The following is a 144,179-nucleotide window of genomic DNA, read 5'->3' as shown; positions in this document are numbered from 1 at the left end:
AGTTCCATCAGCACGACGGCGTGATGACGGTGATGATGTTGCTACCGACGCAGGGCTTCACCTAAGCACCGCTACGATATGATCGAGGTGGATTATGGTGGAGGGGGGCACCGCACATGGCTTGGAACAATCAACTTCTGTGTCTTTGGGTGCCCCCCCCCCCGCCCCTGTATATAAAGGAGCAAGGGGGGAGGCCGGCCAGCCTTGGTGCGCCCCAAGGAGAGGAGGAATCCTCTTCCTAGTAGGAAGAGGATTCATCCTTTCCTAGTCCAACTAGGAAGAGGGAAGAGGGAAGGAAAGAGAGGGAGAGGGAAAGAGGGGCCGCGCCCCCCTCCCCTAGTCCAATTCGGACTCACCATGTGAGGGGGCGCGCCACCTCCTGGGCTGCAGCCTTCTCTATCTCCCCTCAGGGAGAGGGAAAGAGGGGCCGCGCCCCCCTCCCCTAGTCCAATTCGGACTCCCCATGTGAGGGGGCGCGCCACCTCCTGGGCTGCAGCCTTCTCTCTCTCCCCTCAGGCCCACTAAGGCCCAATACTTCCCCGAGGGGTTCCGGTAACCCCTCCAGCACTCCGGTTTTCTCCGAAATCATCCGGAACACTTCCGGTGTCCGAATATAGCCGTCCAATATATCAATCTTTATGTCTCAACCATTTTGAGACTCCTCGTCATGTCCGTGATCACATCCGGGACTCTGAACTACCTTCGGTACATCAAAACACATAAACTCATAATACTGATCGTCACCGAACTTTAAGCGTGCGGACCCTACGGGTTGGAGAACTATGTAGACATGACCAAGACTCGTCTCCGGTCAATAGCCAATAGTGGAACCTGGATGCTCATGTTGATTCCTACATATTCCACGAAGATATTTATCGGTCGAACCGCATAACAACATACGTTGTTCCCTTTGTCATCGGTATGTTACTTGCCCGAGATTCGATCGTCGGTATCTCAATACCTAGTTCAATCTCGTTACCGGCAAGTCTCTTTACTTGTTCCATAATACATCATCCCGCAACTAACTCATTAGTCACAATGCTTGCAAGGCTTATAGTGATGTGCATTACCGAGAGGGCCCAGAGATACCTGTCTGACAATCAGAGTGACAAATCCTAATCTTGATCTATGCCAACTCAACAAGCACCATCGGAGACACCTGTAGAGCACCTTTATAATCACCCACTTATGTTGTGACGTTCGGTAGCACACAAAGTGTTCCTCCAGTACTCGGGAGTTGCATAATCTCATAGTCATAGGAACATGTATAAGTCATGAAGAAAGCAATAGCAACAAACTAAATGATCATCGTGCTAAGCTAATGGATGGGTCAAGTCAATCACATCATTCTCTAATGATGTGATCCCGTTAATAAAATGACAACTCATGTCTATGGTTAGGAAACATAACCATCATTGATTCAACGAGCTAGTCAAGTAGAGGAAAACTAGTGACACTTTGTTTGTCTATATGTTCACACATGTACTAAGTTTCCGGTTAATACAATTCTAGCATGAATAATAAACATTTATCATGATATAAGGAAATATAAATAACAACTTTATTATTGCCTCTAGGGCATATTTCCTTCAGTCTCCCACTTGCACTAGAGTCAATAATCTAGTTCACATCGTCATGTGATTTAACACCAATAGTTCACATATTTATGTTATTAGTTCACATCTCCATGTGACTAACACCCAAAGGGTTTACTAGAGTCAATAATCTAGTTCACATCGCTATGTGATTAACACCCAAAGAGTGATCATGCTTTTCTTGTGAGAGAAATTTAGTCAACGGGTCTACAACATTTAGATCCGTATGTATTTCGCAAATTTCTATGTCTACAATGCTCTGCACGGAGCTACTCTAGCTAATTGCTCCCACTTTCAATATGTATCCAGATCGAGACTTAGAGTCATCTAGATCGATGTAAAAAGCTTACATCGACGTAACTCTTTACGACGAACTCTTTTATCACCTTCATAATCGAGAAATATTTCCTTAGTCCTCTAAGGATAATTTTGACCGCTGTCCAGCGATCTAATCCTAGATCACTATTGTACTCTCTTGCCAGAAAAATGCTAAGGTATACAATAGGACTGGTAAACAGCATAGCATACTTTATAGAACCTATGACTGAGGCATAGGGAATGATTTTTCATTCTCTTTCTATTTTCTGCCGTGGTCGGGTTTTGAGTCTCTACTCAACTTCACACCTTGCAACACAGGCAAGAACTCCTTCTTTGACTGTTCCATTTTGAACTACTTCAAAATCTTGTCAAGGTATGTACTCATTGGAAAAACTTATCAAGCGTCTTGATCTATCTCTATAGATCTTGATGCTCAATTTGTAAGCAGCTTCATCGAGGTCTTTCTTTGAAAAACTCTTTTCAAACACTCCTTTATGCTTGACAGAAAATTCTACATTATTTTCGATCAACAATATGTCATTCACATATACTTATCAGAAATGTTGTAGTGCTCCCACTCACTTTCTTGTAAATACAGGCTTCACCACAAGTCTATATAAAACCATATGCTTTGATCACTTTATCAAGGCATATATTCCAACTCCGAGATGCTTGCACCAGTCCATAGATGGATCGCTGGAGCTTGTTCACTTTATTAGCACCTTTAGGATCGACAAAACCTTCTGGTTGCATCATATACAACTCTTTTTTTAAGAAATCCATGAAGGAATACAGTTTTGACATCCATTTGCCAGATTTCATAAAATACGACAACTGCTAACATGATTCAGACAGACTTTTAAGCATAAATACGAGTGAGAAAATCATAGTCAACACCTTGAACTTGTCGAAAACATTTTGCGACAATTCAAGCTTTGTAGATAGTAACACTACTATCAGCGTATGTCTTCCTCTTGAAGATCCATTTATTCTTAATGACTCACCGATCATCGGGCAAGTCAATCAAAGTCCATACTTTGTTCTCATACATGGATCCCATCTCAGATCTCATGGCATCAAGCCATTTCACGGAATCTGGGCTCATCATCGCTTCCTCATAGTTCGTAGGTTCGTCATGGTCTAGTAACATGACTTCCAGAAAGGATTACCATACCACTCTGGTGCGGACCATACTCTGATTGTCCTATGAGGTTTGGTAGTAACTTGACCTGAAGTTTCATGATCATCATCATTAGCTTCCTCACTAATTGGTGTAGAGATCACTAGAACTGATTTTTGTGATGAACTACTTTCCAATTCGGGAGAAGGTATAATTACCTCATCAAGTTCTACATTCCGCCCACTCACTTCTTTCAAGAGAAACTCCTTCTCTAGAAAGGATCCACTTTTAGCAACAAAGATCTTGCCTTTGGATCTGTGATAGAAGGCGTACCCAACAATTTCCTTTTGGTATTCTATGAAGACACATTTCTCCGATTTGGGTTCGAGCTTATCAGGTTGAAACTTTTTCACATAAGCATCGTAGCCCCAAACTTTAAGAAATGACGGCTTAGGTTTCTAGCCAAACCACGGTTCATATGGTGTCATCTCAACGGATTTAGATGGTGCCCTATTTAACGTGAATGCAGCTGTCTCTAATGCATAACCCCAACATGATAGTGATAAATCGGTAAGACATCATAGACCGCACCATATCTAGTAAAGTACGGTTATGACGTTCGGACACACCATTACGCTGTGGTGTTCCAGGTGGCGTGAGTTGCGAAACTATTCCGCGTTGTTTCAAATGAAGACTAAACTCGTAACTCAAATATTCTCCTCCACGATCAGATCACATAAACTTTATTTTCTTGTTACGATGATTTTCCACTTCACTCTGAAATTCTTTGAACTTTTCAAATGTTTCAGACTTATGTTTCATCAAGTAGATGTACCCATATCTGCTCAAATCATCTGTGAAGGTCAAAAAATAACAAAACCCGCCGCGAGCCTCAACACTCATCGGACCGCATACATCAATATGTATTATTTCCAATAAGTCAGTTGCTCGCTCCATTGTTCTGGAGAATGGAGTCTTAGTCATCTTGCCCATGAGGCATGGTTCACAAGCATCAAGTGATTCATAATCAAGTGATTCCAAAAATCCATCAGCATGGAGTTTCTTCATGCGCTTTACACCAATACTAGTGACATTCTGTTTGTCTATGTATTCATGCATGTACTAAGTTTCCGGTTAATACAATTCTAGCATGAATAATAAACATTTATCATGATATAAGAAAATATAAATAACAACTTTATTATTGCCTCTAGGGCATATTTCCTTCAGTCTCTGATGTCTACTACACAACCTTCTTCTTGTAGACATTGTTGGGCCTCCAAGTGCAGAGGTTTGTAGGACAGTAGCAAATTTCCCTCAAGTGGATGACCTAAGGTTTATCAATCCGTGGGAGGCGTAGGATGAATATGGTCTCTCTCAAAAAACCCTGAAACCAAATAGCAAAGAGTCTCTTGTGTCCCCAACACACCCAATACAATGGTAAATTGTATAGGTGCACTAGTTCGGCGAAGAGATGGTGATACAAGTGCAATATGGATGGTAGATATAGGTTTTTGTAATATGAAAATATAAAAATAGCAAGGTAACCAATGATAAAAGTGAGTGAAAACGGTATTGCAATGCGTTGAAACAAGGCCTAGGGTTCATACTTTCACTAGTGCAAGTTCTCTCAACAATAATAACATAATTGGATCATATAAGTATCCCTCAACATGCAACAAAGAGTCTCTCCAAAGTCACTAATAGCGGAGAACAAACAAAGAGATTATTGTAGGGTACGAAACCACCTCAAAGTTATTCTTTCTGGTCGATCTATTCAAGAGTCCGTAGTAAAATAACACAAAGCTATTCTTTCCGTTCCATCTATCCTAGAGTTCGTACTAGAATAATACCGTAAGACACAAATCAACCAAAACCCTAATGTCATCTAGATACTCCAATGTTACCTTAAGTATCTGTGGGTATGATTATACGATATGCATCACACATTCTTAGATTCATCTACTCAACCAACACAAAGAACTTCAAAGAGTGCCCCAAAGTTTCTACCGGAGAGTCAAGACGAAAACGTGTGCCAACCCCTATGCATAAGTTCACGAGGTCACCGAACTCGCATGTTGATCACCAAAACATACATCAAGTGGATCACGTGAATATCCCATTGTCCCCACAGATAAGCACATGCAAGACATATATCAAGTGTTCTCAAATCCTTAAAGACTCAATCCGATAAGATAACTTCAAAGGGAAAACTCAATCCATTACAAGAGAGTATAGGGGGAGAAACATCATAAGATCAAACTATAATAGCAAAGCTCGTGATACATCAAGATCGTGCCGAATCAAGAACACGAAAGAGAGAGAGAGATCAGATCAAACACATAGCTAATGGTACATAACCTCAGCCCCAAGGGTGAACTACTCCCTCCTCATCATGGAGAGCGCCGGGATGATGGAGATGGCCATCGGAGAGGGATTCCCCCCTCCGGTAGGGTGCCGGAATGGGTCTAGATTGGCTTTCGGTGTCTACAGAGGCTTGCGGCGGCGGAACTCCCGATCTAGGTTATTTTCTGGAGGTTTCAGTATTTATAGGAATTTTTGGCATCGGGAATAAGTCAGGGAGGTGCCCGAGTCATCCACGAGATAGGGCGGCGTGCTCGGGGGGGGGGGGGGGGGGGGGGGCGCGCCCCCACCCTCATGGACGGCCCGGGACTCTTCTGGCCCAACTCTTTTACATCAAGGGCTTCTTCTGGTCCATAAAAAATCATCAAAAATTGGCACTTCAATTGGACTCCGTTTGGTATTCCTTTTCTGTAAAACTCAAAAATAAGGAAAAAACAGAAATTGGCACTGGGTCTAGGTTAATAGATTAGTCCCAAAAATCATATAAAATAGCATATAAATGCATATAAAACATCCAACATTGATAATATAATAGCATAGAACAATCAAAAATTATAGACACGTTGGAGACGTATCAAGCATCCCCAAGCTTAATTCCTGCTCGTCCTCGAGTAGGTAAATGATAAAAACAGAATTTTTGATGTGGAATGCTACCTAACATAATTTTCAATGTAATTTTCTCTATTGTGGAAGGAATATTCAGATCCATAAGATTCAAGACAAAAGTTTAATATTGACATAAAAATAATACTTCAAGCATGCTAACAAAGCAATCATGTCTTCTCAAAATAACATAGCCAAAGAAAGCTATCCCTACAAAATCATATAGTCTGGCTATGCTCTATCTTCATCACACAAAATATTTAAATCATGCACAACCCCGATAACAAGCCAAGAAATTGTTTCATACTTTTGATGTTCTCAAACTTTTTCAATCTTCACGCAATACATGAGCGTGAGCCATGGACATAGCACTATAGGTGGAATAGAATGGTGGTTGTGGAGAAGACAAAAAGGAGAAGATAGTCTCAGATCAACTAGGCATATCAACGGGCTATGGAGATGCCCATCAATAGATATCAATGTGAGTGTGTAGGGATTGCCATGCAACGGTTGCACTAGAGCTATAAGTGTATGAAAGCTCAAAAATAAACTAAGTGGGTGCGCATCCAACTCGCTTGCTCACGAAGACCTAGAGAATTTTGAGGAAGCCCATCATTGGAATATACAAGCCATGTTCTATAATGAAAAATTCCCACTAGTATATGAAAATGACAACATTGGAGACTCTCTATCATTAAGATCATGGTGCTACTTTGAAGCACAAGTGTGGTAAAAGGATAGTAGCATTGCCCCTTCTCTCTTTTTCTCTCATTTTTTTTGTTTTTTTGTGGCCTTCTCTTTTTTTATGGCCTCTTTTTTTCTCTTTTTTTATTTTTTGTCCGAAGTCTCATCCCGACTTGTGGGAGAATCATAGTCTCCATCATTCTTTCCTCACATGGGACAATGCTCTAATAATGATGATCATCACACTTTGATTTACTTACAGCTCAAGAATTAAAACTCGATACTTAGAACAAAATATGACTCTATGTGAATGCCTCCGGCGGTGTACTGGGATGTGCAATGAATCAAGAGTGACATGTATGAAAAATTATGAACGGTGGCTTTGCCACAAATACGATGTGAACTACATGATCATGCGAAGGAATATGACAATGATGGAGTGTGTCATAATAAACGGAATGGTGGAAAGTTGCATGGAAATATATCTCGGAATGGCTATGGAAATGCCATAATAGGTAGGTATGGTGGCTGTTTTGAGGAAGGTATATGGTGGGTTTATGGTACCAGCGAAAGTTGCGCGGTACTAGAGAGGCTAGCAACGGTGGAAGGATGAGAGTGCGTATAATCCATGGACTCAACATTAGTCATAAAGAACTCACATACTTATTGCAAAAATATATTAGTTATCGAAACGAAGTATTACGCACATGCTCCTAGGGGGATAGATTGGTAGGAAAAGACCATCACTCGTCCCCGACCGCCACTCATAAGGAAGACAATCAAAAAATAAATAATGCTCTGACTTCATCACATAACGGTTCACCATACGTGCATGCTACGGGAATCACAAACTTTAACACAAGCATCTCTCAAATTCACAACTACTCAACTAGCATGACTCTAATATCACCATCTTCATATCTGAAAACAATCATCAAGTATCAAACTTCTAATAGTATTCAATGCAATCTATATGAAAGTTTTTATTATACCCATCTTGGATACATATCATATTAGGACTAATTTCACAACCAAAGAAAATTACCATGCTGTTCTAAAAGACTCTCAAAATAATATAAGTGAAGCATGAGAGATCAATAATTTCTATAAAATAGAACCACAGTCATTCTCTAAAAGACATAAGTGAAGCACTAGAGCAAACGACAAACTACTCCGAAAGATATAAGTGAAGATCAATGAGTAGTTGAATAATTATGCAACTATGTGAAGACTTTCTAATTATTTAAGAATTTCATATCTTGGCATTTTATTCAAACAGAAAGCAAAACAAAATAAAATAAAATGACGCTCCAAGCAAAACACATATCATGTGGTGAATAAAAATATAGCTCCAAGTAAAGTTACCGATGAACGAAGACGAAATAGGGGATACCATCCAGGGCATCCCCAAGCTTAGGCTCTTGGTTGTCCTTGAATATTACCTTGGGTTGCCTTGGGCATCCCCAAGCTTAGGCTCTTGCCATTTCTTATTTCAGAGTCCATCGAATCTTTACCCAAAATTTGAAAACTTCACAACACAAAACTTAACAGAAAACTCGTAAGCTCCGTTAGTATAAGAAAATAAATCACCACTTAGGTACTGTTGTGAACTCATTATAAATTCATATTGGTGTAATATCTACTTTATTCCAACTTCTCTATGGTTCATACCCTCCGATACTACTTATAGATTCATCAAAATAAGCAAACAACACATAGAAAACAGAATCTGTCAAAAACAGAACAGTCTGTAGTAATCTGGAAGTTTCGAATACTTCTGTAACTTCGAAAATTCTGAAAAATTAGGAAGACCAGGACAATTTGTATATTGATCTACTGCAGTTGGAATTGGTATTTTATCGGTCTCTGGTAAAAAAATGAAAATTATTTTCATGAGCGCATACTTTCTGTTTTTATCAGCAAGATCAAACAATAATCACCCAAAAAGATACTAAAGGCTTTACTTGGTACAAACACTAATTAAAACAAAAAAATACAATCATAACATAAGCTAGATGAATTATTTATTACAAAACAGGAGCAAAAAGCAAAGGACAAAAATAAAATTGGGTTGTCTCCCAACAAGCGCTATCGTTTAACGCCCCTAGCTAGGCATGATGATTTCAATGATGCTCACATAAAAGATAATAATTGAAACATAAAGAGAGCATCATGAAGATATGACTAGCACATTTAAGTCTAACCCATTTCCTGTGCATAGGGATTTTGTGAGCAAACAATTTATGGGAACAATTTATAATCATGAAGAATAGCAATAAACTAAACGATCATAGTGCTAAGCTAATGGATGGGTCAAGTCAATCACATCATTCTCTAATGATGTGATCTCGTTCATCAAATGACAACTCATGTCTATGGTTAGGAAACTTAAGCATCTTTGATTAACAAGCTAGTCAAGTAGAGGCATACTAGTGACATTCTGTTTGTCTATGTATTCACACATGTACTAAGTTTCCGGTTAATACAATTCTAGCATGAATAATAAACATTTATCATGATATAAGTAAATATAAATAACAAATTTATTATTGCCTCTAGGGCATATTTCCCTCAGTCTCCCACTTGCACCAGAGACAATAATCTAGATTACATTCTAATGATTCTAACACCCATCGAGTCTTGGTGCTGATCATGTTTTGCTCGTGAGAGAGGCTTAGTCAACGGGTCTGCAACATTCAGATCCGTATGTATCTTGCAAATCTCTATGTCTCCCTCCTTGACTTGATCGCGGATGGAATTGAAGCGTCTTTTGATGTGCTTGGTTCTTTTGTGAAATCTGGATTCCTTTGCCAAGGCAATTTCACCATTATTGTCACAAGATTTTCATTGGACCCGATGCACTAGGTATGACACCTATATCGGATATGAACTCCTTCATCCAGATGTCTTCATTTGCTGCTTCCGAAGCAACTATGTACTCCGCTTCACACATAGATCCCGCCATGACGCTCTGCTTGAAACTGCACCAACTAACAGCTCCACCATTCAATAAAAATATGTATCCGGTTTGTGACTTAGAGTCATCTGGATCAGTGTCAAAGCTTGCATCGACGTAACCGTTTACGACGAGTTCTTTTGTCTAGTGATCCACTCCTGGATTACTTTGGTACCTCACTGCTAAACTAATACCAAGGCACACATCAGGTGTGGCTCATATTACACGATTCAAATTCGCTGACTTGCCCTGGCAAAGGTAGCGAGGCTACAGTGCCGCTACCTTTGCTTAATCACGTCCGTCTGATTGAAAAGCGACGGCCTAATCGGATGCTACAGTATGGTCAACAGTGATTTGCACGAACAGTGATTTATGTGAACAGTATTGGAAACAGTGATTCAGCGAATCTCAGCCTTCGAATCTTGATCCTGCGGCAAAGTCAGCGGGGACTTGCTGTGGCTAAGTCAGCGAATCCAGATCCCATATTACAGTCCCCACTCGATGTGCTGCTAGACATGGCATCATTGATGATGATGAAATTTAGGGCACAACTACTAGGTTAGTTTTTAATAGTTTCATTCTCCCTAGTTTTAGGAAGCAGCATCAAATTGAGAGTAACCGGTATGCAGTTGGAAATATTTCTATTTAAACAGTTGAGTTAAGCCTAATTTTGAATGCTTGAATTATCCCGGTTTTCACTGGAATTGAATTATTTGCGGTGAAATTTTGTTGGCATATTTTTTTGAAAGATTCAATGGATCGCATTTCATTGACTTAGCAGGAGGAGATTACAAAATTTGGCCAAGTGGCCGGGGAGTTTAACAGACGTCTCTGAGAACCGGGTGAAAATCCCCTATTCCCAACTTAAACCGCATGCTGATCTCTCACATTTAATCCCCGAAGGGAGACGCTAGGCATGTCGCTCCGGCGAGTTGGCATATAGAAGCAGGAGGAGAACTCTGTCGGAGAACAATCAGCAGTTGAGCACCACCCTCTGCCGTGTCGGAAAGCAATAACCATACTGCTCCGTGGAAATCCAACTGGTCCAAAGAAATGACTCGCTGAAACCTGAAAGCAACCCACCTGAAAAGCATTTCGGGAAATCCTAAAATCTGCATCCCAAAGCTCTAGCGCGCATCATTATATATAGCTCGATAATGAAAGTTTTCATAACTAATGGGCATTTGGTCTAGTGGTATGATTCTCGCTTAGGGTGCGAGAGGTCCTGAATTCAATTCTCGGAATGCCCCCCTATTTTTATATCTTTTTAGGCTATTTTTTTCTCTTCACATTTTCTTTCCTCCGTCACAAGAGAGAAATATGCATCTGCCAGCGGGTCGAAGACCCAGAGGGAGACGACTTGAATCTCTTGTCGAATACCACTGCAATGCCTCACGTAACGTGCAGCTTCCGCGAAGTTGCCCGTACAGGTGCGCCGTCAAAACGGTGGACCAAACGACTTCGACTAATATTGAATGACCTTGTACTGCTTGGCCATGCCGCGTGCCGTCTATGTGTCTACACTGAAGAAAACGTGTTTGATGCATGGGGAGCGGTGCCCTGCCTCGGTTCATGCACACGGCAAACTGAATAGATGGATGGTCGCCTGGTTGATCTTGAGTCAATTTCGTGTTGATCGGTCTAGCTTCTCTGAAAAATGTGCGTCTTCAATCCCTTGTATTTTTTCCTCCCGTTCACACGTCGCACAAGCTCGGGTCTAAATGCAATTGCGTACCACATTTTTTGGAAATATGGAAAAATCGTAGTAGTTTTTTTTAGAACAAAAATCGTATGAGTTTGAGAGGGCTGAATTTCAATACAAATCGTCCCAGGTTCCTATGAAATTACTAGGAAAATGAGCGATCCATATGAAGTTTGGAGAAAAACAAACATGACTTGTGTCTAGAATTCCTACGCTTTTACAGTGTGGTATCCGATCTGCAATTTGAAGTATTCGATAATTTCAAATTACTGTGACAATTTAGATGCATTAGGCCAACTCTAACTGATCCTCTTTAATTTTACTCCTCTAACCAGCATTCAGCATTTAGCTAATAGAGAATAATTGTTACTCTGCCTTTTATCCAGCGCCTAAATATACTCGGCCACTACCGCTCAGAAGAAAAAAAAATCTGCCTCTCCCCCCACTGCCTCTTCGCCGACGCACCTCCCAACGAACGTCCACTGGCCCCGCCACTACCTAGTTGCCTCCCTTGGCCCTCTCCGCCCTTCTGCTCGACTCCGAGCCCGTTCGTTGTCTGTCGCCGTCGCTGAAATCAAGGTGAACGCCGCCGCCGTCGCCATAGCCAATTTGTTGGATTGCTTCGAATCTTCTTCCTCTGTTGGCGGATGCTGCATCTGACCTTCTTGGGCACCTCTGCAGGTCATTCCCACACGTCGCCACCCGCTGGTTTGGCCTAAACGACGTTGGTCGGCCAGTGCACCGCCGCCGCCTTGCAAGTGTTCGATGGTTTGCCTAGGTGAGTTTTTTTTGTTTCGTTTTGAATCGGGCCGTTTGAATTGAAGATGAAGAAGTTGAGGGAGATGGTCTTCGAGGACTCGTCGTCATCCGAAGAGGAAGAAGATGACGAAGACTTTGAAACTGTTCTTGGATGATTTTCAATGATGATATTCGGCAGCCTAGGAGAGAATCACAGTTTGGCCACATACCATGTAACATCCCAAAATTTTAAATTTTGGAATGTTATGAACACATAGATAGATTGATTGATTGTTTGATTGATTGCGTGAATTGAGTGAAATTCGAATTCTTTTTGAAAGTTAAATGAGAGGGAATAAAAGGACTTTCCCAAACTTTCATATTGGTTTTCTGATCTTCGTAAATTCAAATTCTTTACAACACAAAACCCCGGAGAGAAGATGACATGACTTCTTCCATTTATTTAAATGACACGGGATGTTGAAAATATTTGAATTTCATTTGAAAATATTTCCAATTCAGAAACTTTAAGCAACTCAATGATTTTCCACGAGAGAAGATAAAATGACTTCTTCAAATTATGAAATATGAGTTGGGAGTTTCAAAGAATTAAATTCAAAGTTCTTTTGAATTTATTTTTCAAATTGGAATACATTAGATCATCATGCATATCCTATTTTCTTGCATTTTGGTCGATCCTAGAAATTTCACGCAACTCAAGGACCTTCGGAGAGAGTTGGAGATTTCGTTATTGAGAGTTTTCTCGAATTTGAAAAGAGGGTCATTTGATTTATTTATTTCATCTTCAATTATTTTTTCGACGTCAAAAATATAAGAGAGGGAATAATATGACTTTCCCAAAATATAGGGAAAATGAAGATTTAATAAATAGATCAAATTTCGTTTTCCGGTGTGTGTTTGTTTTTCTTTGGATAGGGAAAAATGCGCGTTTTTAAAAAATTGCATTTTAGGCCCGGAGAAAAGTTCATTTTGTTCGGCTCATTTTTAGGAGTCGGGGAAATTTTACTTTATTATTTTTGGAATCCGATAAATTTTGTTTTTCTGTGTTTTTCCAAGTGCGGATCTGTTAAAAAAAAACTGCAGCGCCTTGGGCCATCAGCCGGCCGAGGCCAAGGCCATCGCTAGCGCCCCAGCCTCCCCGTGCGCAGGCGCCAGGCGCCAGGGAGCCGCCGCCTCTTTCTTTTAAGAAATCCTAGTAGGACTTTTGTCCTACTTTCGTTTATTTTTCTAGATCTTTCCTACTCTTATTCTTATTTCTTGTCCCCTACCCCAAGTCTCCTCACCCCTCCCCAATATAAATACCCAACACCCCCCTCTCCTCACACCAAAACCCAAGCCCCTCTCCTCCCCAAGCCGCGCCTCACCCCGCGCCTCTCACCCGCGCCGCGCCTCTCGCCCTGCGCCGCACCTTGCCGCATCGCCGCCGCCCTGCGTCACCGCCACCGCCGCACCTTGCCGCGCCGCCGCCGCCCTGCGTCACCGCCGCCGCCCTGCGTCACCGCCACCGCCCCACCTTGCCGCGCCGCCGCCGCCCTGCGTCACCGCCACCGCCGCACCTTGCCGCGCCGCCGCCGCCCTGCGTCACCACGCCGCCGCCTTGTGCACCGCCGCCGCCGCCCTGCGTCAACGCCGCCGTCGCCGCCGTTCGCCGGAGGTACCGCGCCGCGTCTCTTCTTTCCCTCGGTTCGGTTTATCTTATAAACCGTTCCGATTCTTTTCTTCTCTACCGATTCGTTTTCTCTCCGATTCTTCGCCAAACCGTTCCGGTGTTCTAGATCGGTTTTTCGTTTCGATCTCTTTTCCGAAAACCCTAGATTGGTTTTCGTTCTTCTTTCGGACCGTTCGTCTCAACGAACGTGATCACCGATTATTTCCCGGTTAACGACGCCTGTTCGTATAACCGTTCTTCTTTTTCTTCTCGTCGGATTTATTCCGCGATCGCGATCTCAGATCCGATCTTCGTTCTAGTTTATCTTCTCGCTCGTTTATCGGAATCAGGTGATTCAAGCGCCTGGAGTTTCATCTCGAAACCGCCGTTCCGTCTAATCAACTTGAACAAGCTTTTGCTACAGTAAAATTTGACCTAGTTTCAACTTGCTAGAACCGAGTTGTTTTCTTCCGCCGTTTGTTTTTCGTCGTTTGTTCGGTTCGTTTTTCTTTGCAACCAGAGTTCTTAAGTTGAACTATTCTGGTTCGTTCTCTTGTACGATTTTACCCTGTGCATTAGATGAGTACTTATTGTGTGGTTACTATTGTTTGCTTACGATAGATTGACCGGAGTGTGACGAGTAGATCTATCACGAGTTTTGAGTGCGAATCATCTTCATCAACATTGCAGGCAAGTTCACACTTTGATCATACCTTTTCTACAACCCATGTTTTATTGCATTAGATCAATCCTCTCACACTGCATGATTAGGATCTAATTAAATTGTGGGATGGGAAGTAGATGAGGTAGTACCTATTACCTGTATTATTATGAAACCTTTGGGAGTTACTTCTACGTTTGCTTATTATGCCATGCTATGCTAGTAGACGTGGATTGGGTGAGTGATATCCATGACAGATGTGAGTTGATAATTTTAATGGTTTATCTAAGGTGGCAACTTAAACACACATCTGGGTGGATTGAGGCACCTGATGTCTATCAGGACTTGCCTGTTTTTTTGGACCGCCACCCAGGCTCAAAGGGATCATAAGATCTTTCATGCTAGAAACTTCCGTGTGCAGCCACAAGCCATTATGGGCTCTGGCATAGTTGACTAAGTTGTGCGAACTCTTACGGGGTGGACTAGCAGATGTAGGGGATGTAGGTGTACCGGTCTACCCCACATGTAAGGTGCTAGCGCTTCTGAAAGACTATGTCTCGGTCATCCGTCTCTCAAACACCATGTAGTGCGAGAAACCAAACGGAGGCGATCGAGTCTGTGGGGAAAAGTGCGCAAACCTCTGCAGAGTTACAAACTAATCATGATTAGCCGTGTCCCCGGTTATGGACAACTTGAGTATCTAGTACTTGAATATCATTGTGAATCTCATCATGTTACTTCTAATTAATGTTGTTGGGTTTTAATTATTTTTAATTGGGATTGAGAATGCTGTCAACCATTCTCAATGTTTCACAACCACCCTGATAGTAATTAATCTTATTCCTTTGCAGTAGGGAAAAATTGGCTTTACGCAAAAACCTTATAACCATAGCGCTTTTCCACCAGCCAAATATGCATGTAGTGATAGTCATTGTTCATCATTCTCTATGGTGTGAATTTGCCAGTACATTCAATGTACTGACCCGTTTTCGGGCTGCAACGTCTTATGTTGCAGGTTTCTTACGACGAGTAAGTGATACGTTAGGGTTACGATTTCTACACTCAACTTTGCCGTTGGTGTTGATGGGAATCCACAACCTTGTTGCTTCTGCTATATTGGATTGAGGTAATAGTATTTACGTTACTTTATACGTGTGATTTACCTCTGTTATAAATCCTTCGAGTACTGTGTGTGTCAGCATACTGATCCAGAGATGACACATAAGCACAGAGACTTGATCCATTTGGGTCGGGTCGCTACAAGATGGTATCAGAGCATATGTTGACTGTAGGACGTGACCCTAGAAATTGGCAAGCCCATTGCAATTTCTCTACAACTTTCCCTTTCAAAAAGATCTTTTACCTCTCTTCTCTTCTGAGCTTATTCAAAAATTCTCTTTAGTGAGACCATACCCCTTTCCCCTTTTAACCATTCGAAGATTCGACGGATGAGACCACTCCAAGAAGTACAAGATATCGGACAACCGAGACCACTATGGAATGAAGGAGATTTTACCATACATTATGATAATGGAAACTACAATGGTTGAAGACTCTGAAGACTAGGAGAATTGGAGGCTCTGAAGAATCCCTAGATTTGTATGACCTAGGAAGGCTACCCTTATGGAACTTGGCAGACTATGGAAGTTGTCAATACCCGAGATCAAGGTGTATCGGAGAAAGACTAAAACAAGGAGTACGAGAACTCGAAGAAAATCCTAAGGCAGGGGATATCAACTATGGAAGATAGCTCATGGCAATGACAAGGGCAGAAACACGGTTATCCGTGATGTCATCACCCGCTAATGCTATTGTCACCGTGCTGAGTTAAGGATGCAAGTCTTCAGAATAGATTTGATGGAATAAGGCTGATGGAGCACCTATCATAAGATGAAGTTTTAACCTTAGCTAGTGTAACACCAAGATCTGGAGTATTACATCAAGAAGTTTAAGGTGGAGCTCCAGAAAGTCGTATTAGACAAGGAAGCATTTCGTGAAGAACTTAAGACCAGAAGCTGAAAGTAGCCAATCTGGAGGAGCTACAACCTCGAGATACCGGAGAATTGTCAGGAACTGGAGGACAGTATGACCATGGCTCATGCCAAGGATGTTGAAACCCAGAAGTTTGAAATGCAACTCCAGAATATTCAAGGATGTCATGAGAGACTTCGCGTCAACAGAGTTGATCTGGCAAAAGGACTTGAGAAAGATCAAACACGACCGAAAGAAGCCATTGGAGGCATGAACAAGGCTTGAAGAGTTTGGAGACGTTGAAGATTTATTGACCTTTAGAAGACCAAACCCCTGTTATATACCTACGTTAGATGCGACGATTGTGAGCTGTCACTTGTTTGATGTTTTTCGACAGCCACAACAAAAATCTGTCTTTTCAAAACTGTTGTTTGCATTTTGTGTATCCCTCTCTATCTCTCTTATCTCACCCTAAACCCACATGGACCCAATAGAGGATGAATGAAGATGAGCTTATATTTTTTGGACCGATGAGTCAATTGGAGACGGACCGATGGATTCAGAACATGGAGGATCATATGGAGAACAACCCTATAGTCGGAAAGGATATGGCCCAGCATGCTCTTCAATGCTTTGAAAGAGGTGCTGCTACTTGGTGGAGGATGTACCAAACCATCAATGGATGGCAAGGAGTAACCACTTGGAAAGAATTTAAGTTGACTTTGCTACAGTCTCAGTTTGTGTCCCAAAAGTTGAAGCCTTATGGAAAGGATATGAAGAAAACTTGTGCATGCAAGCTTTGTGGAGAAATAGGACACACCCATAAAGAACACAAGGAGGAATGCCCTAATTGTGAAGGAAGTCACCCAGCTGAAGAATGCCCAACTAGGCAGATCACTTGTTTCTTGTGTGAAGGGACTACCCACTACCCTGCTCAGTGTCACATTTACCCCTTGGTACAAAGAACCATCCAGCAGAAGAAAGAAGTACCGAGAGGAGCCCTTATGGAAAGTTTAGAAGAACCTGCGATGAAGGAAGAGGTGGAGGACACACCGAAAGAGGAACCAATTAAACCCTGCACCAAGTCTTGCTATTCATGTGGAGAAGAAGGACACATCTCCCAGAATTGTATGAATGGGAATCTAGTAGAATTCCCGACAGAGGAAGTAGAGTATGACCCACTGGAAATAGAAGCTCTGGTTGGAATGGAAAAATCCAGAAAGAGACGTAGATTGGATTCCATGAAGGACCTGAGTCATATCACATGTTTCAGGTGCAAAAATTCAGGACACCACTTCAATGATTGCCCAAAAGGAAAGATGAGGACCCCAGGAGGCTATACAATCACAAGGAAACCTCGAAACTTGTCAGAAGTAATATGTTTCCGTTGTAATGAAGCAGGGCACTTTGCCAGAGAATGCCCCAAGGAGAAGGAAACTTGTGCTAGATAGTTGAGTTTGCAACAAAAGAAATGGAGTAGTAGAAGTGAGAACATTTTTCTTTTATATTGAGGTATTGAGTTGAGACATGTAATGGAAAAACAGGAGATTGTAATCATTTGAGAATGGATAAAGTAGCATCGTTGGAACTGATATGGATTTTATGAGTTGTTACTCTATGAAGAAGGATTTTTGACCATTTTTGAGGATAAGAGAAATATGGTCTACGGAAGATTTGTGCATTCTAAGGGTGGTAATACCCTGTAAAAACCGTTGACCCCTGGAAAAGATAAGGATACTCCACTGAGTGGATTTCAGACAAAATGAATACGAGTTTTGTCTCGATATGTGTGATGCCCCAAGAGTATGTGGGATGAAGTTGGAGACCGACAGTTGTTTGGACCAAAGGAGTCAGAAGAGAATGTTAAGTTTATTCGAGATAGACTGGAGGTAGCTCAGTCCAGGCAGAAGAGTTATGCAGACTTAGAAACGCAAGGAGATAGTCTATGAAATTGGAGATAGAGCATGTCTTCATGTGACCCCTCTGCGAGGAATTAAACGATTTGGAGTTAAGGGACAGTTAGCCCCGAGATTTGTAGGACCATACCGAGTTTTGGAGCGTATGAGAGAAGTGGCCTACAAGTTAGAATTACCCGAAGGACTATCAGGAGTTCAGGATGTGTTTCACGGTTCTCAGTTGAAGAAGTGCCAAGCAGAGATGGCCAATATTCCCCTGTAAGGATGCTTGACCGCGGAAAGGATAATGATGTTCCATGAAGTGGAATATGGACTCCATAAGTATAAGTTTTTATCTCGGTATGAGGGATACCCCACGTGGATGAAGAGATGAATTACTATTGGATATAAAGGAGGTATGATGTTGGAAATATGGGTCAATGGAAACTCCATGATGAGTTTGAGTAAACATGTCCTAGTTTGGTGCCAATAGAAGGGAGGAAGACAGTACAATTGGATGGATTTAAGTATGCTAGGAAGCTGGAAGTTGGATGTTGGAATAATGAACAGTTGCCCGATGATAAGTTCAAGGACTACAAGTGATGAGATGGGCCATAACCCACAGGCCCCAGGACCTGCCAACAAGCAAGCACATTCTTGCTGAAGGAAGGACCCATACCTTTGTCGATAGACGATTCCATAGGAGTAACGCAAAACCTGAGAGTTGTGAAGGAACGATAGATGTTTGTCTGGCTTGTAGAATCAATGGATTATCCGAACTTAGTTCGTCGACAAGACAAATTCTGCAATGCTTGTGAGGATGACTGAGTGTTAGTATGCGAGATTCGCTAAACTGTATACATGGTAATGATTTGGGTGCGGGATGGATTGATCACCATACCGACTTACTCTTATTATTCGCCTTGTTATATGGGATGGTAAATCTGAGTGACTTGCCTATAGTAGAGAGACGACGATATTAAACCTTGTTAAACCTTAGAATGGTATAAGAATTTTCCCTTGTACACGGCAGCTTTGCCAACCGTAGGTATTACGGTGAGGATCAACCAAGACCCATTTCCTGCAGGAGAAACCATAAATTGTTGACCACCATGAGATATCGATAGTTGTTTAGTTTTGGCGCCAGACCCGTCAGCTAAGAAGACCCAATCTCGGAATAACCTTACCAAGAGGAAAGGACAGAAGAATTGAGGAAAAGGTTATGCCACTACCTGAAGAGCTCAGAGAAGAAATTTTCTCGAGGATTTGAGAAGACCGACACTGTCAAGAATAAGGATGGAGTATATGAGTATTGATGGAACAGTAACGATGTTTCTAAGGGTGGTAGCACCCCAGACCCCGTGTGATGATCGATGGATTTTGAGGAGACCCCCAAACCCTAACCTTTTCTTGCTAGCCTCTCCGAATCTCGAGGACGAGATTCCTTTTAAGGGTGGTAGGTTTGTAACATCCCAAAATTTTAAATTTTGGAATGTTATGAACACATAGATAGATTGATTGATTGTTTGATTGATTGCGTGAATTGAGTGAAATTCGAATTCTTTTTGAAAGTTAAATGAGAGGGAATAAAAGGACTTTCCCAAACTTTCATATTGGTTTTCTGATCTTCGTAAATTCAAATTCTTTACAACACAAAACCCCGAAGAGAAGATGACATGACTTCTTCCATTTATTTAAATGACACGGGGTGTTGAAAATATTTGAATTTCATTTGAAAATATTTCCAATTCAGAAACTTTAAGCAACTCAATGATTTTCACGAGAGAAGATAAAATGACTTCTTGAAATTATGAAATATGAGTTGGGAGTTTCAAAGAATTAAATTCAAAGTTCTTTTGAATTTATTTTTCAAATTGGAATACATTAGATCATCATGTATATCCTATTTTCTTGCATTTTGGTCGATCCTAGAAATTTCACGCAACTCAAGGACCTTCGGAGAGAGTTGGAGATTTCGTTATTGAGAGTTTTCTCGAATTTGAAAAGAGGGTCATTTGATTTATTTATTTCATCTTCAATTATTTTTTCGACGTCAAAAATATAAGAGAGGGAATAATATGACTTTCCCAAAATATAGGGAAAATGAAGATTTAATAAATAGATCAAATTTCGTTTTCCGGTGTGTGTTTGTTTTTCTTTGGATAGGGAAAAATGCGCGTTTTTGAAAATTTTATTTTAGGCCCGGAGAAAAGTTCATTTTGTTCGGCTCATTTTTAGGAGTCGGGGAAATTTTACTTTATTATTTTTGGAATCCGATAAATTTTGTTTTTCTGTGTTTTTCCAAGTGCGGATCTGTTAAAAAAAAACTGCAGCGCCTTGGGCCATCAGCCGGCCGAGGCCAAGGCCATCGCTAGCGCCCCAGCCTCCCCGTGCGCAGGCGCCAGGCGCCAGGGAGCCGCCGCCTCTTTCTTTTAAGAAATCCTAGTAGGACTTTTGTCCTACTTTCGTTTATTTTTCTAGATCTTTCCTACTCTTATTCTTATTTCTTGTCCCCTACCCCAAGTCTCCTCACCCCTCCCCAATATAAATACCCAACACCCCCCCCTATCCTCACACCAAAACCCAAGCCCCTCTCCTCCCCAAGCCGCGCCTCACCCCGCGCCTCTCACCCGCGCCGCGCCTCTCGCCCTGTGCCGCACCTTGCCGCATCGCCGCCGCCCTGCGTCACCGCCACCGCCGCACCTTGCCGCGCCACCGCCGCCCTGCGTCACCGCCGCCGCCCTGCGTCACCGCCACCGCCCCACCTTGCCGCGCCGCCGCCGCCCTGCGTCACCGCCACCGCCGCACCTTGCCGCGCCGCCGCCGCCCTGCGTCACCACCGCCGCCGCCTTGTGCACCGCCGCCGCCGCCCAACGGCGCCGTCGCCGCCGTTCGCCGGAGGTACCGCGCCGCGTCTCTTCTTTCCCTCGGTTCGGTTTTTCTTATAAACCGTTCCTATTCTTTTCTTCTCTACCGATTCGTTTTCTTTCCGATTTTTCGCTAAACCGTTCCGGTGTTCTAGATCGGTTTTTCATTTCGATCTCTTTTCCGAAAACCCTAGATTGGTTTTCGTTCTTCTTTCGGACCGTTCGTCTCAATGAACGTGATCACCGATTATTTCCCGGTTAACGACGCCTATTCGTATAACCGTTCTTCTTTTTCTTCTCGTCGGATTTATTCCGCGATCGCGATCTCAGATCCGATCTTCGTTCTAGTTTATCTTCTCGCTCATTTATCGGAATCAGGTGATTCAAGTGCCTGGAGTTTCATCTCGAAACCGCCGTTCCGTCCAATCAACTTGAACAAGCTTTTGCTACAGTAAAATTTGACCTAGTTTCAACTTGCTAGAACCGAGTTGTTTTCTTCCGCCGTTTGTTTTTCGTCGTTTGTTCGGTTCGTTTTTTTCTTTGCAACCGGAGTTCTTAAGTTGAACTATCTGGTTCGTTCTCTTGTACGATTTTTTTCCCTGTGCATTAGATGAGTACTTATTGTGTGGTTACTATTGTATGCTTACGATAGATTGACCGGAGTGTGACGAGTAGATCTATCACGAGTTTTGAGTGCGAATCATCTTCATCAACATTGCAGGCAAGTTCACACTTTGATCATACCTTTTCTACAACCCACGTTTTATTGCATTAGATCAATCCTCTCACACTGCATGATTAGGATCTAATTAAATTGTGGGATGGGAAGTAGATGAGGTAGTACCTATTACCTGTATTATTATGAAACCTTTGGGAGTTACTTCTACGTTTGCTTATTATGCCATGCTATGCTAGTAGACGTGGATTGGGTGAGTGATATCCATGACAGATGTGAGATGATAATTTTAATGGTTTATTTAAGGTGGCAACTTAAACACACATCTGGGTGGATTGAGGCACCTGATGTCTATCAGGACTTGCCTGTTTTTTTTGGACCGCCACCCAGACTCAAAGGGATCATAAGATCTTTCATGCTAGAAACTTCCGTGTGCAGCCACAAGCCATTATGGGCTCTGGCATAGTTGACTAAGTTGTGCGAACTCTTACGGGGTGGACTAGCAGATGTAGGGGATGTAGGTGTACCGGTCTACCCCACATGTAAGGTGCTAGCGCTTCTGAAAGACTATGTCTCGGTCATCCGTCTTCTCAAACACCATGTAGTGCGAGAAACCAAACGGAGGTGATCGAGTCTTGTGGGGAAAAGTGCGCAAACCTCTGCAGAGTTTACAAACTAATCATGATTAGCCGTGTCCCCGGTTATGGACAACTTGAGTATCTAGTACTTGAATATCATTGTGAATCTCATCATGTTACTTCTAATTAATGTTGTTGGGTTTTAATTATTTTTAGTTGGGATTGAGAATGCTGTCAACCATTCTCAATGTTTCACAACCACCCTGATAGTAATTAATCTTATTCCTTTGCAGTAGGGAAAAATTGGCTTTACGCAAAAACCTTATAACCATAGCGCTTTTCCACCAGCCAAATATGCATGTAGTGATAGTCATTGTTCATCATTCTCTATGGTGTGAATTTGCCAGTACATTCAATGTACTGACCCGTTTTTGGGCTGCAACGTCTTATGTTGCAGGTTTCTTACGACGAGTAAGTGATACGTTAGGGTTACGATTTCTACACTCAACTTTGCCGTTGGTGTTGATGGGAATCCACAACCTTGTTGCTTCCACTATATTGGATTGAGGTAATAGTATTTACGTTACTTTATACATGTGATTTACCTCTGTTATAAATCCTTCGAGTACTGTGTGTGTCAGCATACTGATCAAGGGATGACACATAAGCACAGAGACTTGATCCATTTGGGTCGGGTCGCTACATACCAATCGACCATGATAAAGTGAAGGGCCATGCCAAGATCATGAGAGACTAGTTTGATCCAAATCCAACCTATCTGGAGAAGTACTTTCGTCGGTGCTTTCAGATGCACACAAGTCTTTTTTTCTGACCATTGCAAAAGCCATTGAGAAGTATGATGAGCTTCGAAGAAATGTATGCGGAGAGATAAGTGCAAACCCTCTGATGAAGGGCATTGCGGTTGTTTGAGTTTTGGCATATGGGTGTTCGGCCGATGCAATTGACGATTATGTCCGTGTTGGTGAAGACACAATCTTGGAGGCTGTTCGAAGGTTCACTAAAGTTGTGATCAATGTTTTTGGACTGGAGTACTTGAGGGCACCCAACAAGGAAGACACTCAGATGTTGATGGCAAAAAGTGAAGTAAGAGGACTTCTAGTGAGCTAGAGTATGATCCAAATAGGATCCAGGAATACCTTGAAGGGCATTGTGGGATTAAGAACCGACAAGTTCATACTCAACTCCGAGAAAATCTTATTGAGCATCACTGGCTACTTCATAGCACTTCTTAGTTGTGTTTATCATGTTATTTGCTACTCCCTCCATCCCAAAATAAGTGACTCAAGTTTGTACTAAACTTAATACAAACTTGAGTCACTTATTTTGGGATGGAGGGTATACATTTGAGGCATTAGGTGTGTTTTAGTTTGAATAATTCAGTTTGTAAACTTTAAATTCGGTTTGCAGACTGTATTCATGATTTTCTTGAACCTTCGTATTTATGTCTCTTTTCTATATGTGTGCTAATATGTAGTTGAAATGTAAACTCGAAATGAATAAGTTAGAAGAAACAAAATTATACATGTTATATTTTGGGGATGGGTTAGGTCCGGCCAGAACTTAGTGGGGTAAATATACTCCACTAAGGTTTACTCGTCCGGATCTTCCTCTTTTTTAGGGGTCCATTGGAGTTGGCCTTACATCTCAGTTCTTACAGTTTTCTTGTCTCAAAACCTTTGCTAAATGATAACGCCCACACGTGTGACATTTATCAACATGGCCCAAACTCAGTCGATGCCGCTCGATTCATTTGCATGAATATTGTAGCAGTTGCCATCTAGATCGAGAGCCACATAAGCACCCATCGTCGTGTGGGCGTTATCATTTAGTGCCACACGGGTGGGCACTCCTTGCCCCAACAGACACACGACGCTCGTTTGAACGTGTGGGTGAAACTGCTCTTCGCCCACACGATGCTCACACGGTGATAGACGTCAACTACAAATGTGCATATGTGACAACTGGTTAATCACACACGGTAACTATGGTTGACGATACATGGCAACTATGATTTGACCACACATGGCAACTCTAATTAGTTATACATGTCAATTATATTTAATGATACATGGCAACTAAAGTTCATGGCAACTACATTAATTAGACATGACAACTATAGTTAATTACATATGGCAACTAAAGCTAATTACATACATGTTCACACTAACGGGGTGGAGGAGAGAAATTACCACACAGGGTTGTGTGGGTCGTCGTAGCTACGCCCGAATGTGTGAGCAGTTTTAATGTTCGCCCATACAGGGTCATGTGGGTTGGCTCCTGGGTACGACCGGACGAGTCGTATGGTCGGATGTCCATTGTGCCACACATGTGGTAGTTATCGATGCTCAAAACTTTTGAGCTGATGTGTTCCAAACTTCCAATTGGGCCTAAACAGTGAAGGGACATATAATAGCTTACAAACAAAAATTAGCTATATGATCCATCAAACTCCTCTTAATAACGTTTTTCTCTTGTACACACATGTATAGACCCTCCCACAAACATTCACAATTATGTGAGCAATGGAAACCACGAGGTGACCTTGCTAATGATCTAAATAAACATTCACCAGCGGTGAAAACAATCGTTTTACGCATTGTCTATACAGCCATTCCTAAGACCAATTATATAAGCTGACCTTAAGCGAAGCAATATAAATAAGGTATGATTTACAAATTTAGTTCCACATAATGCAATGCGTGTGATTACAAAATTGAGTCAAACATGTTTTTTTAAATGACTAAAAAATTATTATTATCATTCATCAAGTAGAAGAGAATTGTTTGGTTAACTGGAGGGAAAATGCAAAATGCAAGATGACAAACTTCCACAGGGGACCGTCGACATGACCATTAGGAATGTCTCATCATGAATAACCATATGACCAGATCGGCGCCAACAACTAGCACCGTCGACATCATCCATTGCCCTAAATTTGATGATTTTAACTTCATCTCGACAAGGACCAACTTGCCAACTATGGAGGCATTAAACCAAATCTACAAAGCACCGCAAAAAAGTGATATACACATCTAGGACAATGTAGCTCCGATTTTGCTAGCATACTTCGCAATATAAAGTTGCAAGCCTCGCACTAACCTAATCTGATACATCAGTCAGATTTGACTTGTCTAACACGGTCATAATGTAGCATGGACACACTTAATAGAAACACCAAACCATCGACATCAGAAGGTCAAACGGCAACCCAACTCCGCTCACTATCGTTGCTAGTGCCACCAAAATCGTAACAACACCATGCAGATGAGACGCAAACCATAGGTCCCTTAGTCAACGTCAGCTCCAAAAATGGCTGCTCCCAAGAAGAATATGATACAACATGTTGCCATCATCAAATCTCAGAACACTTCAAGAGGAGAAGAGGGGCATGATACGTCTCCAACGTATCTATAGTTTTGATTGTTCCATGCTATTATATTATCTGTTTTGGATGATAACGGGCTTTATTTTACACTTTTATCTTATTTTTTGGGACTAACCTATTAACCGAAGGCCCAGCCTAAATTGCTGTTTTTTTGCCTATTTCAGTGTTTTGCAGAAAAGAAATATCAAACGGAGTCCAAACGGAATCAAACCTTCGGGAGCGTGATTTTTGGAACAAACGTGATCCAGAGGACTTGGAGTGGACGTCAACCAATCAACGAGGAGGCCACGAGCCAGGGGCACGCCTACCCCCTGGGCGCGCCCTCCACCCTCGTGGGCCCCTTGTTGCTCCACCGACCTACTTCTTCCTCCTATATATATTCATATACCCGCAAACATGCAGGAGCACCACGAAACCCTATTTCCACCGCCACAACCTTCTGTACCCAAGAGATCCCATCTTGGGGCCTTTTCCGGAGCTCCATCGGAGGGGGCATCGATCACGGAGGGCCTCTACATCAACTCCATGGCCCCTCCGATGATGTGTGAGTAGTTTACCTCAGACCTTCGGGTCCATAGCTAGTAGCTAGATGGCTTCTTCTCTCTCTTTGGATCTCAATACAAAGTTGTCCTCGATTCTCTTGGATATCTATTCGATGTAATCTTCTTTTGCGGTGTGTTTGTCAAGATCCGATGAATTGTGGGTTTATGATCAAGTTTATCTATGAACAATATTTGAATCTTCTCTGAATTCTTTTATGTATGATTGGTTTATCTTTGCAAGTCTCTTCGAATTATCAGTTTGGTTTGGCCTACTAGATTGATCTTTTTTGCAATGGGAGAAGAGCTTAGCTTTGGGTTCAATCTTGCGGTGCTCGATCCTAGTGACAGAAAGGGAAACGACACGTATTGTATTGTTGCCATCGAGGATAAAAAGATGGGGTTTATATCAAATTGCATGAGTTTACCCCTCTACATGATGTCATCATGCTTAAGGCGTTGCTCTGTTCTTATGAACTTATACTCTAGATGCATGCTGGATAGCGGTCGATGTGTGGAGTAATAGTAGTAGATGCAGGCAGGAGTTGATCTACTTGTCACACGTGAGGCCTATATACATGATCATGCCTAGATATTCTCATAATTATTCGCTTCTCTATCAATTGCTCAACAGTAATTTGTTCACCCATCGTAATACTTATGCTATCTTGAGAGAAGCCACTAATGAAACCTATGGCCCCCGGGTCTATTTTTCATCATACAAGTTTCCAATCTATTTTTTTGCAATCTTTACTTTCAATCTATATCATAAAAATACCAAAAATATTTATCTTATTATTATTATTATCTCTATCAGATCTCACTCTTGCAAGTGGCCGTGAAGGGATTGACAACCCCTTTATCGTGTTGGTTGCGAGGTTCTTATTTGTTTGTGTAGGTACGAGGTGACTCGCGCGTGGTGTCCTACTGGATTGATACCTTGGTTCTCAAAAACCCGAGGGAAATACTTATGCTGCTTTACTGCACCACCCTTTCCTCTTCAAGGGAAAACCAACGCAATGCTTAAGAGGTAGCAAGAAGGATTTTTGGCGCCGTTGCCAGGGAGATCTACGCTAAGTCAAGACATACCAAGTACCCATCATACCCCTTATCCTTCGCATTACATTATTTGCCATTTGACTCTCATTTTCCTCTCCTCCACTTCACCCTTGCCGTTTTATCCGCACTCTTTTCCTTTCGCCCTCTCTTTCCGTTCGCCTCTTTTCTGCTTGCTACGTCATTATGGCTAGTCCTTTATCCACTCCTTTGTCTCCCGAGAATCAAGTTCTTAATTTTAAACAAAGGGAGGGAGAAAATCTAAAAGATGCCTGGTACAGAATTTGCAATGCGCAAAATAGATCTACTAGGAAGCAATCTACTTTCTTCTTCGCAATTTTTATGTGGGCATCACTCCTTGGAATAGATGTATTCTTGATACCATTACCGGAGGAAATTTCTTGGGTAGCCATACTTTTGTTTCTTATAATGCTATGATAGATTTGTTTGGCCCACCACCTCTTTTGGTTAATTGAACTATTTTAACTTTGGAACATGTGATGCAACGGCTTGAAATTATTCAAAATAAAGTTGCCATTGTAGAGTTAATTGAAAATTTGGATAGAAAGATCCATAACCAAATTAGCCAATACGGATCTAAGGTAGGAGTTGCTCTTAAATTTTTTAAAGAAAAGGAACCTATGGTTAATGAAAAGATAGATCAAGATTCCACTAGAATTGATAAAATTGAGGATATTATTACCAACCTTGGGTCTGCCTTTTCTTCCATGAAAAACACTCCTCGTAATGTTAAGATTGCCAAATTGATGTATGTTCCTAAAAATAAGGGTGAAACTTCTAGTAAGGAAAATGCGGATCTCAAATCCATAAGTGTTCACCCCAATTTTCTCACTATCCTTAAGGAACCTTTTGCTACAAATTATTTTCTTAATTTCGTGCCTAGGAGTTTGATAATTAATAAAAAGAAAGAAACTCCTAAAAGTTATAGGTGTCGTATTGAAGAATTCCCTACCAAAGATGACAATACCTAGATCTATCCTTACTTTTATGCCTAGCTAAGGGCGTTAAATGATAGCGCTTGTTGGGAGGCAACCCAATTTTATTTTTATTCCTTGCCTTTTTATCCTGTTTAGTAATAAGTAATTTATCTAGAATCTGTTTTGATTGTATTTTTTGTGTTTAATCAGTGTTTGTGCCAAGTAGAACCGTTGGGAAGACTTGGGGAAAGACGTTTTGATCCTGCTGTAAAAAACAGAAACTTTAGTGCTCACGAGAATTGCTGCCATTTTTTTACTGGAGAGTGATATTTAGTTAATTCTTTTTGCAGATGATTAATAGATAAATTCCTCACGTCAAGAAATTTATTTTAGAATTTTTGGGGTTCCAGAAGTATTCGAAACCTACAGATTACTACAGACTGTTCTGTTTTTGACAGATTCTGTTTTTCGTGTGTTGTTTGCTTATTTTGATGAATCTATGGCTAGTAATAGAGTTTATGAACCATAGAAAAGTTGGAATACAGTAGGTTTAACACCAATATAAATAAAGAATGAGTTCATTACAGTACCTTGAAGTGGTGTTTTCTTTTCTTTCGCTAACGGAGCTCACGAGATTTTCTGTTAAGTTTTGTGTTGTGAAGTTTTCAAGTTTTGGGTAAAGATTTGATGGATTATGGAACAAGGAGTGGAAAGAGCCTAAGCTTGGGGATGTCCATAGCACCCCAAGGTAAAATACAAGAACACCAAAAGCCTAAGCTTGGGAATGCCCCGGAAGGCATCCCCTCTTTTGTCTTCGTTCATCGGTAACTTTACATGGAGCCATATTTTTATTCGCCACATGATATGTGTTTTGCTTGGAGCGTCTTGTATGATTTGAGTCTTTGCTTTTTAGTTTACCACAATCATCCTTTCTGTACACATATTTTGAGATACACACACATGAATTGGAATTTATTAGAATACTCTATGTGCTTCACTTATATCTTTTGAGCTATATACTTTTTGCTCTAGTACTTCACTTATATCTTTTAGAGCATGGTGGTGGTTTTATTTTATAGAAATAATTGATCTCTCATGATTCACTTATATTATTTTGAGAGTCCTTTAGAACAACATGGCAATTTTCTTTTAGTCATAATAAAAACTTTCATATAAGTGCATTGAATACTAAGAGAAGTTTGATACTTGATGATTGTTTTGAGATATGGAGATAGTGATATCAATGTTGTGCTAGTTGAGTAGTTGTGAATTTGAGGAATACTTGTGTTGAAGTTTGCAAGTCCCGTAGCATGCACGTATGGTAAACGTTGTGTAACAAATTTGAAACATGAGGTGTTATTTGATTGTCTTCCTTATGAGTGGCAGTCGGGGATGAGCGATGGTCTTTTCCTACCAATCTATCCCCTAGGAGCATGCGCGTAATACTTGGTTTTTGATGACTTGTAGATTTTTGCAATAAGTATGTGAGTTCTTTATGACTAATGTTGAGTCCATGGATTATACGCACTCTCACCCTTCCACCATTGCTAGCCTCTTCGGTACCGTGCATTGCCCTTGCTCACCTTGAGAGTTGGTGCAAACTTCGCCGGCGCATCCAAACTCCGTGATACGATACGCTCTATCACACATAAACCTCCTTATATCTTCCTCAAAATAGCCACCATACCTACCTATTATGTCATTTCCATAGCCATTCCGAGATATATTGCCATGCAACTATCCATTGTTCCGTTTATTATGACACACATCATCATTGTCATATTGCCTTGCATGATCATGTAGTTGACATCGTATTTGTGGCAAAGCCACCATTCATAATTCTTTCATACATGTCACTCATGAGTCATTGCACATCTCGGTACACCGCCGGAGGCATTCATATAGAGTCATATCTTGTTCTAGTATTGAGTTGTAATCATTGAGTTGTAAATAAATAGAAGTATGATGATCATCAGTAATAGAGCATTGTACCATAAAAAGAAAAAAAAGAAAGGCCAAATAATAATAAGGCCCAAAAAATAAATTAAATAAAAAGGGGGCAATTGCTACCTCTTGAGCACTCCGTTGGTTTTCCCTTGAAGAGGAAAGGGTGATGCAGTAAAGCAGTGTAAGTATTTCCCTCAGTTTTTGAGAACCAAGGTATCAATCCAGTAGGACACCACGCGCGAGTCACCTCGTACCTACACAAACAAATAAGAACCTCGCAACCAACACGATAAAGGGGTTGTCAATCCCTTCACGGCCACTTGCAAGAGTGAGATCTGATAGAGATAATAATAATAATAAGATAAATATTTTTGGTATTTTTATGATATAGATTGAAAGTAAAGATTGCAAAAAAATAGATTGGAAACTTGTATGATGAAAAATAGACCCGGGGGCCATAGGTTTCAATTGAGCAATTGATAGAAAAGTGAATAATTATGAGAATATCTAGGCATGATCATGTATATAGGCCTCACGTGTGACAAGTAGATCAACTCCTGCCTGCATCTACTACTATTACTCCACACATCGACCGCTATCCAGCATGCATCTAGAGTATAAGTTCATAAGAACAGAGCAACGCCTTAAGCACGATGACATCATGTAGAGGGGTAAACTCATGCAATATGATATAAACCCCATCTTTTTATCCTCAATGGCAACAATAAAATACGTGTCGTTTCCCCTACTGTCACTGGGATCGAGCACCACAAGATTGAACCCAAAGCTAAGCACTTCTCCCATTGCAATAAAGATCAATCTAGTAGGCCAAACCAAACTGATAATTCAAAGAGACTTGCAAAGATAAACCAATCATACATAGAAGAATTCAGAGAAGAATCAAATATTGTTCATAGATAAACTTGATCATAAACCCACAATTCATCGGATCTCGACAGACACACCGCAAAAGAAGATTACATCGAATAGATCTCCAAGAGAATCGAGGAGAACTTTGTATTGCGATCCAAAGAGAAAGAAGAAGCCATCTAGCTACTAGCTATGGACCCGAAGGTCTGAAGTAAACTACTCATACATCACCGGAGAGGCCATGGAGTTGATGTAGAGGCCCTCCGTGATCAATGCCCCCTCCGGCGGAGCTCTGGAAAAGGCCCCAAGATGGGATCTCTCGGGCATAGAAGGTTGCGGCAATGGAATTAGGTTTTCATGGTGCTACTAGATGTTTGCCGGGTACGTGGACTTATATAGGAGGAAGAAGTAGGTTGGTGGAGCAACGAGGGGCCCACGAGGGTGGAGGGCGCGCCCCTGCCTCGTTGCCTCCTTGATTGTTTCTTGACACCCACTCCAAATCTCCTGGATCATGTTTGTTGAGAAAATCACATCCCAGAAGGTTTCATTCCGTTTGGACTTCGTTTGATATTCCTTTTCTGCGAAACACTGTAATAGGCAAAAAACAGCAATTTGGGTTGGGCCTCCGGTTAATAGGTTAGTCCCAAAAATGATAGAGAAGTGTAAAATAAAGCCCACTAACATCCAAAACAGATAATATAATAGCATGGAGCAATCAAACATTATAGATACGTTGGAGACGTATCAAGCACCCCCAAGCTTAATTCCTGCTCGTCCTCGAGTAGGTAAATGATAAAAAAGAAGATTTTTTGATGTGGAATGCTTTCTAACATATTTCTCAATGTAAATTTTCTTATTGTGGCATGAATGTTCAGATCCGAAAGATTCAAGATAAAATTTTAATATTGACATACAAATAATAATACTTCAAGTATACTAACTAAGCAATCATGTCTTCTCAAAATAACATGGCCAAAGAAAGTTATCCCTACAAAATCATATAGTCTGGCTATGCTCTATCTTCACCACACAAAATATTTAAATCATGCACAACCCCGATGACAATCCAAGCAATTGTTTCATACTTTTGATGTTCTCAAACTTTTTCAATCTTCACGCAATATATGAGCGTGAGCCATGGATATAGCACTATATGTGGAATAGAATGGTGGTTGTGGAGAAGACAAAAAGGAGAAGATAGTCTCACATCGACTAGGCGTATCAACGGGCTATGGAGATGCCCATCAATAGATATCAATGTGAGTGGTAGGGATTGCCATGCAACGGATGCACTAGAGCTATAAGTGTATGAAAGCTCAACAAAAGAACTAAGTGGGTGTGCATCCAACTTGCTTGCTCATGAGGACCTAGGCAATTTTGAGGAAGCCCATCATTGGAATACACAAGCCAAGTTCTATAATGAAAAACTCCCACTAGTATATAAAAGTGATAACATAGGAGACTCTCTATCATGAAGATCATGGTGCTATTTTGAAGCACAAGTGTGGAAAAAGGATAGTAACATTATCCCTTCTCTCTTTTTCTCTCATCATTTTTTATTTGGGCCTTCTTTTTTTGGCCTCTTTTCTCTTTTTTTTATTTTTTCGTCCGGAGTCTCATACCAACTTGTGGGGGAATCATAGTCTCCATCATCCTTTCCTCACTGGGACAATGCTCTAATAATGATGATCATCACACTTTAATTTACTTACAACTCAAGAATTACAACTCAATACTTAGAACAAAATATGACTGTATGTGAATACCTCCGGCGGTGTACTGGGATGTGTAATGATGCATGAGTGACATGTATGAAGAATTATGAACGGTGGCTTTGGCACAAATACGATGTCAACTACATGATCATGCAAGCAATATGACAATGATGAAGTGTGTCATAATAACAGAACAGTGGAAAGTTGCATGGCAATATATCTCGGAATGGCTATGGAAATTCCATAATAGGTAGGTATGGTGGCTGTTTTGAGGAAGGTATATGGTGGGTTTATGGTACCGGCGAAAGTTGCGCGATACTAGAGAGGCTAGCAATGGTGGAAGGGTGAGATTGCGTATAGTCCATGGACTCAACATTAGTCATAAAGAACTCACATACTTATTGCAAAAATCTATTAGTTATCGAAACAAAGTATTACGTGCATAATCCTAGGGGGGTAGATTGGTAGGAAAAGACCATCGCTCGTCCCCGACCGCCACTCATAAGGAAGATAATCAATAAATAAATCATGCTCCGACTTCTTCACATAATGGTTCACCATACGTGCATGCTACGGGAATCACAAACTTCAACACAAGTATTTCTCAAATTCAAAACTACTCAACTAGCATGACTCTAATATCACCATCTCCATATATCAAAACAATTATCAAGTATGAAACTTCGCATAGTATTCAATGCACTTCTATGAAAGTTTTTATATTATTCCTAAAAGCAAATTTCCATGTTGTTCTAAAGGAATCTCAAAATAACTTAAGTGAAGCATGGGAGATCAATTATTTCTATAAAATAAAACCACCGTTGTGCTCTAAAAGATAATCCCTCCATTTCGAATTACTTGTTGCAGGTATGGATGTATCTAGATGTATTTTAGTTCTAGATACATTCATTCCTATGACGAGTAATTTGGAACGGAGGGAGTATAAGTGAAGCACTAGAGCAAAAACTATATAGCTCAAAAGATATAAGTGAAGCACATAGAGTATTCTAATAAATTTCAAATCATGTGAGTCTCTCTCAAAAGGTGTGTACAGTAAGGATGATTGTGGTAAACTAAAAAGCAAAGACTCAAATCATACAAGACGCTCCAAGCAAAACACATATCATGTGGTGAATAAAAATATAGCTCCAAGTAAAGTTACCGATAGACGAAGACAAAAGAGGAGATGCCTTCCAGGGCATCCCCAAGCTTAGGCTTTTTGGTGTACTTGAATTTTACCTTGGGGTGCCATGGGAATCCCCAAGCTTAGGCTCTTGCCACTCCTTGTGCCATAATCCATCAAATCTTTACCCAAAACTAGAAAACTTCACAACGCAAAACTCAAAATAGAAAATCTCGTGAGCTCCGTTAGCGAAAGAAAACAAAACACCACTTCAAGGTACTTTAGTGAACTCATTCTTGATTTATATTGGTGTTAAACCTACTGTATTCCAACTTCTCTATGGTTTATAAACTCTTTTACTAGCCATAGATTCATCAAAATAAGCAAACAACACACGAAAAACAGAATCTGTCAAAAACATAACAGTCTGTAGTAATCTGTAGCTAACGCAAACTCATGGAACCCCAATAATTCTAAAATAAATTTTTGGACATGACAAATTTATCTATTAATCATGTTCAAAAATAATTAACTAAATAGCACTTTAAAAATGGCAGCAATTCTCGTGAGCGCTAAAGTTTCTGTTTTTTACAGCAAGATCAAAAAGACTTTCCCCAAGTCTTCCCAACGGTTCTAATTGGCACAAACACTAATTAAACACAAAAAACACAACCAAAACAAAGGCTAGATAAATTATTTATTACTAAACAGGAGCAAAAATCAAGGAATAAAAATAAAATTGGGTTGCCTCCCAACAAGCGCTATCGTTTAACGCCCCTAGCTAGGCATAAAAGCAAGGATAGATCTAGGTATTGCCATCTTTGGTATGTAATTCTTCAATGAGACACCTATAACTCTTAGGAGTTTCTTTATTTTTATTAATTATCAAGCTCCTAGGAATAAAATCGAGAAAATCGTTTGTAGCAAAAGGTTCTTTAAGGTTAGAGAGAAAGTTGTGGTGAGCACTTATGGATTTGAGGTCCGCATTTTCCTTACTAGAAGTTTCACCCTTATTTTTAGGAACATACATCAATTTGGCAATCTTAACATTAGGAGGAGTGTTTTTCACGGAAGAAAAGGCAGACCCAAGGTTGGTAAGAATATCCTCAATTTTATCAATTCTAGTGGAATCTTGATCTATCTTTTCATTAAGCATAGGTCCCTTTTCTTTAAAAAATTTAAGAGCAACTCCTACCTTAGATCCGTATTGGGTAATTTGCTTTTGGATCTTCCTATCCAAATTTTCAATAAACTCTACGGTGGCAACTTAATTTTCAATAATTTCAAGCCATTGCGTCACATGTTCCAAAGTTAAAATAGTTTCATTAACCAAAATAGGTGGTGGGCCAAACAAATCTATCATAGCATTATAAGAATCAAAAGTATGGCTACCCAAGAAATTTCCTCCGGTAATGGTATCAAGAATACATCTATTCCAAGGAGTGATGCCCACATAAAAATTGCGAAGAAGAACGGAAGTAGATTGCTTCCTAGTAGATCTATTTTGCGCATTGCAAATTCTGTACCAGGCATCTTTTAGATTTTCTCCCTCCCTTTGTTTAAAATTAAGAACTTCATTCTCGGGAGACAAAGGAGTATATAAAGGACTATCCATAATGATGAAGCAAGCGAAAAAGAGGTGAACGGAAAGAGAGGGCGAGAGGAAAAGAGGGCAAATAAAACGGCAAGGGTGAAGTGGGGGAGAGGAAAACGAGAGGCAAATGGCAAATAATGTAACGCGGAGGATAAGAGTTGTGATGGGTACTTGGTATGTCTTGACTTGGCGTAGATCTCCCCAGCAACGGTGCCAGAAATGGCCAGTTGTTGGGATATCAAATCTTGACTTGACTTTGCGTAAGCCTCCCCAGCAACGGCGCCAGAAATCCTTCTTGCTACCTCTTGAGCACTGCGTTGGTTTTCCCTTGAAGAGGAAAGGGCGATGCAGTAAAGCAGCGTAAGTATTTACCTCAGTTTTTGAGAACCAAGGTATCAATCCAGTAGGAGACCACGCGCGAGTCACCTCGTACCTACACAAACAAATAAGAACCTCGCAGCCAACGTGATAAAGGGGTTGTGAATCCCTTCACGGCCACTTGCAAGAGTGAGATCTGATAGGATGATAATAATAAGATAAATATTTTTGGCATTTTTATGATATAGATTGAAAGTAAAAGATAGCAAAATAAAGTAGATTGGAAACTTGTATGATGGAAAATAGACCCGGGGGCCATAGTTTCACTATTGGTTTCTCTCATGATAGCATAAGTATTACGATGGGTGAACAAATTACTGTCGAGCAATTGATAGAAAAGCGAATAATTATGAGAATATATAGGCATGATCATGTATATAGGCATCATGTCCGTGACAAGTAGACCGACTCCTACCTACATCTACTACTATTACTCCACACATCGACCACTATCCAGCATGCATCTAGATTATTAAGTTCATAAGAACAGAATAACGCCTTAAGCAAGATGACATGATGTAGAGGGATAAACTCATGCAATATGATACAAACCCCATCTTTTCGTCCTCGATGGCAATAATACAATACGTGTCGTTTCCCCTACTGTCACTAGGATCGAGCACCGCAAGATTGAACCCAAAGCTAAGCACTTCTCCCATTGCAAGAAAGATCAATCTAGTAGGCCAAACCAAACTGATAATTCGAAGAGACTTGCAAAGATAAACCAATCATACATAAAAGAATTCAGAGAAGAATCAAATATTGTTCATAGATAAACTTGATCATAAACCCACAATTCACTGGATCTCGACAAACACACCGCAAAACAAGATTACATCGAATAGATCTCCAAGAGAATCGAGCAGAACTTTGTATTGAGATCCAAAGAGAGAGAAGAAGCCATCTAGCTACTAGCTATGGACCCGAAGGTCTGAAGTAAACTACTCACACATCACCGGAGAGGCTATGGAGTTGATGTAGAGGCCCTCCGTGATCAACGCCCCCTCCGGCGGAGCTCCGAAAAAGGCCCCAAGATGGGATCTCTCGGGTACAGAAGGTTGCGGCGGTGGAATTAGGTTTTCGTGGTGCTCCGGGATGTTTGCGGGCTACGTGGACTTATATAGGAGGAAGAAGTAGGTCGGTGAAGCAACATGGGGCCCATGAGGGTGGAGGCCGTGCCCAGGGGGGTAGGCGCGCCCCCCGCCTCATGGCCTCCTCGATTGTTTCTTGACGCCCACTCCAAGTCTCCTGGATCACGTTTGTTGAGAAAATCATGTTCCCAAAGGTTTCATTCCGTTCGGACTTCGTTTGATATTCCTTTTCCGCGAAATACTGAAATAGGCAAAAAAAACAACAATTTGGGTTGGGCCTCCAGTTAATAGGTTAGTCCCAAAAATGATATAAAAGTGTAAAATAAAGCTCATTAACATCCAAAACAGATAATATAATAGCATGGAGCAATCAAAAACTATAGATACGTTGGAGACGTATCAAGCATCCCCAAGCATCTCCAACGTATCTATAATTTTTTATTGTTCCATGCTATTATATTATCTGTTTTGGATGATAACGGGCTTTATTTTACACTTTTATATTATTTTTGGGACTAACCTATTAACCGGAGGCCCAGCCCAAATTGCTGTTTTTTTGCCTATTGTAGTGTTTCGCAGAAAAGGAATATCAAACGGAGTCCAAACGGAATGAAACCTTCGGGAGCGTGACTTTTGGAACAAACGTGATCCAGAGGACTTGGAGTGGACGTCAAGAAATCAATGAGGAGGCCACGAGGCAGGGGGCGCGCCCTCCACCCTCGTGGGCCCCTCGTTGCTCCACCGACCTACTTCTTCCTCCTATATATATTCATAAACCCCGCAAAACATCCAGGAGCACCACGAAATCCTATTTCCACCGCCGCAACCTTCTATACCCAAGAGATCCCATCTTGGGGCCTTTTCCGGAGCTCCGCCGGAGGGGGCATCGATCACGGAGGGCCTCTACATCAACTCCATGGCCCCTCCAATGATGTGTGAGTAGTTTACCTAAGACCTTCAGGTCCATAGCTAGTAGCTAGATGGATTCTTCTCTCTCTTTGGATCTCAATACAAAGTTGTCCTCGATTCTCTTGGAGATCTATTCGATGTAATCTTCTTTTGCGGTGTGTTTGTCGAGATCCGATGAATTGTGGGTTTATGATCAAGTTTATCTATGAACAATATTTGAATCTTCCCTGAATTCTTTTATGTATGATTGGTTTATCTTTGCAAGTCTCTTCGAATTATCAGTTTGGTTTGGCCTACTAGATTGATCTTTCTTGCAATGGGAGAAGTGCTTAGCTTTGGGTTCAATCTTGCGGTGCTCGATCTCAGTGACAGAAAGGGAAACGACACGTATTGTATCGTTTCCATCGAGGATAAAAAGATGGGGTTTATATCATATTGCATGAGTTTATCCCTCTATATCATGTCATCTTGCTTAAGGCGTTACTCTGTTCTTATGAACTTAATACTCTAGATGCATGCTGGATAGCGGTCAATGTGTGGAGTAGTAGTAGTAGATGCAGGCAGGAGTCGGCCTACTTGTCATGGGCGTGATGCCTATATACATGATCATACCTAGATATTCTCATAATTATTTGCTTTTCTATCAATTTCTCGATAGTAATTTGTTCACCAACCGTAATACTTATGCTATCTTGAGAGAAGCCACTAGTGAAACATATGGCCCCCGGGTCTATTTTTCATCATACAAGTTTCCAATCTATTTTATTTTGCAATCTTTACTTTCAATCTATATCATAAAAATACCAAAAATATTTATCTTAGTATTATTATTATACCTATCAGATCTCACTCTTGCAAGTGGCCATGAAGGGATTGACAACCCCTTTATCGCGTTGGTTGTGAGGTTCGTATTTGTTTGTGTAGGTACAAGGTGACTCACGCGTGGTCTCCTACTGGATTGATACCTTGGTTCTCAAAAACTGAGGGAAATACTTACGCTGCTTTACTGCACCACCCTTTCCTCTTCAAGGGAAAACCAACGCAGTGCTCAAGAGGTAGCAGGGCACGACACCAAGACAACACCTTCATGAAGTTAATGACAATGGGGAACACTATTTTTGCCGGATCCGTCCAAGGACCGTAGCGATATCTTTCATCCAACATTGGCCGCGAAACTAGCAAACCACCAAGTCTTCAATGCACCTTAGCTACCCATGTCATATGATGGTGTCGGGTCTTGGCCTTCTCGGGTCCAATGACCATAGAATAGTCTTTGATGCCAACAGAGAGAATCGAATGCACACACCCTCTCGCCTCCTAGAAGTCACGCCGCTGGAACAAGGGAACCCCACTGCTGGGGAAGCCCGCCATCATCGCCAACCACGAGGAAGGGGATACTGATGAGGGAACTAGCGACACTTAGGGTTATAAGCCGCCCTGTCTCGCCCTTGTTGATGGCGGCATGGGGGCATTTGTTTTTGTTTAACCCTGAATGTTTCTTTTCACAAAAAATGATGTCCAAATAGAACCCCCTCCCCCCCTATAAATATAATTCTCTACTATATTAAAAGAGAGTTGATGGTTGTACATTTAGTGAAGCTTCACCTCCCATTCATTATTTGTTGCCACCCATTTTTGGTTTTCTACAATCAGTTATTTGGGCGGTAAAAATTTCTTTATCTTCATCTATACTTCTTTAGTCTAGATAAGATCACTATACATGTGTTCTCAGCAAATCCGTTGTCATATACAATAGATCAAGCAAGATAGTAGATCTGCTTCCATATACAACAAACCAATCAAAAACAGCATATCTGCTCCCATATGTCATACAACATATCAATTAAATTAATTATGTATGCAGCTATACGTAAACAACCAACTAAGAAGACTATGAGTACGTAACGCTTCGGCGGAAATAGGACTCGGTGGTCGAAGTGCGACCTTGCTAGGGTTTCGGTGGCCGCCGCTAATGGCGTGGGCGGCAACAAATCCTATGCTGGTATAGTCGTATGTTGTTCTTCTCCTGCTCCTCTCGGATCTTGTAGTCCAAGGAAGTGAAGGAAATATGCCCTAGAGGCAATAATAAATTTGTTATTTATATTTCCTTATATCATGATAAATGTTTATTATTCATGCTAGAATTGTATTAACCAGAAACATAGTACATGTGTGAATACATAGACAAACAGAGTGTCCCTAGTATGCCTCTACTAGACTAGCTCGTTAATGAAAGATGGTTAAGTTTCCTGAGCATAAACATGTGTTGTCATTTCATAAACCTGATCACATGATTAGAGATTGATGTGATGGACAAGACCCATCTGTTACCTTAGCATAATGATCGTTTAGTTTTATTGCTATTGCTTTCTTCATGACTTATACATGTTCCTCTGACTATGAGATTATGAAACTCCCGAATACCGGAGGAACACCTTGTGTGCTATCAAATGTCACAATGTAACTGGGTGATTATAAAGATGCTCTACAGGTGTCTCTGATGGTGTTTGTTGAGTTGGCATAGATCGAGATTAGGATTTGTCACTTAGTTTATCGGAGAGGTATCTCTGGGCCCTCTCGGTAACACACATCACTATGATCCTTGCAAGCAATGTGACTAATGAGTTAGTCACGGGATGATGCATTATGGAACTGTAGGATTGAAAGTATGTCTAGAAGGGGGGGGGGTGATTAGACTACTTGACCAAATAAAAATCTAGCCTTTCCCAATTTTAAGTCTTAGCAGATTTTAGCAACTTAGCACAAGTCAAGCAATTAACCTACACATGCAAGTCTAAGAGAATAGCATCGGAATGTAACATATTTGCATATGAAGGTAAAGGGAGGAGTTTGGAGGCAGCAAACGCAATGTAGACATGGAGATTTTTGGCATGGTTCCGATAGGTGGTGCTATCGTACATCCAGGTTGATGGAGACTTCAACCCACGAAGGGTAACGGTTGCGCGAGTCCACGGAGGGCTCCACCCATGAAGGGTCCACAAAGAAACAACCTTGTCTATCCCACCATGGCCAACGCCCATGAAAGACTTGCCTCAGTAGGGTAGATCTTCATGAAGTAGGCGATCTCCTTGCCCGTACAAACTCCTTGGTTCAACTCCACAATCTTGTCGGAGGCTCCCAAGTGACACCTAACCAATCTAGGAGACACCACTCTCCAAAAGGTAATAGATGGTGTGTTGATGATGAACTCCTTGCTCTTGTGCTTCAAATGATAATCTCCCCAACACTCAACTCTCTCTCACAGATTTGGATTTGGTGGAAAGATGATTTGAGTGGAAAGCAACTTGGGGAAGGCTAAAGATCAAGATTCATATGGTTGGAATGGAATATCTTGGTCTCAACACATGAATAGGTGGTTGTCTCTCAGAAAATGTATGCTGGAAGTGTAGGCATGTTCTGATGGCTCTCCTTACAACTAAAGAGTGGGTGGAGGGGTATATATAGCCTCCACACAAAATCTAACTGTTACACACAATTTACCAAACTCGGTGGGACCGAATCAGAAAACTCGATCAGACCGATTCAGTTCAAAATGTGAACGTTAGGCTTTACGGTGGGACCGACATGTCAACTCGGTGGGACCGATTCCATTAGGGTTAGGGCATAACGTAATCTCGGTGAGACCACTTACACAAACTCGGTAGGACCGACTTTGGTCATAAGCTAACCAGAGAGTTGGTCAGGCAAACTCGGTGGGACCGATTCGCTCATTTCGGTGAGACCGAAACGTTATGAAAGGTAAACAGAGAGTTTGCATTGAGAACTCGGTGGGACCGATCGCTCATCTCGGTTGGACCGAAACGTTACGAAGGGAAACAGAGAGTTTGCAATCCCATCTCGGTGAGACCGAGATCCCTATCGGTGAGACCGAAATGACTAGGGTTTCTGGCAGTGGCTATGTCAAGTGAACTCGGTGGCGCTGGATAGAACATTTCGGTGGGGCCGAGTTTGACTTTTGATTTGGGACATGTGTGGAAATGAGAAAGTGGTTGAGGGATTTTGGAGCATATCACTAAGCATTTTGAGCAATCAAGCCATTAAGCAACACCTCATCCCCTTTTAATAGTATTGGCTTTTCCTATGGACTCAGTGTGATCTTGGATCACTAAAATGAAAATGTAGAGTCTTGAGCTTGAGCGAATATGTGTCCTTAGCATTTTGAGGGGTCCACATTCCTAATCCATGCCATGCCAATCATTGAACTTTCTAAAATGATCATCTTGAAATAGCATTAGTTCAGTGAGCTATATGTTGTTAGTAATTACCAAAACCACCCAGGGATAGTTGCACTTTCAATCTCCCCCTTTTTGGTAATTGATGACAACATATAGATCAAAGCTTCGACAAATGATAATAAGATTTAAATACATCGTCGCTTTGAGAAGTATGTGATAAGCAAGAGCTCCCCCTAAATTTGTGCATTATTTAAAATTTTCTTTTGAATGCAAATGCACAATCGATTAGGATCATGGGTTACTCTTCCATGTCACATACATCTTGGTGGAGCGCTCAAAATGATAGGAATTAAAACATGCACTCATCACCAAGCAAAGTGAATGATCATATAGGGATATAAAAGATAATATCATCCAAGCAAACATTAAAGTATGATATGATCAAACACATGATCATATAAGTATCTCACACACAGACATAAAAAGTATCAAACGAGCACACACAAAAGATCAACCAAATAGCAAGAGAGACAAAAGAAGCGAAACACTCTCTCTCGAAGCCTATGATCTATACATTTCTCCCCCTTTGGCAACAAGTTACCAAAAAGTTTTAAAATGCATAGTGATATGCATCTCTCAGGCTTGGTCTTTGGGAGGTGGTGTAGAGAGAACTCCAAGGACGAAGGCATCAGTAGATGTTGTTGGAGCTGGTGGAGTAGTTGCTGGAGATGGCACTGAAGCTATTGCTGCTGGTGCAGATGAAGTAGCTCTTGTACCTGGCACTAGCACTGCAGCTAACCTCTGACCTCTTGGCACTCGCTGAAAAGCATCCGTAGTTGCCTTCCCTTTCTTCTCCTCTGCTTCATCCTGGAGCTGCTCGACTGCAGTCTGTATCTCAGTCACTTTCAGATCAAGATCAAAAAACTTGGTCTCAACGATCCTCTCCAAGCTCTCCTGATTCTGAGTCAGAGTGGCCAAGCCCTTCTCAATCCTCAAAGTTGCCTGAATCAGATAAGCTAGCTAATCTTGTTTTATCTTTAAGAACACCTGAGATGCTTCCTTAACACTTGGCATCCTTGCAGCCTTTTCTGCCTTTGCCTTTGCTCTCTTCTCTTGTGCTTGCACTGATGAAGGATCATCCTCATTCATCACAACTGTGTTATCCTCAAATTCTGGGTGCAAAGTTAAATGCTCCTTGTGAAGGAAATATGCCCTAGAGGCAATAATAAAGTTGTTATTTATATTTCCTTATATCATGATAAATGTTTATTATTCATGCTAGAATTGTATTAACCGAAAACTTAGTACATGTTACATGTGTGAATACATAGACAAACAGAGTGTCACTAGTATGCCTTTACTTGACTAGCTCGTTAATCAAAGATGGTTGTGTTTCCTAACCATAGACAGAGTTGTCATTTGATTAACGGGATCACATCATTAGGAGAATGATGTGATTGACTTGACCCATTCCGTTAGCTTAGCACACGATCGTTTAGTATGTTGCTATTGCTTTCTTCATGACTTATACATGTTCCTATGACTATGAGATTATGCAACTCCCTTACCGGAGGAACACTTTGTGTGCTACCAAACGTCACAAACGTAACTGGGTGATTATAAAGGTGCTCTACAGGTGTCTCCGATGGTACTTGTTGAGTTGTCATACATCAAGATTAGGATTTGTCACTCCGATTGTCGGAGAGGTATCTTTGGGCCCTCTCGGTAATGCACTTCAGTATAAGCCTTGCAAGCATGTAACTAATGAGTTAGTTGCGGGATGATGTATTATAGGACGAGTAAAGAGACTTGCCGGTAACGAGATTGATCTAGGTATTGAGATACCGATGATAGAATCTCGGGCAGGTAACATACCGATGACGAAGGGAACAACGTATGTTGTTATGCGGTTTGACCGATAAAGATCTTCGTAGAATATGTGGGAGCCAATATGAGCATCCAGGTTCCGCTATTGGTTATTGACCGGAGACGTGTCTCAGTCATGTCTACATAGTTCTCAAACCCGTAGGGTCCGCACGCTTAACATTCGGTGACGATCGGTATTATGATTTTATGTGTTTTGATGTACCAAAGGTAGTTCGGAGTCCCGAATGAGATTGGGGACATGACGAGGAGTCTCGAAATGGTCGAGACATAAAGATCGATATATTGGACGACTATATTCGGACATCGGAAAGGTTCCGAGTGATCCGGGTATTTTTCGGAGTACCGGAGAGTTACGGGAATTCGCCGGAGGGGTCAATAGGCCTTCATGGGCCTTAGTGGAAAGAGAGGGCAGCAAGGAAGTGTGGGGTGTGCCCCCTAAGCCCAAATCGAAATGGTTTAGGGCTTTGGGGGCCGGCCCCCTCTTTCTTTCTGCCCTACTCCTCTTTCCTTCCCCTCCTAGTTGGACTAGGAAAGGGGGACCATACTCCTAGTAGGAGTAGGATTCCCCCCTTGGGGCGCATCCTATGAGGCCGCCGGCCCCCTCCCCTTGCTCCTTTGTATACGGGGGCAGGGGGCACCCTGGAACACACAAGTTGATCTATTGATCTATTCCAGCCGTGTGCGGTGCCCCGTCCACCATAATCCACCTCGATTATGTCATAGCGGTGCTTAGGCGAAGCCCTGCGTCGGTAGCATCATCATCACCGTCATAACGCCATCATGCTGACGAAACTCTCCCGTGAAGCTCTGCTGGATCGGAGTTCGTGGGACGTCATCGAGTTGAACGTGTGCTGAACTCGGAGGTGTCATGCATTCGGTACGTGGATCGGTCGGATCGTGAAGACGTACGACTACATCAACCGCATTGTGCTAACACTTCCACTTTCGGTCTACGAGGGTACGTAGACACACTCTCCCCTCTCGCTGCTATGCATCACCATGATCCTGTGTGTGTGCGTAGGAAAATTTTGAAATTACTATGTTCCCCAATAGTGGTATTAGAGCTAGGTTTATGCGTAGATGTTATATGCACGAGTAGAACACAAAGGAGTTGTGGGCGTGGGTATATACATATTGCTTGACGTCACTAGTTGATTCTTGATTCAACGGCATTGTTAGATGAAGCGGCCTAGACCGGCATTACGCGTACGCTTATACAAGACTGGTTCTACCGACGTGCTTCGCACACAGGTGGCTAGTGAGTATCTATTTCTCCAGCTTTAGTTGAATCGGATTCAATGAATAGGGTTCTTTCTGAAGATCAAAAAGCAATCACTATACCGCATTGTGGTTTTTGATGCGTAGGTAAGAACGGTTCTTGCTCAACCCGTAGCAGCCACGTAAAACTTGCATCAACAAAGTAGAGGACACCTAACTTGTTTTTGCAGGGCATGTTGTGATGTGATATGGTCAAGACATGATGAGATATAAGTTATTGTATAAGATGATCATGTTTTGTTGAAGTTATCGGCAACTGGCTGAAGCCTAATGGTTGTCTCTTTATTGCATAAGATGCAAGTGTCATGTAATTGCTTTACTTTATCGCTATGCGATAGCAATAGTTGCAAAAGCAATAGTTGGCGAGACGACCATGTGATGACACATTGACAGAGATCAAGATGATGGAGATCATGGTGTCATGCCGGTGACGATTGAGATCATGACGGTAATTTGGAGATGGAGATCAAAGGCGCAAGATGATCATGGCCATATCATGTCACATATTTTGATTGCATGTGATGTTTATCCTTTATGCATCTTATTTTGCTTAGTTCGGCGGTAGCATTATAAGATGATATCTCACTAAATTTCAAGGTATAAGTGTTCTCCCTGAGTATGCACCGTTGCGACAGTTCGTTGTGCCGAGACACCACGTGATGATCGGGTGTGATAAGCTCTACGTTCACATACAACGGGTGCATGCCAGTTTTGCACATGCGGAATACTCGGGTTAAACTTGACGAGCCTAGCATATGCAGATATGGCCTCGGAACACTAGAGATCGAAAGGTCGAGCGTGAATCATATAGTAGATATGATCAACATAGTGATGTTCACCATTGAAAACTACTCCATCTCACGTGATGATCGGGCATGGTTTAGTTGATTTGGATCACGTGATGTTTTAGATGACTAGAGGGATGTCTATCTAAGTGGGAGTTCTTAAGTAATATGATTAATTGAACTTTAAATTTATCATGAACTTAGTCCTGATAGTATTTGCATATCTATGTTGTAGATCAATAGCTCGCACATAGCTTCCCCGTTTATTTTTGATATGTTCCTAGAGAAAAATAAATTGAAAGATGATAGTAGCAATGATGTGGATTGGATCTGTGATCTGAGGATTATCCTCATTGCCGCATAGAAGAATTATGTCCTTGATGCACTGCTAGGTGACGGACCTATTGCAGGAGCATATGCCGACGTTATGAACGTTTGGCAAAGCTCGGTATGATGACTACTTGATAGTTTAGTGCACCATGCTTTACGGCTTAGAACCGGGACTTCAAAATTGTTTTGAACGCCACGGAGCATATAAGATGTTCCAAGAGTTGAAATTAGTATTTCAGACTCATGCCCATGTCAAAAGGTATGAGACCTTTGACAAGTACTTTGCCTACAAAATAGAGGAGAATAGCTCAGCTAGTGAGCATGTGCTCAAAATGTCTGAGTACTACAATCACTTGAATCAAGTGGGAGTTAATCTTCCAGATAAGATAGTGATTGACAGAGTTCTCTAGTCACTATCACCAAGTTACTGGAACTTCGTGATGAACTATTATATGCAAGGGATAATGGAAACGATTCCCAAGCTCTTCGTGATGCTGAAATCGATGAAGGTAGAAATCAAGAAAAGCGTCAAGTGTTGATGGTTGACAAGACCACTAGTTTCAAGAAAAGGGCAAAGGGAAGAAGGGGAACTTCAAGAAAAATGGCAAGCAAGTTGCTGCTCAAGTGAAGAAGCCCAAGTATAGACCTAAGCCTGAGACTAAGTGCTTCTACTGCAAAGGGACTGGTCACTGGAAGCAGAACTGCCCCAAGTATTTGGCGGATAAGAAGGATGGCAAAGTGAACAAAGGTATATTTGATATACATGTTATTGATGTGTACTTTACTAGTGTTTATAGCAACCCCTCAGTATTTGATACTAGTTCAGTTGCTAAGATTAGTAACTCGAAACGGGAGTTGCAGGAATGAACAGAGCTAGTTAGGGGTGAAGTGACGATGTGTGCTGGAAGTGGTTCCAAGATTGATATGATCATCATCGCACACTCCCTATACTTTCGGGATTAGTGTCGAACCTAAATAAATGTTATTTGGTGTTTGAGTTAAGCATGAATATGATTTGATCATGTTTATTGCAATAAATACGGTTATTCATTTAAGTTCAGAGAATAATTGTTGTTCTGTTTACATGAATAAAACCTTCAATGGTCATATGCCCAAGGTGAATGGTTTATTGAATCTCGATCTTAGTGATACACATATTCATAATATTGAAGCCAAAAGATGCAAAGTTAATAATGATAGTGTAACTTATTTGTGGCACTGCCGTTTAGGTCATATTGGTGTAAAGCGCATGAACAAACTCCATGTTGATGGATTTTTGGAATCACTTGATGCTTGCGAACCATGCCTCATGGGCAAGATGACTAAGACTCCGTTCTCCGGAACAATGGAGCGAGCAACTGACTTATTGGAAATAATACATACTGATGTATGTAGTCCGATGAGTGTTGAGGCTCGCGGCGGGTATCGTTATTTTCTGACCTTCACAGATGATTTGAGCAGATATGGGTATATCTACTTGATGAAACATAAGTCTGAAACATTTTAAAAGTTCAAAGAATTTCAGAGTGAAGTGAAAAATCATCGTAACAAGAAAATAAAGTTTCTGTGATCTGATCATGGAGGAGAATATTTGAGTTACGAGTTTGGTCTTCATTTGAAACAATGCGGAATAGTTTCGCAACTCACACCACCTGGAACACCACAGCGTAATGGTGTGTCTGAACGTCATAACCGTACTTTATTAGATATGGTGCGATCTATGATGCCTCTTACCGATTTATCACTATCATGTTGGGGTTGTGCATTAGATACAGCTGCATTCACGTTAAATAGGGCACCATCTAAATCCGTTGAGACGACACCATATGAACTATGGTTTGGCTAGAAATCTAAGCTGTGAAAAAGTTTCAACCTGATAAGCTCGAACCCAAACAGGAGAAATGTGTCTTCATAGAATACCAAAAGGAAATTGTTGGGGTACACCTTCTATCACAGATCCAAAGGCAAGATCTTTGTTTCTAAAATGGATCCTTTCTAGAGAAGGGGTTTCTCTCGAAAGAAGTGAGTGGGAGGAATGTAGAACTTGATGAGGTAATTATACCTTCTCCCGAATTGGAAAGTAGTTCATCATAGAAATCAGTTCTAGTGATCTCTATACCAATTAGTGAGGACGTTAATGATGATGATCATGAAACTTCAGATCAAGTTAGTACCGAACCTCGTAGGACAACCAGAGTATGGTCCGCACTAGAGTGGTACGGTAATCCTTTCTGGAAGTCATGTTACTAGACCATGACGAACCTACGAACTATGAGGAAGCGATGATGAGCCCAGATTCCGCGAAATGGCTTGATGACATGAGATCTAAGATGGGATCCATGTATGAGAACAAAGTATGGACTTTGATTGACTTGCCCGATGATCGGTGAGTCATTAAGAATAAATGCATCTTCAATAGGAAGACGGACGCTGATAGTATTGTTACTATCTACAAAGCTCAAATTGTCGCAAAATGTTTTCGACAAGTTCAAGGTGTTGACTACGATTTTCTCACTCGTATCGATGCTTAAAAGTCTGTCCGAATCATGTTAGCAGTTGCCGCATTTTATGAAATCTGACAAATGGATTTCAAAACTGTATTCCTTCATGGATTTCTTAAAAAAAAGTTGTATATGATGCAACCAGAAGGTTTTGTCAATCATAAAGGTGCTAACAAAGTGAGGAAGCTCCAGCGATCCATCTGTGAACTGGTGTAAGCATCTCGGAGTTGGAATATATGTTTTGATAAAGTAATCAAAGCATACGGTTTTATACAGACTTGCAGTGAAGCCTGTATTTACAAGAAAGTGAGTGGGAGTACTACATCATTTCTGATAAGTATATGTGAATGACATATTCTTGATCGGAAGTAATGTAGAATTTTCTGGAAAGCATAAAGGAGTGTTTGAAAAGAGTTTTTCAAAGAAAGACCTCGATGAAGCTGCTTACACATTGAGCATCAAGATCTATAGAGATAGATCAAGACGCTTGATAAGTTTTTTCCATGAGTACATAGCTTGACAAGAGTTTGAAGTAGTTCAAAATGGAACGGTCAAAGAAGGAGTTCTTGCCTGTGTTGCAAGGTGTGAAGTTGAGTAGAGAGTCAAAACCTGACCACGGCAAAAAATAGAAAGTGAATGAAAAGTCATTCCCTATGCCTCAGTCATAGGTTCTATAAAGTATGCTATGCTGTTTACCGGTCCTATTGTATACCTTAGTGTTTTTCTGGAAAGGGAGTACAATAGTGATCTAGGAGTAGATCACTGGACAACGGTAAAAACTATCCTTATAGGACTAAGAAATATTTCTCGATTAAGGAGGTGATAAAAGAGTTCGTCGTAAAGAGTTACATCGATGTAAGCTTTTTACATTGATCTAGATGACTCTAAGTCTCGATCTGGATACATATTGAAAGTGGGACCAATTAGTTAGAGCATATCCGTGTAGAGCATTGTAGACATCGAAATTTGCAAAATACATACGGATCTAAATGTTGTAGACCCGTTGACTAAATTTCTCTCACAAGCAAAACATGATCACTCTTTGGTGTTAATCACATAGCGGTGTGAACTAGATTATTGACTCTAGTAAACCCTTTGGGTGTTAGTCACATGAAGATGTGAACTAATCGCATAAATGTGTGAACTATTGGTGTTAAATCACATGACGATGTGAACTAGATTATTGACTCTAGTGCAAGTGGGAGACTGAAGGAAATATGCCCTAGAGGCAATAAAAGTTGTTATTTATATTTCCTTATATCATGATAAATGTTTATTATTCATGCTAGAATTGTATTAACCGCAAACTTAGTACATGTGTGAATACATAGACAAACAGAGTGTCACTAGTTTGCCTCTACTTGACTAGCTCGTTGAATCAATGATGGTTATGTTTCCTAACCATAGACATGAATTGTCATTTGATTAACGGGATCACAATACTAGAGAATGATGTGATTGACTTGACCCATCCGTTAGCTTAGCACGATGATCGTTTAGTTTGTTGCTATTGCTTTCTTCATGACTCATACATGCTCCTATAACTATGAGATTATGCAACTCCCGAGTATCGGAGGAACACTTTGTGTGCTACCAAACATCACAACGTAACCGGGTGATTATAAAGGTGCTCTACAGGTGTCTCCGATGGTACTTGTTGAGTTGGCATAGATCAAGATTAGGATTTGTCACTCCTATTGTCGGAGAGGTATCTCTGGGCCCTCTCGGTAATGCACATCAATATAAACCTTGCAAGCAATGTAACTAATGAGTTAGTTGCGGGATGATGTATTACAGAACGAGTAAAGATACTTGCTGGTAATGAGATTGAACTAGGTATTGATATACCGACGATCGAATCTCGGGCAAGTAATATACCGATGACAAAGGGAACAACGTATGTTGTTATGCAGTTTGATCGATAAAGATCTTCGTAGAATATGTGGGAGCCAATATGAGCATCCAGGTTCCCCTATTGGTTATTGACCGGAGACATGTCTCGGTCATGTCTACATAGTTCTCGACCCCGTAGGGTCCGCACGCTTAACGTTCGGTGACGATCGGTATTATGAGTTTATGTGTTTTGATGTACCGAAGGTAGTTCGGAGTCCCGGATGAGATCAGGGACATGACGAGGAGTCTCGAAATGGTTGAGATGTAATGATCGATATATTGGACAACTATATTCGGACATCAGAAACGTTCCGAGTGATCCGGGTATTTTTTGGAGTACCGGAGAGTTACGGGAATTCGCCGGAGGGGTCAATGGGCCTTCATGGGCCTTAGTGGAAAGAGAGGGCAGCAAGGAAGTGTGGGGTCCGCCCCCCTAGGCCCAAACCGAATTGGTTTAGGGCTTTGGGGGCCGGCTCCCTCTTTCCTTCTCCCCTACTCCTCTTTCCTTCCCCTCCTAGTTGGACTAGGAAAGGGGGAACCTACTCCTAGTAGGAGTAGGATTCCCCCTTGGGGCGCATCCTATGAGGCCGCCGGCCCCCTCCCCTTGCTCCTTTATATACGGGGGCAGGGGGCACCCTAGAACACACAAGTTGATCTATTGATCTATTCCAGCTGTGTGCGGTGCCCCCCTCCACCATAATCCACCTCGAATATATCGTAGCGGTGCTTAGGCGAAGCCCTGCGTCGGTAGCATCATCATCACTGTCATCACGCTGTCGTGCTGACCAAACTCTCCCATGAAGCTCTGCTGGATCGGAGTTCGTGGGACGTCATCGAGCTGAACGTGTGCTGAACTCGGAGGTTCCGTGCGTTCGGTACTTGGATCGGTCGGATCGTGAAGACGTACGACTACATCAACCACGTTGTGCTAACGCTTCCACTTTCGGTCTACGAGGGCACGTAGACACTGCCTCCCCTCTCATTGCTATGCATCACCATGATCTTGTGTGTGTGCGTAGGAAAATTTTGAAATTACTACATTCCCCAACAATTCGGACACTGGATGAGTTCCGGGGGTCACCAGATATATATCGGAGTGCCGAAAGGGTAATCGGAACCACCGAAGAAGTAATAGGCCGTATTGGGCCTAGGGGAGAGAGAGAGGGGTTGCCAAGGGCTGGCCGTGCGCCCCCCATAGTCCTAATTGGACTAGGGGGAGGGGCGGCGCCCCCTCCTTCCTTCTTCTCCTAGTAGGACTAGGAAAGGGGGGAGTCGTACTCCTACTAGGAGGAGGATTCCTCCCCCCTTGGCGCGCCTATGAGGGCCGGCTAGCCTCCCCCCCTCTCTTTTATATACATGGGGAAGGGGGCACCCTAGAACACACAAGTTGATTGTTTATCCGTGTGCGGTGCCCCCTGCACAGAATTCCACCTCGGTCATATTGTTGTAGTGCTTAGGCGAAGCCCTACGTCGGTAACTTCATCATCACCGTCATCACGCCGTCGTGCTAAAGAAACTCTCCCTCAGCCTCAGCTGGATCAAGAGTACGAGGGACGTCACAGAGCTGAACGTGTGCAGATCACGGAGGTGTCGTGCGTTCGATACTTGATCGGTTGGATCGCAAAGATGTTCGACTACATCAACAGCGTTTCATAACGCTTCCGCTTTCGGTCTACGAGGGTACATAGACATACTCTCCCTCTCTCGTTGCTATGCATCTCCTAGATAGATCTTGCGTGATCGTAGGATTTTTTTTTGAAATACTGCATAAACCAACAGTATCTCGATCACATCGAACAGGAACTCAACATTCTTAAAACAACCTGAAATGGTTCGGTATCAGTATGTAGCGACCCGACCTCAGACGGTCATGTCTCTGTGCTTAAGTGTCATCCCTGGATCGGTATGCTGACACACACAGTACTCGAGGATTTATAACAGAGGTAAATCACATGTATAAAGTAACATAAATACTATTACCTCAATCCAAATAGCGGAAGTAACAACAAGGTTGTGGATTCCCATCAACACCAACGGCGAAGTTGAGTGTAGAAATCGTAACCCTAACGTATCACTTACTCGTCGTAAGATAATCCTGCAACATGAGACGCTGCTGAAGGAAATATGCCCTAGAGGCAATAATAAAAGTTATTATTTATTTCCTTATATCATGATAAATGTTTATTATTCATGCTAGAATTGTATTAACCGGAAACATAATACATGTGTGAATACATAGACAAACAGAGTGTCACTAGTATGCCTCTACTTGACTAGCTCGTTAATCAAAGATGGTTATGTTTCCTAACCATGAACAAGGTGTTGTTATTTGGTTAACGAGGTCACATCATTAGTTGAATGATCTGATTGACATGACCCATTTCATTAGCTTAGCACCCGATCGTTTAGTATGTTGCTATTGCTTTCTTCATGACTTATACATGTTCCTATGACTATGAGATTATGCAACTCCCGTTTGCCGGAGGAACACTCTGGGTGCTACCAAACGTCACAACGTAACTGGGTGATTATAAAGGAGCATTACAGGTGTCTCCAAAGGTACATGTTGGGTTGGCATATTTCGAGATTAGGATTTGTCACTCCGATTGTCGGAGAGGTATCTCTGGGCCCTCTCGGTAATGCACATCACATAAAGCCTTGCAAGCATTACAACTAATATGTTAGTTGTGAGATGATGTATTACGGAACGAGTAAAGAGACTTGCCAGTAACGAGATTGAACTAGGTATTGGATACCGACGATCGAATCTCGGGCAAGTAACATACCGATGACAAAGGGAACAACGTATGTTGTTATGCGGTCTGACCGATAAAGATCTTCGTAGAATATGTAGGAGCCCATATGGGCATCCAGGTCCCGCTATTGGTTATTGACCGGAGATGTGTCTCAGTCATGTCTGCATTGTTCTCGAACCGTAGGGTCCGCACGCTTAACGTTACGATGACAATTATTATGAGTTTTTGCATTTTGATGTACCGAAGTTAGTTCGGAGTCCCGGATGTGATCACAGACATGACGAGGAGTCTCGAAATGGTCGAGACATAAAGATTGATATATTGGAAGCCTATATTTGGACATCGGAAGTGTTCCGGGTGAAATCGGATTTTACCGGAGTACCGGGAGGTTACCGGAACCCCCCGGGAGCCATATGGGCCTTAATGGGCTTTAGTGGAAAGGAGAAAGGGGCAGCCCAAGGTGGCCGCGCGCCTCCCCCTTCCCCTAGTCCTATTAGGACTAGGAGAGGTGGCTGGCCCCCCTCTCTCTCTTTCCCCCTCGGGGAATCCTAGTCCAACTAGGATTGGGGGGGGGAGTCCTACTCCCGGTAGGAGTAGGACTCCTCCTGCGCCCTCCTCCTGGCCGGCGGCCCCCCTCCCCCTTGGCTCCTTTATATACGGAGGCAGGGGGCACCCCTCGACACACAAGTTGATCCTTGAGATCGTTCCTTAGCCGTGTGCGGTGCCCCCTGCCACCATATTCCACCTCGATCATATTGTAGCAGTGCTTAGGCGAAGCCCTGCGACAGTAGAACATCAAGATAGTCACCACGCCGTCGTGCTGACGGAACTCCTCCCCGACGCTTTGCTGGATCGGAGCCCGGGGATCGTCATCGAGCTGTACGTGTGCTAAGAACTCGGAGGTGCCGGAGTAACGGTGCTTGGATCGGTCGGATCGGGAAGACGTACGACTACTTCCTCTACGTTGCGTCAACGCTTCAGCAGTCGGTCTGCGTGGGTACGTAGACAACACTCTCCCCTCTCGTTGCTATGCATCACCATGATCTTGCGTGTGCGTAGGAAATTTTCTGAAATTACTACGTTCCCCAACAGCTGCAGCCACAAAGGGTCAGTACATTGAATGTATTGGCAAATTCACACCATAGAGCAATGAGGAATAATAGCTATCACTACATGCATATATGGCTGGTGAAAAAGCTCTATGGTTATAATGTTTTTGCAAAAAGCCAATTTTTCCCTACTTCAAAGGAATATAATTTATTTAACTACAAAGTTGGTTGAAAATATTGAGAAGGTTCCTCCAACTCAATCCCAAATTAGCATCAATAACCCAACAAATTATTTAAGTAACGTGATGAGATCAATATGATAATCCAAGTACCAGATACTCAAGATTTGTCCATAACCAGGGACACGGCTAATCATGATTAGTTTGTACACTCTGCAGACGTTTGCACACTTTTCCCCACAAGACTCGATCTCCTCCGTTAGATTTCTTGCACTACATGATGTTTGAGAAACGGATGACCGAGACACAGTCTTTCAGAAGTATTAACTCTCTACTCCGGATAGACTATACCACCTACAACCCACTACCTGCTAGTCTATCTCTTCAAGAGATTCACACAACTTACTCAACTATGCTAGATCCCATAATAGCTTGTGGCTCACACGGAAGTTTCTAGCATGAATATGTAGCGACTAGACCTCAAACAGTCTGATCTCTGTGCTCTGGTGTCATCCCTAGATCAGTAATGCTGACACCACACAGTACTCGGAGGATTTATAGCAGAGTAGCAATCACACACTTATTACATCGAGTGTCTCCATAGAGAAATTATTACAATAAATATGGCTTAAGGCCATCTAATAACAATAACAGCGGAAGGCTTGGAAGATAAGTGAGTCCATCAACTCCAATGGCATCACTGAGTATAGAACCACGACCTAAAAACTCCTTAATCGTCGTCTGAAAAGTCTGCAACATTAACGTTGCAGCCCGAAACGGGTCAGCACATGGAATATGCTGGCAAGGTATCACATAGAGAGTAATGGAATGAAATAGCTATACTATATGCATATTTGGCTGGTGGAAAGCTCTATGGTTACAGTTTTGCGTAAAGCCAATTTTTCCCTACTTCAAAGGAATAAAATTTAATTACTATCATGGTAGTTGTTAAACATTGAGAATGGTTGACAGCATTCACAATCCCAATTAAGCATCATCATAACCCAACAAAATTAATTTAGAGTAACATGTCGAGATTCACATGATAATCCAGGTACTAGATACTCAAGATGTCCATAACCGGGGACACGGCTAACCATGATTAGTTTATTACACTCTACAGAGGTTTGCGCACTTTTCCCCACAAGACTCGATCGCCTCCGTTTGGTTTCTCGCACTACATGGTGTTTGAGAAGACGGATGACCGAAACATAGTCTTTCAGAAGCGCTAGCACCTTACGATCGGGTAGACCGTACCACCTACATCCCCTACATCTGCTAGTCTACCACTGTAAGAGTTCGCACGACTTAGTCAACTATGCTAGAGCCCATAATAGCTTGTGGCTACACACGGAAGTTTCTAGTATCAATAGTCTCACGATCCCTTTGAGCCTGGGTGGCGGTCCAAAAGAAAACAGGCAAGTCCTGGAATACCCAGGTGCCTCAATCCACCCAGATGTGTGTTTAAGTTGCCACCTTAGATAAACCATTAATTAACAATCTCACGTCTGTCATGGATATCACTCACCCAATCCACGTCTACTAGCATAGCATGGCATAATAAGCAAACATAGAAGTGACTCCCAAAGGTTTGATAATAAACAGGTAATAGGTACTACCTCATCTACTTCTCATCCCACAATTTAATTAGATCCTAATCATGCAATGTGTGAGGATTGATCTAATGCAATAAAACTGGGTAGTAGAAAAGGTATGATCAAAGTGTTACTTGCCTTGCTGATGATCCGCGAAACCTAACGATTCGAAGTAACAGGCGGCGCACTCCGGGTATTCTATCACAGACAAACAAACAAGCACACAATAAGTACTCATCTAATGCACAGGTAAAACTCAAATAAAAGATCTAACCAGAAGGTTCAACTTAAGAACTCTGTTGGCAAAAAGAATCAAATCGAACGAAGCAACGAAAAACGAACGGCGAAAGAATACAACTTCGTTCTACTAATCTGGATCTAGGGAAAATTTTACAGTAGCAAAATCTTGTTTAAGTTGGTTAAACGGATAGAGGGTTTCGAGACGAAACTCTAGGCGCTTGAATCACCTGATTCCGATAAACGAGCGAAAAGTTAAACTAAAACGAAAATCGGATCAGGAATCGTGATCAGGAAAATCACGGATTTAATCCGAGAAAAAGAAAAACGACGAATGCCGAATTTTTTTTCGGCACAGAAAACGAGGCGGGACGAACCTCGGGCAGCGGGATCATCGGCCGCGGCGGCTCCGGCGGCGCGTGCATATCGAGGCGGGGCTGATGGGCTGGGGCGGCTCGGGGCGGCGCTATTTAAAGGCTGCCCCGGGCGGTGTCCCGCTCGGGTACGGCCCGAAGTCGGTTCGTTTTTTTAATTATTCCGCTCGGAAGAAAAATAAAAAGAAATACTAAACGAACTCCAAAAATTCCGAAATAAATTTTCACGGGCTTCTAAAATCAAGCCGCACAAGGTGAACATTTATTTGGGCCCTAAATGCAATTTTGAAAAACGCACTTTTTTTCCTAAATTCAAATAAAACACCGAAAAACTCCGAAATAAAATCTTATTTGATTTTTTTTATTAAATCTTCAATATTTCTTTATTTTGGGAAAGTCATTTTATTCCCTCTCTCATATTTTTGTAATAGAAATAATTGATGATAAAATAAATAAAATCAAATGATCCTATTCTCAAAATTTGAGAAAACTCAAATATGAGAATAACGAAATCCCCAACTCTCTCCGTGGGTCATTGAGTTGCGTAGAATTTCTAGGATCAACCAAAACGCAAAATAAAATATGATATGCATGATGATCTAATGTATAACATTCCAAATTGAAAATTTGGGATGTTACAAACCTACCCCCCTTAAGATGAATCTCGCCCTCGAGATTCGGGTTGGCTAGAAAATAGGTGAGGGTGGTCTTTGTGCAAATCTTCCTCTCGCTCCCAGGTGGCTTTATCCTCCGTGTGGTGGCTGCACTGAACTTTGCAAAACTTAATAACCTTGCTGCGAGTAACTCGGCTGGCAAACTCGAGGATCTTAATTGGTTTCTCCTCGTAGGTCAAATCGTTATCCAACTGAATAGTTTCCAAAGGCACTGTGTCTCTCAGCGGTATGTCAGCCATCTCCGCATGACATTTCTTTAACTGAGAAACGTGGAACACATCATGTACTCCTGACAATCCTTCGGGCAATTCCAACTTGTAGGCCACTTCTCCCATACACTCCAAAACTCGATATGGTCCTACAAATCGTGGCGCTAACTTCCCTTTAACTCCAAAACGCTTTGTTCCTCGAAGTGGAGATACTCAAAGATAAGCTCTGTCTCCGACTTCGTAAACTGTCTCCTTGCGTTTAGAATCCGCATAACTCTTCTGTCTGGACTGGGCTACCTTGAGCCTATCGCGAATCAATTTCACCTTCTGTTTAGACTCCTTAATCAAGTCAGGTCCAAACAACTGGCGGTCTCCAACTTCGTCCCATGACAACGATGTCCTGCACCTCCTTCCGTACAATGCTTCGAAAGGGGCCATCTTTAAACTGGTTTGGTAACTGTTGTTGTAAGAGAACTCTGCATATGGCAAATTATTGTCCCAACTAGATCTGTAATCTAGCTCACAAGCTCTCAGCATATCCTCCAAAATCTGATTGACTCTCTCGGTCTGTCCATCTGTCTGTGGATGAAAAGCTGTACTGAATTCTAGCCTGGTACCCAAAGTTTCATGCAACTGCTTCCAGAACTTTGAGGTAAACTGGGTTCCTCTATCCGATACGATACTCCTTGGAACTCCATGCACACATACGATCCTGGTCATGTATATCTTTGCCAACTTAGCACTAGTGTAAGTGGTCTTTACTAGGATGAAATGAGCTACTTTCGTCAATCGATCAACTACAACCCAAATCGAGTCATAGCCTGAACGAGTCCTGGGCAATCCCGTGATAAAATCCATGCCTAGCTTATCCCACTTCCATTCGGGTATCGGCAATGTCTGTAACAATCCTGCTGGCTTCTGATGCTCTGCCTTTACTCTCTGACATACATCACAAACTGCTACATACTCCGCTATATCCTTCTTCATTCCGGTCCACCCGAAAATATCCTTCAAATCCAGATACATCTTGGTATTTCCTGGGTGAATTGAATACGATGAGTCGTGTGCCTCTTGCAAAATCAACTTCCTGATCTCCGGGTCATTGGGCACATAAACGCGGTCTTCAAACCATAGGGTGTTGTGCTCATCCTCACGAAATCCTTTAGCTTTTCCTTTGCTCAGTTTCTCCTTTATAGCGGCAATCTCTTTGTCAGCTTTCTGAGCTTCTCTGATTCTATCCATCAAAGTTGACTGAATCTCCAATGCTGCTACATAGCCTCTCGGAACTATTTCCAAACATAGTTCACGAAGATTTTCTGCTAACTCCTTGGGTACTTCTCCTGTCATTAATGTATTGACATGGCTCTTACGGCTTAATGCGTCTGCTACTACATTAGCCTTTCCAGGATGATAATGCAATTTCATATCATAATCCTTGATAAGCTGCAACCATCTCCTTTGTCTGAGATTCAACTCCTTCTCTGTGAAAATGTACTTCAAACTCTTATGATCCGTGTACACCTCACAATGGTTTCCAATGAGAAAATGTCTCCATGTTTTGAAAGCATGCACTACGGCTGCTAACTCCAAATCATGCGTAGCATAATTCAACTCGTGAGGCTTCAGTTGTCTTGAGGCATATGAAACAACTCTCCCTTCCTGCATAAGCACTGCTCCCAGTCCTCGACGTGAAGCGTCGCAATACACCTCATAATCTTTGGTCTGGTCTGGCAAAATCAACACTGGTGAGGTAACCAAACGTTTCTTCAACTCCTGGAAACTAGCCTCACATTCCTCTGTCCATATGAACTTGGTATCTTTCTTTAACAACTCAGTCATAGGCTTCGTAATCTTTGAGAAATTCTCAATAAATCTCCGGTAGTATCCTACGAGTCCAAGAAAACTCCGGATCTCTCCAACTATTGTTGGGGCTTCCCACTTGGTCACGGTTTCAACTTTAGTGGGATCTACTGCTATACCTTCTACTGATATAACGTGTCCGAGGAATCCTACTTCCTTCAACCAAAACTCACATTTGCTGAACTTGGCATATAATTGATGTTCTCTGAGCTTTCCAAGTACCAAACGCAAATGCTCCTTATGTTCCTCTTCATTCTTTGAATAAACCAGGATATCATCAATGAACACTACGACGAACTTATCCAAAAACTCCATAAACACTTTGTTTATCATGTTCATAAAATAGGCAGGTGCGTTAGTCAGACCAAATGACATAACGGTATACTCATACAACCCATACCTGGTGGTAAAAGTTGTCTTCGGAATATCCTGTTCTCGAATCTTTAACTGGTGGTATCCTGATCGCAGATCGATCTTGGAAAATACCTTAGCTCCTTGCAATCGATCAAACATATCGTTGATCATTGGTAGCAGGTACTTGTTCTTGATCGTTACTTCATTGAATCCTCGATAATCAACAACCATCCTTAACGATCCATCCTTCTTCTCCACTAGAAGTACTGGCGATCCCCAAGGCAAAGAACTTGGGCGAATATATCCCTTATCCAGTAACTCCTTAATCTGCTTCTTATTTTCCACCAAATCCTTTGCTGGCATCCTATAGGGTCTCTTTGATATTGGCCCTGTGCCTGCCAATAGCTCAATCAAAAACTCAATATCTCTATCCGGTGGCATGCCTGGCAACTCCTCTGGAAATACATCAGGGAAATCCCTTACCACTGGTACTTCCTCCTGCACAACTCCTATTAGGCAATTTACTTGAGTCCTCTTTGGCACATGCCGGGATACATACTTGATCCTTCTCCCTTCTGGGGTGGTAAGCAAAATTGACTTGCTAGCACACTCAAAATTCCCTTCATACTTTGATAACCAATCCATGCCTAATATCACATCCAATCCTTGAGATTCCAATACTATTAGGTCTGAGGGAAAAACATAGTTACCAATCCTTAATGGTAACCGATCACACCATAGACTAGCCACATACTTTGCTCCGGGCGAGGTTACTAACATGGGTGGCCTAAGGGCTTGAGTTGGTAGGTTATACTTATCCACAAATCCCCTTGAGATGTATGAATGCGATGCGCCAGTATCAAAAAGAACGAGTGCAGTAAATGACTTAACCAAAAACTTACCTATTACTGCATCGGGCTGAGCTTCAACCTCCTCCATGCTAACGTGGTTCACCTGTCCCCTGTTGAAAGGGTTCGGCTTCTTCCCAGAACTTCCATTGCTATTTCCATTTTGTAATTCAGGACATTCATTGGCATAATGTCCTGTCTTCGAACACTTAAAGCAAGTGACTTGGCTTAGGTCCTTCTTGGCTGGGGTTGAGGGCTTGGTGCGATTCTGGCCATTGCTTCCTCCATTTCCATTTCCATTCCTGGTGCCATTGTGATTGTGCATGCTACCTCCTCCATGAGTATGCTGAAAATGTCCTCTAGGTCTAGGGGTAAAACGTGGCTTCTGCTGAGCTCCTGAATTGTACTTTCCTTGTCCATACTTCCTCTTGCGATTCTCAATTTGCTGCTGCTTCCCTTCAATCATAAGAGCACGATCTACCAACTCCTGGTAGTTGTTGAAGGTTGCTACCATCAAATGCATGCTCAACTCGTCATTCAGTCCTTCTAGAAACTTCTCCTGCTTAGCTGCATCCGTAGCGACGTCATCTGGGGCATAACGTGCTAGCTTACGAAATTCCTCCACATACTGGCCAACTGTCCTTCCTCCTTGGCGCAAGTTGCGAAACTCACGCTTCTTCATGGCCATAGCTCCTGCTGAAACGTGTGCAGTACGAAAAGCCTGCTGAAATTGGTCCCATGTGACAGTGTCGACAGGGAAAGTGGCTGTGAAATTCTCCCACCATGATTCTGCGGGTCCTTCTAGCTGATGTGCGGCAAACTTCACCTTCTCCGCATCTGTGCATCCTGCTGTGGTCAACTCCCTAGCTGTCTTGCGGAGCCAATCATCTGCTACTATCGGCTCGGTGCTACTAGAAAACACCGGCGGATTCAGCCTAAGAAAACGGGCTAAGTGGTCAATAGGTGGTGGTGGTGGTGGGTTGTTGTTGTTGTTCCCCTGATTCTCATTCTGGACTAGTAACTGCATCAATGTGTTCTGTTGCTGGATCAATTGGGTGAGCTCCGGTGGAAAGGCAAATTCGGGGTCACGTCTCGGAGGCATCTGAGGGTTTAGAAAAGATGAGATATAAGAATAGAGGGGGTCTAAAGAGAAAACACTACCCATATGCACATGAGGCAAAAGCAAACAATTCACTTCAATCAATCAAACAAGGGCATACAATCAATCTATCTATCGCAAAAGTGCTCGGACTACTATATTTACATGGTGGACTACTACTACAGATGAGGTGGTCTACTAGAAATATTCTTTGGTTGCAGACTCCATGATATCTGCTCCAGCTTCATCAACATAGTCATCATCGCTACTATCTGGTTCCGAATCGGTGCCGTCGATGATGATGTAGTCTTCCGGGCTAATCTCCTAGGGTTCTTCGTCTTCATCTACTGGTGTACGGTCTCCCATAAATATTCCAATCTTCTTGATCAGGTCGTCATTCTTCTCCACCAATACTTCAATTTCCTCTTCATAATCTTCACGTGTAGCCTTGAGTTCTTCCTCCAGTTCCTTAATTCTAGTCTTAGCCTTCTTCAGATCTATCATGTCGGCGCACATCTGGTTCTCCTGTCGTCGAATGTGCTGGTTTAGCTCCTGGATAAAAGCTGCGATTGATCTATCCTTCCTGGTGCTGATCATCTCCCAGTGTTCATCTCGGCACCCACAAATCTGGTAGATAGTATCCTTGAGATCCTTGCGGTAGACTTCTCCAATGCGTCCCATGGCGATGTGAGCTGCCATGCTCTTTCCTAGACTCCAAGTTGGTGCATCAAAAGAAAACTCTATGGGCTCAGTGACTGGTATGAACGTCCTTCCTGGTACTTGAACTTGAATCATCCAACGCTCTTCTTCAGGTAAAGTGGCGTTGTAGGTTCCCATGAAGCTTGGTACTCCTATATTCAGGTATCTAGTGACTTCCTTCAAGTGGCGTCCAAAGGGTGTACCTTCATCCGGTTGTGTGAACTTTTTCCTTGCATCCGCCATCCTAAAGAGTACAAAAGATGAGAGGTCAGAAGAGAAGAGAGTGAATAGTGATCTAGGTCTCTAACTTAGTGGTCGTGTCCTACAGTCAGCGTGTGCTCTGATACCATCTCTGTAGCGACCAGACCTCAAACAGTCTGATCTCTGTGCTCCGGTGTCATCCCTGGATCAGTAATGCTGATACCACACAGTACTCGGAGGATTTATAGCAGAGTAGCAATCACACACTTATTACATCGAGTGTCTCCATAGAGAACTTGTTACAATAAATATGGCTTAAGGCCATCTAATAACGATAACAGCGGAAGGCTTGGAAGATAAGTGAGTCCATCAACTCCAACGGCATCACTGAGTATAGAACCACGACCTAAAAACTCCTTAATCGTCGTCTGAAAAGTCTACAACATTAACGTTGCAGCCCGAAACGGGTCAGCACATGGAATATGCTGGCAAGGTATCACATAGAGAGTAATGGAATGAAATAGCTATACTATATGCATATTTGGCTGGTGGAAAGCTCTATGGTTATAGTTTTGCGTAAAGCCAATTTTTCCCTACTTCAAAGGAATAAAATTTAATTACTATCATGGTAGTTGTTAAACATTGAGAATGGTTGACAGCATTCTCAATCCCAATTAAGCATCATCATAGCCCAACAAAATTAATTTAGAGTAACATGTTGAGATTCACATGATAATCCAGGTACTAGATAGTCAAGATGTCCATAACCGGGGACACGGCTAACCATAATTAGTTTATTACACTCTACAGAGGTTTGCGCACTTTTCCCCACAAGACTTGATCGCCTCCGTTTGGTTTCTCGCACTACATGGTGTTTGAGAAGATGGATGACCGAGACATAGTCTTTCAGAAGCGCTAGCACCTTACGATCGGGTAGACCGTACCACCTACATCCCCTACATCTGCTAGTCTACCACTGTAAGAGTTCGCACGACTTAGTCAACTATACTAAAGCCAATAATAGCTTGTGGCTGCACACGGAAGTTTCTAGTATGAATAGTCTCATGATCCCTTTGAGCCTGGGTGGCGGTCCAAAAGAAAACAGGCAAGTCCTGGAATACCCAGGTGCCTCAATCCACCCAGATGTGTGTTTAAGTTGCCACCTTAGATAAACCATTAATTAACAATCTCGCATCTGTCATGGATATCACTCACCCAATCCACGTCTACTAGCATAGCATGGCATAATAAGCAAACGTAGAAGTGACTCCCAAAGGTTTGATAATAAACATGTAATAGGTACTACCTCATCTACTTCCCATCCCACACTTTAATTAGATCCTAATCATGCAATGTGTGAGGATTGATCTAATGCAATAAAACTGGGTAGTAGAAAAGGTATGATCAAAGTGTTACTTGCCTTGCTAATGATCCGCGAAACCTAACGATTCGAAGTAACAGGCGGCGCACTCCGGGTATTCTATCGCAGACAAACAAACAAGCATACAATAAGTACTCATCTAATGCACAGGTAAAACTCAAATAAGAGATCTAACCAGAAGATTCAACTTAAGAACTCTGGTTGGCAAAAAGAATCAAATCGAACGAAGCAACGAAAAACGAACGGCGAAAGAAAACAACTTCGTTCTACTAATATGGATCTAGGGCAAATTTTACACTAGCAAAATTTTGTTTAAGCTGGTTAAACGGATAGAGGGTTTCGAGACGAAACTCTAGGCACTTGAATCGCCTGATTCCGATAAACGAGCGAAAAGTTAAACTAAAACGAAAATCGGATCAGGAATCGCGATCAGAAAAATCGCGGATTTAATTCGAGAAAAAGAAAAACGACGAACGCCGATTTTTTTTCTTTTTTTTCGGCACGGAAAACGAGGCGTGACTAACCTCGGGCGGCGGGATCGTCATCGGCGGCGGTGGCGGCTCCGGCGGTGCGCGCAGATCGAGGCGGGGCTGATGGGCTGGGGCGGCTCGGGGCGGCGCTATTTAAAGGTTGCCCCCGAGCGGTGTCCCGCTCAGGTACGGCCCGAAGTCGGTTCGTTTTTTTTAATTATTCCGCTCGGAAGAAAATAAAAAGAAATACTAAATGGACTCCAAAAATTCCGAAATAAATTTTCACGGGCTTCTAAAATCAAGCCACACAAGGTGAACATTTATTTGGGCCCTAAATGCAATTTTGAAAAATGCACTTTTTTCCTAAATTCAAATAAAACATCGAAAAACTCCGAAATAAAATCTTATTTGATTTTTTTATTAAATACTCAATATTTCTTTATTTTGGGAAAGTCATTTTATTCCCTCTCTCATATTTTTGTAATAGAAATAATTGATGATAAAATAAATAAAATCAAATGATCCTATTCTCAAAATTTGAGAAAACTCAAATATGAGAATAACGAAATCCCCAACTCTCTCCGTGGGTCATTGAGTTGCGTAGAATTTCTAGGATCAACCAAAATGCAAAATAAAATATGATATGCATGATGATCTAATGTATAACATTCCAAATTGAAAATTTGGGATGTTACAGAATAATCTTATGATCCCTTTGAGCCTGGGTGGCATTCCATAGGGTGATCACACGGGTCCTCCGGGATCCCCTTGGGCAAGCACTGGGTTCTCCAGGTGCCCGGGCAAACCACTCGTGCTCCAGGGTGCCCCAACCAATCCACCCAGATGTGTATTAAAGTAGCCACTTTAAGTTAACCATTAATGATAACTCTCACATCTGTCATGGATACACTCAAACCCAATCCACGTCTACTAGCATAGCATAGCAATATAAGCAAAGTAGAAGTAACTCTCAAGGTTTGAATGCAGGACAATAGGTTCCTACCTCATCAACTACTTCCCAATACCCACATGTTATCAATCCTAACCATGCAATGTTTGAGGGTGAAACTAATGCATAAAAACTGGGTATGAAAGGGATATGATCAAAGTGTGAACTTGCCTGCAATGTTGATGAAGATGATTCACACTCATAACTCTTGATAGTTCTACTCGTCACACTCCGTTCAATATATCGTGAGCAAGCAATAGTAACCACACATAAGCAATCACTCAAAAGATCGGAAAGAACGAAGAAGACAGTTCAGAAAACATCAAAACCAAGCAAATAATTCTTGCAACATAAAAAATTTTCTAACAGTACCAAAATTATGTGAATTTGGACTTATCAGAAAGTTTAGGTCAAGAGCTTCGATTTGCAAAAAGAATCAACTAAATCGGAGTTACGAAACTCAAGTTATGTTCAAAAGAAGTTTGAATATGAATATGAACAAATTTCGAAATTTGAAAATTTCAAACAGTTGATGTGACAGGTTCACTGGATAGGTGAAAACAAGACGAAGCTATAGGCGCTCGTTTCATCTAATTTGGATAAACGAGTGAAAAGTTATGGCTATTTGAAAAATCAGGGATAAGTTGTTTTACAAAAGAAAAATATCTACGATTAAGGTCTAATTATAAATATGTAGACTAATTGATAATCTAATTATTCTATCGTATTAGTCTAGAAATAATAAACCACTGAAGTATAAAAAAACAAAGAAAGATACCTTTATAAGGCAGAGAAAAGACGACTTTGAAGAGAAGAGACAATTTCCAGAAGTCGCGCCGGAGCATTTTTCTTAAATAAATCTAGTCAAATCAAAATATTAATTTAACCCGAATTCGGATTATTTTTGGAGGCTCTATGGGTCTATATTTATAGGTGAAAAAGAGGTTTAAGAGTTAAAGGCTAGGCAATGTGGGACTAAAAGTAGACGAAAATATACAAAATAGAAAAGAAAAAGACTAACGCCTCGCACGTGCCTAAAGGCCTCGGCCGGCCGGTCGCCGTACACGGGCTGCATTTTTTTCCGAAGTCTATTTTTTCGGAAATTTGTTTCAAAAAAAACTAAACATTAACGAAAATAAAAATTAAAAAAAAGACAAAATAAACAAAAGAAAAACGGGCCGGCCTGCTGCTATGCTATGCATGCGGGTGACGGTTAGTTCGAGGCGCACGCGTAGTTTTTTTTTATATATAGAAACAAAAAAGGAAAACTAGATAATGAAAATAAAATAAAATTTTATATAGGCATATTATATATCAAAATTTTCAGAAAAAGATTTTCTACAACATGAACATTTCTCTAGTGCCAAATAAAATTCACAAAAATTCAAATAATTCAAACAGTGCTACTACTACAATAAAACCCAATAAAAATCATTTTAGAAATACCAAAATGATTTCAAAATTATTTCTCTCCAATTTTCTGATGTAGGGAATCATTTTACCCTATTTTCCATTTATTTTATTTTTGGAGAAAAATAATTTGAATAAAACCCGAATAACTCCAAATTGAAAATAATTTCAAACGGACTTTAAATTTGATCCTTTTAAACTTCCAACTCGTATTTCATATGTTTTGAAGAAGTCATTTTATCTTCTCTCATGAAAATCATTGAGTTGCTTAAATTTTCTGAATTTGAAATATTTCCAAATAAAATTCAAATCTTTTCAAAAACCTCTTTTCATTTAATTAAATGGAAGAAGTCATATCATCTTCTCTCGAGGGTTTAGTATTTGAAAAGAATTTGAATTCATGGAGATCAAAATGCAAAAAGGTGAAAGTTTGGGAAAGTCCTTTCATTCCCTCTCATTTAACTTTCAAAATTTTCGAATTTCACTCAATCAATCACACAACAACCAAACAAACAATCAATCTATCTATTTATTATAACATTCCAAAATTTAGAATTTTGGGATGTTACACAGTATCGACTGAAGTATTATGTTTGATTATGTTACAATATATGTGGATTACACTAGCCCTCTCCATAAGTTGAGAGTTTTGATTGTGTTGGCTAGTGCATGAAGCTTAACATGGTATGAGAGCCCAAGGTCTTGAGTTCAAGTCCTGGCTATTGCAATTTATCTGCAAGATTATTGCTCCCCTCTTTGTGTTCGCGTATAGGCCTGTTGAGTCATACATGAGTTTCGCGCACCATCGCTCTCTTCCGGTTGCACATATTGACTTGTCTTCCCCGTCACACGTGAGAGATGGTGTTACAGTATATGCGGATAGCACTAGCCCTTTCCATCAGTTCCGACTTTTGGTTGTGTTGGCTAGTGCATGAAGCTTAACATGGTATTGGAGCTAAGGTCTTGAGTTCAAGTCCTGTCTTTCACAATTTATCTAAAAATTGCTGGTAGCCCCCCTTTGTGTCCATGTAGAGGCCTCTTGAGTCATATGTGAGTTTCGCACACCTTCGATCTCTTCCGGTTGCACGTGTTGACTTGTCTTCCCCGTCATACGTGAGAGGGGGTGTTACAGTATATGTGGATTGCACTAGCCCTTTCTATAAGTTTGGACTTTTGGTTGCGTTGGCTAGTGCATGAAGCTTAACAGATTAAAGAAGTTTCTTAAGTGCTATACTTAGCTACTTACCACTGGGGTCAGGGAAACATGCATATCACCTTTTAGTAAGAATTCACCCTTTATAGCAGGAAACTAGCAAACTCCCACTCATCTCCAGTTGTACTTGAGACCAAAGAGATTGAAATTGGAGGTGCTGGGATAGACTTATATTTCTAGAGGAAAGAGTTCTTCAAGAGCTCACTTGTAGGAAGTCTTTCAGCTACTAGAGCTATTTCACACCCTTACGGATGCTAATCTCCGTTTGGAGTGGTGTGGAGGTACAATGCAACCCAAAATACCATTAGGGACACCGTAATATCCCCACGCCTCGCACAATGCAAGATGTCGTGATTCCACTAAGGGACCCTTGAGGGCAGTCACAAAACCTGTATAAATTGCTCGAGGCAATCTCTACAACTTAATTGAAGACCCCGAAGCTTGCCTAGAGCTTTACACCAATGATTAAGCTCCGCGACACCACCAACCATCTAGGACGCCAAAGCACCCAAGAGGCACAAGATCTAGGGTGCCCAAACACCCGTAATAAGCTTCTCAACTTTCACTTCCACGTATCACCGTGGAGAACTCAAACCGATGCACCAAATGCAATGACAAAGAGAACACAGAGTGCTCAAGTCCTTCTCTCCCAAATACCACCACAACAACAAATGCTATGGAGGAATATGAGAGGAAGAACAAAACAGGATAACAACAAAGAACTCCAAAATCTAGATCCAAAAGGTTCCCCTCACTTAGAGGAGAAAATTATTGGTGGAAATATAAATCTGGATCTCATCTCTCTTTTCCCTAAAAAAGAATCAAGAATCATAGGAGGAATTGAGAGTTAGCAAGCTCAAAGAGGTCAACAATTGTGGGGGAAAACTCGCAAGAGGATTGGGGTTGAAGGTGGAAGAAGGGGTTATAAATACCCCCAAGAAAAATGTGGCCGTTGCACACAGCCGCGACCTCGGGCACTCAGACAAAAGGGGTCCGGGCACCCGGACTCACTAGAGAAAATAGCCAACAAAAACAGAGAGGACCACGCACCCGGGGGGACACCCCGGGCACCTGGGGCGGTCGAAGCAAAGGGGTCTAGGTACCTAGTGTGGCCACGCACAAGAAGGTTCGAGCACTCGGAGGTGGAACCCCGGGCACCCAGGGGTGGCCGAACCAAAGTGTTAACTCGCGGTGACCCTGGGCACAGGGACTTTGGAGCCCGGGCACCCGGACCCGGCCGAACCCAGCGGCCAACAACGGATGCCTTCGGGTACTCGGACAAAAAGAGCTCCGGGCACCCGGACTCCTAAGTGAGGGTATTTCTTGGGTGAGTATTTCTTCCAACAAAACCTAACATGGATTGGGAGAAAAGTGTATGGACATGATTTGGGCTCCCCAACTCTGAAATAATAGCAGCCCCTCTTAACAGTACGGATGTTCCTAGGACTCAAAAATAAAACCGAAAACTTTTCGAGTCACCTATGAACTCTGATTCAAACGAATTCAAGTTTGTTGGAAAGCCAACGACGGGGGTCGACACCTATGAACTCTGATTCAAACGAATTCAAGTTTGTTGGATAGCCAACGACGGGGGTCGACACAAGCTTGATAGAAATATTAAGAACTAGCAATGGAGAAAATACCCATAATATAATGGTGATAACCCTTCCTCAAGTAAGACCGATAAAATCTCCAACACCGAAAATGCAATAGAAGATGCATAGGAAATCGATTTTTGGTGAACTAGATCTTGTCACGAAGATAACCACTAGCTCTAAAACCTCACAAAGAGAAAAGACAAACAAGAACTAGGAAGTATGATGCCAAGGATGCAAAGGTCTAAGATCTCTATGAACTATACGATCAAACTACTCACTCGAGAGCCATACTTGATAGTACGACAATCAATCCTATAACCCGCTCTCCCAACTAACACCATGAGACCGGTAAAATATAAATGATGGGGAACGAAGCATGAAAATAAAAAATCCTACGAACACCCAAGATCTAATCTAGGAGGTGCATGACAATGAGAGGGGAGCGTGTCTACATACCCTTGTAGACCGAAAGCGGAAGCGTATATAACGCGGTTGATCTAGTCGTACTCTTCACGATCCAATCATGATCCAACCGATCTAGCGCCAAACGGACGACACCTCCGAGTTTAACACATGTGTTGCTCAGTGACATCCTCTCCTTCTTGATCCAGCAACGAGGAAAAGGAGGTAGATGAGATCTGAACCAACACGGTGATGTGGTGGTTGTGGCAGCAGTGGAACTGCAGCAGGGCTTCGCCAAGCGTTTGCGCAAGGTGGAGGAGGTGTAAAGGGAGGGATACGGGCAAGGGTGGAAGGGTGGCTGTCCCCAATGCCTCCCCACCTTTATATAGGCATGGAGGGGCTGGTAGCTTTCCCTCCAAGCCCCTAGGGTCGTTGGCCAAGGGGGGAGGAAGGAAATCCCTCCTTTCCTTCCCCACTGATCGCATCCCCCAGGGATCTTGATCTCATCCTTTAGGATATGTTCATATTCCTTTTAGGGGGGATCGTCGTGCGCCCATGGCAGGGTTGTGGGGCCTTGCCCCACTACCCACATCCATGTGGGCCCCATATCCCATCCGGGACTTGATGTCTGCTAGAACTACGTTGGTATTTCCCCAAAGAGGAAGGGATGATGCAGCACAGCGACGGTAGGTATTTCCCTCAGTGATGAGACCAAGGTTATCGAACCAGTAGGAGAACCAAGCAACACTACATAAACAGCACCTGCACACATATAAGAAATACTCGCAACCCAACATGTTAAAGGGGTTGTCAATCCCTTTCGGGTAACGGCACCAGAAATTGGCAAACGGACGTGAGAAAGTTGTAATAAGTTGATAGATCGAACGCCAAATAAAATAAAGTGCAGCAAGGTATTTTTGTATTTTTGGTTTAATAGATCTGAAAATAAAAGCAAAGGCAAATAGATCGGAAAGGCAAATATAATAAAGAAGAGACCCGGGGGCCGTAGGTTTCACTAGTGGCTTCTCTCAAGAAAAATAGCAAACGGTGGGTAAACGAATTACTGTTGGGCAACTGATAGAACTTCAAATAGTCATGACAATATCCAAGTAATGATCATTATATAGGCATCACGTCCAAGATTAGTAGACTGACTCCTGCCTGCATCTACTACTATTACTCCACACATCGACCGCTATCCAGCATGCATCTAGTGTATTAAGTTCATGGAGAAACGAAGTAATGCAATAAGAACGATGACATGATGTAGACAAGATCTATTTATGTAGAAATAGACCACATCTTTTTATCCTTAATAGCAATGATACATACGTGTCGGTTCCCCTTCTGTCACTGGGATCAAGCACTGTCAGATCGAACCCATCAGAAAGCACCTCTTCCCATTCCAAGATAAATAGTCAAGTTGGCCAAACAAAACCCAAATATCGGAGAATAAATACAAGGCTATAAGCAATCATGCATATAAGAGATCAAAGACGACTCAAATAACTTTCATGGATAAAAAGATAGATCTGATCATAAACTCAAATTCCATCGGATCCCAACAAATACACCGCAAAAAGAATTACATCATATGGATCTCCAAGAGACCATTGTATTGAGAGTCAAACCAGAGAGAGGTATCCATCTAGCTACTAACTATGGACCCGAAGGTCTACAAAGAACTACTGACGCATCATCGAAGAGGCACCAATGGACATGATGAACCCCTCCGTGATGGTGTCTGGATTGGATCTGGTGGTTTCTGGAACTTGCGGCGGATGGAATTGATTTCCGTCCCCCTAGGGTTTCTGGAATATTGGGGTATTTATAGAGTAAAGAGGCGGTTCGGGAGGCAACCGAGGTGGGCACAACCCACCAGGGCGCGCCTGGGCCTCCAGGCGCGCCCTGGTGGGTTATGCTCCCCTCGGAGCACCCCCAGGTGCTTCTCCGGCCCATTGGATGTCTTCTGGTCCAAAAAAATCCATAAAAAGTTCCACTGCGTTTGGACTCCGTTTGGTATTGATTTCCTGTGATGTAAAACACATGCAAAAAACAGCAACTGGCACTTGGCACTATGTCAATAGGTTAGTACCAAAGAATGATATAAAATGACTATAAAATGATTGTAAAACATCCAAGAATGATAATATAACAGCATGGAACAATTACAAATTATAGATACGTTGGAGACGTATCAGCATCCCCAAGCTTAATTCCTGCTCGTCCTTGTAGCGACCCGACCTCAGACAGTCAAGTCTCTGTGCTTCAGTGTCATCCCTGGATCGGTAATGCTGACAGACACAGTACTCAAAGGATTTATAGCAGAGTAGCAATCACACACTTATTACATCGATAGTCTCCAAAGAGAACTTATTACAATAAATATGGCTTAAGACAATATAAATAAGATAACAGCGGAAAGCTTGGAAGATAAAGTGAGTCCATAAACTCCAACGGCATAACTGAGTGCATGAAAAACGACCTAATGTCTACTACACAACCTTCTTCTTGTAGATGTTGTTGGGCCTCCAAGTGCAGAGGTTTGTAGGACAGTAGCAAATTTCCCTCAAATGGATGACCTAAGGTTTATCAGTCTGTGGGAGGCGTAGGATCAAGATGGTCTCTCTCAAGCATCCCTGCAACCAAATAACAAAGAGTCTCTTGTGTCCCCAACACACCCAATACAATGGTAAATTGTATAGGTGCACTAGTTCAGGGAAGAGATGGTGATACAAGTGTTATATGGATAGTAGATAATGGTTTTTGTAATCTGAAAATATAAAAACAGCAAGGTACCTAATGATAAAAGTGAGCATAAACAGTATTACAATGCTAGGAAACAAGGCCTAGGGTTCATACTTTCACTAGTGCAAGTCCTCTCAACAATAATAACATAATTGGATCATATAACTATCCCTCAGCATGCAACAAAGAGTCACTCCAAAGTCACTAATAGCAGAGAACAAACGAAGAGATTATGGTAGGGTACGAAACCACCTCAAAGTTATTCTTTCCAATCAATCCGTTGGGCTATTCATATAAGTGTCACAAACAGCCCTAGAGTTCGTAGCAGAATAACACCTTAAGACACAAATCAACCAAAACCCTAATGTCACCTAGATACTCCAATGTCACCTCAAGTATTCGTGGGTATGATTATACGATATGCATCACACAATCTCAGATTCATCTATTCAACCAACACATAGAACCTCAAAGAGTGCCCCAAAGTTTCTACCGGAGAATCACAACGAAAACGTGTGCCAACCCCTATGCATAGGTTAATGGGCGGAACCCGCAAGTTGATCACCAAAACATACATCAAGTGAATCACGTGATATCCCATTGTCACCACAGATACGCACGACAAGACATACATCAAGTGTTCTCAAATCTTTAATGACTCAATCCGATAAGATAACTTTGAAGGGGAAACTCAATCCATTACAAGAGAGTAGAGGGGGAGAAGAAACATAAGATCCAACTATAATAGCAAAGCTCGCAATACATCAAGATCGTGCCAAATCAAGAACACGAGAGAGAGAGAGAGATCAAACACATAGCTACTGGTACATACCCTCAGCCCCGAGGGAGAACTACTCCCTCCTCGTCATGGAGAGCACCGGGATGATGAAGATGGCCACCTTGATGGATTTCCCCCTCCGGCAGGGTGCCAGAACAAGTCTAGATTGGCTTTCGGTGGCTACGGAGGCTTCTGGCGGCGGAAATCCCGATCTATTGTGCTCCCTGATAGTTTTAGGGTATATGGATATATATAGGCGGAAGAAATACATCAAGGGAGCCACGAGGGGCCCACGAGGGTGGAGGGCGTGCCCCCCTGCCTCGTGGCTTCCTCGTTGATCCCCTGACGTGCACTCCAAGTCTCCCGTATTGCTTTCTTTCCAAAAATAACTTTTCCGAAGGTTTCATTCCGTTTGGACTCCGTTTTATATTCCTTTTCTTCAAGAGCTTAAAACAAGGAAAAAACAGAAACTGGCACTAGGCTCTAGGTTAATAGGTTAGTCCCAAAAATCATATAAAATAGCATATAAATGCATATAAAACATCCAAGGTTGATAATATAATAGCATGAAACAATCAAAAATTATAGATACGTTGGAGACGTATCAGCATCCCCAAGCTTAATTCCTGCTCGTCCTCGAGTAGGTAAATGATAAAAACAGAATTTTTGATGTGGAATGCTACCTAACATATTCATCATGTATTTCTCTTTATTGTAGCAAAAATATTTAGATCCATAAGATTCAAGACAAAAGTTTAATATTGACATAAAATAATAATACTTCAAGCATACTAACTAAGCAATCATGTCTTCTCAAAATAACACGGCCAAAGAAAGTTCATCCCTACAAAATCATATAGTTTGGTCATGCTCCATTTTCGTCACACAAGAATGCTCTCATCATGCACAACCCCGATGACAAGCCAAGCAATTGTTTCATACTTTAGTAATCTCAAACTTTTTTCAACTTTCACGCAATACATGAGCGTGAGCCATGGATATAGCACTATGGGTGGAATAGAATATAATGAGGGGGTTATGTGGAGAAGACAAAAAGGAGAAAGTCTCACATCGATGCGGCTAATCAATGGGCTAGGGAGATGCCCATCAATTGATGTCAATGCAAGGAGTATGGATTGCCATGCAACGGATGCACTAGAGCTATAAATGTATGAAAGCTCAACAAAAGAAACTAAGTGGGTGTGCATCCAACTTGCTTGCTCACGAAGACCTAGGGCACTTGAGGAGGCCCATTGTTGGAATATACAAGCCAAGTTCTATAATGAAAATTTCCCACTAGTATATGAAAGTGATAAAACAAGAGACTCTCTATCATGAAGATCATGGTGCTACTTTGAAGCACAAGTGCGAAAAAAATGATACTAGCATTGTCCCTTTTATTTTTTTATTTGGCCTTTCTTTTTTTATTTGGCCTTTTTTTGGCCTTCTTTTGGGCAATGCTCTATTGATGATGATCATCACACTTCTATTTATTTACAACTCAAAGATTACAACTCGATACTAGAACAAAGTATGACTCTATATGAATGCCTCCGGCAGTGTACCGGGATGGGCAATGAATCAAGAGTGACATGTATGATAAATTATGCATGGTGGCTTTGCCACAAATACGATGTCAACTACATGATCATGCAAAGCAATATGACAATGATGATGCGTGTCATAATAAACGGAACGGTGGAAAGTTGCATGGCAATATATCTCAGAATGGCTATGGAAATATCATAATAGGTAGGTATGGTGGCTGTTTTGAGGACGATATAAGGAGGTTTATGTGTGAAAGAGTGTATCATATCACGGGGTTTGGATGCACTGGCGAAGTTTGCACCAACTCTCAATGTGAGAAAGGGCAATGCACGGTACCGAAGAGGCTAGCAATGATGGAAGGGTGAGAGTGCGTATAATCCATGGACTCAACATTAGTCATAAAGAACTCACATAATTATTGCAAAAATCTACAAGTCATCAAAAACCAAGCATTACGCGCATGCTCCTAGGGGGATAGATTGGTAGGAAAAGACCATCGCTCGTCCCCGACCGCCACTCATAAGGAAGACAATCAAATAACACCTCATGTTTCAAATTTGTTACACAACGTTTACCATACGTGCATGCTATGGGACTTGCAAACTTCAACACAAGTATTTCTAAAATTCACAACTACTCAACTAGCACATCTTTAATATCACTATCTCCATATCTCAAAACAATTATCAAGTATCAAACTTCTCTTAGTATTCAATGCACTCTATATGAAAGTTTTTATTATACCCATCTTGGATGCCTATCATATTAGGGCTAGATTCATAACCAAAGCAAACTACCATGCTGTTCTAAAGACTCTCAAAATAATATAAGTGAAGCATGAGAGTTCATCTATTTCTTCAAAATAAAACTACCACCATGCTCTAAAAGATATAAGTGAAGTACTAGAGCAAACAACAAACTACTCCGAAAGATATAAGTGAAGATCAATGAGTAGTTGAATAATTATGCAACTATGTGAAGACTCTCTAAAATTTATGAATTTCAGATCTTTGTATTTTATTCAAGCATCAAGCAAAACTAAATAAAGTAAAATGACGCTCCAAGCAAAACACATATCATGTGGTAAATAAAAATATAGCTCCAAGTAAAGTTACCGATGAACGAAGACGAAAGAGGGGATGCCTTCCGGGGCATCACCAAGCTTAGGCTCTTGGTTGTCCTTAAATATTGCCTTGGGGTGCCTTGGTCATCCCCAAGCTTAGGCTCTTGCCACTCCTTGTTCCATAATCCATCGAATCTTTACCCAAAACTTGAAAACTTCACAACACAAAACTTAACAGAAAACTCGTAAGCGAAAGAAAACAAAACACCACTTCAAGATACTGTAATGAACTCATTATTTATTTATATTGGTGTTAATCCTACTGTATTCCAACTTATCTATGGTTCATACCCTCTGATACTACTCATAGATTCGTCAAAATAAGCAAACAACACATCGAAAACAGAATCTATAAAAAACAGAATAGTCTGTAGTAATCTGGATCAAACGTATACTTATGGAACTCATAAAATTCTCTAATAAATTTCTGAACGTGAGGAATTTATATATTAATCATATGCAAAAATAATTAACTAAATAACACTCTCCAATAAAAAATGGCAGCAATTCTCGTGAGCGCTAAAGTTTCTGTTTTTGACAGCAAGATCAACAAGACTTTCCCCAAGTCTTCCCAACGGTTCTACTTGGCACAAACACTAATTAAAACATAAAAACTCAATCATAACAGAGGCTAGATAAATTATTTATTGCTAAACAGGAGCAAAAAGTAAAGAACAAGAATAAGATTGGGTTGCCTCCCAACAAGCGCTATCGTTTAACGCCCCTAGCTAGGCATGATGATTTCAATGATGCTCACATAAAAGATAAGAATTGAGATATAAAGAGAGCATCATGAAGAATATGACTAGCACATTTAAGTCTAACCCACTTCCTATGCATAGGGATTTTTTGAGCAAACAATTTATGGGAACAAGAATCAACTTGCATAGGAAGGTAAAGCAAGCATAACTTCAAAATTTTAAGCACATAGAGAGGAGACTTGGTATTATTGCAATTCCTACAGGCATATATCCCCCCTCATAATAATATTCAGTAGCATCGTGAATGAATTCAACAATATAACCAGCACCTAAAGCATTATTTTCATGATGCATAAGCATAGGATTTTTATTACTCTCCACATAAGCAAAATTCTTCTCATTCGGAATAGTTGGAGTATCATAAGAGACTCGAATACTATAAATTTTTTCCACATTAAAAGAGTAATGTTCAGAAAAGGGGTAATCATAATAATGACAAGTTTTGTAAATATAATCACTACTTTTTATAGCATAAGTATCATCACAATAATCATCATAAGTAGGAGGCATGCTATCATCATTATAAATTTGCATATCAAAACTTGGGAGACTAAAAATATCATCTTCATTAAACGTAGCATCCCCAAGATTGGGACAAACATTAATTGCAGCAAATATGTTCTCAAAAACATCATCTTCATCAAACATGGCATCCCCAAGCTTGGGACTTTTCATATCATAAGCATAATCACTCTCATCATTAATAGTATGGATAGCACCAATAGTACAGCAATTATCATATTCTTCCAAGCAAGTGCCAAAAAGATTTTCAAGATCATAAGAAGTATCATTATCTTCCACAATTATATTTTCATGAGGCACAATAGTAATAGGAGCAGCATTATTTGGGAGAGATATCTTTTTACCTCTCTTCCTTTTTCTTTTCTTCTTCTTCACCACATCATGTGTGGGTTCAATCCTCTTTTTGGAGCTCCTTATTAATGAGATTGGTTGAATAGGAGGCTCCTCCTCGTTACCTGATTCATCATAAGAAATAATAGGAGGGTATTGGGAAGTCTCTTCCCTTTCATTAGTATTCTCTTCATCTTCTATTTGTTTTCTTTTCTTTATGTAGTTGGCAATATAAGGATTTTCAATACAATTCACCGCACAATACATATAAATTTCCTCTAGATCAAAATGAAGAACTCTATCAAGGGCAAATTCTGGAATATCCTTAGTTATACGTTTCATTTCTTCATAACCCAAGAGCAAACTAAGTTTATTATGATGTGCAAGGGAAATCAAGTCATCACAATTTTTGGACACGATACGATCATGGAACAATTTGCATTGGGTACTGAAATGATCATGTTCATTGCAAAGTTCACAAGTACGGCTAAGAAAATTTAAATTTTCAGCACAATCATCTAGCCTTTCTTGCAACAATTTAGTTTCTAAGTACTTATGCCTCATGCAATATCTATCTTCCCTATTTGGTGTGTACTTACAAACCCAATGCACTCCACAAAAATTGACATGTTTATAGGAGACATTTTCATCATAACTAGTGCAATCATCATTAGTACCATGGATATTCAAGGAGTTCATACTAACAACATTGCAATCATGCTCACCATTCAAAGATTTAGTGCCAAACATTTTAATGCATTCTTCTTCTAACAATTTGGCACAATTTTCAGTTCCATCATACTAACGAAAGATATTAAAAAGATGAAGCATATGAGGTAGACTCAATTCCATTTTTTTGTAATTTTCTTTTATAAACTAAACTAGTGATAAAACAAGAAACTAAAAGACTCGATTGCAAGATATAAAGATATACCTTCAAGCACTCACCTCCCCGGCAACGGCGCCAGAAAAGAGCTTGATGTATACTACACAACCTTCTTCTTGTAGACGTTGTTGGGCCTCCAAGTGCAGAGGTTTGTAGGACAGTAGCAAATTTCCCTCAAGTGAATGACCTAAGGTTTATCAATCAGTGGGAGGCGTAGGATGTAGATGGTCTCTCTCAAGCAACCCTGCAACCAAATAACAAAGAGTCTCTTGTGTCCCCAACACACCCAATACAATGGTAAATTGTATAGGTGCACTAGTTCGGCGAACAGATGGCGATACAAGTGGTATATGGATAGTAGATAATGGCTTTTGTAATCTAAAAATATAAAAACAGCAAGGTAACTAATGATAAACGTGAGCATAAACGGTATTACAATGCTAGGAAACAAGGCCTATGGTTCATACTTTCACTAGTGCAAGTCCTCTCAACAATAATAACATAATTGGATCATATAACTATCCCTCGGCATGCAACAAAGAGTCACTCCAAAGTCACTAACAGCGGAGAACAAACGAAGAGATTATGGTAGGGTACGAAACCACCTCAAAGTTATTCATTCCAATCAATCCTTGGGCTATTCCTATAAGTGTCACAAACAGCCCTAGATTTCGTACTAGAATAACACCTTAAGACACAAATCAACCAAAACCCTAATGTCACCTAGATACTCCAATGTCACCTCAAGTATCCGTGGGTATGATTATACGATATGCATCACACAATCTCAGATTCATCTATTCAACCAACACATAGAACCTCAAAGAGTGCCCCAAAGTTTCTACCGGAGAATTACGACGAAAACGTGTGCCAACCCCTATGCATAGGTTCATGGGCGGAACCCGCAAGTTGATCACCAAACCATACATCAAGTGAATCACGTGATATCCCATTGTCACCACAGATACGCACGGCAAGACATACATCAAGTGTTCTCAAATCTTTAAAGACTCAATCCGATAAGATAACTTTGAAGGGGAAACTCAATCCATTACAAGAGAGTATAGGGGGAGAAGAAACATAAGATCCAACTATAATAGCAAAGCTCGCAATACATCAAGATCGTGCCAAATCAAGAACACGAGAGAGAGAGAGATCAAACACGTAGCTACTGGTACATACCCTCAGCCCCGAGGGAGAACTACTCCCTCCTCGTCATGGAGAGCACCGGGATGATGAAGATGGCCACCTTGATGGATTTCCCCCTCCGGCAGGGTGCCAGAACGAGTCTAGATTGGCTTTCGGTGGCTATGGAGGCTTCTGGCGGCGGAACTCCCGATCTATTGTGCTCCTGATAGTTTTAGGGTATATGGATATATATATAGGCGGAAGAAATACATCAAGGGAGCCACGAGGGGCCCACGAGGGTGGAGGGCGTGCCCCCTGCCTCGTGGCTTCCTCGTTGATCCCCTAACGTGCACTCCAAGTCTCCCGTATTGCTTTCTTTCCAAAAATAACTTTTCCGAAGGTTTCATTCTGTTTGGACTCCGTTTTATATTCCTTTTCTTCAAAAGCCTAAAACAAGGAAAAAACAGAAACTGGCACTAGGCTCTAGGTTAATAGGTTAGTCCCAAAAATCATATAAAATATCATATAAATGCATATAAAACATCCAAGGTTTATAATATAATAGCATGAAACAATCAAAAATTATAGATACGTTGGAGACGTATCAGCATCCCCAAGCTTAATTCCTGCTCGTCCTCGAGTAGGTAAATGATAAAAACAGAATTTTTGATGTGGAATGCTACCTAACATATTCATCATGTATTTCTCTTTATTGTAGCAAAAATATTCAGATCCATAAGATTCAAGACAAAAGTTTAATATTGACATAAAAATAATAATACTTCAAGCATACTAACTAAGAAATCATGTCTTCTCAAAATAACACGGCCAAAGAAAGTTCATCCCTACAAAATCATATAGTTTGGTCATGCTCCATTTTCGTCACACAAGAATGCTCTCATCATGCACAACCCCGATGAAAAGCCAAGAAATTGTTTCATACTTTAGTAATCTCAAACTTTTTTCAACTTTCACGCAATATTCCGACGCACAGAAAAATGATTAAAAGAAATACTAATCAGACTCCAAAAATCCTGAAATAAATTTCCCCCGTCCTCTAAAAATATAGCGGACAAAGTGAACATTTATTTGGGCCTCTAATGCAATTTTGAAAAACACGCATTTTTCCTAATTCGAATAAAATTGCAATAAAATCCAAATACAATATATAAATTGATTTTAATATTTTTTTCCTCCAACATTTCATTTATTTTGGAGAATTCATATTATCTCCTCTCATATAATTTTAATATGAAATATTTTCGGAGAGAAAAATTATTAAAACCACAGTGATCCTTGTTTCGATATTTGAGAAAATTCAAATACGAAAATAGTGAAATCCCCAACTCTCTCCGTGGGTCCTTGAGTTGCTTAGAATTTCGAGGATCGCAACACGAAAATGCAATAAAATATGATATGCCTGAATGACCTATGTATAACATTCCAAATTGAAAATTTGGGATGTTACAAACCTACCCCCCTTAAGATGAATCTCGCCCTCAAGATTCGGGTTGACTAGAAAATAGGTGTGGGTGGTCTTTGCGTAGATCATCTTCTCGTTCCCAGGTGGCTTCATCCTCGGTATGGTGGCTCCACTGAACTTTGCAAAACTTGATAACCTTGCTGCGAGTAACTCGCCTAGCAAACTCGAGAATTTTGACACGTTTCTCCTCATATGTCAAATCACTATCCAACTGAATTGCTTCCAGGGGCACTGTATCTCTTAGAGGAATATCGGCCATCTCTGCATGACACTTCTTCAACTGGAAACGTGAAAGACATCATGAACTCCTGACAGTCCTTCGGGTAACTCCAACTTGTAGGCAACCTATCCGATGCGTTCCAAGACTTGGTATGGTCCTACAAATCTCGGGGCTAACTTTGCCTTAACTCCAAAACGTTTAACTCCTCGCAGAGGTGACACTCGCAGATATGCTCTGTCTCCGATTTCATAGACTACCTCCTTGCATTTTGAATCTGCATAACTCTTCTGCCTGGACCGAGCTACCTTCAGTCTATCCCGAATCAGCTTAACCTTCTCTTCTGACTCTTTAATCAAATCCGGTCCGAACAACTGATGATCTCCAACTTCATCCCACATCAACGGTGTTCTGCACCTCCTTCCATATAGGGCTTCGAACGGTGCCATCTTCAAACTGGACTGGTAACTATTGTTGTATGAGAACTCCTCATAGGGCAAGTTTTCATCCCAACTAGATCCATAATCTAGCACACAAGCTATCAACATGTCCTCCAGAATCTGATTGACTCTCTCAGTCTGTCCATCTGTCTGTGGATGAAAAGCTGTACTGAATTCTAATCTGGTTCCCAAAGTCTGGTGCAACTGATGCCAAAACTTTGAAGTAAACTGTGTTACTCTATCTGATACGATGGTCCTCAGAATTCCATGTAGACATACGATCCTGGTCATGTATATCTTGGCCAACTTCATACTTGTATAGGTGGTTTTCAATGGGATAAAGTGAGCTACTTTGGTCAAGCGATCCACTACTACCTAGATAGAATCATATCCCGATCGGGTCCTGTGTAGTCCGGTGATGAAATCCATGCCAAGCTCATCCCACTTCCATTTGGGTATCGGCATAGGCTGCAGTAATCCTGCTGGCTTCTGATGTTCTGCCTTCACTCTCTGACATACATCACATACAACTACATACTCGGCAATATCCTTCTTCATTCCAGTCCACCAGAAATGCTCCTTCAAATCCAAATACATCTTGGTGTTTCTGGGGTGTATCGAGTATGGCGAGTCCTGAGCTTCCTGAAGTATCAACTTCCTGATCTCGACATTGTTGGGCACAAATATACGGTCCTCAAACCACAAGGTGTCGTGCTCATCCTCACGAAAACCTTTGGCTTTGCCTTCAGCCATCTTCTCCTTTATCTCGGCAATTTCCTTGTCGTCTTTCTGAGCTTCTCGAATCTTTCCCAATAATGTCGACCGAACTTCCAATGTTGTAACAAAACCTCTAGGAACAATCTCCAAACGGATTTCCCTGAGATCTTCTAGTAATTCCTTTGGCAATCCTTTACTTAAGAAGGTATTGGCATAACTTTTCTGGCTCAAAGCGTCTGCTACGACATTGGCCTTGCCTGGGTGATAATGCAGCTTCATGTCATAACCATTTATGAGGTCCAACCATCTCCTTTGCCTGAGATTCAACTCCTTCTGAGTAAAACTGTCTTTCAAACTCTTGTGATCCAGGTACACATCACAACGGTTTCCAATAAGAAAGTGTCTCCAGGTTTTGAGTGCATGCACTACCGCTGCTAACTCCAAATCATGCGTGGCATAATTCAACTCATGCAGTCGAAGTTGTCGTGAGGCATACGAAACAAATCTTCCGTCTTGCATAAGTACCCCTCCAAGTCCTAAGCGAGAGGCGTCGCAATACACTTGGAAATCCTTGCGTATATCCGGCAGAATCAGCACTGGGGTTTAGTCAACCGTTTCTTCAACTGCTGGAACTTGCTTCACATTCTTCAGTCCAATGGAACTTGGTGCCCTTCTTGGACAATGTCGTCATAGGCTTCGCAATCTTAGAAAAATTCTCAATGAATCTCCGATAGTATCCGGCGAGTCCAAGAAAACTGCAGATCTCTCCAACTGAGGTGGGTGCCAACCACTCAGTGACTGATTGAACCTTGGTAGGATCTACTGCTATACCTTCTCCTAATATAACATGTCCAATAAATCCAACTCCCTTCAACCAAAACTCACATTTGCCGAACTTGGCATACAACTGGTGCTCCCTGAGCTTCTCGAGAACTAAACGCAAATGCTCCTTGTGTTCCTCTTCATCCTTCGAGTATACCAAGATATCATCAATGAACACCACAACAAACTTGTCCAAGAACTCCATAAACACCTTATTCATCATGCTCATGAAATAGGTAGGGGCATTAGTCAATCCAAATGACATAACCGTGTACTCATAAAGCCCGTACCTTGTGGTAAAAGCTGTTTTAGTTATATCCTTCTCTTGAATCTTCAGCTGGTGGTATCCTAATCGTAGATCGATCTTCGAAAACACTTTAGCTCCTTGCAGCTGGTCAAACAAATCATTAATCATCGGCAGCGGGTACTTGTTCTTGATCGTCACTTCATTCAATGCACAATAATCAACAACCATCCTCAACAATCCATCCTTCTTTTCAACTAAGAGCACTGGGGTCCCCAAGGTGATGACCTCCGTCGAATGTAACCTTTCTCCAATAACTCCTTAATCTTTTTCTTGATCTCATCCAGATCATTCGTAGGCATTCGGTATGGTCACTTCGATATAGGCCCAGTGCCTGGCAACAACTCTATCAAAAACTCGATGTCTCGATCTGGCGGCATGCCTGGTAGCTCCTCTGGAAATACATCCGGATAATCCTTCACTACAGGCACTTCCTCCTGAACAACTCCTGAGAGGGAATTTACTTGGGTTATCCATGGCGCATGCCTGGATACATACTTGATCCTTTTTCCCTCCGGGGTGGTAAATAGAATTGACTTACTGGCGCAACCGATATTTCCCCCATACATCGATAGCCAATCCATGCCTAGAATCACATCCAAACCTTGTGACTCTAGAATTATCAAGTCGGATGGGAAAACATGACTACCTATGGTTAATGCCATCTAAAAACATCCACTGGTTGCCATATGCTCATCTCTGGGTGAGGTTACTAACATAGGTGTCCTAAGAACTTTAGTGGGCAACCTATACTTATACACAAATCCCCTTGATATGTATGAATGCGATGCGCCAGTATCAAAAAGAACAATTGCAGTTAATGACTTAACTAAAAACTTACCGATAACTGCATCTGGCTGCTCTTCAACCTCCTCCACGTTCATGTGGTTCACTTGTCCTTTGTTAAATGGATTGGGCTTCTTCCCAGAGTTCCCATTATCATTTCCGTTCTTTGCTTCAGGGCACTCACTGGCATAGTGTCCAGTCTTCCCACACTTGAAACAAGTAACATGGCTTAGGTCCCTCTTGGCGGGTGTGGCTGGATTGAAGCGGTTCTGACTGCTGCTTGCTCCATTCCCATTCCCATTCTTTGGGCCATTATGATTATGAGAACCTCCTCCATTGTGAGTGTGGCCTCCGTGGTTATGTGTTAGTCCTCCCGAGTTCGGGGTAAAACGAGGCTTCTGCTGAGCTCCTGAATTATACTTCCCTTGTCCATACTTCCTCTTGCGGCTCTCTATCTCCTGCTACTTCCCTTCGATCATGAGAGCTTTATCTACCAACTCCTGGTAGTTGCTAAATGTTGCCACCATTAACTGTATACTCATATCATCATTCATCCCTTCCATAAACTTCCCCTGCTTCGCGGCATCTGTGGCCACATCATCCGGGGCATAGCGAGATAACTTACTAAACTCATCCACGTACTGCCCCACAGTACAGTTCCCCTAAAGTAAGTTGCGAAACTCACGCTTCTTCATGCTCATAGCTCCAATTGAGACATGGGCGGTGCGGAATGCTTGCTGAAACTACTCCCAAGTGACATTGGCTATAGGAAAAGTGGCTGTGTAATTCTCCCACCATGAGGCTATTGGTCCATCCAATTGGTGTGTGGCAAAATGCACCTTCTCTGCATCTGTGCAACCTGCGGTGGTCAACTCTCTTCCAATCCTGCGTAGCCAATCATCAGCAACTATTGGCTCGGTGCTACTGGAAAACACCGGCGGCTGCAACCTCAGAAAACGGGCTAAGTTGTCAACTAGAGGTGGTGGCGGTGGGTTGTTGTTGTTATTGTTGTTGTTGTTGCCTTGGTTCTGAACTAACAACTGCATCAAGGCATTCTGCTGCTGGATCAACTGAGTGAGCTCCGGTGGGAAGACAAATCCGGGGTCACATCTCGGAGGCATCTGATGGGTTTAGAGGGAAGAGATTAGAATAGAATGAGGCCTAGTGAGAAAGCACTACCCATATGCACATGAGACAATCACAATCATATCATATCATATCACTCAATCAATCAAGCAAGGGCATACAATCGATCTAACTATTGTTATAGTGCTCAGACTATACTATATACATGGGGGAAAATACTACTGATCACATGGTGGTCTACTAGAAATTTTGATCGGTGGAAGACTCCATGATATCTGCTCCAGCTTCATCTTCATAATCATCATCACTATCATCGGGGTTGGAGTCGGTGTCGTCGATGATGATGTAGTCTTCAGAACGAATCTCCTTAGATTTGTCGTCTTCTCCTCCTGGCGCGGGGTCTCCCATGAAAACGTGTAGCTTCCTTGTTAGGTCGTCATTCATCTCCACTAGTATCGTCATTTCCTCCTCATATCCACCGCGTGTAGACTTAAGCTCCTCTTATAGCTCTGTGATCCTAGTCATCGCCTTCTTCAAATCTATCATGTTTGCGCACATCTGGTTCTCCTGGCGACGTATGTGATGGTTTAACTCCTGGATGAGTGCTGCAATAGACCTGTCCTTCCTGGTACTGATCATCTCCCATTGCTCATCTCAGCGCCCACATATCTGGTAGATAGTGTCCTTCAGCTCCTGTTTGTAGACTTCTCCAATACGGCCTATAGCAATGTGGGCCGCCATACTCTTGCCTAGACACCAGGTTGGTGCATCAATGGAAAACTCTATGGATTTAGTGACTGGCGCAAATGTCCTTCCTGGAACTTGAACTCGAATCATCCAGCGCTCCTCTTCTGGTAAAGTGGAGGTGTAGGTCCCAGTGAAGCTTGGTATTCCGATGTTCAGGTACCTAGTGACTTCCTTCAAGTGTCGTCCAAAAGGTGTGTCTTCATCCGGTTGTGCGAACTTGTTCCTTGAGTCCGCCATCCTAAAGAGTAGAAAGTGGAGAGGAGTCAGAAATGAGTAGAGAAGAGTGACCTATGGCTCATCTTAGTCGTCGTGTCCTACATTCAGCATGTGCTCTGATACCATCTTGTAGCGACCCGACCTCAGACGGTCAAGTCTCTGTGCTTCAGTGTCATCCCTGGATCGGTAATGCTGACACACACAGTACTCGAAGGATTTATAATAGAGTAGCAATCACACACTTATTACATCTATAGTCTCCAAAGAGAACTTATTACAATAAATATGGCTTAAGGCCATCTAAATAAGATAACCGCGGAAAGCTTGGAAGATAAAGTGAGTCCATCAACTCCAACGGCATAGCTGAGTGCATGACAAATGACCTACGGCGTCTTACTCGTCGTCTGAAAAGTCTGAACATGATAAGTTGCAGCCCGAAAACGGGCCAGCACATAGAATATGCTGGAAATGTAACACAGTAGAGTAATGAACAGATAAATGCTAGCACTATATGCATATATGGCTGGTGGAGGCTCTATGGTTAATATGTTTTTGCGAAAAGCCAATTTTTCCCTACAACAAAGGAATATATTTTATTTAACTATCATGGTAGTTGAAACAACATTGAGAAGGTTCCTCCAACTCAATCCCAATTAAAGTAGTCATTAACACCCGTCAAATTAATTTAGAGTGGTGAGATCAAATCAATAATTCAAGTACCAGATACTCAAGATGTCCATAACCGGGGATATGGCTAACCATGATTAGTTTAGACACTCAACGGAGGTTTGCACACTTTTCCCCACAAGACTCGATCTCCTCCGTTGGATTTCTCGCACTACAGGGTGTTTGAGAAACGGATGACCGAGACACAATATTTCAGAAGCATTAACTCTTTACTCTGGGTGGACTGTTACACCTACTTTCCCCTACATCTGCTAGCCCACCACTGTAACATCCCAAATTTTCAATTTGGAATGTTATACATTAGGTCATCATGCATATCATATTTTATTTTGCTTTTGGTTTCGATCCTAGAAAATCCTAAGCAACTCAAGGACCCACGGAGAGAGTTGGGGATTTCGTTATTTACATATTTGAGTTTTCTCAAATTATGTAAACAGGATCATTTGATTTTATTTATTTTATCATCAATTATTTCTATTACAAAAATATGAGAGAGGGAATAAAATGACTTTCCCAAAATATAGAAATATTGAGGATTTAATAAAAAAATCAAATAAGATTTATTTCGGAGTTTTTCGGTATTTTTAATTGAATTTAGGAAAAATGCGCGTTTTTCAAAGTTGTAGTTTGGGCCCAAATAAATGTTCACTTTATCGGGCTTGATTTTAGAAACCCGGGAAAATTTAATTCGTGATTTTTGGAGTCTGTTTAGTATTTCTTTTTATTTTTCTTCCGAGCAATTATTTTAAAAAAAGAAACCAACTATGGGCCGTACCCGAGCGGGACTCCGCCCGGGGGCGCCTTTATATAGCGCCGCACCCGAGCCCCCAGCCCACACCAGCCCCGCGCCCGATCCGCCACCGCCGCCGCCGGAGCAGCGCGCCGCCCGAGGTTCGCCGCCGCCTCGACTTCTGTGCTGATTTTTTTTTAAAAAATAATTATATTTTTCATCGGTTTTATTTTCGATTTTTTTATTATTTTAATATTTTATTTTATTTTATTTTAATTATTTTCGGATTAGGTTAATTACCGATTAATCTGTTCGTCGTTTTTCTTTTTCGTCGGATTTTTCGCGGTTATTTTCTGATCGTGATTTCTGATCCGATTTTCGTTTTAGTATAACTTTTTGCTCGTTTATCGGAATCAGGCGATTCAAGCGCCTGGAGTTTCGTCTCAAAACCCTCTTTCCGAATAATCAACTTAAACATGTTTTTGCTACTGTAAAATTTGCCCTAGATCCAGATTACTAGAACGAAGTTGTTTTCTTTCGCCGTTTGACTTCTTTTGCTTCGTTCGATTTGATTCTTTTGCAAACCAGGGTTCTTAAGTTGAACTTTCTGGTTAGATCTTCTATTTGAAGTTTTACCTGTGCATTAGATGAGTGCTTATTGTATGCTTGTTTGTTTGTTTGTCTGCGATAGAATACCCGGAGTGCGCCGCCTGTTACTTTGAATCTCTAGGTTTCGCGGATCATCAGCAAGGCAAGTAACACTTTGATCATACCTTTTCTACAACCCAGTTTTATTGCATTAGATCCATCCTCACACATTGCATGATTAAGATCTAATTAAATTGTGGGATGGGAAGTAGATGAGGTAGTACCTATTACCTGTTTATTATCAAACCTTTGGGAGTTACTTCTACGTTTGCTTATTATGCCATGCTATGCTAGTAGACGTGGATTGGGTGAGTGATATCCATGACAGATGTGAGATTGTTAATTAATGGTTTATCTAAGGTGGCAACCTAAACACACATCTGGGTGGATTGAGGCACCTGGGTATTCCAGGACTTGCCTGTTTTTCTTTTGGACCGCCACCCAGGCTCAAAGGGATCATGAGATTATTCATACTAGAAACTTCCGTGTGCAGCCACAAGCCATTATGGGCTCTGGCATAGTTGAGTAAGTCGTGCGAACTCTTACAGGGTAGACTAGCAGATGTAGGGGAAAGTAGGTGTACCGGTCTATCCATCATAAGGTGCTAGCGCTTCTGAAAGACTGTGTCTCGGTCATCCGTTTCTCAAACACCATGTAGTGCGAGAAATCCAACGGAGGCGACCGAGCCTTGTGGGGAAAAGTACGCAAACCTCTGCAGAGTGTATAAACTAATCATGGTTAGCCATGTCCCCGGTTATGGACATCTTGAGTATCTAGTACCTGGATTATCATGTGAATCTCAACATGTTACTCTAAAGTTAATTTTGTTGGGTTTTAATGATGTTACTTAATTGAGATTGAGAATGTTGTCAACCATTCTCAATGTTTAACAACCACCATGATAGTAATTAATTTTATTCCTTTGAAGTAGGGAAAAATTGGCTTTACGCAAAAACTGTAACCATAGAGCTTTCCACCAGCCAAATATGCATATAGTATAGCTGTTTCATTCCATTACTCTCTATGTGTTACCTTGCCAGCATATTCCATGTGCTGACCCATTTCGGGCTGCAACGTTAATGTTGCAGACTTTTCAGACGACGATTAAGGAGTTTTTAGGTCGTGGTTCTATACTCAGTGATGCCGTTGGAGTTGATGGACTCACTTATCTTCCAAGCCTTTCGCTGTTATCGTTATTAGATGGCCTTAAGCCATATTTATTGTAATAAGTTCTCTTTTGAGACACTCGATGTAATAAGTGTGTGATTGCTACTCTGCTATAAATCCTTTGAGTACTGTGTGGTGTCAGCATTACTGATCCAGGGATGACACCGGAGCACAGAGATTAGACTGTTTGAGGTCTGGTCGCTACAACCACTGAAAGAGGTCACGCAACATACTCAACTATGCCAGAGCCCATACTGGCTTGTGGCTGCACATGGAAGTTTCTAGCATGAATAATCTTATGATCCCTTTGAGCCTGGGTGGCGGACCGTAGGATGATCGCATGGGTACTCCGGGATATCCTAGGACAACATTGGATTCTCCAGGTGCCCACAAGCAATCCACCCAGATGTGTATTAAAGTTGCCACCTTAAGTTGAACCATTAATTAACAACTCACATATGTCATGGATACACTCAAACCCAATCCACGTCTACGAGCATAGCATAGCAATATAAGCATAACGTAGAAGTAACTCCCAAGGGTTTGATAATAAAACAGGTAATAGATTCTACCTCATAATCTACTTCCCAGACCCACATGTTAAGAGATCCTACTCATGCAATGTGTGAGGGTTGAAACTAATGCATAAAAACTGGGTGATAAAGGGGTATGATCAAAGTGTTACTTGCCTTGCTGACGATCTGCAAAACCTAGTGACTCGTAGTAGCATGCTTCGCACTCTGGGTGTTCTATCACAAACAAACAATAGCATACATAAGCAATCAATCAAAGATGCATGGATAAAACTCAAATGAGAAGATCTAACCAGAAAGTTCAACTGAAGAACTCCGGTTTGCTAAAATAATCAAATCAAATGGAGCAACGAAACTCAAACTACGTAAGAAACAAGATTCGTTTACTAATCTGGAATAAAGTCAAATTTACAGTATCAAAATCTTGTTCAAGTTGGTTAACAGAAAGAGGGCTTCGAGAAGAAGATCTAGGCGCTTGTTTCACCTGATTTGGATAAACGAGCGAAAAGATAAAACAAAAACAGGGCCGAAATCACGATCGAAAATACTCGCGGAAAACCCTAGAAAAAAAACTAATGAACATGCTAACGAACGAACGTTCACTGTCTGCAGTTAACGGATGAACAGTGTTCGTTAAAACGAACGTATAGACGAACCTCCACTATTTAACCGAACCGAGAAAACCGAAACAAAACTGATTCTAAAAAAACGAGATCTAGATTTACGAAATAAAACCGATCGGTTTTATAAAAAAACGGCGGCTACCTCGTGGAATGGGACGGCGGCGGGGCGGCGGAACAGGGCGGCGGCGCGACAAGGCGGCGGCGGCGCGGCACATCGGTGGCGGGGGCGGCGGCGGCTTGGGGTTAGGGTTTGGGCGCGAGGTGGCGACTAGGCTCGGGTGGGCTGCGGGGTCGCAGGGCGCGACTTATAAAGGGGCCGGCCTGGGGAGTCCTGGCTGGTCACGGCCCGGAGTCGGTTAGAACTTTTTTTTAAAAAAATATTCCGACACGCAGAAAAACGATTAAAAGAAATACTAATGGGACTCCAAAAATCCTGAAATATATTTTCCCCGTCCTCTAAAAATACAGCGGACAAAGTGAACATTTATTTGGGCCTCTATTGCAGTTTTGAAAAATAGGCATTTTTTCTAATTCCAATAAAATTGCAATAAAATCTAAATAAAATATATAAATTGATTTTAATATTTTTCCTCCAACATTTCATTTCTCATATAATTTTAATATGAAATATTTTCACAGAGAAAAATTATTAAAACCACAGTGATCCTTGTTTTGATATTTGAGAAAATTCAAATACGAAAACAGTGAAATCCCCAACTCCCTCCGTGGGTCCTTGAGTTGCTTACAATTTCAAGGATCGCAACACGAAAATGCAATAAAATATGATATGCATGAATGACCTATGTATAACATTCCAAATTGAAAATTTGGGATGTTACAGTCCTCGAGGAGGTAAATGATAAAAACAAATTTTTTGATGTGGAATGCTTCCTAACATGTCATCCCATATTCTTTTCTTTTTAGCATGGACATTTGGACTTTTATATGCTTCAAAGCAATAGTCTAGTTTTGACATGAGACTTAAATACTCAAGCATATCAACAAGCAACCATGTCTTTAAAAGTTTCAATGCTAAAATAAGTTATCCCTAGCCCATTATGCTCAATCATTGATCCATTCATGAAACACACTCGCATATTAGCTACACCCAATGCTCAAGTACGGTCATAGTCACTACAAGAAATCTGTTAATACGTGATGGATCTAGTCCGTCATGGATCAACGGAAATCTGTCATGGGTGACCGTACATGACGGATCTGAAATCTGTCATGTATATTGCGTCATAATTTCACGACGTACCTTCCTTGACGGTTCTTGACCGTCATGGATCTGCCCCAGGCCCGCCCAAGCCCAAACCTCTGTGATGGGAACATCCCGTCATGGACTGACGCCATGTGGATTTTCAATTGACTAATTCGAATGACATGTTTGCCTATGTGGATACTCATTTCCATCACAAAAATCGTCATCGATTTGGGCACAATTTAAATTTGGCCGAGCACATTAGCCTATTCATTTCTGTCTCATTAGCCCATTTATTTCTGCCTAATTTTGACCAAGCATGTTTTTAGCATAATCCATCTCACAGATCCAAGTGCCAATTTTGGCCCAAGAGGAAGCATTTGCAAAGTGTCAGGACATTACATAGTTGATCCAGTTTGCAGCCATCGGTATGTAAATACAACATAGCAGTTTATAAAATCCTCTATGAAATAAGAACTTACAGCACAGATTGAGAATATATCACACAACAAGGTTAGGAACCAGTTCAATCCATTTAACATCAACATAACATATAAACTATTGAGGTTGTTATTCATGTTCTTTCCGTCGGTCCTCCTGTGGCAACTATCATGTCATGGCGTCGTGGCTGATTTTGATGGCAGCTTGATTGTGATGGCAGCAACAAGTAGCTCGCTACCTAATCTTACCTGGCATATTTACAAGAACCTTGTTAGGTATTTGTACATATGAATAGATCATAGAAATAAGAGAATGACAACAAAAATAAAAATGAACTATATGTTGTCCAAAATTCTTAAATCTTGCAGTGCCTACGAATGAAAAATAACATTGATCTAAGCTAAGGAAGAATAACTAGTCAAATATACATAATCTCACTCACACAAACATGTAATAAAAGTTTGCGCATAACTAAATTTATTAATTGAACTTTCACTTGACTGTAAAAGAATGCTTGGTAAATGAAGTAATTCATATACAGGTATGCCATCATATATGCATTGTTGTAAAAAATAGCATGCTTCACACATTCTGGACAGCAATAACTAGTTCAAATATATAAATAACCTCACTATGAAGTACAAAGAATTGCAATTTGTTCATAACACAACAATATGAAAAAAAATCCAAAATAGGCACTTGAGGACGAATCAATCAAGTTAGCAGGTGGCATCATAGCAGTAGGCTTAATATGTGAGAGATGATTAATCATCACTGCATGTATATTAGTGCAAGCATGTATATATGCATCAGCGGCAAAACAACATCTGCTAAGACGTGTACTGTTTTAATGTCATACTGCATGCATGATAAACAAAGTTATAGTGCAGACACCTAGTTCTATACAAATTTATTTTCCTAGCAGCAAGGATGCTAGGAAGCACATGGTATACAGATTAAATGGTCTTCAGTTTCAGGCAAACAACATCATTCAGAGTGCACTTATGAAACAGGGGTGTTCAGATTCATGATTTTGCTGACCTGGCTCGACTTCGACGCTTCCATCAACTGCCTGTTGTCTCAGCATATTTGTTGGTTCACACTGGCAGCCAACTATCGACATCACCGTCATAGATTCACTTCTCTACCATACCTATCAAATCAAACACTAAAAAATTACTAAGTGAAACAGGCTACGCTGTGCATATTAATCAACAAAATTACCACAACTAAACATGTGAAATATATATGTATATGTGATATGCATATTAACACAAAAATTTATGCACTACAAAATACTTCCTTCAGTTTCCCTCACTCTCTAGGATACAATAGAACAAACTAGAGGTGCGACAGCTCATGCAAGAAAAAACTGAATTCCTACTTGCTAAATTAATCCATTCCTCAGGCTCGTGCAAGTTAGTAGTCTACATGAAACAGTGTATGGTTCAGGCATGAGCTCATAGCAGAGGAGATAGGCAGAGGTACAAGTGCTTATAAATATAAAGAACCTACAAAGCCTCAAGTTCACGTATAAGTGACAGTAACAAAACACACATCACAGAACTCCAAGTACTGCATCTGGAATAGTTCAGTCCATGTAAATACGCCAAAAAACGGCAAACTGATACATCACTATGATAGTTACCTACATGGCTTCATTTTTAGAAACTATCCTCTTGGTGATAGTGATAGTAGTCATATCCCAAAGTCTCTCAAATCAGCTGTAAATGCCCATATGCATTGGGACAACATATGTACTAGATCAGGCACTGCACTGTACATTGCAAGGAGCTGCCTACAATACATAAAAGTTATATAAGTTTACATACAAAAGCCGTCTAACTAGTGGAAGTCGTCAGGCTGTGTAAAATAACATTCTGTTGTATATATGGGTTATGTGACATTTTTTTGTTGTGATTGATGGTTGAAAGTGCTAGTGATCGACTAGAGGGGGGTGAATAGGCGATTTATAAGAAAGTCTTCAAAACATGGGAGTTTTGAAGACAAACAATAGAAATAAACCTATTTCCATGCAGCGGAAGGTAGACTACTCTAAGCAAGCCATAGTCAAGTACTCAATGAAGTGAAACCACAACGACTAATAGCAGCTAGGCAGTATAGATCAGGTAGGAAGATAGTATGAAGCCAATCAGAACAAGCAGTCACTCAGTGAAGACAAAAGATAATGCAAACATGCAATGACTTCACAAGGACCAACTGTAAATAAAGAGATGGGAAGGATAGAACTAGTGACTCGTTGAAGACAATGATTTGTTGGACTAGTTCAGTTGCTGTGACAACTGTATGTCTGGTTAGGGAGGCTGAGATTCAACTCATAAGACCGTGTCTTCACCTTATTCCCCTTGAGCTAAGGACACCCAGTCCTCGCCCAATCACTCTGGTAAGTCTTCAAGGTAGACTTCCAAACCTTCACATACTTCGTTCACCGGCAATCCACAATGACTCTTGGATGCTCAGAACGCGACGCCTAACCGGCTGGAGGATTCACAGTCCTCAAGTGTAATATGTCTTCAGATCACACAGACAGGAAGACTTAAGTGATGCCTAACACTCTTTGGCTCTAGGTGTTTAGGGCTTTATCCTCACAAGGAATTCTCTCTCAATGGCTTCGAGGTGGGTTGCTCTCAAATGACAAAAGCCGTATACTAACTCTGAGCAGCCAACCGTTTATGGTTGTAGGGGTGGGCTATTTATAGCCACTAGGCAACCCAACCTGATTTGTCTGAAATGACCCTGGGTCACTAAGGAACTGACATGTGTTCCAACGGTCAAATTTCAAACACACACGTCAACTTTACTTGGGCTACAAGCAAGGCTGACTTATCCAGCTCTGGATAAGATTTGCTCTTATTGTCTTCGCTCGAAGACATAGGATTTTGGTTAAGCATCACTTTAGTCATTCTGAATGGTTCTCTTGTAACCCACTTAACAGTACGGTGGTTCCTATGACTCAACAAAGAAGAAAAAGAATGATGAAACAACTAAGTCTTCGCACTCCATAGTCTTTACGCGATGTCTTCTCTTGTCATAGTCTTCAATGTGAATGTCTTCACAAACCACCTTTGACTTCAATGTCTTCATACATTTTTAGGGGTCATCTCTGGTAGGAAAACCGAATCAATGAGGGACTTCTACCTGTGTTATCCTGCAATTCTCACAAACACATTAGTCCCTCAACCAGGTTTGTCGTCAATACTCCAAAACCAACTAGGGGTGGCACTAGATGCACTTACAATCTCCCCCTTTTTGGTGATTGATGACAAACTGGTTGAAGTTTTCAACGGGGAATAAAATATGTGAAATTGTAAAGGATAGGGTATTGTCTTCATAAGTGGCAAAGGCTCCCCCTAAAGATGTGCATATAAGTAATTTGCTCTTGGAATGCAAATGCACATGGCAGGTTGTACTTGTGGAGATCCTCTTCAACTTATGATGACAATTCATCATGCATGATTCGATGTAACGAAGATAATGACATGCATAATGAAAAATGGACGTCTGCAAAATGACCTAAGTGCGGAAGTTATCATCGCACATGCGGAATTTATCATCGCATCACAGAATAGCAAATAAGTAGCAGACGACCATCGAGTTTAAGCGTTACAACTCGAAGAACCAAATGTATCGAAAAGCAAGAGTTGTAAGCACTTGGCAAAAGTAACAAAGGGTAAAGCAACCACCCATATGGACCCTCTTGAAGACTATAAACTCATATGCTTCTCCCCCTTTTGTCAGTAAGGACCAAGAAGGTTTGAATACATAGAGCGCTTACTCGTTCCCATGAGGTGCAGGCGAGGCATCAGGGTCGTCGTTGAGGTCCGGTGGTGCAGAAGAACTTGGTGCAGTGTCGACATGCGCTGAAGTTGGAGGAGGTGAAGTTGCATCATCTTGGTCATCGATGACTCTGGCATTCACTGTCGCAGCTGAGGACGAATAGTCAGAGTCTTCAAGTGAGGGAGTCTGACGCAAGTGAGCATTCCTGGGAGGAGTGGAGTTAAACTTGGATCGTTCGGTGAAGCCATCGTATTGCAGATCGGCTTCAGTACTAAGCAATGTCAAACTCTTCCACGACCTCCGACAGGTTTCATGAGTGACAAAGGCATTCTTGGTGGCAAGATTGTGAATGCGGTTGACATCCACCAAGAGGCTTTGCATCTGACGCTTAAGCCAGTCGTGATGTTTGTCCTGTTTCTGGTGTAGCACGACGAGAAGCTCTCGGTCATTGAGAACACGAGATCTCCTTCGAGGCCTTTGTGCAATGGTGCTACCAGTGGCGTCAGTTTGAGCGCGAGGGGCACGTGTGTTGCCAGTGAAGGGATAAACGCGTGAGACTGCCTGAACTCCTTCAATGGGCTGGGTGAAGCTTTGGTGATCAACATTGTGAAGATAAATGGGATCCTTAGCAGGCTCTGGGTAAATAGGTTCAACAGACAGATCAACCCCTGGCAAGAAGACAAGATGATTGCGCGCAGACGGCTGATAGTTAATGGCAGAGTGAAGCTTGATAAGTCGCATTACCCATGGAGCATAGAACTTCAGACCAAAAATGTCGGAGCCTGATGCAGCCAACTTCCTGATGAAGAAGTCTTGAGCATTGAAGCTAATGCCATTGAAGATATAGAAGACCAAATTCTTCATTGCTCCTTCAAGCTTCGCTGCAGATGAATGTCCTTTGACGGGCCATAGAGTTTTTCTGATGATATGATAAATGGTGCGAGGCAGATACTCTAGGTCTTCAACAAATAATTCAGATGGGTAGTCAATGTCGTGAGGCAAAGGCTTCATCATGCACAACATTTGGCTCTTGTTGGGTTCTGGCTTCTGAAAGATGCTTTCCAAAGCATTCTGGTGTTGTTGACAACCTGGTTCATAATATTCACCAGGAGTGGGCAGGTCTGTGAGCTCAATGATATCAAGAGCTTTGGCTTCATGATGGACATTGCCTGTCATCCACTCAAGGACCCAAGTCTTTGGATCCCTGTTGTAGCCTCAAATGTGAAGAGTTTCATAGAACTATAGCAGAAGCTCTTCATTCCAGTGTTCCTTATCTATGACAAACTGCAGCAGTCCAGCATCTATGAAGCAATCCAACGCTTGTTCAAGGTAGGGCAGGCCAGCTATAGCTTCAGTCTCGAGACACATATGTGGAAATATGCGCCCTTGATTGTATAAGACGCGGGAATAGTAGCTGCGCTACTGATAGCTCCAGAACCAATCTGATGAAATGCGAGGTTTGGTGTAAGGGTTCTTGGCGCTGTTGAAGAAGGTGTTGTGTGCCACGAAGCCATTCACATTGAAGACCCCATGTGAAGTTGCAGTGCCTGGGAATTGTGGAAGTCTTGGCTTGGGCTTCTGGACGGGAGGTCTGTGCTCGACATGACAGTCAAATTGTGGACCCATAGCAGGTGGAGGAACTAGAATGGGCCATCGGACCATAACAGGCTGACCATGATCAAATGCCAGCTCAATTGTATGAGGTCTTCAAAGAAGCAGAACTGTGTATCTCTCTCCACTACTGAATTGAGGTCTTGGAGGGGGTACAGGAGCATTGACATTGTCCTTGATCTGGGCTTCAGGGGCCACATTGGCTTCAAGTTCTTCTGTATTGGCTTCGGGCGCTGCAGTGGCTTCAGGCGCCACATTAGCTTCAGCCATGACAACGTCATTGGCTTCAGTGTTGATGTTGGTGGCCGCCTCAGGATTGTTAACCTCCACTTCAGAAGCTGGAGGGTTGGACACGTTCTCCTTGAGAACAACTTCTTGGTGGGACGGGGGTGTAGCAACTCTTTCTACTTCAACTCTTGGTTCTTCTCTTTCATCGGCTGATGCAGCCAGAATATCTTCAGTGGTTTTGGCTTCAGACTCTGACACGTGCACAGTGGGAGTGACTTGGGGCCTCGGTCCATTGCGAAGCCTGCGTAATGCTGGCGACGGTTGCGGAGATGGAGTTTGCTGGGCCTCAAAGTCATTGTCATCTTGCACGGGTGAGGTGACTTGTGGTTGGGGAGAACTTGGGGTGTCTTGTCGTTGTGGGTGATCAGCCCACGATGCATCCTGAGCAGTTGGCGTCAGAGGACGACAAATGCTGATGAGTTCGCTGTGCATGAGCACAGGCGATGATACCAACTGGTGCTCGATCTGAGGAAGGACTTCATCATCTTCAACATTGTCGTGAGGACCAATGTCTTCAGCTGCGGTGGGGTCAACAGCTGGATTGTCTTTAGCTTCATGAGCCTCTATGGAAGCAGGCTCATGAACTATCATTTGACGTTCTTGATGTTCAGACGCAGGACGAGCCACTGAGATTGGCTCGACCTCAAGGGGCTCTATGGGAGCAGCGTGATCTCTCTTCTTGGTTTTGCGTTTCTTAGTTGGAGGAGCATCATCAGTGGTGGCCTTGGTTTTGCGCTTTCTGGCTTTAGCTTCAGCTGCCCTTGTTTTCTTCAGTTCTGAAGCCACTTTGGGACCTTAGGCTTCGAGCCTATCATACTGGCTGGGAGGACAATTGGATGTACTTCCTGCCTTGGTGCTTCGGGTTCTGCCACAGCTGGCTTCTTCTTCGCGTTTGGTTCGGAATGCTTCCTTGAGCTCATGCGTCATGACCTGGAAGTTCTGAATGTCTTCAACATTGAGCTTGGCCATATGCTTCTTGAACTGAGCCTTTTCATAATCTATCTTATGCTTCAGCTCAACAATTTTCTGAGCTAGAGCCAGCTCAGCAGCAATGGCTCCGTGGAAGGCGACGCTGAGGCCAATGGGAAGCTGAAGATCATCAAAGCTAACATTTGGGCTGTCAAACCACTCATCAATGAACTTGTTGATGATTTCAACATCAAAGAGAGGAAGGTCATTGAAGATTTCTGCCTCTTGCTTGCTCTTGATCAACTGCTCAAGAGCGTCATCGCCATGGTCATCGTCGTTGGACAGATCAATGGCGTCATTCTCGTTGCACAGAACAACAGCAGGGGTCAGTGCTTGGCTGGTAGATTTCATGGGCATCTTCACTTTGGAGGGCTTGGAGATGCGTGACAGATCTTTAGACTGCACACTGTGTTCAGGAAGTGCAGTGGCCAGAGGCTTCGCCCGTGAAACCTTTGGTGCAGGGGCAGGCTTCGAAGCCTTAGGTTTCTTCAGCTTCTTTGGCTTCGGTGGTGTAGGCACTTCGTCAGACTCAGCGTCGTCTGCAGGTTGATCCACGACTTCCCCTTGAACCTATATGTGAGTAATGAGACCTTCTAAGTTATAGAAGGTCCCAACCAGATTGGGTTCAGCTTCGCGTGTGCCGTTAGCACAAGGAGCAGAGGGGCCTAGATTGAAGTCTAGTCCCCATGACTTCTTGTTTTCTTTGGCCGAGTTCTTGGCAAACTAGAAGTTGCGCTTGAACAGATTGTCGTCACGGCACCATAGCAGTGAAGATGGGTCTGCATCGGCAGGCTGTGGTCCACAGACCATGCAAGGATAGAAGCCTTGTTAAATGGCTTCAGCTCTGGATCTGGGTTGAAGATTTCTGTACAAGATGTCTCCCCACGGTCGCTTGATGGCGTTTTTCTCAGCATACTCCTGGGTCACGAACCTGTACTTGAACCATTGTTCTGCCCAATATCTTTGAATCCATTGGATTCGGGTTTTCCGCTGATTGTAGTCCTCCTCTGGATCTGTCTTGTACAGCTCATAGAGGTCAGGAGGCAAATCTCTTGAGGTGTTGCCACGACGCTGTCTGCCACCCTTCCTTGCAGACTTCTCTGTTGCCATGAAGTTTAGACCGAAGGGCTTCAAAACTGTCAAAGTCTTCCGTCTACTGGTCAGACAAGAACTGGCTTCAGGAGAATTTATATGATGCTGTAAGAACTCTGCAAATGAATGCAGACTATGAGAACCAAGGGATTCTCCCACGGACATGTACATGTGACAGCATTAAAGGTGCAAGGGAAGGGGAAGAGGTCATATGCATTCTCAGAAGATTTTTGAAGATAAATCAGTTTAGAAGACATTGACCTCATAGTGCGAAGACACTCACTCATAGGTAGAGAGTTGGTTCCAGATTTGTACGAATCCACGAATAAGTACAAGTGAGGAATCTAACTACTTTGTGAAGCATAAGTGAATATACTAGGCATGTTATGAGATGCAGTATGAGATAGATCCAACTTGTGTGAACAGAAACTACTTGTGGTTGAAAAGGATGAATCTATCGGATCAAAAGGACTGTAAAAAGGAGGTTTTATTTACCACATGAGGAACTGCTAGACGGAGTGGGAGAGGAGGCCGAGCAGTTCGATCGTCCGTGCCCTAACTTGGCGACGGAGGACACCTACGGCAACGGCGGAGAAGACGATGTCCGCGGCCGGTGTGAGGACGACGTCGCTGAGGTCGCGGCAGCTAAGCACTTCGTCGCCGGCGTCGTCGAGGGCTAGCGGTGGCGCTAGGGTTTGTGCGAGAGTGGAAGAAGAGATAATGACTGGGGTGAGGCGTGTATTTATAGGGATAGGGACAGCACATTGTTATTACACAGGTGCCCCTGGCGGTTCACATCTGAAGGACACGTGGCTATCATGCAACACATTGGAGGTTGTTCCACGTTCCCACGCATGCCTGGATTATCGGGTGGTCTTTCCCACTTCTCCGGGTTTCAGGTGGAAGGATTTAGCATTGAAAACGGATTAATGTTTGTCTCTGTGTCTTCTGCTGACAAGGACGCAGAGAAGACATTTTGACAGTGTCAATAGAATGCATATGATTTAGATAGATAGACTTAGGAAAGAAACATAGAGGGGTTAGGATCCGATCACATTCACTTAGTTCAAAAGATTCAGCAAGAAGCCATATCTATAAGTGAATGCTGTAGAGGACAGAAACCAAATCAGTACGTTGAAGATAAACATGAAGCCATGTTAACACTGAAGACAAACAGAAAGTGAAGACTTTGCAAATGTAACGCCATGTGAGAAACACTTCTTAGGGAAGAATTTGGTGGTGGCGTTACCCACCGTATAGGAACTATTAGACCCAGACACGGCGCACAATTATCGTGGCGCTCCGAAGTCAAATTTCATGTTAATGTATTCACACTCAGAATGCAAGTCTTCATTGATTGAAGACATACGCTACTTCGTGTGTTGCACATCTAAGTCATCAACATGCACAAGTGTTAGGATGTGTGCCTGATCACAGGACATTTGAGGATTCCAAGATATTTAGCTCACACCGTAACTTAAAGAACCTTTTATCATCCAAGGACTCTGTGAAGATATCTGCCAGTTGCTCTTCAGTGTTGACGTGTATGATATCAATATCTTCCTTCATGACATGATCTCTGAGAAAGTGATGAAAAATTTCAGTGTGCTTTGTCTTCGAGTGCTGAACTGGGTTGTTAGCAACCTTGATGGCGCTTTCGTTGTTGCATTAGAGTGGCACTTGCTTCAGATGAATGCCATAGTCCTTGAGTGTTTGCTTCATCCATAGAAGCTGAGCGCAGCAAGATCCAGCAGCAATGTATTCAGATTCAGCAGTGGAGAGAGATACACAATTCTGCTTCTTTGAAGACCAACATACAAGTGATCGTCCCAGAAAGTGACATGTGCCTGATGTAGACTTGCGATCCACTTTGTCACCATCATAATCAGCATCCGAGAATCCAACGAGATCAAACTCTGAGCCCTTTGGATACCATAATCCTAGTGTTGGGGTGTGAGCCAAATATCGAAGAATTCGCTTCACAGCTAAGTGATGCAATTCCTTTGGTGCCTCTTGGAATCGGGCACACATGCAAACACTAAGCATGATATCTGGCCTAGATGCACATAAATAAAGCAAAGAAGCAATCATGGAGCGGTATACCTTTTGATCAAACTCTTTACCATTGTCGTCGGGACCCTGATGGTGTTTAGCTGGCATTGGCGTCGTGTAGCCTTTGCAGTCTTGCATTCCAAACTTCTTCAGGCAATCTTTGAGATATTTCTCTTGAGATATGAAGATGCCGTTGCGTTGTTGTCGTATTTGAAGACCAAGGAAGAACTTCAGCTCACCCATCATGGACATCTGATATTGCTCTTGCATCATATATCCAAACTCATCACTGTATTTATGGTTAGTGCAGCCGAAGATAATGTCATCCACATATATTTGGCACACAAATAGTTCACCATCATATGTCTTCGTGAAGAGAGTGGGATCCAGTGAACCAGGTTTGAAGCCTTTGCTCTTCAGGAAGTCTTTGAGTGTGTCATACCAAGCTCGAGGGGCTTGTTTAAGGCCATATAGTGCCTTGTTGAGCTTGTAAACCATGTCAGGATGTTTTGGATCTTCGAAGCCAGGAGGTTGTGCAACATACACTTCTTCTTCAATCTTGACATTGAGAAAGACGCTCTTCACATCCATTTGATACAGAAGAATGTTATGATGATTTGCATAGGCCAGCAGTATGCATATAGCTTCAAGCCTAGCCACAGGAGCAAATGTTTCATCGAAGTCAATTCCTTCAACTTGAGTGTATCCTTGAGCAACGAGACGAGCTTTGTTTCTGACAACTTGACCATGCTCATCTTGCTTGTTGCGATATATCCATTTAGTGCCTATGATATTGTGCTTACGGGGATCAGGACGCTTGACCGGTTCCCATACATTATTCAACTCAAACTGTTGAAGCTCTTCTTGCATAGCTTGAATCCATTCAGGTTCCATGAAGGCTTCATCAACTTTCTTGGGTTCAGATATTGAGACAAATGCAAAGTGTCCACAAAAATTTGCTAGTTGTGTTGCCCTTGAACGAGTGAGTGGACCTGATGCATTGATGCTGTCAATTATTCTCTCAATCTGTACTTCATTTGCAACACGAGGATGAACAGGACAAAGATTTTGCTCTTGCTGATCATTGTCATCGTTAGAAGGATTGTCTTCAGGCTGAGCATTGTCTTCAGGTTGATAAGGTGCAGAGATGATGATTTCCTCTTCAGGCTGAGCTTCAGACGGTATGATTTCTCCAGTCCCCATGAGCTTGATGGTTTCACTAGATGGAACTTCATCTAGCACATTTGGCAGATGCTCTCTTTGCGAGCCGTTAGTCTCATCGAACCGCACATCCACAGTTTCAACCACTTTATAGTGAAAGAGGTTGAAGACTTTGTAGGAGTGCGAGTCCTTTCTGTATCCAAGCATCACTTTATCCATGTGTTGATCCCTTGATATTGCAACTCTACCTAGACCCAATACCTTGCTTTTACCAGTATCAGCAAATGTGATGTGACTCTTGTCAGATGGACACAAAGTTGAGTCCATGAGAAGACTTCGCTTGCCAGTCATGTGATTAGTACACCCACTATCAATAATCCATTTTGAAGCAGCTGGTGTCATACCCTATAGTGCAGTTAGGGGGATAGGCTTCACGAAGAGAATTGTGAAGCATAAACATTTGACGAGCAAGTGGATTATGAAAGCTTAGATCGAGGTTAGGACTGATAGGGCAAGTAGCAAGCGACTCAGAAACAAAATACATAATAAGACCATTTGGGAATTTGACCTTGCACCCTGCAAGATGTTTAAGGTCCCTAGCAATAGCTTCAGACGAATTTGATTTTTGGCTGGAGACCCTTCCCTGCAAAAGAGAGTTAAACTTTCTTAGCAACCCACATCTTCAAGGGTGGCTTCGAAGCAATGAGTCTAAGTGCAGCATCTGAGAACTTTGGCTTTGGAGCCCTAGCAAATAGTCTTGCAGGTGGGCAATAGTACTCATAAGAATAAGCAGAGTAGTTCTTGGTCTTATGAACATGGCGGTTTGATGAAACGCGCTCATATTCATAGGCCTGAGTATGGTTTCCCTGCAAAACATTTGTGTTAGTGCGACTCAGGTGAGTCCTTTGTCTGTATGAAGCCTTTGGACCATATGAAGCCTGTGGTCTGGGGTTTGTCTTCTTCACTTGTGGTATCATGACGACATTCACAGAAAGATTTTCCAACCACTTTTTCGGCACCCATACTTTCTTCATAGGTGGCCCATTCCTACAATTAGTACCAATATACCTGGCAAACTCCTCACCATTCTGATTCTTAAACAGTTTATAGTTTGCATCAAAGGATTCATCAATAACAATGGGATTAGCATAAGTGAAGCCAGACAGGGTGGATGGATCCACTGAAGGTTCCTTTGCAGCACCCCATGTGGTTTGGGGGTACTGCTTAGGTTTCCAGTAAGAGCCATGAGCATTCATTTTCCTTTCAAACCCAAGACCCTCTTTCCTAGGGTTTCGGTTCAGGATCTGCCTTTTGAGGACATCACATAGTGTCGGATGCCCCTTGAGACTTTTGTACATCCCTGTTTCAAGCAATGTCTTCAACCTAGCATTTTCATCAGCAATAGCAGTGGTATCCTCAGCAGAGGGGTTAGTTACCACATCAACAGTTGAAGATATTGCAATAGTAGCAGCAGTAGAACATCCAGCAACAGAAGTAGCGTTGTCATGCTCAATGCATAAGACATGGTGGTTCAAATCCTTCCTGAGCGGAACTAATCTGTTTGGCGCGAAGTGACTCGTTTTCCTTTTGAAGATCTTCATGAGTCGCTCTCAATTTCTCAAGATCTTGCTTCCTTTCAAGATAATCATAGGAAAGCTTTTCATGAGTTGTTGAGAGCGTTTCATGACGACTTTCAAGTTCCTCATGCTTAACATGAAGACTTTTTATGTCTTCAATTAAGGACTGGGATCGAGTCATTTCAGCGTCTAACAGGTCATCGCTTTTGTCTAACAGCTTTTGAATATGTTCCATAGCTTTCTTTTGTTCAATTGCAATTTTAGCAAGTGTTTTGTAGCTGGGTTTGGAACCACAATCAGAGTCATCTTCACTGGATGTTTGATAGTGAGTAGTGCGTGTGTTTACCTTGGCACCGCGTGCCATGAAGCAATAGGTGGGAGCGGAGTAGTCCTTGTCATTTGCATCGGCGTCAGTGATGAAGTCATTGTCTTCAGTGTTGAAGATGGACTTGGCAACGTATGCTGTAGCTAGACTTGCAACGCTAGAATCGGACTCATCCTCAAACTCCACCTCCGCCTCCTCAGAAGTGGACTCCTCCTCTGAATCCATTTCCTTGCCAACAAACGCACGAGCCTTGCCAGATGAGCTCTTCTTGTGTGATGAAAACTTTGAGGAAGACTTGGAAGAAGACTTTGAGTATTTCTTCTTCTTCTTGTCGTCAGAATCATACTCCTTGCTCTTCTTCTTCTTCTTCTTCTTGTTCTCATTGTCCCACTGCGGACACTCAGATATGTAGTGGCCAGGTTTCTTGCACTTGTGGCATGTTCTCTTCTTGTAGTCATGAGCAGAAGCTTCATCATTCCTTGAGCTTGATCGTGAAGAATTTCTAAAGCCTTTCTTCTTGGTGAATTTTTGGAACTTCTTCACAAGCATAGCAAGCTCCTTTCCAATGTCTTCAGGATCATCAGAACCGTTGTCAGATGCTTCTTCAGATGAGGAGACAGCTTTTGCCTTCAAGGCACGAGTTCGCCCATAGTTGGGACCGTAGATGTCTCTTTTCTCAGAAAGCTGAAACTCATGTGTGTTGAGCCTTTCAAGTATGTCAGACGGATCGAGTGTCTTGAAGTCAGGACGTTCTTGAATCATCAGGGCTAGGGTGTCAAACGAGCTGTCAAGTGATCTCAGGAGTGTCTTGACGACTTCATGCTTGGTGATCTCAGTAGCGCCGACGGCTTGAAGCTCATTTGTGATGTTAGTGAGTCGATCAGACGTGAGCTCAACATTCTCATTGTCGTTTCTCTTGAAGCGGTTAAAGAGGTTGCGAAGGACACTGATTCTTTGATCTCTCTGGGTTGAGACGCCTTCGTTGACCTTGGAGAGCCAGTCCCAGACTAGCTTAGATGTTTCCAGAACACTCACACGGCCATACTGTCCTTTGGTCAGATGACCACAGATGATGTTCTTGGCCGTGGAGTCCACTTGAACAAACTTCTTGACATCAGCAGTGGTGACACCTTCACCAGCCTTGGGGACGCCATTCTTGACGACATACCAGAGGTCAACATCAATGGCTTCAAGATGCATGCGCATCTTATTCTTCCAGTAGGGATATTCAGTTCCATCGAAGACTGGGCATGTAGTGGAGACTTTGATTATCCCTGCAATCGACATAGCTAAAACTCCAGGTGGTTAAACCGAATCACACAGAACAAGGGAGTACCTTGCTCTGGTACCAATTGAAAGTGCTAGTGATCGACTAGAGGGGGGTGAATAGGCGATTTATAAGAAAGTCTTCAAAACTTGGGAGTTTCAAAGACAAACGATAGAAATAAACCTATTTCGATGAAGCGGAAGGTAGACTACGCTAAGCAAGCCATAGTCAAGTATTCAATGAAGTGAAAGCACAACGACTAATAGCAGCTAGGCAGTATAGATCGGGTAGGAAGATAGTATGAAACCAATCAGAACAAACAGTCACTCAGTGATGACAAAAGATAATGCAAACATGCAATGACTTCACAAGGACCAACTGTAAATAAAGAGATGGGAAGGATAGAACCAGTGACTCGTTGAAGACAATGATTTGTTGGACCAGTTCCAGTTGCTATGACAACTATACGTCTGGTTAGGGAGGCTGAGATTCAACTCAGAAGACCGTGTCTTCACCTTATTCCCCTTGAGCTAAGGACACCCAGTCCTCGCCCAATCACTCTGGTAAGTCTTCAAGGTAGACTTCCAAACCTTCACAGACTTCGTTCACCGGCAATCCACAATGACTCTTGGATGCTCAGAACGTGACGCCTAACCGGCTGGAGGATTCACAGTCCTCAAGTGTAATAAGTCTTCTGATCACACATACAGGAAGACTTAAGTGATTCCTAACACTCTTTGGCTCTGGGTGTTTAGGGCTTTATCCTCGCAAGGAATTCTCTCTCAAAGGCTTCTAGGTGGGTTGCTCTCAAATGACAAAAGACGTATACTAACTCTGAGCAGCCAACCGTTTATGGTTGTAGGGGGTGGGCTATTTATAGCCACTAGGCAACCCAACCTGATTCGTCCGAAATGACCCTGGGTCACTAAGGAACTAACACGTGTTCCAACGGTCAGATTTCAAACACACATGGCAACTTTACTTGGGCTACAAGCAAGGCTGACTTATCCAGCTCTGGATAAGATTTGCTCTTATTGTCTTATCTCGAAGACATAGGATTTTGGTTAAGCATTACTTCAGTCATTCTGACTGGTTCTCTTGGACCCCACTTAACAGTACGGTGGTTCCTATGACTCAACAAAGAAGAAAAAGAACAACGAAACAACTAAGTCTTCGCGCTCCATAGTCTTCACACGATGTCTTGTCATAGTCTTCAATGTGAATGTCTTCAAATACCACCTTTGACTTCAATGTCTTCATACATTTTTAGGGGTCATCTCTAGTAGGAAAACCGAATCAATGAGGGACTTCTACCTGTGTTATCCTACAATTCTCACAAACACATTAGTCCCTCAACCAGGTTTGTCGTCAATACTCCAAAACCAACTAGGGATGGCACTAGATGCACTTACAATGGTGCAGATGTGTACTGAGAAATTCAAGTCATGTGTTCTTGTCATGATTCAGTTCAGAATAATGCCAAGATGTGGCTAAAAAATTCAGAAGTTTATGCAATGTTCAACTTCTTTAATGAGAAATGCATCATTTTGTGATGCCAAATGAAGAAATTGTTAAGCAAAAAATGGTCGAGTGTGGTTAAGCAAAGCCGAGTGAGGGAGAGTACTGCCCCCTATGCGTGACTTTGTCATGAGATATTCAGTTCCAATGGCAGCAATTGTGTAGGAGAGGAAATGGATCTCGTGGATAGCTTCAGCAAGACCTGAAATCAATAAGAGATGGTTAAGAACCTGCATGTTTTAATTCACACTACTGGATTTCTTGCACTGTCGTACTAACAACCAATAGTATTTCCATCCAGTGAAGATTGAAGTTGCAGCAATGGACAAATCCCAGAGCCAACATCCAGCAATGGAATCCAAACAAAAGTATAAATCTGGAACTCAAGTAAAAGCAAGCAATTTGCCGAGCTTCACTCACTAGATGAAATCGATGCGGCCAGTGCCATCGTCGTGCATGAAGGACACATCCGTGTTCCCCTCAGACTTTCCACTGACCATCTGAGGAGAAGCGCGCGTGTGTGTCTCACCACTGGATGGAGCTGGATCTATGCCCGCCGCCGGTGATGTCAGGGGGTTCCAAACCCAGCTGTCGATACCACCGCCACTGTCGCCGCATCAACTTGAGAGGCAGGACTGGGCCACCGCAACTCGATGGCACGATCTGCATGGGAAGGGCATGGATTGAGGTAGACAAGGAGGGGTCCGGTGTGGGACTAAAACCGATGGGGACAAGAGGCCTCAACCAACAGACAATCAGCAGAATGACTGTAGAGTACTACAATATCTTCAACGAAAACTTCAACTTGTCACGCTCAAACAGGCCATGAATTGTTACTACAGAGTAACTCTAAACAAAGAACTTTGATAAATCATGTATAGTTACTGCAGACACACTCTAGATTGAACAGGTCATAGATAATAGATAGGACATCATCTTCAAAACAATCAATTCACTGCCAACATCTACTTTACTACAGATTAGCTCTTGATTAACCACATATCTCTTGAAAAACTGAAAACATGGGCTGCTGTGATTGGGAAGTAAAACAACAATTGCCCTTAACAATGCTAGTATATCGTCCAGGTTCCTCCAATCAATCCCTTCCAGTTCCACTACAATCGATCCTTATCCCCTATACCAACAGATCAAGACCTCTCCACTCTACCAACAACAAATCAAGACCCCTCCACTCTACCAATAGATCAAGACCACAAATCAACCCAACAACCACAAATCAACCAACAAATCAAGTCACCTCCAACCTATCAACAGTTCAAGACACCTCCAGTCCACCAACAGTCCAAGAGACCTCCAATCTACCAAGAGATGGAAAGGGAAACTTACAATTCGCCCAGGATTAGTTGGAGGCCGTCGGCCGCTGCTGAAGCCCCGAGATGGAACGCCCGCAGTCAGACCGAGCATGGCAGGGGCACGGGCCTTGGTGACTCCACTATGTGCAAGGAACTTGGAGCCAGCCTTCATGAAAAACGACATCTCTCCCTACAAAGATAGCAGATTGGCAGCCATGAGAATAGAAAGGGGGACAAGAGACATAGTGACCACCACGAGAAGAGGAATGGGGGGCATAGCCATTTACCCCACCGGCTGGGCGAATGGATGGGCTCGTCGATGGGAGGGGCCTCGCGCAGGGTGGTTCAAAGCCGGCGCCGCTGGCAGCGACATGGAGCGACGTGAGGAGGGAAGGTGGAGTGGCGGCGGCGGCTGATGGTTGGTATGGGAGGAGACGAGATTAGGGTTAGGCCGATGTGGACTCTATACTTAAATGGGCTGGCTCGAAAATTTTCACTCCCCGCGATGGGGACTTAAAATTACCCTTCTCGCGCATGCTCTGTTCATTTTACTCTCTGTTTTTTCTCCTATTCAAGAATGCATTCGACTGACATGTAGGCCAATCAAAATAGCACGCACAGCAGGAGCCCACCCGTGACGGTCCGAATGGTGTATAAAGAGAAAAAGTTAGGCCCGACTAGGCCCATCTGGTTAATCCATGACGGTTTTCGTGACGGTCCTTCAACGTCCATCATAATGGAGCTATCGTCTCGAGGCCCATTCGCATCTTGCAGATCCATGACAGTTGCCGTGACGGTTCAGGAGAACGTCATGAGAAATCCGTCACGGATTAACAGATTTCTTGTAGTGAGTGCCCCCTAGTTGGTGCTTTATAAGATAAGGTGGAGACTCAAATTAAAAATTAAAAATGCATAAAGTAAAAGAAAGGCCCTTCGTAGAGGGAAGTAGGGATTTGTAGATGTGCCAGAGCTCAAAGCGAAAAAACATAGAGATAAAAACATTTTGGGAGGCAAGATTTTCCTGTCAACGAGAATGGTTGAGTAGTTCCCAATACTTTCCATGCTAGATATATCATAGGTGGTTCCCAAATAGAAATTAAAGTTTATTCCTTTTTCAACTATACTTTCACTTTCCATGGCTAGCCGTATCCACGGGTGCCTTCCATACCAACACTTTCCAAGGAATTTATTATTTGACAATATAAAGTAAATTCATTTTTCATTTTGGGACTGGGCATCCCTAATATCTTTGCCTTACTCTCGTGCAATGATCAGTGAATAAACACTCATCGTGAGAATAACATATCTAGCATGGAAATATATTAGCCACCCCCCACCGTTTCATGAGCGGTACGAACACACAAAAGAGAAATTTATTTTCAAAATTAGAGATGGCACATACAAATTTGCTTAGAACGGCAAAAGAATACCGCATATAGGTAGGTATGGTGGACTCATGTGGCAAAACTGGTTTAAAGGATTTTGGACGCACGAGTAGTGATCGTGCTTAGTGCAAAATGAAGGCTAGCAAAAGATTGAGAAGCGACCAACCAAGAAACAAATAATCTCAGAAGCGAGCATTAAGCAAAATTAACACCGAATAATGCACCACAAGTAGGATGTAATTTCATTGCATAACTATTGACTTTCATGCTTGCATAGGGAATCACAAACCTTAACACCAATATTCTTACTAAAGCATAATTACTCATCAACATGACTCACATATCACATCATCATATCTCAAAACTATTACAAGGAATCAAGTTTATTTTGTCCAATGATCTTCATGAAAGTTTTTATTATATCCTTCTTGGATATCTATCACTTTGGAACTAATTTTCATGTGTTTCTTTTGAAAAGCTCAAACAAATATAAGTGAAGATCATGAGCATAATATTTCTTTCTCTCAAATTAATTTAAGTGAAGCAAGAGAGAATTTCTTAAAAAAATTACTAACTCTCAAATAAATCTAAGTGAAGCATGAGAGAATTTCTTCAAAAATACTAAAGCACACTGTGCTAAAAAAGATATAAGTGAAGCACTATAGCAATTCCGTAGCTCATAAAGATTTAAGTTAAGCATAGAGAGCAATTCTAACAGGTCATGGCATAATTTTGGCTCTCTTAAATAGGTGTGTCCAGCAAGGACTCAAGACTTAAAACAAAAAACACAACAAGAAAAGACTCATATCATACAAGACACTCCAAGCAAAACTCATAGTATGTGATGAATAAAAATATAGCTTTGAGTAAAATATTGATGGTCGTTAGAAGAAAGAGGGGATGTCACTCGGGCATCCCCAAGCTTAGTTGCTTGCTTCTCTTTGTATAATAGCTTGGGATGCCATAGGCATCCCCAAGCATAGGCTCTTCTTACTCATTCCTTCATCCATCGTAACATCACCCAAAACTTGAAAACTTCAATCACACAAAACTCAACAAAACCTTCATGAGATCCGTTATTATAAGAAAACAAATCACTGTTATAAGTACTGTTGCAAACCCATTCGTATTTGATTCTTGCATTATATCTACTTTATTCCAACTTTTCTATGGCAAAAACTCTTCAAAGAAAACCATAGAATCATCAAAACAAGCACACAACGCAAAGAAAACAGAATCTGTCAAAAACAGAACAGTCTGTAGCAATCTGGCTATTTCGAATACTTCTGTAACTCTAAAATTCTAAAAACTTAGGACCACATGAGAAATTTGTATATTAATCTTCCGCAAAAAGAATTGGTATTTTATGACACTCCTATTGAAATTGAGAATTATTGTTGTGAGCGCAAAATTTCTGTTTTTCAGCAAGATCAAATCAACTATCACCCAAGAATATCCTAAAGGCTTTGCTTGGCACAAACACTAATTAAAACAAAAAAACACAATCATAACAGTAGCATAATTTTGCAAACACTCAAGAACATAAAGCAAAAATCAAAAAATAAATTTTATTCATTGGGTTGCCTCCCAACAAGCGATATCGCTTTACGCCCCTAGCTAGGCATAATGCAAGGATCTACGTTTTGTCATCCGTAGTTTTGGCAACTTTTGTGAGGGCTTTCTCAAACCCGGGAGGCTCTTTGCGCTTACCTAAATTCTCAGGAAAAGCAACCATCTTTAGATCTAAAATATCCAATCGCTTATTACATAGAGTAATCAAGGTATTCATGCGATTGATACTACCATTAAGATGTTTGAGGGGTTCGTTATGTTTTTGCAATTCAACCATATGTTTGTGCAAATCATCAAGTTTTTCCAACATTTGAACTCCCTCTGGGGTGAAAGAAAACCCCTTCTTTGGAAGTGGAACCCCCAAAATTCCTTCTAAGATTTCATAGGCAGCATTAGCATCAAGCTCAATAAAATTCCCTTTAGCAGCAAAATCTAAGAGTTGTCTATGATGCAAAGCCAATCCTATGTAAAAATTACGAAGAAAAATCTTTGTGCCCCCCTTTAAGTTGCAAACACGATAGGATTCCATTAGTCTATACCAAGCATCTTTCAAATTTTCTCCTTGTCGTTTCTTGAAGTATAAAACTTCAAAATCTGGTGACAAAGGAGGAGTAGACATGCTAGCCATTATGACTAGAAAGCAAGAACATGGAAAAATCCGGCAAGAAAATGGCGAACGAAAAGGAGGGCGAATAAAATAGCAATTTTTTGTGAAGTGGGGGAGAGAAAAATGAGAGGCAAATGACAAATAATGTAAATTGCAAGGAGATGATATTTGTGCTTAGGAGCCTGGTAGATTTTGATGATGTCTTCCCGGCACACGGCGCCAGAAATTCCTTTTGATGTCTGCTAGAACTATGTCGGTATTTCCCCAAAGAGGAAGGGATGATCAGCACAATGATAGTAGGTATTTCCCTTAGTGATGAGACCAAGGTTATCGAACCAGTACAAGAACCAAGCAACACTACGTAAACAACACCTGCACACAAATAAGAAATACTCGCAACCCGGCGTGTTAAAGGGGTTGTTAATCTCTTTCGGGTAACGGCGCCAGAAATTGGCAAACGGACGTGAGAAAGTTGTAATAAGTTGATAGATCGAACACCAAATAAAATAAAGTGCAGCAATGTATTTTTGTATTTTTGGTTTAATAGATCTGAAAATAAAAGCAAAGGAAAATAGATTGCAAAGGCAAATATAATAAAGAAGAGACCCGGGGGCCGTAGGTTTCACTAGTGGCTTCTCTCGAGAAAAATAGCAAACGGTGGATAAATGAATTACTGTTGGGAAATTGATAGAACTTCAAATAATCATGACGATATCCAAGCAATGATCATTATATAGGCATCACATTGAAGATTACTAGACTGACTCCTGCCTGCATCTACTACTATTACTCCACACATTGACCGCTATCCAACATGCATCTAGTGTATTAAGTTCATGGAGAAACAGAGTAATGCAATAAGAACAATGACATGATCTAGACAAGATCTATTTATGTAGAAATAGACCCCATCTTATTATCCTTAATAGCAACGATACATGCGTGTTGGTTCCCCTTCTTTCACTGGGATCAAGCACCGTAAGATTGAACCCATCACAAAGCACCTCTTCCCATTGCAAGATAAATAGATCAAGTTGGCCAAACAAAACCCAAATATCAGAGAAGAAATACAAGGCTATAAGCAATCATGCATATAAGAGATCAAAGGAGAAGCAAATAACTTTCATGGATAAAAAGATAGATCTGATCATAAACTCAAAGTCCGTCGGATCCCAACAAACACACCGCAAAAAGAATTACATCATATGGATCTCCAAGAGACCATTGTATCCAGAATCAAACGGGAGAGAGTCCCACGTATATAAAGGAGGTAGAGGGAGGAGGCCCTCCCTAGGGGGCATGCCAAGTGGGGGGAGTCCTACTAGTTAATGCGGTTGATGTAGTCGTACGTCTTCGTGGTCCAACCAATCAAGTACCGAATGTACGACACCTCCGAGTTCAGCACACGTTCAGCTTGATGACGTACCTTGAACTCATCACGATATCCAGGCAATGATCATTATATAGGCATGACGTCCAAGATTACTAGACCGACTCCTGCCTGCATCTACTACTATTACTCCACACATCGACCGCTATCCAACATGCATCTAGTGTATTAAGTTCATGGAGAAACGGAGTAATGCAATAAGAACAATGACATGATGTAGACAAGATCTATTTATGTAGAAATAGACCCCATCTTGTTATCCTTAATAGCAACAATACATACGTGTCGGTTCCCCTTCTGTCACTGGGATCAAGCACTGTAAGATCGAACCATCACAAAGCACCTCTTCCCATTGCAAGATAAATAGATCAAGTTGGCCAAACAAAACCCAAATATAGGAGAATAAATACAAGGCTATAGGCAATCATGCATATAAGAGATCAAAGAAGACTCAAATAACTTTCATGGATAAAAAGATAGATCTGATCATAAACTCAAAGTCCATCGGATCCCAACAAACACACCGCAAAAAGAATTACATCATATGGATCTCCAAGAGACCATTGTATTGAGAATCAAACGAGAGAGAGGAAGCCATCTAGCTACTAACCATGGACCCGATGGTCTACAAAGTGTTGGGAACATAGCATGTAATTTTAGAAAATTTCCTACGATCACTCAAGATCTATCGAGGAGATGGATAGCAACGAGAGGGGGAGAGTGTGTCCATGTACCCTCATAGACCAAAACCGGAAGCGTTAGGTTAACGCGGTTGATGTAGTCGAACGTGTTTGCAATCCAACTGATCAAGTACCGAACATACGGCACCTCCGAGTTCAGCACACGTTCAGCTTGATGACGTCCCTCGAACTCTTGATCCAGCAAAGTGTCGAGGAGAGTTTCGTCAGCACGACGGTGTGGTGACAGTGATGGTGATGTGATCCGCGCAGGGCTTCGCCTAAGCACTACATGAATATAACCGGAGGAGTAAACCATGGAGGGAGACGCTGCACACGGCTTGGAACAATTGGTGTGTCTCCAAGGGGTGCCCTGCCCACGTATATACAGGAGGGAGAGGGAGGAGGCTGGCCCTAGGGGGCGCGCCAAGTGGGGGGAGTTCTACTAGGATTCCCAGTCCTAGTAGGATTCGCCCCCCTCTTATTCCTTCTCGTGGAGGGGGAAAAGGGAGAAGGAGAGGGAGGAGGATAAGGAAAGGGCCCCCTCCCCTAGTCCAATTCAGACTCCTATGGGGGGGGGCGGTCACCCCTTGTAGGCTGCCTCCTATTTCCCCTATGGCCCATAGTGGCCCATTACTTTCCCCCGGGGGTTCCGGTAACCTCCCAGTACTCCGAAAAATACCTGAAACGATCTGAAATCGTTCCGGCGTCCGAATAATATCTACCAATATATCAATCTTTACCTCTCGACCATTTCGAGACTCCTAGTCATGTCCATGATCTCATCCCGGACTCTGAACAATCTTCGGTCACCAAAACACATAACTCATAATACAAATCTTCATCGAACGTTAACCGTGCGGACCCTACGGGTTCGAGAACTATGTAGACATGATCGAGACACATCTTCGTTCAATAACCAACAGCGGAACCTAGATGCCCATATTGGTTCCTACATATTCTATGAAGATCTTTATCGGTCAAACCGCAATGACAACATACGTTATTCCCTTTGTCATCGGTATGTTACTTGCCCAAGATTTGATCGTCGGTATCCTCATACCTAGTTCAATCTCGTTACCAACAAGTCTCTTTACTCATTCCGTGATGCATCATCCTGTAACTAACTCTTTAGTCACATTGCTTGCAAGGCTTATAATGATGTACATTACCGAGAGGTCCCAGAGATACCTCTCCGATACTCGGAGTGACAAATCCTAATCCCGATCTATGCCAACCCAACAAACACCTTCGGAGACACCTGTAGAGCATCTTTATAATCACCCAGTTACGTTGTGACGTTTGATAGCCCACAAGGTGTTCCTCCGATATACAGGAGTTGCATAGCCTCATAGTCAAAGGATATGTATAAGTCATGAAGAAAGCAATAGCAATAAAACTTAACGATCATTTATTCTAAGCTAACGGATGGGTCTAGTCCATCACATCATTCTCTAATGATGTGATCCCGTCCATCAAATGAGAACACATGTCTATGGTCAGAAGACTTAACCACCTTTGAGTAACGAGCTAGTCAAGTAGAGGCATACTAGGGACACTATGTTTTGTCTATGTACTCACACCTGTATCAAGTTTCCGGTTAATACAATTCTAGCATGAATAATAAACATTTATCATGATATAAGGAAATTTAAATAACAACTTTATTATTGCCTCTAGGGAAAATTTCCTTCAGTCTCCCACTTGCACTAGAGTCAATAATCTAGATTACATAGTAATGATTCTAACACCCATGGAGTCTTGGTGTTGATCATGTTTTGCTCATGGAAGAGTCTTAGTCGATGGGTCTGCAACATTCAAATCCATATGTATTTTGCAAATCTCTATGTCTCCCTCCTTGACTTGATTGTGGATAGAGTTGAAGCGTCTCTTGATGTGTTTGGTTCTCTTGTGAAATCTGGATTCCTTCGCTAAGGTAATTTCTCCTGTATTGTCACAAAAGATTTTCATTGGACCCGATGCACTAGGTATTACACCTAGATCGGATATAAACTCCTTCATCCAGACTCCTTCAGTTGCTTATTCTGAAGCAGCTATGTACTTCGCTTCACACGTAGATCCCGCCACGACGCTCTGCTTGGAACTGCACCAACTGGCAGCTCCCCCATTCAATATAAATACGTATCCGGTTTGTGACTTAGAGTCATCCAAATCAGTGTCAAAGCTAGCATCAATGCAACCATTTACAACAAGCTCTTTGTCACCTCCATAAACGAGAAACATATCCTTAGTCCTTTTCGGGTATTTCAGGATGTTCTTGACCGCTGTCCAGTGATCCACTCCTGGGTTACTTTGGTACCTCCCTGCTAAACTTATATCAAGGCACACATCAGGTCTGGTACACAACATTGCATACATGATAGAACCTATGGCTGAGGCATAGGGAATGACTTTCATTTTCTCTCTATCTTCTGCAGTGGTCGGGCATTAAGTCTGACTCAACTTCACACCTTGTAACACAGGCAAGAACCCTTTCTTTGACTAATCCATTTTGAACTTCTTCAAAAACTTTATCAAGGTATGTGCTTTGTGAAATTCCAATTAAGCGTCCTGATCTATCTCTATAGATCTTGATGCCCAATATATAAGCAGCTTCACCGAGGTCTTTCATTGAAAAATTCTTATTCAAATATCCTTTTATGCTATCCAAAAATTTGGTATTATTTCCAATCAACAATATGTCATCCACATATAATATTAGAAATGCTACAGAGCTCCCACTCACTTGTAAATATGGGCTTCTCCAAAAGTCTGTATAAAACCATATGCTTTGATCACACTATCAAAGCATATATTCCAACTCCGAGAGGCTTGCACCAGTCCATAAATGGATCACTGGAGCTTGCACACTTTGTTAGCACCTTTAGGATCGAAAAAACCTTCCGGTTGCATCATATACAACTCTTCTTTAAGAAATCCATTAAGGAGTGCAGTTTTGACGTCCATTTGCCAAATTTCATAATCATAAAATGCAGCAATTGTTGACATGATTCGGACAGACTTAAGCATCACTACAGGTGAGAAGGTCTCATCGTAGTCAACTCCTTGAACTTGTCAAAACCTTTCACAAAAAGTCGAGCTTTGTAGACAGTAACATTACCATCAGCGTCAGTCTTCTTCTTGAAGATCCATGTATTCTCTATGGCTTGCCGATCATCGGGCAAGTCAACCAAAGTCCATAAATTGTTCTCATACATAGATCCCACTCAGATTTCATGGCTTCAAGCCATTTTGCGGAATCTGGGCTCATCATCGCTTCCTCATAGTTCATAGGTTCGTCATGGTCTAGTAACATGACTTCCAGAACAGGATTACCGTACCACATTGGTGCAGAACGTACTCTGGTTGACCTACGAGGTTCGATAGTAACTTGATCTGAAGTTTCATGATCATCATCATTAGCTTCCTCACTAATTGGTCTAGGCATCACCGGAACTGATTTATGTGATGAACTACTTTGCAATTCGAGAGAAGGTACAACTACCTCATTAAGTTCTACTTTCGTCCCACTCACTTCTTTTGAGAGAAACTCCTTCTCTAGAAAGGATCCATTCTTAGCAACAAATGTCTTGCCTTCAGATCTGTGATAGAAGGTGTACCCAATAGTTTCTTTTGGGTATCCTATGAAGATGCATTTCTCCAATTTGGGTTCAAGCTTATCAGGCTGAGGCTTTTTCACATAAGCATTGCAACCCCAAACTTTAAGAAATGACAGTTTAGGTTTCTTGCCAAACCACAGTTCATACGGTGCGGTCTCAACGGATTTAGATGGTGCCCTATTTAATGTGATTGCAGCTGTCTCTAATGCATAACCCCAAAATGATAGTGGTAAATCGGTAAGACACATCATAGATCGCACCATATCTAATAAAGTACAGTTACGACGTTCAGGCACACCATTACGCTATGGTGTTCCAGGTGGCGTGAGTTGTGAAACTATTCAACATTGTTTTAAATGAAGACCAAACTCATAACTCAAATATTCGCCTCTGCGATCAGATTATAGAAACTTTATTTTCTTGTTACGATGATTTTCCACTTTACTCTGAAATTCTTTGAACATTTCAAATGTTTTATACTTATGTTTCATCAAGTAGATATACCCATATCTGCTCAAATCATCTGTGAAGGTTAGAAAATAACGATACCCGCCGCGAACCTCAACACTCATTGGACCGCATACATCAGTATGTATTATTTCCAATAAGTTAGTGGCTCGCTCCATTGTTCCGGAGAATGGAGTCTTAGTCATATTGCCCATGAGGCATGGTTCGCAAGCATCAAGTGATTCCAAAAGCCCATCAGCATGGAGTTTCTTCATGCGCTTTACACCAATATGACCCAAACAGCAGTGCCACAAATAAGTTGCACTATCATTATTAACTTTGCATCTTTTGACATCCATATTATGAATATGTGTATCACCACAATCGAGATTTAACAAAAATAGACCACTCATCAAGGGTGCATGACCATAAAATTTATTACTCATATAAATACAACAACCATTATTCTCTGATTTAAATGAATAATCGTCTCGCATCAAACAAGATCCAGATATAATGTTCATGCTCAACACTGGCACCAAATAACAATTATTTAGGTCTAAACCTAATTCCGAAGGTAGATGTAGAGGTAGCGTGCCGACGGCAATCACATCGACCTTGGAACCATTCCCAATGCGCATCGTCACCTCGTCCTTAGCCAATCTTCTTTTAATCCGTAGCCCCTGTTTGGAGTTGCAAATATGAGCAAAAAAACCAGTATAAAATACCCAGGCACTACTACGAGCATTAGTAAGGCACAAATCAATAACATGTATATCAAATATACCTTTCACTTTGCCATCCTTCTTATCCGCTAAATACTTGGGGCAGTTCCGCTTCCAGTGACCAGTCCCTTTGTAGTAGAAGCACTCCGTTTCATGCTTAGGTCCATACTTGGGCTTCTTCCCTAGAGCAGCAACTTGCTTGCTATTCTTCTTGAAGTTCCCCTTCTTCCCTTTGCCCTTTTTCTTGAAACTAGTGGTCTTGTTAACCATCAACACTTGATGCTCCTTCTTGATTTCTACTTCCGCAGCCTTAAGCATTGCGAAGAGCTCAGGAATTGTCTTTTCCATCCCTTTCATATTATAGTTCATCACGAAGCCTTTATAGCTTGGTGGCAGTGATTGAAGAACTTTTTCAATGACACTATCACCCGGAAGATTAACTCCCAGCTAAGTCAAGTGGTTATGGAACCCAGACATTCTGAGTATGTGTTCACTGACAGAACTGTTCTCCTCCATCTTGCAACTATAGAACTTGTTGGAGACTTCATATCTCTCAACTCAGGCATTTGCTTGAAATATTAACTTCAACTCCTGGAACATCTCATATGGTCCATGACGTTCAAAATGTCTTTGAAGTCCCGATTCTAAGCCGTAAAGCATGGCACACTGAACTATCGAGTAGTCATCATATTTAGCTTGCCAGACATTCATAACGTCCGGAGTTCCTCCTGCAGCAGTCCTCGCACCTAGCGGTGCATCAAGGATGTAATTCTTCTGTGCAGCAATGAGGATAATCCTCAAGTTACGGACCCAGTCCGTGTAGTTGCTACCATCATCTTTGAACTTAGCTTTCTCTAGGAACGCATTAAAATTCAAGGGAACGGTAGCATGGGCCATTGATCTACAAAATAGATATGAAAAAACTATCCGGACTAAGTTCAGTTAATCATATTACTAAAGAACTCCCACTTAGATAGACATCGCTCGAGTCATCTAAATGATTACGTGATCCATATCAACTAAACCATGTCCGATTATCATGTGAGATGGAGTAGTTTTCAATGGTGAACATCTCTATGTTGATCACATCCTCTATATGATTCACGTTCGACCTTTCAGCTTGAGTGTTCCGAGGCCATGTCTGTACATGCTAGGCTCATGAAGTTTAACCCGAGTATTCTGCACGTGCAAAAAAGTCTTGCACCCGTTGTATGTGAACATAGAGCTTATCACACCCGATCATCACGTGGTGTCTCTGCACGACGAACTGGCGCAACACTGCATACTCAGAGAGAACACTTATACCTTGAAATTTAGTGAGGGAACATCTTATAATGCTACCGCCATACTAAGCAAAATAAGATGCATAAAAGATAAACATCACATGTAATCAAAATATGTGACATGATATGGCCATCATCATCTTGTGCCTTTGATATCCATCTCCAAAGCACCGTCATGATCTCCATCGTCACCGGATTGACACATTGATCTCCGTCGTAGCATCGTGGTCATCTCGCCAACTATTGCTTCTACAACTATCATTAACGCATAGTGATAAAGTAAAGCAATTACATGGCAATTGCATTTCATACAATAAAGCGACAACCATAAGGCTCATGCCAGTTGCCGATAACTTTTACAAAACATGATCATCTCATACAATAACGTATATCACATCATGTCTTGACCATATCACATCACAACATGCCCTGCAAAAACAAGTTAGACGTCCTCTACTTTGTTGTTGCAAGTTTTACGTGGCTACTACAGGCTTCTAGTAAGAACCGTTCTTGCCTACGCATCAAAACCACAACGATTTTTCGTCAAGTGTGTTGTTTTAACCTTCAACAAGGACCGGTCGTAGTAAAATTCGATTCAATTAAAGTTGGAGAAACAGACACCCGCCAGCCACCTTTATGCAAAACTAGTTGCATGTATGTTGGTGGAACCAGTCTCATGAACATGGTCATGTAAGGTTGGTCCGGGCCGCTTCATCCAGCAATACCGCCGAATCAAAATAAGACGTTGGTGGTAAGTAGTATGACTATGATCGCCCACAACTCTTTGTGTTCTACTCGTGCATATCATATCATCTACGCATAGACCTGGCTCGGATGCCACTGTTGGGAATGTAGCATGCAATTTCAAAAAAAATCCTATGATCATGCAAGATCTATCTAGGAGATGCATAGCAACGAGAGGGGGAGAGTGTGTCCATGTACCCTCATAGACCAAAAGTGGAAGCATTAGGTTAACACGGTTGATGTAGTCGAACGTCTTCGCAATCCAACCGATCAAGTACCGAATGTACGACACCTCCAAGTTCAGCACCCCTTCGGGATGATGACGTCCCTCAAACTCTTGATCCAACAAAGTGTCGAGGGAGAGTTTCGTCAGCACGCGGCATGGTTGAGGGAGTCCTGGACTAAGGGGTCCTCGGGCGTCCGGCCCATTATCCTTTGGGCCGGACTGATGGGCTGTGAAGACATGCATGCCGAAGACTGCACCGTGTCCGGATTGGACTCTACTTGGCGTGGAAGGCAAGCTTGGTGATCGAAGATTCCTTCTTATGTAACCGGCTCCATGTAAACCCTAGATCCCCTCGGTGTCTATATAAACCGAAGGGGATAGTCCGGAAAGGGGACCACATATACTCATTATCATACCCACATAGGCTAGACTTCTAGGGTTTAGCCATTACGATCTCGTGGTAGATCCACTCTTGTAACATTCATATTCATCAATATCAATCAAGCAGGACGTAGGGTTTTACCTCCATAGAGAGGGCCCGAACCTGGGTAAACATTGTGTCCCCCGTCTCCTGTTACCATCGATCCTAGACGCACAGTTCGGGACCCCCTACCCGAGATCCGCTGGTTTTGACACCGACATTGGTGCTTTCATTGAGAGTTCCACTGTGCCGTCAACAAAAGGTTTGATGGCCCCCTCAATCGTCAATAATGACATTGTCCAGGGAGGAATCTTCCTCCCCGGACAGATCTTCGTATTCGGCGGCTTCATACTGCAGGCCAACTCGCTTGGCCATCTGGAACAGATCGATAGCCACGCCCCTGGCCATTAGGTCGGATTCGAAAGCATGAACTACGCCACGGACATCCGTGGAGACCTGATCTCCGAGGGATTTGAGCCCTTGGCGATCGCTCCTCCTTATCCCGATGAACGTGACCTTAGAGCCGAAGCAGATCGAGCCATCCGAGGCCTCAGAGTCCGCGGTGCTAGAGCCACACATGGACTTGATGCCCCGCAATATTCTCTTTAATGAAACTGCGGACTCGTCTCCGGCTGTAAGTTCCGGACTGTGAACGCCCGCGGACACCGAGCTAGATCGGTTATCGATCTTCGAGTTCAGCGCCGCTGGTGTTTTCCAACACTCTCCGTTGGGTGACATGCTAAAATCTTTAAAGAATCTGTCCTTGTAAAAGGACTCCCAGCCGAACTATGTCCGGTTCAAGCTAGAGACGGATGATGAGGAACTTTGCTTCCCACCCGCCACCCACTTCATAGCCACCGTCGATGACTTAACCGACGTGCTTGACTATGGCTCTAAATACATCGACGGCATGGACGACGATGCCGACAAGGAGCAAGGCCAAGACCTGCCATTCACTGGACGTTGGACGGCTACCGCTTCATACGACGTGTACATGGTTGATACACCTAAAGGATCTGGCGACGACAAAGAAGAGCCGGATGCGAACAAAACCTCTGAGACACAGTCCAAGCGCCAGCGACCCAAACGCCGCCCTAAGCCCCGTCGCTCAAAGGACGACAACACTGGCACCGGAGAAAATAGTACTCCAGGCAACGCCGAAAACAGTGAAGACCCCGCCGGGGCTACATCCGAACAGGAACACGACAGCAGGCAAGACAACACTAACGAACAGGCCATAGAAGATGACCCGGAGGATGATAGTTACCGTCCACCCTCCGAGGAGGAGACAAGCCTTGGCAACAAAGACTTCATCGTGCCTGAGGATCCTCTCGAGCAGGAGCGCTTCAAGCTTCAGCTCATAGCCACTTCAAGGAGCCTGAAAAAGAAACAACAACAGCTTCAAGCTGAACAAGACTTGATCGTCGACAGATGGACTGACGTCCTGACAGCCGAGGAATACGGCCTCAACCGCCTAGCCAAGAGCTACCCGAAACGCAGACTGCTACCACAATTCGATGAGGAAGCACCGGAGCATATATCTCCCTCGTGCAATGCAGATCAACCACCACGTGGTCGGGACAGAGCGGCGGAACGGCCAACCCGCGGTCGAGATAAAGCGGCAACTCAGGCCGAACAGCAGACCACCCCACCACCCCATCAAAATAGGGACGGAAGAGTCTGGGGCCATACGTACGACCTCCGACAGACCCTGGATAGTAGAGCGGGACACACAAGATCGATCTATGGATCACGAGGACGTGCCTCGAGGCGCGATGATGGCTACGTATTCGGACGTGACAAACCTAACCACGCTCGAGCCGAATGCCGTAGACAGACTCCTTCAGAGCTCCGCCACGATGCGGCCCGATATAGAGGCGCCGCACACCCGCTCTGCTTCACAGATGAAGTACTGGATCATGAATTCCCTGAGGGGTTCAAGCCTGTCAATATCGAATCATACGACGACACAACCGATCCTGCAGTATGGATCGAGGATTTCATTCTCCACATCCACATGGCCCGAGGAGACGACCTCCACGCCATCAAATACCTCCCATTAAAACTCAAACGACCAGCTCGACACTGGTTAAATAGCCTACCTGAGAACTCAATCAGCAGCTGGGAGAACTTGGAAGAGGCTTTCCTCGACAACTTTCAAGGAACTTATGTCCGTACACCAGATGCCGATGACCTAAGCCACATAGTCCAACAACCCGGAGAATCGGCCAAAAAATTCTGGACTAGGTTCCTAACCAAAAAGAACCAGATCGTTGACTGTCCAGACGCCGAGGCCCTAGCATCCTTCAAACACAGCATCCAAGACGAATGGCTAGCACGCCATCTCGGACAAAAAAAATTAAAGTCAATGGCAGCCCTTATGGCACTCATGACCCGCTTTTGCGCAGGCGAGGACAGCTGGCTGGCTCATAGCAAAAACACAGCCATCGAGGCAGGCCCTACACAGGCCAAAAACAGCACCGGCAAGCTCCGGCGCAATAGACACAAACGCAGAAGCAATGGCGACAACACCAAAGACACCACAGTCAACGCCGGATTCAGTGGCTCCAAGTTCGGCCAATGGAAGAAACCCTACAAAAGAAACAATGAAGGACCTTCCAGCCTGGACCGCATACTCGACTGCCCGTGCCAAATTCACGGCACCCCGGATATACAAGCCAGTCACACCAACAGGGTTTGTTGGGTCTTCAAGCAGACTGGCAAGTTAAATGCCGAAAACAAAGAAAAGGGATCACAAAGCAAGGACGAGGATGAAGAGCCCCAATAGCCGAACACCGGGGGACAGAAAAAATCCCCCCCCCCAAGTCAAAACGGTGAACATGATATACGCCATGCACATCCCCGGAAAGGAGCGCAAACGAGCACTCAGGGACGTCTACGCGGTAGAGCCAGTCGCCCCAAAGTTCAATCCGTGGTCATCATTTCCGATCACCTTTGATTGACGAGATCATCCGACTAGTATCCACCACGGCGGTTCGTCCACACTAGTCCTGGACCCAATCATCGACGGATTCCACCTAACACGAGTCCTGATGGATGGCAGAAGCAGCCTCAACCTGCTGTATCAGGATACAGTACGGAAGATGGGCATTAATCCCTCGTGAATCAAACCAACAAATACTACCTTTGAAGGACTCATACCATGTGTAGAGGCCCACTGTACGGGCTCAATCACGCTGGAGGTGGTCTTCGGTTCTCCGGACAACTTCCGAACCGAAGAGTTAATCTTCGATATCGTCCTCTTCCGCAACGGCTACCACGCACTGCTCGGACAAACCGCGTTTGCTAGATTTAGCGCAGTGCCACACTATGCTTATCTCAAGCTCAAGATGCCCGGTCCACGTGGCGTCATAACAGTCAAGGGCAATATGGAACGCTCCCTCCGAACAGAGGAGCAGACCGCCGCCCTAGCAGCTGAAGCACAGAGCGGCCTTCTCAAGAAGCATTATAACCCAGCTGCCGGGCCCCCGAACACCATCAAGCGGGTCCGGACGACACTGCAATAGGACAGCGCGGCTCGTCATGAGCTCGACTAGCAATTCGGCCTCCGTCCCAGCCCCAATAAGGTAGTGGCATTCATACCACGCGTACACAATTACGCACTCAAAATTCCATGGACATCGACGGAGGCACGATATAACCCAGGGTCTACAATCCGGCCAGGCCGATCCTGGACACACATACTTTTACTTCCTTTTCTTGTTTCAGGCACCCTTTTCCACGGGCCTGATGTCAAGTCCTTTAGAAGGACTGAAATACAACGGAGGCAGGCAACACAGGTGTGTAGGGTAACCTTTATACGTTCTTCTTGACGGTATTCATACTTATTTCTTAGCACCCGCACACTGCGCCCTATTGATGCCGACATGTTAAATGGCTGGATACTTCTAGCACTATCTGTACAAGATACGCCTTGACGTATCCATCCAGTTATAATAAAATGGTTCGTGGCCCAGTTCATGTGGTTTTCGCTTCTTACTTCATTTTTATTTTCGATCTGCTTATTTGCTGCATCGACACTTTTTTATGTTTAATATTCGCCAGGGGCTACCTGTCGCCCCACAATATGGTATCACAGTCCGAACACTTTTTATATATGTTCGGCACCCCGAATTTAGCATTATATGCATTACCTCTGAATCATGTCTTTGGTCAATATTTGGGTTGCCCGGCTCCTGTGCTTGCTACCCTACGTTCCGCTCCATCGGCTAGGGGAGTAAAGGGAGAACTACTGCGATTGTGCCCTGGCTTTGACCAAACGAGCACCTCAGTAGAGAAAGCCGAAAACTGACTGTCATGATGTGGTGAGAGCCGGTCAGCTACTCGAGGGTTACAAATCGTTGGTGATTTTTTCCGCGTTATGCGAGAGATCGGAACTTCCCGATCATATGCTGACAGTACTCTGGATTAAACCAGGGGCTGCGCCCATGCTTTATTATAAAACTCCTATGGCTAAGTGAGGGTATTAAAGCCATAAAGTCTGATGGCCTTGTTCCTTGCGCTAAACAACTCCTTCAAGGACCATGTAATTGGATCAAGATTGTTTAGATTCCATCCCGAACACCTCCATACTATCTACGTGAGGGTAGAAGCCGACGACTAGCCAACCCTCAGATTACACACAACACAGCCGTACAGGAGGAAACAATTCAAAGCATAATAAAATTACTTTAGAAAAGCTAGCTTTGTTCCCATAATACAAGACAATGGCAACATGAATACATTTATTTAAATACAATGTCCTGCGAACATTGCGCCGCTACAAGTCGAGACCCTTCTACAACATCCTCGAAATATAGCTCGGGTGTGCGGTGCTCCTTGCCCTTCGGTGGCCCACTGGCGACTGCAATAGTGTTCATCTTCGCCCACCACATCTTGCAGCGAGCGAAGGCCATACGGGCACCTTCAATACAGACGGAGTGCTTGATAACATCCAGCCGAGGACAGGCATCCACCATCCGCCTCACGAGTCCGAAGTAGCTACTAGGCATAGCTTTGGCTGGCCACAGCCGGATTATCACATCCTTAATGGCTAGTTCGGCCACCCTATGCAGCTCCACCAGTTGTTTCAGCTGATCGGTGAAGGACACGGGATGCTCTGGTGCCGCATACTGCGACTAGAAGAGCCTCTCCGAAGAACCCCCTCCTTTGGCTCGATAGAACTCCACGGCGTCTGATACACTGCGTGGCAAATCCGCAAAAGCCCCTGGGGAACTCTGAACCCGGGTTAGTAAAAGGTACTGCTTCTCCGCATACTTGCTTTGCATCTTAAATGCCTTACCCGCTGTGATCTTCTTGGCCTCCTGGATCTCCTGGAGGGCGGCCTGGGCCTCATTTCGTGCGGTATCTGCACTCTTACGAGCCTTGGTGAGTTCGGTCCCTCGAACCGACGCATCATGCTCCAAGGCCTCGCATTTTTCACCGCATCTTGGAGCTCCTGGTGGACTTCTTTGACCCGGGCATTTAGCTTCTTACGGGCGGCTTGCTGCTGGACAGCCTGCTCCTCGGCCTCACCCAAGGCCTTCCTCAGGGCCTTGACTTCGGTCGTGGCTTCTACACATATCACAATACCGCTGTCAATATACAACGTTTATCCCTTCCCGAACATATAGCAAGTCGTTCCTCACCTTGCTTCTCCTGGAGCCGAACCTTAACCTCGCCGAGCTCGTTCTTGGTCCGCTCCGGCCTCCGCTTCAGCTCGGAGACCTCGGCAGCATGCGAGGCCGCGGCCAACAAGGACGCCTGCTTATCAACACATATTCAGTCAGCTCTTATAATTAAGGATTGATCTCCTGTCCGGTCCTCCTCGCCGAACACCGGACAGCGTCTTAGGGGCTACTGACTATACGGGTTTTTTCTCTTTTCTTACCTCGAAAACTGTTAACAGGCTGCTGCAGGCTTCATTCAGTCCGCTCTTGGCGGACTGAACCTTCTCGACCACCGCACCCATAAGGATACGGTGCTCGTCCATGATGGAGGCACTTTGTAGCGCCCCATCAGGTCATCTGGCGCTCCTGGATGGACAGGAGCCACCGGTGGAAGCGAAGCACCCCCCCTCCTTTAAAGGGGGCTGCTCGCCCAATTCCGGAGCCATATGGGTCTCCGGAATCATATTCGGCTAAGGGCCAAACTGGATACGGCCCTCTTCGCCAGTCTCCATGGGGATTGACTCCCCCATGTGTCCGGCAGTGGAGGTCCCGCCTTGTGGCGCCTCCCGGACAACGTCCTGGGCTCCTCCCTTCGGAGCGGTCCTCCGGGATAACACTTTGGTGTCATCCCTGGCCCCGAGGGAGTAAGCAGGCGGTGGCGACATGCTCGCCATCTCCGACAGAGCCAATGAACCCCTAGATGAGGATCGCTGGATAAGGTCACAGGCCAGACAGCAATAGTGTGGATTAACCATGTTAGAATAATAAAAAGAAAGGGTTGGATATGCGCATAAATAAGCCATGTCACTTACGATGCGGCCTGGGGCCTAGTACGGGGGTGACGTTCCGGACTACTATCAGCATCCCACGCGGTGTTGACCGCTGGGGCGCCCTTCCCCTTTTTGGGCGCTTGCGCCTCCAGATGTGTCGAGGCCACCCTTTTGTTCTTCTTCTCCTCGGGAGGAGGGTTGTTTTCCTCCTCCTCCTCTTCCTCGTTGTTGTCCTCAGGGACAGAGGAATGGGCCTCATCATCTTCGGACGCCGCGTTCGAAGTGCCCTTGCGACGGGGGCCACTCTTGGCCCCCTTGGCTTTCTTCTTAGCCTTCCTCTCCGGCGCCGTATATGGCGCCGGCACCAGCATCTTCACCAGGCGTGGTATGACTTGTTCTTCGGGCAATGGAGCCGGACACTGGATCCGCTTCGCCCTCTCCACCCAGTCCTGAGGAAGCAATACTAAAGTCTCAGACATCATCCTCAAAACATTTAAGTTGGGAGTACATCAAAAGTAACATACCTCGCTGGTGGGGCGGTTACAATTGTGACCACGGTCTGAGTCCGTGGCCGGTGGCCTCCTGTTGCCGTTAAAGAGCAACTTCCAGGCCCCTTCGTGAGAAGTATCGAAGAGCCTTTTCAGGGTCTGGTGCTTCTTCGAATTGAATTCCCATAAAGGGCGGCTGCGGCGCTGGCACGGAAGAATCCGGCGGATAAGCATCACCTAGATAACATCAATGAGCTTGATGTCCTTGGTCACCATGCTTTGAACGCGCGTCTGCAGTGCTATCAGCTCGTCAGGTGCACACCATTCCGGACTCTTCTCGGCCTAGGAGGTGAGTCGCATGGGAGCGCTGGAGCGGAATTCAGCAGCAGCGGCCCAGGTGGTGCCGCGAGGTTCTGTAATATAGAACCACTGCTTCTACCATTCCTTTACTGTCTCAACAAAGGTGCCTTTGGGCCATGATACGTTGGATAGCTTGCTCACCATGGCCCATCCGCACTCTGCATGCTGTCCCTCCACCACCTTCGGCTTCACGTTCAAGACTTTGAGCCACAACCCGAAGTGCGGATGGACGCGGAGGAAGGCCTCACACACGACGATGAACGCCGAGATGTTGAGGAAGGAATTCGGGGACAGATCATGGAAATCTATCCCGTAGTAGTACATCAGCCCGCGGACAAAAGGGTAGAGTGGAAACCCTAGCCCGCGGAAGAAATGGGGGATGAATACCACCCTCTCTGTGGGCTCCGGCGTGGGGACAACTTGTCCCTCGTCTGGCAGACGATGGGCGATCTCCTTCGCCAAATATCCGGCCGCTCGGAGCTTAGTAATGTCCTCCTCCTTGATGGAGGAGACCAATCACTTGCCCTGACCACCAGATCCGGACATGGTTGCTTGAGTGGAAAGGAGATGAGAGCTTGGGCGTTGGAGCTTGAGATCGGAAAGGCGGAGATGGAGAGAGAGCGTGAGGAGAGGAAAAGGGAATCCTTATCCCCTTATAAAGGCAGCAAATATTAAACGCCTCCTCACTCGCCTTAGGGTTCGCCTGTTCCCTAGGCTGTATAAATGGCACGGTTGAGTTACGCATGCCCGCATTGATGAGAATCCCGCAATAAGGGGACACGATCTCTGTTTTGACAAGACGTGCCAATAGCAACCACGCCTCGGAGCATGGATTGGCTTAAGGAAAATGGTTCAAAATTATAACCGGACAGACGTGATGTCGTGTTGGAAAAAAAGTTGTCAACAGATTAGATTTGTGCAAATATTATATTCTCTCTACGGTTGTGTATGGTGTATGTAACAGGTCAGGATACTATCATTACATCCGAAGACTATCTTGGAGTTCGGAGAAAAGGGGAACCCGCCTTGAAATTCCGAAGACAATCTACACACCGGACTCCTCGTCACTGAAAGCCAGGTTCAGGGGCTACTGAGGGAGTCCTGGACTAAGGGGTCCTCGGGAGTTCGGCCCATTATCCTTTGGGCCGGACTGATGGGCTGTGAAGACATGAAGGCCGAAGACTGCACCTTGTCCGGATTGGACTCTACTTGGCGTGGAAGGCAAGCTTGGCGATCAAAGATTCCTTCTGATGTAACCAGCTCCATGTAAACCCTAGATCCCCTCGGTGTCTATATAAACCGAAGGGGATAGTCCGGAAAGGGGACCACATATACTCATTATCATACCCACATAGGCTAGACTTCTAGGGTTTAGCCATTACGGTCTTGTGGTAGATTCACTCTTGTAAAATTCATATTCATCAATATCAATCAAGCAGGACGTAGAGTTTTACCTCCATAGAGAGGGCCCGAACCTAGGTAAACATTGTGTCCCCCGTCTCCTGTTACCATCGATCCTAGACGCACAGTTCGGGACCCCCTACCCGAGATCCGCCGGTTTTGACACTGACAATGGTGACGGTGATGGTGATGTGATCCGCGCAGGGCTTCGCCTAAGCACTACGTGAAAATGAATGGAGGAGTAAACCGTGGAGGGAGATGCCGCACACGTCTTGGAACAATTGGTGTGTCTCCAAGGGGTGCCCTGCCCAAGTATATAATGGAGGGAGAGGGAGGAGGCCGACCCTAGGGGGCGTGCCAAGTGGGGGGAGTCCTACTAGGACTCCCAGTCCTAGTAGGATCCCCCCTCTTATTCCTTCTCAAGGAGGGGGGAAAGGGGGAAGGAGAGGGAGGAGGAGAAGGAAAGGGGGGCGCCGCCCCCTCCCCTAGTCAAATTCAGACTCCCATGGGGGGGCACGCAGCCACCCCTTGTGGGCTGCCTCCTCTTTCCCCTATGGTCCATAGTGGCCCATTACTTTCCCCAGGGGGTTATGGTAACCTCTCGGTACTCCAAAAAATACCTGAAATGATCTGAAACTATTTCGGTGTCCGAATACTGTCGTCCAATATATCAATCCTTACCTCTCGACCATTTCGAGACTCCTCGTCATGTCCGTGTTCTCATCCGGGACTCCGAACAATCTTTGTTCACCAAAACACATAACTCATAATACAAATCTTCATTGAATGTTAAGCGTGCGGACCCTATGGGTTCGAGAACTATGTAGACATGACCGAGACACATCTCCGGTCAGTAACCAATAGCGGAACCTGGATGCTCATATTGGTTCCTACATATTCTACTAAGATCTTTATTGGTCAAACCGCAATGGCAACATACGTTATTCCCTTTGTCATCAGTATGTTACTTGCCCGACATTCGATCGTCGGTATCCTCATACCTAGTTCAATCTCGTTATCGGTAAGTCTCATTACTCGTTACATGATGCATCATCCCATAACTAACTCTTTAGTCACATTGCTTGCAAGGCTTATAATGATGTGCATTACCGAGAGGGCCCAGAGATACCTCTCCAATACTCGGAGTGACAAATACTAATCTCGATCTATGCCAACCCAACAAACACCTTCAGAGACACTTATAGAGAATCTTTATAATCACCCAGCTACGTTGTGATGTTTGATAGCACACAAGGTGTTCGCCCAGTATTCGGGAGTTGCATAATCTCATAGTCAAAGGAATACGTATAAGTCATGAAGAAAGCAATAGCAATAAAACTTAACGATCATTTACGCTAAGCTAACGGATGGTTCTAGTCCATCACATCATTCTCTAGTGATGTGATCCTATTCATCAAATGGCAACACATGTCTATGGTCAAAAAACTTAACCATCTTTGATTAACGAGCTAGTCAAGTAGAGGCATACTAGGGACACTCTATTTTTTCTATGTACTCACACATGTATCAAGTTTCCGATTAATACAATTCTAGCATGAATAATAAACATTTATCATGATATAAGGAAGTATAAATAACAACTTTATTATTGCCTCTAGGTCATATTTCCTTCACAAAGAACTACTCACGCATCATCAGAGAGGCACCAATGGACATGATGAACCCCTCCGCGATGGTGTCTAGATTGAATCTGGTGGTTTCTAGAACTTGCGGTGGCTGGAATTGATTTTTGTCCCCATAGGATTTCTGAAATATTAGGGTATTTATAGAGTAAAGAGGTGGTTCAGGAGGCAACCTAGGTGGGCACAACCCACCAGGCGCGCCTTGGTGGGTTGTGCTCCCCTCGGAGCACCCCCCCCCGGTGCTTCTCCGGCCCACTGGATGTCTTCTGGTCCAAAAAATACATAAAAAGTTTCACTGCGTTTGGACTCCGTTTGGTATTGATTTCCTGCGATGTAATAAACATGCAAAAACAGCAACCGGCACTTGGCACTATGTCAATAGGTTAGTACCAAAAATGATATAAAATGATTTTAAAACACCCAAGAATGATAATATAACAGCATGGAACAATAAAAAATTATAGATACGTTGGAGACATATCAGGACTCCGAACTATTTTAGGACTTCACCATCCAAACGTTAAGTGTGTGACAGTACAGGTTCGAGAACATGCAGACATGACCGAGACTCATCTCCGCTCAATAATCAATAGTGGGACCTAGATGCCCATATTGACTCCCGCATATTCAACAAAAATCTTTATTGGTTGAACCATGATGTCAAGGATTCTGTTAATCCCATATGCAATTCCCTTTGTTCGGCCATATGTTACTTGCCCGAGATTCAATCATCGGGTTCTCCATACCTCGTTCAATCTCGTTACTAACAAGTCTCTTTACTCGCAGTGTAATACAAGATCCCGTGACTAAACTCAATAGTCACATGAAGCTTCTTGTGATGTTGTATTACCGAGAGGGCCTAGAGATATCTCTCCGTTACACGGAGTGACAAATCCTAGTCTCGATCCATGCAACTCAATAGACGACTTTGGAGATACCTATAGAGCACCTTTGTGATCACCCAGTTACGAAGTGACATTTGATAGCACACAGGGTATTCCTCCGGTATCCGAGAGTGGCATGATCTCATGGTATAAGGAACAGATACTTGACAGTACAAAAGCTACGACAAAGTGAACTTAGTGACACAATCATATGCTAAGCTTACGGTTGGGCGTGTCCATCACATCATTCTCCTAATGATGTGATCCCGTTATCAAATGACAACTCATTTTATGGTTAGGAAACCTTAACCATCTTTGATTAACGAGCTAGTCTAGTAGATGCCTACTTAGGGACACGATGTTGTTTATGTATTCACACATGTATTTAAGTTTTTGGTCAATACAATTCTAGCATGAATCATAAACATTTATCATGAATAAGAAAATATGACAATAACTAATTTATTATTGCTTCTAGGGCATATTTCCAACAGTCCCTGATACGTCACCAACGTATCTATAATTTTTGTTTGTTCCATGCTATTATAGTATCAATCTTGGATGTTTTATATGCAATTATATAACATTTTTTGGGACTAACCTATTAACTTAGTGCCAAGTGCCAGTTGTTATTTCTTGCCTATTTTTGGTTTTCCTGGAAATCGGTACAAACGAAGTCCAAATACCACGATACTTTTATTTTTTTTTGGACATAAGAGACCCTATAAGCTTTGGGAGGAAGTCAGAAAGTGAAGGAGGTGGCCACGAGCCACCAGGGTGCGCCCTGGTGCCTTGTGGGCCCACCTTTGCTCCCTTTGACCTAATTCTGCCTCTATAAATTCTCGAAAATCAGGAAACCAACAGAGAGCCACCCAAAACACTTTTTCCGCCGCCGCAAATTTTTGTTCTCACGAGATCCCATCTGGAGGCCTTTTCCGGCACTCTGCTAGAGGGGGAATTGATCACAGAGGGCTTCTACATCAACCTTGCTGCCCTTCCGATGATGTGTGAGTAGTTTACCACCTACGGGTCCATAGCTAGTAGCTAGATGGCTTCTTTGATCTTCAATACAATGTTCTCCTCGATGTTCTTGGAGATCTATTTGATGTAATGACTTTGCGGTGTGTTTGTTGGGATCCAATGAATTGTGAGTTTATGATCAGATTATCCATGAATATTATTTGAGCCATCTCTGAACTCTTTTATGCATGATTATTATAGCTTTATATTTCTCTCCGATCTATTGATTTGGTTTGGCCAACTAGATTGCTTTATCTTGCAATGGGAGAGGTACTTTGTGATGGGTTCAATCTTGCCATGATCTATATCCTAGTGACAGAAAGGAACAATGCACGTATTTGTATTATTGCCATTAAGGATAAAATGATGGGGTTTATTCATATTGGTTGAGTTTACTTTTCCTACATCATGTCATCTTGCTTAAGGCATTATTCCGTTCTTTATGAACTTAATACTCTAGATGCGTGCTGGATAGAGGTCGATGTGTGGAGTAATAGTACTAGATGCATGCAGGAGTCGGTCTACTTGTCTTGGATGTGATGCCTATATACATGATCATTGCCTTGGATATCATCATGATTATTTTCTTTTCTATCAATTTCCCAACAGTAATTTGTTTACCCACTATATTCTATGTTCAGAGAGAAGCCTCTAATGAGAACTATGGCTCCCGGGTCTATTTTTAGCATATATTAAAATCTGAAAGTACCTTGCTGCAATTTTGTTTACTTTATTTTATTTTTTGTTTTTGTTTGTGTATCTATCACTACGAGATTTGATCTTTGCAATTAACCGCCAAGGGATTGACAATCCCTTGTTTGCGTTGGGTGCAAGTATTTGTTTTTTGGTGTGTAGGTACTGCTAACAAGGTGTTGCGTGGTTCTCCTACTGGATTGATAACCTTGGTTCTTAACTAAGGGAAATACTTATCTCTACTGTACTGCATCATCCTCTCCTCTCCGGGGAAATCCCAACGCATCTCACAAGTAGCAGTCTCCCACTTGGACTAGAGTCAATAATCTAGTTTACATTGTAATGAATCTAACACCCAACAAGTTCTGGGGCTGATCATGGTTTGCTTGTGAGAGAGGTTCTTAGTCAACAGGTCTGCAACATTCAGATCCGTGTGTACTTTGCAAATCTCTATGTCATATGCAGACGTTGTTACCACACTCTGCTTGGAGCTACTCCAAATGACTGGTCCAGCATACGTATCCCGAGACTCAGAGTCATCCGGATCAGTGTAAATGCTTGCATCGACATAACCCTTTATGATGAACTCTTTACCACCTCCATAAACGAGAAACAGTTCCTTAGTCATATTTAGGTATTTAAGGATAATTTTTTACCGTTGTCCAGTGATCTACTCCTTGATCACTTTGGTACCCCCTTGCTAGGCTCATGGTAAGGCACCGAACAGATTTCATACACAACACGGCATACATCATAGAGCCTATGGTTGAGGCATAGGGGACAAACTTCATCCTTTCTCTTTCTTCTGCCGTGGTCGAGCTTTGAGTCTTACTCAACTTCACACCTTGCGACACATGCAAGAACCCCTTCTTTGACTAGTTAATTTTGATCTCCTTCAAAATCTTGTCAAGGTATGTGCTCTGTGAAAGTCTTATCATGTGTCTTGATCTATCTCTATAGATCTTGATGCCCAATATGTAATCAGCTTTACCTAGGTCTTTCATTGAAAAACTCTTGTTCAAATAACCTTTTATGCTTTCCAAAAATTCTATATCATTTCCAATCAACAACATGTCATCCACATATAGTATTAGAAATGCTACAGAGCTCCCACTCACTTTCTTGTAAATACAAGCTTCTCCATAAGTTTGTATAAAACCAAAAGCTATGATCACCTCATCAAAGTGAATATTCCAACTCCGAGATGCTTGCACCAGTCCATAGATGGATCACTGGAGCTTGCATACCTTATTAGTATCCTTAGGATCGACAAAACCTTCTGGTTGCATCATATACAACTCTTCCTTAAGGAAACCATTGAGGAACGCTGTTTTGATGTTCATCTGCCAGATTTCATAATCAAAATATGTGGCAATTGCTAACATGATTCTAATAGACTTCAGCATCGCTACGGGTGAGAAAGTCTTATCGTAGTCAAATCCTTGACTTTGTCGGAAACCCTTTGCAACAAGTCAAGCTTTATAGACAGTGACATTACCATCAGCGTTTGTCTATTTCTTAAAGATCCATTTATTTTCAATGACATGCCGGTCATCGGGTAAGTCTACCAAAGTCCATACTTGGTTCTCATACATGGATCCTATCTCGAATTTCATGGCCTCAAGCCATTTATCGGAATGCAGTCTCATCATTGCTTCTTCATAGTTCGTAGGTTTGCTATTGTCTAACCACACGACTTTCAAGACTGGATTACCGTACCACTCTGGTGGGAATGTGTCCTAGTCGACCTACGAAGTTCAGTAGTAGCTTGATCCAAAGTTTCATGATCATCAACACTAGCTTCCTCTCTGGTTGATGTATGTATCACGAGAACTGCTTTCTATGATGTGCTACTTTCCAATTCGAGAGAAGGTACGATTACCTCATCAAGCTCTACTTTCCTCCTACTCACTTCTTTCAAGTGAAACTTCTTCTCTAGGAAGGACCCATTCTTGGCAACAAAGATCTTGCCCTCGGATCTGTGATAGAAGGTATACCCAATTGAAAGTGCAACTATCCCTGTGTGGTTTTGGTAATTCCTAACAACATATAGCTCATTGAACTAATGCTCTTTCAAGATGATCATTTTAGGAAGTTCAATTTTTGGCATGGCATGTACTAGGAATGTGGAGCCCTCAAAAAGCTAAGGACACATATTGGCTCAAGCTCAAGACTCTACCTTTTCATTTTAGTGATCCAAGATCACATTGATTCCATAGGAAAGCCAATACTATTAAAAGGGGATGAGGTGTTGCTTAATGTCTTGCTTGCTACTTAGTGATATGCTCCAAAAGCCCTCAACCACTTTCTCATATCCACATATGTCCCAAACCAAAAGTCAAACTCGGCCCCACCGATTTGATCTACTGCGCCACCGACTTCATTTGACATAGCCACTGCTAGAAACCCTAATCAGTTCGGTCTCATCGATAGGGATCTCGGTCTCACCGAGATGGGATTGCAAACTCTCTGTTTCCCTTCGTAATGTTTTGGTCTAACCGAGATGAGCGATTGGTCCCGCCGAGTTCGCAATGCAAACTCTCTGCTTCCTTTTCGTAACATTTCAGTCTCACTGAACTGAGCGATCGGTCCCACCGAGTTTGCTTGACCAACTCTCTGTTTGCCTATTACAAAAATCGGTCCCACCGAGTTTATGTGACCGGTCTCACCGAGATTACGTTATGCCCTAACCCTAATGAAATCGGTCCCACCGAGTTGACATGTCGGTCCCACCGAAAATCCTAACATTCACATTTTGAACTAAATCGGTATGACCGAGTTTTATGATTTGGTCCCACCGAGTTTGGTGAATTGTGTGTAACGGTTAGATTTTGTGTGGAGGCTATATATACCCCTCCACCCATTCTTCATTCGTGGAGAGAGCCATCAGAACGTGCCTACACTTCTACCATTCATTATCTGAGAGAGAACCACCTACTCAAGTGTTGAGACCAAGATATTCCAATCCGCTCACAAGGATCTTGATCTCTAGCCTTCCCCAAGTTGCTTTCCACTTAAATCATCTTTCCACTAAATACAAATCAGTGAGAGAGAGTTGAGTGTTGGGGAGACTATCATTTGAAGCACAAGAGCAAGGAGTTCATCATCAAAACACCATCTATTACCTTTTGGAGAGTGGTGTCTCCTAGATTGGTTAGGTGTCACTTAGGAGCCTCTGTCAAGATTGTGGAGTTGAACCAAGGAGTTTGTAAGGGCAAGGAGATCGCCTACTTCGTGAAGATATACCCAAGTGAGGCAAATCCGTCGTGGGCGATGGCCATGGTGGGATAGACAAGGTTGCTTATTCATGGACCTTTCATGGGTGGAGCCCTCCGTGGACTCGCGTAGCTGTTACCCTTCATGGGTTGAAGTCTCCATCAACGTGGATGTACGATAGCACCACCTATCGGAGCCACGCCAAAAATCTCTGTGTCTACATTGCGTTTGCTCCCTATAAACTCCTCCCTTTACCTTCATATGCAATGACTTACATTCCGCTGCTATACTCTTAGATTTGCATGTGTAGGTTGATTGCTTGACTTGTGAAAAGTTGCTAAAATCTGCCAAGACTTAAAATTGGGAAAAGGATAGATTTTTATTTGGTCAAGTAGTCTAATCACCCCCCTCTAGACATACTTTCGATCCTACAAGTGGTATCAGAGCTTTGGTCTCCATTTTCCTTGATTTCCCTAGCTTTGGTGATCATAGCCTTGGTTTCACAACCTAGGAGAGTATGGTGTCTAGCGGGGTAAATTACGACCATAGAGGTCCTTACTTTGACGGTACTAATTTTGCTATTTGGAAGCATAAGATGAAAATGCATATTCTTGGACCTAACCCCGCCGTTTGGGATATTGTGTGTATTGGCTTGCAAGGTGAATTCTTTGATGGGAGAGAACCGAACTGTGAAGCTACCGCGGAAGAATTGAAGATGCTGCAATACAATGCTCAAGCTTGCGTTATCCTCTTCAACAGATCGTGCCCTGAAGAATTCAACAAAATTAGCCATCTTGAGAATGCAAAGGAAATTTGGGATACTTTGATTGATATGCACGAAGGTACCGACTCCGTCAAGGAATCCAAATTGGATGTGCTTCAAAGTCTGCTTGACAAGTTCAAAATGAAGGATGGTGAAGGTGTCGCCGAAATGTACTCTAGGCTTGCTCTCATCACAAATGAGATTGCCGGCTTAGGAAGTGAAGAGATGACCGACAGATTCATCATCAAGAAGATCCTAAGAGCCTTGGATGGAAAATATGATACCGTGTGCACATTGATCCAATGATGCCCAATTACAAAGATCTCAAGCCAACCATAGTCATTGGAAGAATTGTTGCTCATCAGATGTCACTCGAGGATAAAGAAGAGCTTCACAACAAGTCAAGTGGTGCTTACAAAGCCTCATGTGATGCTCCTACATCATCAAGTGAGAAACAAGCCTTCAATGAGGAATTGAGCCTAATGGTGAAGAACTTCAACAAGTTCTACAAGAGTAGAAGCAAAGAAAGAAGTTCCAAGTCAAGGTCCTACAATGACAAAAGATCTTCTAGTCGTGAGCATAATTGCTACAATTGTGGAAGACCCGGACACTACTCCAATGAGTGTACGGCTCCCTACAAAAGAAGAGAAGATTCACCCAAAAGGAGAAGTAGAAGAGAAGAATCACCTCTAAGAGAGAGAAGGAGTAGAGATGATCATTATGAATGAAGAACCTCTCACAGAAGCAAGGAATCGGAAAGGAAGGACAAGTCATCAAGGAGCTACACAAAACGAAGACATGAAGCTCACGTTGGTGAATGGGTATTCGGCTCTGACTCCGACCATCACTCCGAGAGAAGTTATCACTCCAACTCTGAATATACTCAAGATGAAGGTGTTGTCGGTCTAGCACTTGTGTCAACCAACTCCTATGACATGTTTGACTCACCAAATGAAGGAATTGGAAGATGCTTCATGGCTAAAGGCCCAAAGGTATCACACCCCGAGTATGTTGATTACAATAGTGATGAAGATGATTTGCTAGGTGATGATGATTTACATGTAGACAACTCTAGTGATGAGAACTATGATGAAATTGCTATTAATCATGATAATCAAGATAAAACGAATGACAATGATATGAAGGAGATTGGTCATCTAACTAAAGAACTAAACACTCTTAAGTTAGCTCATGAAACTACCTTGGAAGATCATCGAGAGCTTTTAAAGACTCATGAGAAGCTACGCTTTGAAAAACTCAACCTTGAGCAGGAGCATGGGTTATTAAAAGCAATCAATGATGATCTTTGCAAGAAAAGTTCTTCTTACATTGCCAAGTGTTTACTCTTGTCTACTTACATGCTGATACGTCTCCAACGTATCTATAATTTTTGATTGTTCCATGCTATTATATTATCAACCTTGGATGTTTTATATGCATTTATATGCTATTTTATATGATTTTTGGGACTAAGCTATTAACCCAGAGCCCAGTGCCAGTTTCTGTTTTTTCTTTGTTTTAGAGTATCGCAGAAAAGGAAAATCAAACGGAGTCCAATTGACCTGAAACTTCACAGAACTTATTTTTGGACCAGAAGAAGCCCACGGAGTATCGGAGTTGGACCAAGAGAGTCCTGGGCTGCCCACGAGGGTGGGGGCACGCCCAAACCCCCTGGGCGCCCCCCCTGCCTCGTGGACAGCTCGGAGGTCCACCGACGTACTTCTTCCTCCCATATATACCCATATACCCTAAAACCATCGAGGAGCACAATAGATCGGGAGTTCCGCCGCCAGAAGCCTCCGTAGCCACCGAAAACCAATCTAGACCCGTTCTGGCACCCTGCCGGAAGGGGAATCCCTCTCCGGTGGCCATCTTCATCATCCCGGTGCTCTGCATGACGAGGAGGGAGTAGATCTCCCTCGGGGCTGAGGGTATGTACCAGTAGCTATGTGTTTGATCTCTCTCTCTCTCGTGTTCTTGAGGTGATACGATCTTGATGTATCGCGAGCTTTGCTATTATAGTTGGATGTTATGATGTTTCTCCCCCTCTACTCTCTTGTAATGGATTGAGTTTTCCCTTTGAATTTATCTTATCGGATTGAGTCTTTCAGGATTTGAGAACACTTGATGTATGTCTTGTGTGGGATACCCGTGGTGACAATGGGGTATTCTATTGATCCACTTGATTTATGTTCTTGTGATCAACTTGCGGGTTCCGCCCATGAACCTATGCATAGGGGTTGGCACACGTTTTCGTCTTGACTCTCCAGTAGAAACTTCGAGGCACTCTTTGAAGTACTTTGTGTTGGTTTGAATAGATGAATCTGAGATTGTGTGATGCATATCGTATAATCATACCCGCGGATACTTGAGGTGACATTGGAGTATCTAGGTGACATTAGGGTTTTGATTGATTTGTGTCTTAAGGTGTTATTCTAGTACGAACTCTAGGATAGATTGAACGGAAAGAATAGCTTCATGTTATTTTACTACAGACTCTTGAATAGATCGATCAGAAAGAATAACTTTGAGATGGTTTCGTACCCTACCATAATCTCTTTGTTTGTTCTCCGCTATTAGTGACTTTGGAGTGACTCTTTGTTGCATGTTGAGGGATAGTTATATGATCCAATTATGTTATTATTGTTGAGGGAACTTGCACTAGTAAAAGTATGAACCCTAGGCCTTGTTTCAACGCATTGCAATACTGTTTACGCTCACTTTTATCATTAGTTACCTTGCTGTTTTTATATTTTCAGATTACAAAAACCTTTATCTACCATCCATATACCACTTGTATCACCATCTCTTCGCCGAACTAGTGCACCTATACAATTTACCATTGTATTGGGTGTGTTGGGGACACAAGAGACTCTTTGTTATTTGGTTGCAGGGTTGCTTGAGAGAGACCATCTTCATCCTATGCCTCCCACGGATTAATAAACCTTAGGTCATCCACTTGAGGGAAATTTGCTACTGTCCTACAAACCTCTGCACTTGGAGGCCCAACAACGTCTACAAGAAGAAGGTTGTGTAGTAGACATCACATGCCACAAGTAAAATCTAGCAACAAGAATGAGAAAGATTCTTCTTCTAGTAGTAACAGTAATCATGTTAAATCCAATGTTGCTGCTTCTAGTAGTTCTCTTGATTCCACTAATGATTCTCTTAGCCAAGTTACACTTGAGCAAGAAAATAGCTTATTGAAGGGAAATATAGAGAAAGGTGTTTACAAGAGCCTTGCCGGAAGCAAGCAATTTGAGGAAATTGTACGCAAGCAAGGAAGGCACCGGAAGAATCAAGGTGTTGGTTTTGAACGAAAGTTCAACGCCAATGGAGTTGAGTGGGAAGACGATCAATACCCCAAGACAAGGTTTGTTCCTCAACAAGAGAATTATGATCCTACTTCTTTAAAGGGGACACAAGCTCAAGATGATCTTCCACCATAAGACCACAAGCAAAAAGGCAAGGACAAGCTTCAAGAGGAGATTGATGCATTTGAAGAAGCTCCCAAGGCCTTGGTCAAGTGGGTTCCCAATACTACATCAAGTTCTACTTCATCAAGTACAACTACAACTCCAAGGATTCCCATCAAGTTGATGTGGATCCCAAGAAGAAGAACTAGAGAATTCTTGAGGGTGACTCCGCCAACATACTTCACTCATATCATTTTGGTGAGAACAAGTGCAAACAACTTCCAAATATTGCACTAGTTCAAGGAGTCACAAACCCTCATGTTGGTAAGACAAGGGACAAGGTAACCTAATGCTTTCATGGACATCATCTTGTGTGAACTACACTCTATTTCTATGGATATCCTTGTTTGTTCCTTGTGGGACTAACCCATGTAGGTATTGAAAGTGCAACTTACTCAAATGGATTGCTCCGAATGATCTACATCAACATTGAGCATCCACATCTTCAACATCTACATGAAGTCATCATCGACAAAACCCGAGGTTAGTTCATCCCTCTTAGGGGGATATCACATCTAGGGGGAGCTTTACTCTAAGATTGAGCTAAAGCCACTCTAATGGTGTGAACACAACAATGCTTTATGTAAAAGTGGTAAACCCACTTGTGCTTAAACGATGAGTATGACCTTGTCGGCGGTGTGACCGAGTGGATCTCGGGTAGGG

Source organism: Triticum urartu, chromosome 6, assembly GCF_003073215.2.
Source record: "Triticum urartu cultivar G1812 chromosome 6, Tu2.1, whole genome shotgun sequence".
Classification (NCBI taxonomy): Eukaryota; Viridiplantae; Streptophyta; class Magnoliopsida; order Poales; family Poaceae; genus Triticum; species Triticum urartu.
This window is presented reverse-complemented; position numbering follows the sequence as displayed.